Consider the following 120,972-nt stretch of genomic DNA (forward strand, 5'->3'; position numbering starts at 1 on the left):
GGGGGTTTATGGTTAGCCTGTAATCCCCAAATGCAGAATTTTGTCAAATCTAAAGACATGAAGTACAAGACATACACTTGGTTTTATTTCATGTGTTAGTCATTATGTTTGAGAGGCGAGCTCACAACTAGGAATGCAGATCTTCTATAGACCAAAAGAACTAAATTATAGACCAAAATGAATTCACATCCATTTCACATTTTGAAATTACTTGTAGAATAGCCTTATAAATTAAATAAATTAAGTGTGCCGCCCACACTTTTACCCTGAATACCCCTTTATACCATAAATGTTAATGCATGAAAGGTAATGATATTCAGTCATTATTTCAGCTATAATATATTTTAATCCATCCTGTGCCTCAGGCATACATTGCTGTCTTTGTGGCCAGAAACTGGGGTTTAACAAGACACTACATAAGGGATTCTAATAAAATATCTCTGATATTTTCCCATTTGTTTTGTGTATTCAGTTGCTTGCTTCTTTCTGCTTTTGATTCTTGATTGAGCAAATGTCATCCTTTCAGTGAGAGCGGATTCTTTCCCAGCCATGTGACTCCATATTTGCTGCAGGACCACAGACTGTCATACTTTCAATTTCCTCCTAAAGTAAGAAGTGAGAAAAGTAGTTTGTGGCCTCATTAGCTGCACAATTATAGGCACCCTTGACCTTTGGAGGCACAGGGTGAGTTTTCAAATCCCATTTCTCGTCATCAGTAAGTGTTCGTAGCATTAGAAGAACAATTCCACGTCTCTTTGTCCACCCCCCTGCAAATGATATGGGCTGATCTAAGACCCACAGCTACTAAAGAGTACTTGTTGAAAAAGAGTAGTAGTTGTGTTTCATTATTTCTAACGAAAAAAAAAACTACTTTGTTTGCTTGCTGGTAATTGCATGTGCTCGGACAAGCCAAGTATAGTGGCTCATTATCGCAAGTGTCTTCTCATAACCACAAATACATTCTTTAAGATGCATGAAGTGAAACTAACTGGAATGGCTGAATGGTTTCAGTAGTCATCATTTGGTGTTTATCTTCCTTGAGACATTTGCACACATTTGTAACAAAACAGTTTGTTTCTCTTTGCATTTTGGGCCAAAAGAAACAGGCCCTAATCAACACTAATGGCCTTTCTTTGCTCAAGTGACCAATTTTCCTTTATGCAGCTCATTTAGAATGGAGGAACACACTGCACTGCCATTTGGTTTGGTTCTTCCTGTGTATGGTCCCATCTGTGCTAATCACTCTGTGCTTGCCCAGTTTCCTGACAACTGACTGACTAAATTCGCCACCCTCACCTTTCACAGTGTGTGCAGCAGGTGTCTTGTTTATCATTCAATAGTCAGATATTTTGCTGGTCATAGGGAGTTGTTGTTGTGCTTTCTGCATGTCATCTTTTGAAAAAAGGGGCTGAACAAAAAGCATGTGTGCTTCTCTGTATTTCTGGTGTGCATTAAATGAGACTGGATTCAGGAGGAGGACTTTGTTGCTCTGGGATGCTCTGCCCTGTTGTTACATCCTGACGGGCGATGACATAAAAAACACAAAAGTCTGCTCCAATCTGCTCACCTCGCGTACGCCATTACGTCACAGGCATGCGCCAGTGCAGGAAAATAAACGTGGGGTATTTCCATCCATCTGACCTTTGATTTGCCCTAGCAGCTCTAATAAACATGCAAGAGTCGTTTCAGCAGTTGCAGTAAGTATTTACAGACAGTATTAATAGAGAAGGCACATTAATTAGGGAGAGAGGTATAAGGAAGGTTCTACTTCTATGCAAGCGTGCAGACTTTGTCATGTTGTGTGTTTTGTTTGGGCGCCACCTGCCAGGCGGCTAGGTGGCAGTGTGAAAGACGCTTGTCTAAATGTGGAATAAAAAGTGAGAACGTAATGCCACTTTTGCATTTTCTGTTCAGATCGTTTCCGTGTAAACATAGTTCCTGATATACTTTAATGTTCAGTGTTCTAGTTGTGTCTGCTCACTCCTCCACTGCTTCACCCTCTTGTCTTCTGGCTCCAAAAGAGAAAACAAGATGGCAACTTCCATTAAGACAAACTGGACAAAACCTGTTGATGACATCATGGATGGTTGCACTTTCGTTGCGACATCCTTGTAATGTCTCTTTGATAAGTTTCAATTTCAAGTTGGACACACGTTTATAACAATATTGATGGCATCTACCTCCCTGTGGCCCTTTCAGACTCCACTTCATTTGTTACAGAAGAGGGACTATCACACTGTCCTCCTTCAACTATGAGCACAGGTGTAGAACTTCCTCAGAATAGTCACTTCAGCACCTTTACCAGGGAAAGGTTCTGGGCAGGATTTACTGCTGCAACATTGCATCTATTCAGTTTGTCACCAAGGGCTTTTATCTCCTACTCTAAAGCTCTGCAGGGCTGCTGAAGCTCTATACACTTTCATCTCCTTTAGGTGTAGACATCCATTCTTTGCTACCTAACAGCTGCTGTGCCTTCAGTGAACCACAACAGCTCTTGAACAATTTTAATTGCTTTCCCTGCTTGCGCATTTTTGCTCAGTCTCATCCAGCCTCTATTCTTTAATGATCATGACGTGTTCTTCAACTTGCACTTATGACACTTTCATATCTTTATCTGATTTCACTTAAAGTGCAATGGTGATCAAGTGAAGACAATCCATTACAAAGGGGCTGATGTGAGGAAAATTCATGGGAGACCAAGATTGTAACATTTCTGACATTTTCACCTGCAAGATGCATGTTAAGAAAGTGACAGGAACAACTGTAGAAGTGTTGAAATCCACCAGCATTACCTCTCTGTTGCTGAAAGAATCTGCTAGAAGTTTGTATACAGGAACTCTGTCTCTCTTCGTGTTATTGCTATATACATAACTTTCACATGATATCCTTGCTTGCTGATGTAATTGCTAAGGCCATACTTTGATATGATTGTTTAAAGCAGGGGTCACCAACTATATTTGTTGAAGGGCTAGAATTTTTCTTGACAGACACCTTGGGGGCTGGACATTGAAATAAAATAATATGAAAAATAAAATGAAATTGAATTCACATTTGGCCTTTGTGTTATAGGAGACAAAGTTGTGGTGGACTCTCAAGCTACTCATGACGACCTGTTTCTAATTAAGTTATTTCAATCTGTTTTTTGTTTTGTTTTTTCAGTTGCTTTAATAGTGTGGACCACAAGATATTTTCCTTTTGATCCCCACAATTTTGGAATTCAGTTGCACTGCATCAGAAAGCTTGACGGGCCAGATTCGGCCCGGGGACCGCCAGCTGATCTCTGTTTTAAAGTATCTGGACACCTGAGTGACTGAGAGTCAGCTCAAACTCTAAAATCAAACGAAGGTCAGAAGACGACCGGCAGCAAACTGACTTTAATTAGATAATGTTAGTGCTTGCTCCAGCGGACCTCTGCCAAAAGAGCACAAGGTCCATGAAAAGTTAACTTTATCCCAGCCCTGTAAAACAGCAGAGAGAAACAGACTTACCTGCAATTTGGGAGTTGAAACTGTAAAATCCATTGCCAAGGAAAGTGGTCCTGTCAGTCACTGAGTGTCAATAAATCTTGTGCACCTCAATTTTACCCCCACCCCAACCTCCACACCACTTTGCCAAAATGGTGACACTGACAAAATAATGACAGCATAAAAAAATAACTTTTGAGGCAGAAGAGAGACATGATGAAAAAAAATATCAAGATTGACATTGAAAAACCGACTAAAGGCCAGAAATATCAAAATTGAAAAAGATTGTAAAACTGTAGTGTTATTAGCGCCAGAATTTCTTTTTTTAGGTGATAACTTTTTGAGTCCCAGTGCAATGTCACTGCCAGTACTGCTTAATCCAGCACAAGTTTTTCATTGTAAACATTTATTCACAATGGGAAAATGTTGCTGCAATTATTGTTGCTCCATGGTTGTACATTAGGTCAGCAGTAATGAAAGTCACAAGGCTTCAATGCAATTCCTGTGACCATGTTTTAAAACAGCCAATGAGTAGCTCGTCCTTTCACATTACACAGAGGGTTGTTATGTTTAAAACCTGCATCAATCAAATGCCAGCATTTATATTTGTCTGACCCAGTTTTAAACACCCACATCAAAAACATATTTGGTATATAATTGGAAAAACTCCAATTAACACTTGTACAAACCAACACAACCAAAAAATTGTGCCTCTTTTATGGGTTTAATCAAGAGACCATCCAAGACATGCTGACCAGAAAATGAAACAGAGGGTGGAGAGAGGGGCAAGATGGGATAGAAGGGCAGCTGGAAGGGATAAGTCAAAGAAAGGCAGATAATCATGTGTTTGACATTTCAGTGTTTGGTAAGAGAGAGAGAGGATGGGAGAAAGGAAGATGAATAGACAAGGGATTAGGGGTCTGAAAAGGAGGACAGCTTCTCTTAAGATGCTTTCTCTCTTAAATGCAAGTGGGAGGAAGTGAGAGGAGGGCCTGTGGTCAGATGGAAAGACAAAGAAAGTAAGAAAGAAAAACATGTGAGAGGGGAAAAGAAAAGTACACTCAGCAGTCTGTTATCTCTACAAAGGACCTTCCAGGCTGTCAGGACTGAGTGATGCACGTCTACCTTGGATTTACTTGTCTCACTCAACCACAGAGGTCCACGCACATCATCCATCTTTTGTTACTCCCTCTGGTCTGTCTATTTAAACACCTACTATGCACATGTATTAACTGTATTGGATGTAGATTTATGTAGATGAAGATAAGTTACATGCTAATTTAGAAAAATGTGTTTTAACTTCATCACAAATATATAATAGAGCTTGTGTTTATTTCCATCTTTCTCCCTATTTCCCAAAGGAAATTAGGGGGAAATAAGCATAACATATCTACTTATCAGATTTCATTAGAACTGTCAAAGATGTTTGCTTAATCTTTTTTCATAATCTGATTGCTGGGACCATGGCCATGAAGGGTTGAGTGAAAGCCAAGATGTGACACAATGAGGCTGAACAAGAAGACAAAACAATCCAGATCTTTGTGTTCCCAAAAACAGGCCTCTCTCAGGTTTTATGAACTAGATTTGGAATTGTAAAGTCAGACATTGACATTTGTTCTGTTTTCCTGCCATACAACCATTCCCCAGCTGCCTCTCTCTCACTTTTAACTCAGCAAGATTACCTCACAGACATGACAAGCAAAGTAACACTGCAGTTCAAAGAGTTTTTGCCGATTCAAACTTGGAAAAAGTCAGAGTCATGCCTATAAACAGAATGTGCAAGGGTGTTTATTATAGGAGTTTAGATAGCATGTATTATTAACTAAAATTGATAAATATTAATTTTGATTAATGATTAGGGTTGTTTTTTTTGTTTTTTTTTGGGGGGGGGGGTTGTAGTTTGTTTTTAGTTCTCAGCTATTCCAAACGATGCAGTTGTAAATATCTGTGGCTTGTGTAATGTCCATGTTGCTGTTGACCCCTCCTGTTTGGCCTAAGCACCTGCAAGGGCCAGTGTCATATAGTAAGTTATAACTTTTGTAACTTTTGCATGGGTTACAACACAGCTGGTGAAAAAAAAATGTCTGCTGATGTCAGCTTGGCATTTCCCATCGAGGAGGTCTCTGTTGCCACATTGAGTGACATTTCAATACTCTGAGATGCATCTTTCAAAAGCTGATGGACTAAGTGGACGGTGATGTACGCTCAAGTGACATATCTTTCCCAGCATATACTGTTATCATTTCTTGCATTTCTTGTACTATATTATTGAAGATTAAGTGGCATATAAATGTGAATAGGACCACTTCTGATCAAATGGTCCTTAAAGTAGTATTTAATTAGTAGTAGTAGTAGTAGTTTATTCCTCAGAGCAGAATGCCTATATGTTATCATTTTCTGTCAAGCCAGCCCTACTAAGCAATTTGGAGATTGTGTCTTAAGGTTCCAGTATATTCCAACGGATGCCCTTGTGAGATGGTCAAACAGTGTCTCGAATCAATTTCCAAATCTGACAATCCAACAGTCACACTAACTTCCTGCAGAGATTGGTGAATCTGTCACTTCTAGTGTGTGCAACAGAGTCCAACATTATGAATGTCTCTCTGGAGAGACGGTCTGAAAGTGTATGCATCACATCCCAGCCCCCCCCCCCTCTCTCTGATGACCGTTTTTTCACCCCACAGCGAAGAATCTTTTCCTTTTTTTGTCATAGTCCATCCCTCAACCATGTCATAAGCCACTAGGTGTGACGATCACTGCATTCAAGCAATGTCGACAAAATGGGAAGCTGAGGAAAAACATCTTTTTTATTCCAACTTGGTAATGTTCATGTTCAAGGTGTTACACATAGTGCTAATGCTAACCTACTTGGAACTAGATAATTGGCCTTAAACTAAGCAGGATTTCTCCCATGGTTATGCTACATTTTTACCTTAATTAAAAAGCTCCGGAGTAATTGTGATCATTAACTACATGACTTGTGACTTGTTACGAGTGAGAACGGAGGCTCTCTGCCTTTACCTGGCATCTCATGGCTGAAAACCAACCTTGCAACATCAGTGTAGTACCTGGCCACCGCCCGGTCCCAGCTCTCGTCTCTGCACATCGCGACACAAACGCGCTCCGTAACCCGCAATCTTTTGTTCATGACGGTCAAGACTACACAAACACACGCACCGTAACATCGTATATGTTATGTAACGTTATGCACTGCTCCATTTATTGATTTTTTGCCGGCTTCTTTGTAAACAAATGCACATGGCTGAGAGCAGCGTAACCAAACAGCGGAAAAGTGAGCGGACTTGCATAGTTCCCCTTTAATTAGCTATCTCGTAGTGTAGTGCATTTGTACTCACTCTTTAACCAGATAAACAGTTTATGTCCTCTGAAACCTTGGTACCAGGACATGGCACAGCAGAAGTAGAGGTGAATGTGCTTTTAAAGAAAATTAGACCACCTCTTAACATTTTGATATGACTGGTAGCTTCTGTCCAACAGTCTGGCAATGACAAGTGTGAACACCAATGGGACATTTGACAACCAGACAGTCGCTTTTTGTCTTGTCACTCGTTCTGTGCCTCCTTTATCGAATTCACAAACTATTGGAGACATCTTCTTTCGCACTTGTTCAGAACTGTCAAATTGACAGCAAAAGACTTGACTCGTATTCTCTTTGTGAATGAACAAGGTCTCCTGGGTTATCCCGGTCAATTTCAATTGCGTGTAGTGTAGTAGTCGCTCAGATCTTGAGAGATGACTCCCTTCACTCATGCCCTCCCTCCCCTCTAGATGGCAACAGTATCATATGTGATATTGTATATGGTATTGTACATTGTGTGCAACAACTACAGATAGTGAATGGCATTAATTTGCAACTTTGACATTTAATTGAGTTATTAATTTTTTTGGCAGTAAAATGATGGATGTACTGAGCCAAAAACATGAAGATGACTGAATTCACAGTTTCAGTCGTATTTTTCTTTTCTTAATTTTTTTTCTTGCAGGGCTTTTTAACTGGATTGCATTATATTGTATATACTGTATATTCCTACCATTGTTTCCAGCCCCTCTGTGTTAAGTCTCAGCATCTGAGTTTATTACAGTGAGATTTAGAGAGAGCCAAGGAAAGTGAATCAGAGGAGGAGCAATTCATGTCACTACTGTAGCTGTAATAAGTCTCTGCAGTGTGTGCCTGTGTATACCAGTGTGTGCTAGCCTGAATGTCAGTGTATGTGTGTACATTTGTGTGTGTGCGTGTGTGTGCGTGTGCATGTGTGTGCATGCGCCCTACAGTAATAAGCGTGTTGGTCTCTCCAGGTCATTTATCTGTGGAGTGACCTTCAGCTACACAGTCTGCACTCAGATATTTTCCACACTGATGCTCTCACACACTCCCTTCTCTCTCTCTCACACACACACACACACACACACACACACACACACACACACACACACACACACACACACACACACACACTGACAGACAAGAAAATGTTTTAAGCACACATGTAAACAAGACCACACAAATCCGCACTTTCAGGCACTGATCACCTCAACCATAATAAACTAGTTTAATGACATTTTTGATTAGGTCTCTGAATGCATGCAGACTTCATTACATGGCACCTATTCAGTCCACTGTCTGTATATGATTGATGCTCAGTAGATTTAGTTCTTCGCTTTCTTTTCACTTTGTTATTGAGATAATAATAACTGTTATATCAGTTTGACAGTTTTGCAGTGATAAATGGCCTGATTTTAAGATGAAACATGATTAGAGCTAAGTGACCTGATTTATGAGCTTTGCTCGGGGTATAGTGAGTAGGTTGTTTAGCAAATTTACATCATGGGGTGCAGAGCTTGAGCTCAGAATAATGACACTATGAGTCTAATATATGAGAAGCAGTGTTTGTAGATAGTGTTTGCATGACTTCACTTACTGTATAGTTAGGAAGTGATGTGGACCTAATACCGTTAACAACACAGTTATGTGGATAGATTTCAAATTGAAAATGAAGGCTGGTATAGCATTGGTGGCCAGTTTAGGTCTAGCCTCGTAAACCAGCCTCTCGCAGAAATGCATTTCATTTCATTCCGAGGGAGAGTCTGGCCTCATTGCCGCTGTAAGCGTTTGGCCTGAAACCCTCAGAAGGCCGAGCCAATCAGCGTCGCTGCTGTGATTGACACAGCACGTTGGCCAATCAGGGACCGACTGGTGCAAAGCCCCGTCACTACACCAACTTGCTGATTGGCTGAATGGGGTTGTCTGTCAACGCTACTACCAAAGATATTAAACCGTCTTTGCTACTACTCCCGCCCAGCTCCCGCCCACCCCAAACGCTTACAGGGGGAACGAGGCCAGACTCTCCCGAGAAATGAAATGACATGCATTTCCGCGAGAGGCTGGTTTACGAGGCTAGTTTAGGTCTAGGAAGTGGAGAAATAATGGAATGTGTGTACCTCGACTGACGATAAGTATTCCTTCGGTGTGTTTTCCAGTCATGCACTCACACACTCTCCTGTCAAGAGACCACAGACAGATTTATTTTGTCTATGTAACTATGTTAAGATGGCATATTTCTCAGTTGCACTTCACCACTCTGGAATGTATTTACTCTGTGGTAGTGTGAAGGGGCATAAGCCAGCAGAAAACTCTCTTTGATTCCATCCTCACTTATGACTGAAGTGGCTTCAAAAGTATAAAAAATAAATGTGCCATATAGTGATCGGCTTTTGGAAAAACCTGATAACAGTGACTTGCCAGCCATCCGGAGTTAAGCCAATGTACCTCTAAATTTAAAAAATACATGTTATATGAATTATTAATTATGATAATTAAACGTCTGCTGAACTATTGAACTACAGCGTGAAATAAATCACACCACATGTTTTATCATCCCCTAAGATAATTTAAAACATAAGAAAGCAGCTTTCTCAATGTTTCGCCTGATTCCTGAAACATCACTAATTGTGTAGCTTACTGTAACATAACCTCATATCCTTTGTGGAAAATGTAAATGTTTTTAATGATATACTTCCACATACCTTACTGTTTGATAAATGAGGATACCCCCTAATGCAATAATCCATATGCCAGTATCTTTAGTGTCTTGTCACCACCATGGCATTTCAGTGTAAACATGCACACTTTGTTTCAGAAAGGGATGTAAACTATTCCTTTCAACACTGATTTAATAAGAGGATTAAATTGCATTGTTTTGGAATTTTTATAATGCACAATTTGAAAGCAGTGCTTTACATTATGGTTTATTTCCTCACTACGCTGTGTTTCTTTACCAAATCACCATATCATCTTTCTTTCACCCTCTCATCCTCCTTCACCTCATTTACCCTTCTTTCTGATCTTTATTTATCTCTTTCTTCTTTTTTTTTCCACTGCCAGAATAAACACTCAGCTTTATTGTTTGTTGTTTGAAATTGTTTCTTTAGAAACCAACTGCGCCTCGGGGGAAAGGACCAACTGACAGCCACTGAAGAAGACAGGATGAAATGAAGGGGACAACCACAGACAACAGAAGGAGAAATCATCACTGGCAGGAAGGAGGATATGAAGAGAAAGGTGATGGAGTGAAAGTAGTGACAAAACGAGAGAATAGGGAAGAGCATCATGAGGAAAGACAGGAGATGGAGAGGTGAGAGATTTCTGTATGAACTTTCTTCTAACTTAGTTGCCCATCTATTCGTCCTGCTATTAAATGTGACAACAGTCTGCTTAACATAGGTAATGAGAGCCATAGAGGTATATTTAGATATGACATGTCTGGAACATTTGAATAATGCATGTCAGTCACGGATGGATCCAAGCGCCTCGCCTTTTTCCCTGAGCAGAGCTATATTGAAGTAAATGCAAATTAGGGATTTGAAACTTGTGAAAGATGTGGACATGTATTATCCCCTGTGGACATGTAATAGCAACACCCTGGACTTTATGTATGGATGGCACATGCATGGGTGATCTATTACAGCAACCAAGATATCAGAGACATCTGTTGAAATATTACAGAAGAAGTACACTGTCTTGACCCTTCATAAAGTTAGAGGGTTAGAGAGATAGTTATAATCTTGATAAGATCATTAATTTGATGACATACAACTACAGACTTTACAGACTGGGTAAACTAAACTAACTAAACATTTTCCATAAAGTCAATAAAATGAACATGGCTAGTCTAAAGCCTATCTTTGGGTAGCTAATTCGTTAATCTTGGTTTAACTAGCCTGTGTGTTAAAACGAGTTGGAGTATCATATTAATATTTAAAGCCCCTGTACGGACCTTTTAACTGGATACACAAAAGTCTCTGTTTCTGCTGATGTGTCTCTGTTACCTACAACAGCAAATGAGCCCATCAGTGTGAAGATACGTTATTTCTAAGTAGTCTAAAGCCCTATTCGTACGGGATTAGTATTACCTGGGGACCTCTGGTAATTTGTAATAATTGCGGAGGACGTCTGTGATCTTAATCCTGTGCGAATGCGCCATGTCAGTAAAAAAGTTAGTAAAAATTCCCCCGCAAATTATTTCACCAAAGACCGACGTCCCGTGGTAAAACTAGTCCCCTGCGAATCTGCATCTCAGTAATTGAGGGGCATTTTTTGTTGTATCTGTGTTTTTAAGAGCCAAGTCACCACCACACACACCTTCACTGCTGCCGATAAAGTAAAAACTGTCACTGAGTGCTGCATTTCGATTTGAATTTGTGAGTCTATCAAATGCATTGTTTATCAATGCGGCATCGTGAGTGTCTGAGGCGTATCACGAAGCGAGCTCAGCCTACCGGGGCTTACTGTCAGCCTATCCAGCTGAACCTATCCACAACACTGTCACTCCATCAGCGGTACCACGATGCTGGTTATCAACTCGGTAACTCAACCCAGGCTTGTCTTGCTGTGAATCTGTGAACGCGCACGTATAAAGGACGGATTCAAAGCAGCAGACAAATCACAACCAGAGCACCGCAAAGAGAAGCGAGGTGTGAGCGCAGCGCACGCCTTATTTCTCCTGTGATGAAGAAAAAAAAAGAAATCTGCGGTCCGACCTGACCCGAGTTATTGAATGTTTACGTTTATTTAGAAGAAGTTTAATTGGTGCTGATGTAACTTGTAAATGATGCTGCTCTAGATACGATTCTTTCCTTATATTCTGACTCTTTTAAACAGTGGCCAAACAACAGAACCATTTTATTATATTAGACTATAGCCTATATTTTCCATCTTTGCTGAGCATAAGGTTTGTTCTAAATTAAATAAAAGCCTGTCCCATATAGACGCGTGTCTCTCTAGACGGGTCTGCTCGGCGAGCACACACACCCTCCGAAAAAAAAAAAAAAAAAAACAATTGTCAGAAGTCCGGGCTGTGAGAACCGGCAGCCTACCTCTGGTATGGATAATCAGCGTGATGATCCAATGGATTTGATCGATCCCGGAAAATCTGTTGTTGTGATAGACTCATGTGTTTTCATAATGTTTCATAAACTGGATACAATCACCGCAACTCTGTCCGGAGCTTCGCTACTTTTATTTCCGTATCCTTGGTAACAATAACCCCTCTCCCCGCTTGACTTGAAGTTATGGCCCCCCCTTGTCCAGATGCGTTCCGCGGTCCATGCAGCAGCGGATGTTACGACGTGCACAGCTTTGACGTCACATCGGAGCCTTAAAGGTACGATATGTAAGAATGTGGCCAAAATTGTTGCTGCAGTCAAATTCAAAACACAGCAGCGCGTTGTCCCCCCTCCCCTACCCACCAGACTCCAGGTTGCCAGACAGCGACGCGCTAACCTCCGCTCTGCTCACTCAGTCAGTCTCAAAGCAGAGTAAAAAGCTAAATATTCATCAACAACCTCACTGTTTTATTGCTCTGACTCACAGTAACTACGAGCGGAGTTCACGTCACTCAGGTAACTCAAGTTATTGTTACATTCACCGCTCCGACGCTGTGTCTGCAGCGCTGACACACACACACACACACACACACACACACAGACACGCACACACAGACACACACTGTAACCCCGCATCTACCGGAGCCGTAGTGCGTGTTAATCACGCCGTAGATGAGCCAACATATGAGACGTCTTACCGCAGAATAAACGGCGCGAGCCGCTCCGGTTCTCCTCCACTTTCTGACGTTGGATCATAAAACATGACGACCGGAGACCGGCGACCTGACCGGGACAGACTCCTCTCATGAACCGCTCCACACGTTCACAATCACTTCATTTACCATCGGCTCCATTTCGCCACATTTCCTCCCTCTTTTCTAACTTTCACTTTGTAATTCTTCCCTTTAGCTTTAGCGTTAGCAGCAGCTCAAACTAACTAGGCTACATGCTCACAACAGCAAGCTGTGTAAACGACAGAGCGACAAGCCGCTTCTACCGTGTGATATCAAGCAAATATGACCAATAACCGATAATAGAACACAATCTTTTTTTTCATGATCTCGTTTTATCTCCCAGCCATATTTGCAGCTCAGTGGAAGCTAACTGGCAACCCGGAGGCTGAAATGCCACAGACGCTGTGACAGGGAGAGAGCGCTGGGTGGCGACACAAGCCAACCATAGAAATTCAAAACATAAACATGATTTGCGGTCCGCAAAAAAATTTTTTTAATGCGAATATCTTGGCTGTAGGATTGTTGTTGGTGAGTTCAGTATGTTATATGAACATTATTCCTGAGTCTCTGTTACATATTAGGACGATTTTACAGCCAGTTGCTTTAGATTTCTTACATACTGTACCTTTAATGTCAGTAAATTCGAGTAAAAATACAGACATCACTTATACCGTGCGAATGCACCGCAAGAAACACAGACGTGGGGGGGTAATTTACAAATTACCAGACGTCCCCCCAGGTAATACTAATCCCGTGCGAATAGGGCATAATTCTATACCTCTGCAAGGCATGGCCGGGTCGGACCACTGACGAAACGATACGAATAGATACATTACGCTGCTAAAAAGTCCCGTCTTCTTACCGACGTTTCCAAAATCTACACGCGCCGGCCAGACAAATGTCTTCATGACAGTGGGAAATGCAGTCTTCATTCCGGCAAAACACCACCGCTTTCGTCCACAGGGGCCGCCAAAATCAACACTAAATGAAAAGTCTGTACAGGGGCTTTAAAGAGTTGTGTGACACCAAATGACTGCACAATGGCTTATAATACTAGGATTTAACAATTCTGAAAGCTAACACAATCACTTTTTTGTCATGGTTATTGTAAACGGTAGAAAAAGAGTTTTTTCATGCATATCTAATCAGTCTGAAACTGCTATAGTCATTTCTTATTAAGGGAACTACATGTAAGATTTCCTATTAATAGTCAATGTAAGCATTGACAGATGTTTATCAGTCTTCCCAAGAGCTTTAGACATTGCTGTATTTACAAGAATAACATACTGTAACCCTCTAATCAGTGCTACCTCTTCAGCACAGACTGGACATCACAGTGGACTGGAAAGTGTCAAGAGAGACAAACCGGGCCAGGGCTAGATGGTTAGCATGTTAACTTCAGTTAAAGAAAAGAATTGATAGAAACACAAAAGGGTTGTTTTCACAGCTGGAGACAGCCCTTGCCAAGTAAAGGAGGTTGAGAAGTTTGAGTAAGTGTTCAATAAAGAGCTGTTAGTGTTAGCAGAACTTACAAATAGCCCCTTCACATGTTAGCATATATTTTTTGAAGGTACTACATGATATTTGCCAAAAGGATCCAAGATGTCAGTTTGTCCACAATCAAGTTTGCAAGATACTACTTAAAAATAAAAATATGTAATATCAATATATCCAGCGGCCACAGAAGATGTAAAACTGATGCAAACACAGGGTTTGACAAAAGTGTTTTTTAATAGGCTTAAAGATATGAGTTGTTCACCAAAATGTTTTAAGAGAAATATAAACAGAAAATTATTCAAATGATGCAATCAGTGATCTCAAAACTCAAAAAACACTTTTTAAACATTTTACTTCTGAAATCATGAAATATCACTACAAGAAACTGTCTACTACCAAAAAATTGCCGATATATACCAGAGCAAGCGCACACCAATTCAGAATAAGGACACAAATAATTGAATGGTATCAAGTACAACACGGTGGAGGAGAAGGAGAGCAAACAGCAGAGGACAGAGGAACGAACACGCCAGAACAGAATAAAAGGGGAAAGGACAGACCAGAGGAGAGCGGGGCAACGTGTTTTATTAGATCTGGAAGGTAGCTCTTGTCAATAACGGCTCTTTCTGTGTGTGTGTGTGTGTGTGTGTGTGTGTGTGTGTGTGTGTGTGTGTGTGTGTGTGTGTGTGTGTGTGTGTGTGTGTGTGTGAGAGAGAGAGAGAGAGAGAGAGAGAGAGAGAGAGAGAGTGTGAATATTCTTCCCATATGTTGTACTTACTGAGATCAGTTGGTGCATCTCTGGCCTAGAAAGCACCAGACAACTGCGAACTCTGCACACTCAGCACAAGCAATATGGAGCTAGCACAACAGCAGGAGCACACGTACACACACACACACACACACACACACTGCATAGGCAGCAAAAGTGCCCACATTAGTCTCTTTCTGTCACCTTTATGGATCAGATAAAAAAACACTGTTGTTCAGAGTAAACATCAGCATCATACAGCCTCTGCATTGTTTCTATCTGCGCTGAGATCTTAACACTTTATTTCCAGGCCCATATTTGAATGCATAACATCTGTTTGTGAAAGTTTGGAAATTGTGACCCTTTACAGAGTGTTTCCTAAAATCTTTATAACACAGGTTTGTATTCAGATTTGGTAGAGATAAGGCTCCTTCATAAACTGAATCGTTTTCATGAGCTGATATCTACTGAGCGAAGAAAGTGGTAGAAACACCAGCAGCCACTGTGCAGCATTCTTAAACACAGCTTTGACTGATTTGTTAATAATCTGTGAGTTTAAAGAGAAAGTACACTTAGTGCCACTTGAATAGGCTTACTTCTTAATCCTGCATCTTAGATTTGCAAAAGATATTTCACGTAGCAGAGATCAATTTAAGACATTATTTACTATGATTTATGATAGCGATTAAACTCTTTTTAAAAAACCAAATTAAAATCCATGCCAATTAATTTTGTGGGGAAAGAAAGAACTAGAATGACCCTGTAGACTTGAGACGCTGGTGGTGCTGAAGCTGCTTTGAAAGTGATGGAATCTCTTGGGTGACTCCCATGGGATAATACAAAGACCTTATCGTGGTGGTGATCGAGGATGAGGTGGGCTGCAGCCCTCAGATTCAGCAATGACATTTAAAGTTCAACATCCACAAGCTGATTGATTTGCTGAATACAAGAAGAAGGCTGATTTGTCAGATACGGCGGCACCTGGAATTTGTGAATTTGAGGCTTTGTGCTTTGATGGTGTGAAAAAAGCAGGAACCTGGGTTACACTACATATACAAGAGAGAATGTGAAATTTGTCGGCAGTGTAGATGAATGGAGAAGAGAGAAATGGTTGAAAGCCATAGACTGTACGTATATGACGTGAAAGCTTGATTGATAGGCCTGCATGTGTGTTGGCGCGTGTGTGTGTGTGTGTGTGTGTGCGTCTGTGCTCTAATATAAAGACAGAAGTTCCAACACCCGATGCCATTCATAAGTCAATCTGTGCAATTTCTGAAAGGGCAGCTTGGATTCTCAGAAGTTGACAGGGGAGGAGAACAACCATCAGTTCCTATAGATCCCCCTTCAGTCTGCATCTGCGGGGCCATCACATGTATGTGAACCTGTTCTCCTCAGCATTTTTCTCAAACGACTCAGACCTTGACTCCTTAATTTTCCTCTCGCCCTCCCCTCACAAGTACTGTATAAGGTCTCAGCGGCCTGGGGAAAACACTATACAGAAGTCTAAATTGGTACAGCTTTCTTCCAAAGACATATTAAGACACAATAAACATGACTGCATCCAAACAAATTTCATTTAATTATTATTTTTTTTTCTGTCCGCTTCAGCTGTTTCTTCATTCAGAGGTTACTTTGCAGTTTTCCAGTGGCTGCACCAGCGTGCTGCACATTTCAAGGACAGGGAAACCCTTTAACCACAGTGGGCACATAGTATGGTGGCAGATATGACGTCAAGTCTCTGTCAGCTGATCACTGAACCTTGACGAATACTTGTTACACCATGATTTGTCACTAAACCTCTGCCTATGCAAACCTTGACAATAATGTTTTCTCGCCATGATTTGTAAGTGTTATGGAATGCACAGTAAAGTGATGCAGACAAGGGCAAAACACCATTAAAGTTCCTAAAAAATACTTTTTAGAAATATCTCTCTGGAGGTGATATAACATATTTGGTGACCTTCACTGAGGATAAATATCTAACACTTACTATTTGAAAACAAAAAAAATATGTTGGAGTTTTGCTGATGTAACTATCTCAGTACTGTGTAGTTTTTAATGTCCTTCATGAGAGTTAGGATACTGTAGGTTTGATGGGGAGCCCATGAAGCTGAAGGGTAATCATCATCTTTAATGCACAGTATGAGGTGATGCTGTCTGTGATAGTTCAGTTTTGGACCCAAAAATGCAGAGCACAGACAAGCAGGCAGTTAGGCATTTAAAGGCAGTTTTCTTGAAGACTTGTGGTGGCGAAGACTGGAGGCTGGATTGTGTCTGGACTGGCAGAGCAGGCCAGGCAGATGGTGGAGGAAATAGCGATCCAAATTTGAATTACAGGCAAGGACTGAGCTGGACTGAGGTGGATTGGCGGCAGCAGGTACCGGATGTTCCAGGCGCAGCAGGATAAACTGGGTACAAACAAAGCACACAAGGGAGGGGACGGCTGTCAGGTAAACACAGGGAAAGAGAGAGGGAATCAGCCAAACAGACACATATCAACACATTGGGATATTCTGCTGCTTCGTTTTCCATCTGAGCACCAGCACAGCAGTTTTGTCACATTTGCTCCCAGGATTGGCACATCCAAATGTCTGGGGCTTGATTTGCTTTTCTTTCTGTACAGTATGATTCATCTAGTGTATGATATAAGTGGCATATGATGCAATTGTACGTGACACACGGCCAGTGCATTATACACTTCTATCTTTGCCTTGGCACTGTACCATCACACCAAAACATTTTTTTTTTAAATGAAAGATGGCAAGGCATGAGGAATGTAAAATCACATTTTCATGAATCCGCAGATGCTTTCATCCAAAGGGACTTTTATATGAAGGGACGTCACTAAAGCTTTAGTTTAGAAGGAGACCTTGGTGAAAGTACAAAGTACCACAGCTATTTAATAAGTGCAAGGAGATCAAGATGTGCAGGGAAAGTGCATCATAAGTGTTAGTGTATTAGTGTTAGGCTGTTAAAGGAGAGGCAATGCTCTGAGATGAATTTTCAAGAGATTATTGAAGTGGGCCACCCCTGCTCTCATTACATTCACTTACCTGTTTCACCATCAGAAACAAAAGGCAAGAGCTGTCTGGACTGTGATTGCCCTTTATGGTAATGCCAGGCAGGGGCCATGAAGGAGCATAAGCCTGTATGATTGAGTAGAAGAAGATGGACACAGACCTAGAAGCTGGTCTGAGGGCAACTATTAATGACTGGAATTACATTTACGTGACCAGGGTAGGTTGATGGGTAGCAGAGTGACTTTGCCCAGATGTACTGCTGGATTGTGGAGTTCCACCAGAAAGGCAAGGCAAGGCAATTTTATTTGTATAGCCCGTTTTTACAAACAGTTTGTCTTAAAGGGCTTCACATGACATCACAACAACATCCTCTGCCCTTAGACCCTCACATCAACTGAGGAAAAAACCCTTTTAACAGGGAAAAAAATGGAGAAACCTCAGGGTGAGCAACAGAGGAGGGATCCCTCACCCAGGACGGACAGACGTGCAATAGATGTTACAGACAAGAAAACAGTTGCTGCAAAGGCATTGCAGTAGCTGAGGTGAGAGATAACCATGGCATTGGCTGCGAGGGTCATGGGATGGTGTACTGTCTGAGTCAGTTAAGGCCTAAAGCTGCACAACCAGGAGACAAATGTAACATGGTTAAAGAAGGAACATGACACCCAGGTTTCTTGCGACCTCGGTTGGAGTAAAAGATAAAAATGCAATTTTGACACTGATATTGTGATTGAAAGATCAATGGGATGCGATTGTGAATACTTTGTAGGAGTCTATGTAAAGTAAGGATAAATAAAAGAAAGAGTTGGTGTTGGATGACAGGTTGGTGCATGGTCGAGTAAAAAAAGAGGATGATAATGAGATCGGAAGGAAGAACACACATGGGACCAGAGGTGAAGGACAATGAGACATCATAAAAAAGAAGTGGAAAAACAGAATGAAAACAAAACCCCTGCTCAGAAAAGAAGAAGCAAAAATATCAAGGGGAGGTTAAAAAGGAGGTTGCATGAAGAGAAAAATGAAAGCGACCCTTATTATCTAGCAGAATAACTCAATTAACTCAGAGGTCTAATAACCTGACTTAATGAGACACACTGATTATTAGTATGCATGCTGGTGTGTATCTACTATCTATTATTTGATGAGCTTTACTACAGAAGAGAGTTCTGAAACAGGTTGTAGCTAATTGTTATGGTTATCCAGTTGTTCTGTGTTTGATCACTTTGTGTAGTTGCTTCTCCTTTCATGCGTTTCTCTTGGTTTCGTTGCCAGGTTGACAGAACAACGGATGAAGCACTTATGGCGAAGACTGCTGTGTGAGTTGGGATAACTGAGACCAAGCCAGGCTTTCATGTAGCGTTCAAATTCTACCACCCTGCAGACAGGAACAACAACAAACACTACGGGGATTATACACTCCTCTAAAACTCTCCCTCTCTTCCTTCATGTATCTCTGTCTCTTTCTCCTTCTTGCTTTCTGTCATTCTTTCTCTGTGCTTCTTTTTCTCCAGCTTGGTATCTTTCTTCCTTTCATGCTCTTATTCTTCTCTGTCGTGATTTCTCTCTGTCTCCGTCTGATTTAATAGAAGCGGCAGAATAAAGGGTTTACACTCAAAGGGAAATCATTCAGGGAGCCAGGAAAATAGAAATAGCCTGTCTTAATCACCACATGCACACTTGCAATCGCACATGCACATGCGTAGTTTAAAAAGCACCCACACAGAAACGCATACTCCATATATCATTATCACGAGGTTCCAGGCAGCAGATAATCCGGTAACAGTTGACATTTAGCTGCCTGGTGTTCGCATAGACACATTCAGTAGAAGCCCTGATTAACACTGAGCATTAACACGTTTTATGAAGGCGAGATTAACACCAACTAGCAGGAGATACATGCCCTCGGAAGCTGCAGCAGCACAACAAAACAATTGTGTCGTTCTTTGTTTGTTCTTTGTTCATCCTGAAGGTATTTTTAAGTGTTTGCATAATGGAAGTTAAATTGTTGACAGAATAAGGCACAAATTGAGAGCAGATTGAGTCAAGTGTGAGTCCCAAGAGGTGTGTCAAATCTTGGGATGTTTTTATTGCCAACAAATTCCATTATAAGATTAAAACAATTTGTTAAAAAATAAAAATAAAAAATCAAGTCCATAAAAAAAGATACACAATTTAATCCAGTTTGACCAGTGTTTGCTAATTGATGCCAATTAATTGCTAAGTGCTCACCTGTTTTGGTTTTGCTTATTAGTTTATATTGCTGCCATATCATGACTACTTTCCTCCAGTCTGTGTTTTTTTTTTTGTGTGTGTGTGTGTGTGTGTGTGTGTGTGTGTGTGTGTGTGTGTGTGTGTGTGTGTGTGTGTGTGTGTGTGTGTGTTTTATGCATAATGCAGATCATGCAGTGGAACTACTTTACTATAGTTGTAGAAGTGGCTCAAACAGGTCAAAATTACTGTAATAGTAAAATATTACAGTAAGGCATGTTCCTGAACATGTTCACTATAACAAGAACTCCCATTCAGCTCATTTGCCGAATTCCAGAAGTGGATTTACCTCAAGATCCCACAAATCCGGTCTGATAAAGTTTGCGTTTGCGTGTCCATGTGCCTGTGTGTCAATGCAACAGCTTGAAGGCAGATTGATCTGGCAATGGAAACGGATGAGTCCAGTGAGCTAATTACACAGCTGTAATGTACTCATCAATATTTAGGGGTAATCACAGTCTTAACTAGTGATTATGCCCGAGGAGAAGAGAAGAGAAGAGAAGAGAAGAGAAGAGAAGAGAAGAGAAGAGAAGAGAAGAGAAGAGAAGAGAAGAGAAGAGAAGAGAAGAGAAGAGAAGAGAAGAGACGAGACGAGTGAACTTGTATCACTCATAGCGTATCAAATAAAACCTATGTATAAGCAATGCACCAATATGGCATTAGGGGACCATATTGGGCACTGCTGTGGCAGAGGAAAAAAAACAAACTCTTCTTATTTCTCGCTACGAAAATAGGGGCACAAACAAATAAACACTAGATCTGGCAACCACATTATGATTACAGTGTACATATAGAACAGATTGAATTTGTAAAGGTACTTTACTTTTTGAAAGACAGAAGTCCATCTCTGAATCTTTATGTAATCTGTGGCTGTTCATGCATTTCTAGTTTTCTTTTAATCCCCCTCCTTGATTTCTTTCTGGTCTCACCTCCTCCACAGGTGATTCATTGTCTCCTCTCCTTATCATCTCCTCTTTTTTTAATGTTCTCCTCCTGAATGCCATGAAAGGAATAACAGCTCAATGTCTGACTAATACTTCAAAATACCCCAAGGAGGGAAAACAGTTCAAGTACTGTACATTTGATAAGAAAATGGAAAGAAATAGCAATGGATTAGAAAGGATCATCCGGAGAAAGTAAAGGAGAGCAAAGAGAGCAGAAGGAATCAAAAGAGAGAAAGGTCATTACTGTATTTTATTATCCTGTTTTCAGAACCTAATGTTGCCACTACAGGATCTTCCGTGCTCTGGTTAGCCCTTCACATCATGACACAAAAGTTACGCAGATACATCAAGCACACATGCTCCAGGGAACATGCTCCAGGGAACGTGCAAGCATGCAAACCCCACACACACACACACACACACACACACACACACACACACACACACACACCCCTTCACGGTCATTTGCACCCACACCTGGATGCGTGCACAGGAACAGTCCCATACACGGTTGCTCTCTGGTTCATCATAGCACAGTCACACACCACACAGAAAGAGGCCAATAACTAAGGTAGAATAGACAAATATTTGGGAGTATAAATAAAATACAGAGAAGTGTGAATCTGCAAACATGGAGGAGAATCCTGTAAGGATTTATTTTAATGAAACACAATTTTTTTTCATATGTTTGCAGAGCTGGATGATTGTCTATCCTGAAAGTGAGATGTGATTGATCTCTTCCGCTGTAATTCTGATGCTCTGTCTCATTCTTCACTATGATTTATTACAGGAAACTGATTTTGTTCCCCCTCCTCAACTGTGTGTCATACCAGGTTGCACCCTGTTTCACTGACAGGTGACAAAGCAGCAAATTAACAAGTGTCAACTTTAGATCCCATGAACATTATACCTCAGGTAAATTTCTATCTAGTGTTATTAGTTCTGTTTGTTTGTTGCCTTCGTTGTTTACGTAATATATGAAAGACACAGACATGAGAGGAGTTCACACTAGTCACACTTGTTTTGCATCTGTTTGCGTGATACATAGGCTATCATACATCTTCAAAGGTATAGTTAAGAATTGTGGAAAGTTTTGTTGATTCAGTTTCTTACAAACAGATTTATCACTCGTACAGTATGTCTCTATGGTAGGTGACTAACCTTTGGTGGGCTCTATGCACAGCTCCACTACTTCCTGAACTTAATGCTGCTCTTTTATTTCATTATTGGACAAACTGATTAATCCGGGTGTGTCTGAGTAGTCACAATGGTCAAACTATGTTTCCTGTGTTTTCCCCATATTACTGTAATGCTAATAACCAGCTGGTGGCTGTAGCAGGGATGGACAGTATATCAGTGCTCAGCGAGCAAGCAAATAGTACATTTCCCAAAATACATACATTTTCTAATTAGCTATGTGTTAACCACTCTTTCAAGGACATTTTGCATGTTAACCCATGTGGGTTAGTGTGCAAGTGGTGTCCAATGGTAATGCTGTGTGCGCGCACACTCACACACACACACACACACACAGACACACACTCCCAGTTGTAACAGGTTGCTCTGTGTGTGGTCATAAAAACAAGGTCATTCCCTACATCTTGGGCATGCCAACCCCACAGGCAACCATGCTCGCAAGGTTATTAAACGGACCATCTGTCACTAGACACACATCCCCATACACAACCACACAGACACACGGCTAAGCACAGTCACATGTAACATATGTAAGCATGTTTTTGAAGACTTGCTCATGTGCATAACAACGCATGCATACAGTATATGGGTTCACACACATAGCATTAGTACACAGAGACCCAGAAGATGACGGTGTTCATTTGGGTCTGTGAATGTTGCAGTGGTTCTGCAACTGCAAAATAATCTTGTAGTTTTTTTTTTTTTTTTAACCTGGAAGATGTTTTCTGGATTTACAGCATGTTTGTCTATTTGCACATCTTGAGTTGCAGTACATTTAGGTCTCAGGAGCACTGCTCTTGTCTTTTTCTCTTTTTTTTCACCCCAACTGGAGACAGACATTCTGAAATTCATGTAGCACACATGCTATACAAATGTATATATATGCCAAGTTTCTTCTATTTAATACTAAATGCAGATAATATTGTTCTTCAACCAGTTCATGCACATGCACATGCACATTGCATAAAAAAATGTTACTTGTTGTTAATACAATACAGCCATATGTTAGAGATGTGCTATGAACCAACATGCTGTAGCACCCAATCCTAGCATCCTCAAATTCTCCTTCTCCTTGGCAAGGCTCCCTCACTGCAGCTGTTGTTGCTTGGTGCTAAGAGGGTGCTGAACCTCCCACAGAAATGACTATGTGAAAAACTATGATTCAAACAGTTGGATTCAAATGCAAGTTAAGGTTAATAAAAGAAAATTGCGTTAAGCACCTGTAATTCTGAAGACCAGCAATGGCATCCTCATGTCCTACAATTTACATTGAGTGATTATAATTTGAATCACAGAGGAAGTAATTCTTCTGCCCTTCTTTCATCTGTAAATAAATGAAAGCAATCATTTTGAATTTACCTGCCACTGTGACAATTGCACCACTGAAATCCCTGTGGCTGAATTCATTTAAGAGTTAAAATTAACCATCATTCTGATTCCCCTTTTTTTCATCAGCTTAAAGACAAATCAAGCCGTAAAGCCACCATGACAGATAATCTCTGCAAAATAAAATGATGGCAGCGCTCTTTAAAGCTTTGTATTAAATTTAACCTTCCTTTAAATCTGCATGTTGATTTTAACTGATAGGGAAGGAATGAGTAGGATGTAGGTGTTAAACCCAGATTGTCCTATTATTCTTGGTGTCATACACAGCATGTAGATAATGTACCACAAAGAACTAATGGCTGAATGTTCTATTTCAAGATGACATTTGGCTTAGTGTAATCATACTACAGCAGGATGCCTACCAGCGCTGCCTTAATATTGAATGTTCATGACTTAATGCTCATAACAAATGTGATAAAGTCTGAATGCCAATTTCATTTTCCCAAAACCTTTGCCACAGTTTCTTTAGGCTAATGATAGCTTGGGCACACCACACCTCATTTACAATAAAATACCACACATTTTTAGAGTGGTATTGGAGTTGGGAGAAGACAGGGCTCACAAGGCGAGATCTGCATGTTCACTTGGTCACTTTTCAAGCTTGATCAGAAAGCTGTCTGGCTGCTACTTGAAGACTGGCTGGAGAGGAAAGCATCGGCTTCTGCCAGCCTTGGATCTATGCCTCGTGAGTTCTTCTCCTCTGCAGAAGCTCCTCACCTATTGGTTGTGGATTGTTTGTTTCATGCAGTTTGTCACATCTTCTCTTTTATGGGTGGTAATTTATGCAGTTTGATCATCTGGCCAGACAAGATCCTTGGACTGCGAGAGCTGGAAGCGTCTTAGCTAACTTTCAAGCACCACTCTCCCTTTAATTATGTAGTCTGCACACTTGGAGGATTAACCAATGAAATATTCCAAAGGTCTGAATCCACAAGAGGGAGGGGTCACCTTGTTGTATATGTTCACCCAACTTTTGTATAGGATGATATACTTGATTAATGCAAAATTTCATTTTAGGAACCCATTTTAGTGCTTATCATTTTTGGCCCAGGGCACAGATTATGTAGACAGTCAATGCATGTTGTGTACCTACACTAATCTGCATGACTTTTAGTATATTTTTCAAAATTCAACAAAAGGGCATTGATGTTTCACAGATGCAACAATTTTTTGGGGGGAAATCCTGTCATGTAGAACATCTTGGATTGGATGTTGGAGGGAGTTTTGCTGCTTACATCTTGGACAATTCCTTTCTTTCTTTCCAGGTGTAGTTAAATCCCAGTGGAACAACACTCCAAGCTCCAACTGCTGCATCCACTTTGTTAATCTGCAGTGCTTCTCTGGTTGAAAATTATACCCAAACAAGCTGATTGCGGGAGAAAAGTATCTGTCAACACCTGTCATGTTGGAGGCTTTCCTCGGGTCAATGTCCTGCCAAGGTTTTGTATACAGTATGCTCAGTGGATGCTAGATATTTTGGTATCTCCAAAGGAGCTGTGGATGTCCTGTGTTTCTTTTAGAGTGGTTGAAAGATTAAAAACTTAAGATTTGTGGCTTAACCTTGTCATGAAGGTTCATATCAAGTCTTTTCTCCTGTGGACAAACATTCTTATAAGTGCCTCTTCATTTCAACCTCTTCACGACCCTGAAAGACGCCATGTCCACTGGCACACTTAAGTCCAAGACCTTATGATGACTGCATCCAGACATGCACTAATCTAATCTACCTTTATTTTCCTGTTCAAAGACTCAGGTGTGCATCACTTTGTTGAAGCACTTGCCTTTGCTTGACCTAAAGTCACTTGCTTTCTGAACACTGTCGGGTCACAAAGAGACAGAAAAAAAGCTATTAGTGACAAAAGTTCAGCATAGTCAGCTTAGGCATTAGCAGCAAATGGCTTTCCACATGCTATCAGAAACTGTCCAGCTAATTAAGTGCTATCACGGCTGTGGTTATCTACTAATTCTGTATAGCCAGCTTTTTCCATCATGACTCAGAATGTGTTTATACCAGTTGTGGAAATTAACTAAGGACATTTAGCCAAGTATTTTAACTTTCTGCTTTTTTTTCAGAGAGAGACATTATACTCCACTACGTTCATGTGACAGGACCACAGGAGAAAGTCAGGTGATGTTGTGCAGCAGAGCAATAAAGTATGCTTTAGGAGGAGGTCAGAATGGATGGATGGGTCCATACAACAAAGGCACAGGGGATCAGTGTTTGTTTCCTGTTTACAACCGACAGTCTTTTTTTTTTTTAATCTATTAACGATCCACAAACTTTTCAACGTCTCCTGTTGTAACAAAAACAATGAACAATCATAATATTTCCCTAAACCTAACTGAGTTGTTTTTGTGCATGAATCAAACCTCCTGTCTTTATACTAAGCAAAGCTAACTGGCTGTTGGCTCTACCTTGATACTGAGTGTAGCTACCTACATGTGAGAGTGGCTTGGATTTTCCCACCAAACCTTCAGCAGGAAAGTGATTAAGCCCAGAATGTCAAACTCTTTCTCTGATATAAGGGAGTAGTTTCACATTGTTGCATTAGTACTTTGAAGAATCCTTTTTTTATGCTGCTAATTTAAGCAGCCATTTACCTCTTAAGCAATTACCATCAGATTCACTATCATCTTAAACAAACCAGGAACTGAAAACATCCTGCTTTGAAATCTTAATTATCACATGTATGCCCATACAGTACATGCATTCACACTCATGCATACACATTGGCTGTATTAAGTTGTGAGCCCTTGTGAATTGTGCAGCATCATGTGTTTCCTCTGCGTGAAAGATTGATGTTTAACAGCAGCTCCGGCTCACACTATCACAGTATACTGTAGACACGTCTCTAGCTCTTCCTGCCTTCTTTCCCTCAGTGCTTGTCTGTCATCTCTCCTCTTTTGCATTTCAGTACTCTGCTTTGAAAAGGTCAGATGACTTTTTTTTTCTGCTAATGAAGTCTAACAACAGCCTTTTCAACATTGGTCTAAAGTCATAAATGCGGTGATAAATTAAATCATTTTGAAGCTCACCCAATGTTTTCTTCCATTAAAGCAGAAGTGAGTGGTCCGGTCGTTTTCGCTAATGCTGCGTTCCAGGCAGGCTTTTGAAATCGTAAATTACAGCTTCAAGTCACAACTTACGACTTTGTAGCGTTCCAGGCAACCCACTCGTGTTTTTCCGACCTGTTTTACCGGTGAAAGTCACTATAACGGCCACTCGTAACTTCCGACCGGTGAACTCGTACCAGATCGAACTGGTACCACTTCACGGTCGGAAAAATACGAGTTTCCTTGAACGCACCATAACAGTCCTCGTCCCTACGTCACCACATTCACGGCGTTCCTTGGCTGCACACCATAGACTGTAAAAAGAATGGACGTAGCGTCCGTGACGTCACCCATTGGTTTTGGGGAGTCGTTTTTGTGACTCAAATATGGCGGCCTGGACAGCGCCATGTTGGATTGGCCGGCCGAGAACCGCCGAGAACCCGCCCACTGGCCTCGAAGCAGCTGTCCACGGAGCTGCTCGGGCCTGTCACTCAACATTTCCGCGCCCTAATTGGCCAGAGTTTTAACCTAATAACAGTAAAACGGTAGAGTTTAAAAAAAATTCACCCCCCTCAGAGTGTGTGCGGGGGTAGAAACTATCGATTGAGAAAAAAAAACGTTCTGACACCAGGCTTTTAACATGTTTACTGAGGATGTAAAATCGGCGATTTTAACATGGGGGTCTATGGGGAATGCTCCCTTCTGACACCAGCCCCCAGAGGAAGCCGGGGGGATTGCAGTTTTTTGAACGCGGAAGTGAGCTTCACTTCTCAGATCCACAACTGCCCCCTTGCTGCACACACAGCCCTGCATGCCGTTCTCTCTCCTCATTGGATAAAAACTGTAGGATACGATAAATGTTTTCTCTTAGCAGAGTGACTGACAGACCCGTGTTTCAGTCCAAACACTCTATGTAAGTGATTGCTGTCGGAAGATATAACTATTTAAGACTTATATTAACACAAATATATCACTTACTTCTGCTTTAATAAAAATAAGTCATTCTAAAGACTATTAAATCCCAGATATCTATAAAAAAAAAAAGGGGGGGGGGGCTTATGCACCATCATCTCATTTCTTATTCAGACTCTCCTTTTTCATCTCTATAGATAGGCTACTATCCAGATAAACCCTACTGCCATTACTGTCTTCTCTTTTCTCTCCTCAACCTACCTTTGATCTATGATAGTTTGCCTCCCATCCCAACTGGGTTAGGGTTAAATCACATCTGCTTTTTCACCACTTCACTGCTTCTCTTCTTCACATATTTCTTGTCATCTGTCTCATCATGCGTGTTCTCTTACTCTGTCTCGTCCTTTAAATGTTATACAATATATCATCTTATGGGTCCATACACCTCTCCTTTGAATGAAATACTGTGTATGCTCAGAAGTTTGAGTGTGTGTGTGTGTGTGTGTGTGTGTGTGTGTGTGTGTGTGTGTGTGTGTGTGTGTGTGTGTGTGTGTGTATGTGTGTGTGTGTGTGTTGTTCCTATAGGTTGCTTCTTTTAGGAACAGCAGGGGGCAGTAATTTGTTGCTTGATGGCTTGTATCTTTAGTGGTTCAGTGGTGGACAATTTAAATTAAAATTGTCACTACTAGAGGGAGTTACCAATTTTTTTGGTGGAATCATGCTACAGGTCAGGAAAGACCACACAGTGTATCATAGCAGCAGCTATAAGGAGATTGAAAGACTTTGGAAGGTAGACTGTAGCATAGCCTATGGGAAGAGGATATAAAGCTGTGTATGATTTAATCAAAATAATGTAGGGCTTTTCAGCACTCGGCTTATTTTATGGGATGGTGGAATAAAAAGTGAAAAGAACATGTTTTGAAAGTGAACATTATCTCTCTGTCTTTCCTGCAATATTATGAAGGTGTGTTTAAACAGGCGGACACAGAGCCACTTGTACAGCCAGGTGAAGAGGTAAGGCATTCTGATGTACCTTCATGCTGCTTGTGATTTCCTATTGTTCATAGCTCTTATATGCATGTTGGAGATCACAATTCTGTACCCATTGGGGAAGCATCACCTGCAAACAACAACAGAAAAGCAAGACACGTTAGTCTTCCCATGATATTGCAAATAAGAAAACTATGAAGAAGCTATTATGAGTTATTGGTGCAAGTGTATTTGGTGGAAGTGTGTAGCAATAGCAAGTAGTAGAAGAAAATGCAAATCCTACATATGTATTGATTTGTGCATATTGCTATATGATGCAATATTGTAGACAATTATAAGTGATAAAATTCATCTTCATATTCACCTTTGATTCCTGTCTAATTGTCACATTTTTACAATACACCCAGCTATAACCCCTAGTGTTTCTGATTTCCGACAGACATGAACGCACCATTTCACCGATCGCATCAGCTATCCCAGAAGCCTCCCCACCAGGAAGTAGTATGCCGGAGACGTCTCCCGTGTTGTTTTGACAATGATGGAGGAGGAAGAATTTGAATTTGCTGAGGATTTGGAGGCTATTTTGCACCTGACCCCAGAGGTGCAACTAGCCATTGAACAGGTAGTTGTCTGAACTCGTTACTGTCGTAGCTCTTACAAACGTCGCCGCCGGTATCGACAACATAGAGGCAGCTGTTAGCAGGCTAACCCGTCCTGCTGCTGGCTCCGGAGATGTGACACTGCTGTTTTACTGGGTCCGCCAGCTAACGTTATAAAACATTCAGTTTCCGAGCATATCGGTGATGTTAAGCTAACAGAACAGTTTGTCAAAAAGATAACATGTTGGCTTTACGTTAGCTAGGAGCAGTGTTTACTAACCTATCATTGGCTTTAGGATAATAACGCAGCACCTGTCATCCCACCGTTTACCCATTTACTAATATGTAGATAAATTCAAGTTGTCACGTATCGTTGGAGCCTTCTTCTAGCAAATCTATGAATGACGTATCAGGTCAGTGGGATATGTCGCGAGATATTCAGTGAGACAGTCGTGACTGATTAAAATGTCTTCTGTGCGCTAGGTCTTCCCCAGCCAAGACCCGCTGGACAGAGCAGACTTCAACGCTGTGGAGTACATCAACACACTGTTCCCCACCGAGCAGGTGCAGTCAAGACACACACACACACACACACACACACACACACACACACACACACACACACACACACACACACACACCTGTGGGTCACATTTAAATGATAGATCTTCTGTACAGTCGGCACATTAGAAAAAGAGTAGGTCCTCCTTTCAGGGGTTCAAACCGTGTACAAACAGGAAGAATAAGACTTTTAAGGAGGACAGTGAAACAGCTAAATGAAATACAGTCGTCAAATATTCTTGTATTTACAGTTGAGGTTTTCCTACTGTGAAATGCCAAAAATCATAACATAAATGGGAAATGTATCTGTGAAATAAATAAAACGAAATACATTTATTCTGTTTTACTCAACTGGCCCAAACGAGATTACAACTGTAACCTCTGTGGATAATATGTGTAGGTGTGTATGCTGTACAAGCTAGTGATTGATGTGACCTTCTCTAAACTTTTGAATGCACATGTCCAACTGTACATTAATAATAATAATAATAAATGTAATTTCTAATGCACTTTTCTTCAAACAAGATCTCAAAGTGCTACAAAGTTAAAAAGTTGTAGCACATGGTTCCAGTACTTACTTACTCACAGACTTTGCAGTAAAGGTGCTGGTGCGTGCAAAAATAAGTACCTGAAGGATTCAGTGCTTGAGAAACAATATTATCTGATTAAATGTCTTAGCTCTAAGCATCTGTTCTGGAGAAAACAAAGTACCGCTCCTCACCTGCACATTACTTAACCACAGTGAAACATGGTGGTGGCAGCATCAAGCATCAAGCTTTGAGGGTGTTTTTCAGCGGCACAGACAGTCAGACAGGTCAGGGTTAGGGAAAAGCTGAGCAGACTCAGCAGAGTAAAGTACAGGGATGCTTAATGAAAACGTGATCCAAAGTGCTCAGACATCTGGGACTGGGCCAAAGGTTTACCTTCCAGTAGGACAATAGGACAGAACAATGACCCCCTATGCATACAGCAAAGACAACACGGGAGTGTCTTTGACGTCTTCCAAAGCTTTGAATCCAACATCTCTGGAGGGACTTGAAAATATCTGCTCACCAGCAGTCTCCAACTCTCCAATCAACCGCAGCTTGAGAGGATCTGCAGAGAATAATGGCAGAAAATCCCCGTCCATATGCAAAGATTGTTGCATCACACCCGAGAAGACTTAAAGCTGTTATCACTGCCAAAGTGCTTTAACAAAGAACTGGATAAAGGGTCTGAATATTTATGGGAATGTGATATTAGTTTCTCCATTTTCATAAATTTGAACTAAAATTCAGAACTTCTTTTTTTCACATTATGACGTATTAAGTGAAGATTAATGAAGGAAGAACATTATAATTTAATGTTTGCATAAAGCAACAAAATAACAGGATGTACAAAAAATTGAAGGGGTCTGAACAATCTCTACACAGTATGTAGATAGTATACAATGTGGATGTATAGTGTGAATCTCAAATGACTGTTAGACTTAATTTTTTTTTAAGATTATTTACCATGGCCACATATAATACATGTATGTGAACTCCATCTCCATGAGGGGTCACTGTAACCCTACTGTGTGTGGTTCTATGCCAGTGGCTCTGAGTAGTTGTCATGGTACTTTCACCTACTTTGGTATTAAAGGTAATAACTAGATAGGTGAGAGGTTTAGCTTGTCCTGCATATGAGGTATAGTATGTGTTAAGGATAAAACGGTAGATAGAACTGATTGGTGTCATCTGAAGTCATATTTATTTGGACACAAATGCATCAAAACTCTAGGAAGGAGGCATTATTCAGAGAAAAGGGTCAGTGAATGTGTGTTTTTTCAGGTTGTTAAATTAAATGTTTCTGAATGTTTTCCTGACTTGTCCCTCAGTCTTTAGCTAACATCGATGATGTGGTAAACAAGATCCGCCTCAAGATTCGGTGAGTAGATGCAAATTATGTAACGATACACGATGTTGCTGTTTGTTGACTGCCCTCGATGTGACTGCAGCATTTTGTCATGTTTCACAGGCGACTGGATGACAACATCAGGACGGTGGTGAGGGGCCAGACGAATGTGGGCCAGGATGGCAGGCAGGTGAGTTGAGCTACCGGCGATGAAGGAACTTGATGCAGTGGTTTGACATGAAACGGTTCTAGAAAAACTAGAATTTGTTCTGTTGTACAGCAGCGCTCCTCACACATCAGTGCAGAAACACAGCGTGTGGAAACAAACAACCACAGTGGCATATTGTACATGCTCACCACCACGCTTGTTTAATCATATGTAGCGTTCAAAACATCTTTTTCCTGAAGTCAGAATTGTGCCATTAGTTACTCCCAACCCAGACAAACATGATCCTCCCCCTCTCCTGCTCTTTCCTTTCTCCACATTGCTTCCATGGAAAAGGACAAGATGACTCAGATCCATTCCCGCTGCTCAAACTGCCCCTCTTTACGGAAAACATGTCTGGGAAATAGATTCCCGTATGTAAATACTTGGATTTCTTTTAAAACCCAGGCATTTGAGTCTTTGCCTTTTTCTTGTGGGTACATGAGGGAAAAGAACAACTCCTGCTGATTTAATCCAGGCCCCTCGCTCTGTCAAGGAGCTGTGGCTTAAAAGGAACGTGACACCTGATGGGGGAGCCGCGTATGTTCTGACCAGCTGACATGATTAGGTGTGCGTTGTCGTCAGGGTGTCTGGCCTGGTGGCCCTGTCTTTCCCTGTTAGCTACCGTTTGGTAGCGGAAACGCTCTAAATCCCATCCAGACCAATAACATTAGACAGTCACAGACAATAATTTTAGTTTGTTTTTCCAGCCCCACTGAGCCCATCCAACATTTCCAGAGGGAAAATCCTTTCTGCGGATGGAAAAGACCGAGAGGTGTTCATTTCAAGATGGCGACTGAAACATAAAGACGGCAAATAGAATAAAAACCAATAGGATCAGCAGTTCAGTTGTTTGTCCTCTCGACTGGACTCACTCACAGAGCTCAATGAAATCCCCAGGTTGAAACCCAAGATGGTAACATTTATGGAGACGGATGGAGAGAGCAAGATAGGAGGAAATCTGGGGAACGAGTTTCCTTGTGGTTATTTCTCCTGTAGGGAGTCAAGTCAGTAAAATGCAGCAGGAGTGTGGAAATGTGGCTGTCATAGTGGTCAGACCCTGTCGACTAATAGAGCTGATAATTAGCTGATAATTAGTGTGTTGATGGCTGTGAGGGGACACGTTTTCACCAAGATGTGGTGAATAGATAACATGAGTATTTTAGTAGATTAATTATTTGCCATGAGTCCATGTAGTTTTTCCGGGGGTGGTTCCAGACACTGAATACACATAAGCACCAAAACTGTTGTTGCATCACACTCACACAGATGCATGCACACACAGCCACACAGGCCAAACTGTTGACACAATGATTGACTGTAATACGTGGTGTCCAGGGGCAGAGAGACAGACTCGATTATAATGACATGAACACTGTCATTAACCCGAAATTATGACAGTCCATACTAATCCTTCAGACCTTTCCTGAAGTGCTGAAGATGCGGGGGCAGATTGTGGGGATCTCCTCACCAATTGTGCACACGCACAGACGCACATGCACACAAACACAAAATATCTGTGTCAGTGTGTGCTTAAAGTTTCCTGTCACACACAGCTGCCATTGTGTGATGTTCTCGCCTGCCTGTTGTCATGGCAATGTGGCTACTTTATGCACACCTGCTCCCCAGTTAGCTGAACTCAGTTTCATAGTGCAAATGAAAAGGTTATTTTGCATTTATGCATCTTTTCTAGCAACGCAATTGAAGGAGGTGGAAGCACTTTCTGGAGGTTGGACTGTTGGAGCCCACGTGTGGAGGTCTGAGTCAGAGAGGGTCATTAACAAGACCAAACATTTGTTATCAATTCATGCTAGTTGATTGCCGTTCTGGCATTTGCCAGAGATAGCTGCTGTGCACAACGGTTTATGCACGCACATGTGTACACACTTTCAGAGTCACAACATAATAATCTGCTTGCAGAATTTGGCATCAACTTCTTTCCTCTCTGTGTGACTGTTTCTGGTACATGTGGGCTTCACTGTGGTATCAGAAGGGCTACATTAGAGAATACAGTGTCAGGTGGTCTTCTTATACAGTTGACTTTAATGTAAATATTTAACATCACTTTCGCAGCTCGTTTTAGTTTCCATGCTTTCAGTCCCTCAGAGCTCCGGCTTTTGTCACTTCCTTTTGTTCTGCCTGCTAATGTACAGTTTAGCGTTATTCACTTTCTGCCTGAATTATGTTTCGTGACTTTTTCATTATAGCTCATTAGATGTGCATATTTCACCATCTGAAAACACCAACTGTGCTAAAAAAAAAAAATTCTATTGTTTTTCAGCAGCGTAGTTTCATGTTGCTATTTATAGCAGAATGCATTTGAAGTGGTGCTTCAGATTTGAGCTTTTGTCAGGCTCAGCTATTACAAAACGGAGGAGAAATTCTATACAAAGCAATGAGCATTTCCTGAGCTATTCTTCTCTCTCTAAATTGACCCTCTAAAAATATTGACACCAAAGTGTTGTGCTCAGGCCGTGTTCCAGCTCTTATAGTTTGGTTGATCTGATTTATTGTCTTTGGCCCTAAACTCAGAAGTGCCTTTTAATAAACCCTCTGCTAGAGAGCTAAACTGATGCCCATCAGGAGTGAAATGCGTCCCGATCCTGTTCAAGCTTTGGAGAGAAGCTCCTCACTTCTTTTTTAACCTCTATAATACCACTTAATGTGTGCCATGGAACATGTGCTGCTTATTGTGTGTGTGTGTGTGTGTGTGTGTGTGTTTTTGGGCGCGCATGTGTTTGTGTGAGAGCAGATAACATCTTGGGCATGGAGGCGCCTGCTGGGCAGTGGTCTCCCTCTGCTTTTCTCAAGGCTAAATACAGGAAATGAGTGCTAGGAAGCGAGCCAGATTGACTCAGCTGAGTCTGGAGGAGCAACAATTGCAGCCTTGGAGGTTCTGGCCTCTTCTGAATGCACTTTGTTTGCTCAAGATGTCCTCCAGGGAACCTCTTTAAAGATTCAGTGGCACTCCCTTCCTCCACGCTCAGATCAAAGAGTAACCTGCTATCATTTTTCCAATTCATTTATCACCGAAAAACCAAAGGGTTTTATGAGGCATCAAAAGAAAGAAGGATGAAATCGAGGCGGAGTCAGTTTGCCACTCATCATACTCAAGATATTGTCAGTACTTAACCTCCTCTCACTTTCCCTCCACGGCAGACAGTCTTGACAAGGATTCAGGTTTAAACGCCCCAAATGGTTTCGTTGAGACTTTATGACCTGGTCACATGGTGCCATCATGACTTTGACCGTGTCTCCATGACGATGTCACTCACCACTGCTCTTTGACACCACTCAGCAAGGAAAGTTAATCGTCCACGGTCACCGGAAGTTGTATCTGTACTTGTATCTGTACGTGCCTGTGTGTTTGTGCGCACGTGCACATTTTGGTGTGTTTGTTCACTCGCTGTCCACTTGTTTCTCAGAGGTGCTTGTAAAAGTGGTAAATTCCTTGCACAGCTGGTGCCGGCTGTTAGCATTCCTTGTGTGCATGTGTCTGAGTGTGTGTGTCTGTGTGTGTCAGTAGAGGGTCTAAGTTGTGTCTGCAGAGCCGCCACAGCATCGGGCCAAGTGAAGCCAATTACTCTGGCATCAGATATCAGAGCAAAATCTCTGTTTAGGACCATCAAAGAACAGCTGCCATGTCAGATGATAGGGAAATATTAGAATAGCACTCCAACTATCTTACAATTGTATCTGTCTAATGTTATCTAATCCAGTCTAGCTTTATAGACTGTTAAAACTGCTAATGATCTCTTTAGTCTTTTTAGCGATAGCTTTTATGCAGAGCTTAGCCTCATGACCTGTATGTCAACTTAAGACCTATCAATGTCAGATATCTTGATAGCTTGTCAATTAGACGTCCAATTAGTCTGTTTGACATTACCCCCATCCCCCATTCTGGGGTTGGGAACGGTGGGGTAATTTTTCACATGGACCAAATCCAGTGGTGAGACCGGATAAACAAAATATCTCTTGGAAATTTGACCCACACCACAAGTGACTCACAGATATTCTTTCCACTCTGCTTCTCACAACAGGAAGCTTGTTTTTAAGGAAATAAATTGCAGTTGTTTTAAAATAAAATATGTGGCGATACATTTTAATCAAAAGCAAATTAAGACGTAATCAGTTGTACCAACAGCTGCCGACTGGGTTTTCATTTTCCTCTACCCATGAAAACAAACCAAATCCAGACTTTAATCGCTGTTGTGTCATTTTTGATAGACACCAGGAATCAAGTTAATGACCTATTGTTAGAAGAGTCCGTCAGCTCTGTGAATGCGGGTACAGGCAATTTTGAAGCGATACACACCTGTATTGCGCCTCATGTGAATACCAAACAGCAGAGGACTTTTTTTAAATTGTATTTATCAATGCAGCTAGACTCACCGTTGCTCTTGTGATTGTTGAGCCAATCAATGCCATGATATCGTTCCTCTATCAGTATATCAGTGTAAACCAGGAGAGTAAGGCTGCATCTCTATGTTCCTCTCAAGGATTTGCTCCAGCAGCTCTGTTTGGTTTTCCATTTTCCCTTCCTGCTGCTGTTTCTGCTTCAAGTGTTATTCTGACATTATTAAGGATGTGCTGAGCTCGGCTTTGACCTCAGGGACCCAGATTTTCAAGCCTGCTCAGAACACTGATTTGTGGTGTTGCCCACTCTAAACAAACACACACACACACGCTGTTAGGGATTCTTGCACAGTTGTTAAAATGTGTCGTTTTTGTCTGCTTCTTATTTGTCTGTTTGTTTTGTGCAGGCACTGGAGGAAGCCCAGATAGCCATCCAACAACTCTTTGGCAAAATCAAAGACATCAAGGACAAGGCAGAGAAGTCTGAACAAATGGTATGTGTACACACACACACACACACACACACACACACACACACACACACACACACACACACACACACACACACACACACACACACACACACACACACACACACACACACACACACACAGCACACAGAGGTGGCTTGTTGAGGATAATCAGGGACACGACCCTAACACAGGGGAGATACAACCTATATCCACTTGTGTGTCACAATAGAGGACGTTAAAGGAGACTCCTTTAAAGGGATACGCCAACATTTTTTTTCGTGTCTTGCCTCACTCCCGAGTCCATGACCAGCAGATAGACACCATCCTTTCGACTGTGCGTGCAGTAACAAGGGAGATACGGGCAGAGCTGGCGCACCGCTAATTAGCTTAGCTCAAATGCTGGAAGTGCATAGGTAGTGTTAGCCTGCCTCCTACCCGAGCTGAAATCAGCAGTCAGAAGCTGATTTAATTTTAGCTCTAAACTCTGTAAATATATCACTTTATCGACATTTCAAACATTTTTAGGCGAGAAAGTAGCCGTTTAGATCAGCAGTGTCGTTAATTTGTCTAAATACCAGCTGTTTACAATTTTGTTCAGACGAATTCAGCGCTACTCAAGCTAGCCGTTCTGGTTACTTCCACAAAATAAAACACCTGTTGCCCAAACCATGACGATAGAATTTGTGCTTTTACTTTGAAATAGGAAGCTAACCTTCCCTCGATGTAGCTAGCTTGAACCAAAATAAACCGTCTTTGCTTGAACCCTCCGTTTTGACAGATCTCGTCCCGTTAACGGCATTTGACCGCTCAAGATGCCTTACCGGAGAGTTTTGTCAGCTCTGAGACGAAGTTTCTGTTTAGCGTTGCTGAAGAGTTTCTCTGACTTTAGGTGGAGGCAGGCTAACACTACCTATGCACTTCCAGCGTTTGAGCTAAGCTAATTAGCGGAGCGCCAGCTCTGCCCGTATCTCCCTTGTTACTGCACGCACAGTCAAAAGGATGGTGTCTATCTGCTGGTCATGGCCGCGGGAGTGAGGCAAGACACGAACAAAAAAAAGTTGGCGTATCCCTTTAAATGCGACCGCGAGTTAATGCACCTTCCATGTGTGTGTCTGCGACAGTCAGTGCTGTAAGTTTGTTTGTGTGTCAGAGGAAGGCCAGTGGTCTGGGTGAGTGGGGAAAGGATGAGGGGGAGATTGGCGAGCAAAGTCTCCCTCAGGAGGCATTGAGGAGCAGTTATTTCTCAAACCAGCGGGGGTGTTGTTCATCCTGCTCTATTTCTCTTTATCCCATCGCTCCATCCAGTCAACAACACTTTCATTTGTTCACCTGTTTGTGCTTCTTTCTCATCCATCGCTGTACTTTTACCTCCTCCTTAATTCCACCCTAGTTTCTTTGTCTGTGTCACTCTGTGCAAAAGCTTGTCTCACTTGTTATTCTTCCTGCACAGGTTAAGGAGATTACAAGGGACATAAAGCAGTTGGACCATGCCAAGCGCCACCTAACCACATCCATCACCACCCTCAACCACCTGCATATGCTGGCAGGGGGTGTGGACTCTTTAGAGTGGGTACAATCACATTTTATACAAAAAAAACTCCCACAGTTTAACCCTGAGTCTTATTTGACCAAAATAAAGTATTTTAAGTTGTGTAGAGACACTGTAGTTGTGAGATGTGTGAGATGCACCCACAATTTTAGGATAAAATATGAACTGTTTTTTGAATTGAATTGAATTGAATTGAATTAAAAGACATATTTTGTATCACACTTTATGTAACCTACAAATCATTGGCTGCAGTCTAATCTGTTTTAAGTAATGTTGACAAAATCTCTACCCTGGGGGTAAAAGCTGCTACTGTGTACTGGATTACAAGACAAGAGGGAAGTCCTACACAGATAGATGGAAACAAAACCTGTGCAGTTCACACAAGTCTTAATCATCTTAATCTCTAAGATCCATATTTTTCTGTATCACTGCTCCAGTGTTTTTTGTAAGTGTAGTGCGTGTTTAGAATTGATTTTCATGTATAAGTGAGACAGAGTCGGATAGACTGATTATGATACATATTTGCAGGGGTGGCTTGCTTAACCAGTTAACAGTTGCAGTCATGTAGAGTAGACTATAAAGATGGATTTATTCAGATATGAGGATATAAATAATTCACACATCTGTGTTGCGTTTCAGAGCCATGACCAGGAAGAGGCAATATGGTGAGGTGGCCAACCTGCTGCAGGGAGTCGTCAATGTGCTTGAACATTTCCACAAGTACATGGGCATTCCCCAGATTAGACAGCTTTCTGAGAGGTAACTAAATCACACACTGTACTTTCCTCTTGTGTATCAGATGTGTTGTAGGAACTTTTGTTGTAGGTTTGCCTTGTGTCTTGCTCAAGCTCACTCGTGTTACTCGCTGAACAGTGTAGCCGTAAAAAAAAAAAAAAAAAGAAAGAAAGAAAAAAGCTCAATTCCAACTGCCAGCTTGGAGCCAGCTCTCCTTACAGCTGAATTATTCCACAGCTTGTCAGCTGAACTGTTGAAAAGTGGTTGCAGTATTTGGCTGGAGGTATTTTGCGTATTACATCCTGTTTATGCAGATATTCACACACTTACACACACACAATCCCACACATACAGGAACACACAGGAAGGAAACACACTGAATAGGGTCCTGTGATGCCAGCATTTCTTCCATAATCGGAGATTAGAGGCATACTTTTCCATGGGAGGGTGTTTGTATCTCCATGTTCGTGCTTCTACTTTGTGTGTGTGTGTGCAAGATGCATTCATCACACAATGCACTTGAGGTTGTTGTTTATGCATGTTAATTATACTATTTCAATTGATAGTATATTTAGGAGCGTTTGTTTTATCTGGAGAGAACCAATGTCTGGATGTGGTCTTCATTTAAAGGGGAACTATGCAGGATTTTGACCTTAATTAAACAGCTTTAGAGTAATTGTTATGGTTAAATGACTTGTGAAAGGGAGAATGGAGGCTCTCTGGCTTCCACCTAGCATGTCTTGGCTTAAAAACCAACCTTACAAGATCAGCGCCTCCAACCCAGTGTCCCACGTGAGAAACATGGACTGCTTTGCGGCACTACAACACAAACACCCCCGTAATCTGTAATCTCCTCTTAACGTTACCCACCTTCGTTGAAAACAAATGCACATGGCCGGGGGGGCAGGGTTAGCTGGGAGTTTTTACATAGTGAAAATGTGCACTCTGAAACTGTAGGGGGAGCTCCATAGAGAAAAAAAAGCGACCATAACAGCGAAAATGCGATCACACTTGCAATGGAACCCCTTTAAACACAAAAAACACATACAGAGAGAGAGACAGGCAGGGAATAAAGTGCATTGCTATTCTGTTTTTTTCCCACAGCTCTGGTTTATTAAATTTCCATATTTAGTAATGTTTTCCAAGAATATTAGAATCACTTTGGGACACAAAGGACCAATTTGATGATGCCCCCCCCCAAAAAAAAAAAAGTACGGATGACCCTCTGTTCTGTTTTGACTAAGGTGTGGCAGCAGACAGTATTCATACCAAATAACAGCTGCGTGGAAGAAGTGACTCTGCTGGAGAAACAGATGATGGGAGAGACACCGGGAAGGGAAAGATATGAAGGCAGGGCAGACAGCTGGACATAAACGGTTAACAGAAAAATAAAATCACTACTTTCTCTGTGAGAGACTTGCCGCATGAGTCAGCACAGCGCTAGAGATAGCCGAGTCAGACAAGAAACAGATGCACAGTGGAGAAATAGATCACACAAACATAGGCAACAATAGGATAGATGCAAAGGATCGGGGGGATTGCAAAATTACAAACCGAGGGGGGTAAAGTGACACAAGTGTTTGGAGCAGTAAGGCAGAACATTTACTTTTCATTGTAGTCTGTACAATCAGTCTTTTTGTGTAGTTAACAATAACAAGAGCATTTCTATTAAATTCTGCATTCAAACTTAAGACAGAGTTCACATCAGTAAATTGTTAACAATCACAAAATAAGAGAGAGAGGGGCTTGGTAAAAAAAACAAAAAAACTTTAGACCTGATGAAGATCTTTGTATTGAAACGTCGTTGATTTTAAAAAAAAATAAAAGTCCACTGGGAGCTTCCTTCCTCTTCTCATAGTATATTTTTGCCCAGCTCCTGTCAAATGTTTTTGGATGGGCATGCTCCCCTTTGAACTTCAAAAAAAAAAACATATCTCAATAATTTTGAATATAACACAACTATTAAATATTAAATTAATCTGATGTGAAGTTGTTTTCTACCTGCATACTTTTCTCACCGTCACAACTGCACTACTCTGTCACACAGAGAGATTCAGTGACTGGACACTGTATATACTTGTACATGAATAGACAAAATGCACCTGCACACTGACTGCAGTTCGACCTGCTGCTGACAGTTTGGTCTGTGCCAGGTGTAACAGCTGTAGACACTAGATGGATCCTGACATTAGTTTATCAAAGTGTAAAAAACAGTAGCTGCAGTAGGCAACAGTCTCATACCAAGTATTACCCTGAGAGAAATGGGTGGTAGGTATTTAGTCAGTGGTGAGTGCTTGAAATGAAAGCTACCACTTCAGTTAGCATCCGTCAGTGATTACATCTCTCCACCCTCTCCTGTTTATTCTGGACGACTGTCAGGTCTTTGGGTGCCGTCTTCGGTTAACCCAGTTCAGGTGCCTTCGGGTGAAGAAAGACTTTTCAAGGACTGCACAATCTCAGCTTGTACACCTCCATTTTTTAAAAGCTTCTCCATCGCGTCTCTTTGAGGTTGCTTTACTGACCAGCAGCCAGTGTATTCACCTTCACAGACACGACTACATGCACATAAAGACACCTGCAAACCTGTGCACTGATATTAGGTTTACAAAAATATCAACCAAATGTATGGAATAGGCTGTGACAGGCAGTGACAGCTCTGCCAGACACTTGATTGGGATCGTTTTTTAAATGAAGTTACTGTACGAAAAACAATTGTTGAGTTTTTAAAAGCTTCTACACTGGTGAGTGTGAAAGCTCTGGAGGGAACTGTGACAGTTTGAAAAACATCACTGCTGTTGTTTTGTCAGCAAGTGAATTGTACATAGCAAGCTGACAGCTTGAGATTTAGTGATAATGAGGGATGCATAGTGTTTTTTTTCTCCATAACTCTTCAACAATAATTAAAACAGATGTCTTTTAACTGTGGCTGGAAGCTATGAAAAGTTACTTTGACTAGTGAGCCAAGAAAGAAATTCCAAAAAAGTCAAAGTCTGGTGCATCTTGGAGGCTTTCACATGAAAATTTAATTATTCAGGTATGATGTTTGGCTGATGGAGGAAACAGTGTAAATTTCACTGTCATTCTTTTTTGTCCTTTTTCAGAGTAAAAGCAGCACAGAGTGAGTTGGGGACTCAGATCCTGGCCGACTTTGAAGAAGCCTTCCCCTCTCAGGGCTCCAAGGTAAATATCTTGCAGAAGAGTCAGGATTTTCATGTTTGTTTCGCTTTCTTTCTTTTTCTTTTCGAGACAAATTCCTTCCATTTTCCTTGGTTTAAACATTTTCACGTTCCTCCTGTACAAACAATCACGGTTAAACTTTTATATCGCAATCAACCCAGAGACCTGGTGGTCCCAGTAATGTGCTCAGAGATGCCTGTCTGGTGGCCAATGTGCTGGACCCACGCATCAAACAGGAGATCATCAAGAAGTTCATCAGGCAGCACCTCTCAGAGTACCTGGTGCTCTTCCAGGAAAACCAAGATGTGAGTAAGAAGCTGAATTCCACAATTTAGGAGGTCATATCTACTTACAAGAAACACATAATTACCTAATTATTAAGGTGCTATCTATAAATTAATGGAAACTACCCCACCCTGTTGCCCAAGGTCGCATGGCTGGACAAGATCGATCGACGCTATGCCTGGATCAAGCGCCAACTGGTCGACTACGAGGAGAAATACGGACGCATGTTTCCTGAGGAATGGTGCATGACAGAACGTATTGCTGTGGAGTTTTGCCACATCACCAGGTAAACAACATGTACAACAGAGGTAAAAATAATTAAGTTAGATGAATGATGAATAGTCTTTTCAATGAATATCACATACCCTGCTCTCTGTCCAAGAGAAAGGGCAAAAGGGAAAGTAAATAAAACAGGCAAAACTGAGAAATTGGTTGTGTGGGACTGACTGATGATTCTGTGACGTAGGTGGCCTACATGAGCAGTGACCTAGTGGCCGTGATTCCCTTTTGCCCATTTTTTGCCCTCAGCTACACAGGAAAAGAAAGTAGTTGCCATTATATAATGTTCCAGGCTCCAACTATAAATCAAACTAATGAAAACATTTTGCAAAAAAACACACTGTCATTATAAAAAAGCCTGACGTGACATATTTTGCTGAAAAGGGACAGATGTAAGATGTTTATTTGAAACATGTTGGAATGTTAAATTGTAGAGATGAATGGAAGCACACACTCAATCTGTGTCAATTTTTCCTAAGGGTGGAACTAGCCAAAGTGATGCGGACACGGGCGAAGGAAATTGAGGTGAAACTGCTTCTGTTCGCCATTCAGAGGACGACAAACTTCGAGGGTTTATTGGCCAAGCGTTTCACAGGATGCACCTTGACTGATGTGCCTGGAGTGAGAAAAATACACACAAATACACAACACATCCGTAATAACACGACTAAGATAAGAGTTTAGGATTTTTTAATAGTATATAAACTGAAGGTGCAGATACAGAACTGCAATATAATCAAATCCACTATTCTGCACTGAGACCTTATGACTTACTGAAATACTTTCGGTTATGTTTTGTTGTAGTTCCTGTAAAATTACTTTTCTTTATCCCACAAAAACATGTCGATAAAACTGCTGACACACATACACACAGGGCACTGTTGGTGTCAGAGCCTGAAGAAATCTTCTAATCCCGGTCATGTCATTGTGTGTAGGTGGAAGTGAGACACAGAGGATGGACAGATTATAAAGGTCATGGTTTTTTAGTTTTGTTGGAGCACAACTAGGCCAAGCTTGTTCAGAATTGATCATATTTAGTCTCGACAGAGACCCTTTTGTCCTCAGTTCAGTTTACACCCATGCCTGCTGGGCTCTGTAATTCAATCAGGGATTTGGTTGAGTGGAATTTTATAATTGGGGGTGCAGTTTCATCAAAGCCCCACACGAAATGGTCCACATAGACATGGAGAGACAGTGATGAAACCTGGACTTTATTTTAAATTATAAAACTTACTTTCGCTCAAGTCTCTTGTCACCATGGAATGCTGCAGTTGGTGTCTACCCCTCATGATGCTCATCCAAAATCCTGGGTTTTTTACAGCAAAAGAGACCAGAGAGCCCTCTAGACTCAACTAACCCCTTCCTGGAGGATGAGCCTGGTGAGGATGTGGGCGCCGAAAAGGACGAGGATCTGACCAAGGTAAGTTGATCTGGACTGAGTCCACCTGACTCTTCAGCAACATGAAGGGCCTGTCAGATGCACTGCGGTCACAATTATTAGGCAAGTGAGTATTTTGACCACATCTTCCTTTTTATACAAATTTTCCAACTCCAGGCTATATAAACATAAATGTTTGTTGAAATGAAGCATAATGAGGTGATATGAGGGGGTGTGTGGCCAGAAGTGATCAACAAGCTATATTAAGGTGTGCATACTAAGCAGGCAACTTCTCAGACAAAATGGGCCAAATAAGAGATTTAACGGACTCGGAAATGTCAAAAATTGTAAAATACCTTTCGGAAGGGTACAGCACTCTTGAAGGAGCTGAATTATTGGGGCGTGATAACAGAAAAGTCAAATGTTTTGTTGCACATAGTCAACAGGGTTGCAAGAAGTGTGTGGGGAGAGAGAGAGACATAAATAACTGCTAAAGACTTGAAAAGAATGAAGCTACCAGGAAGCCGTTATCTTGCAGTTCCACCATATCCCAGAACTGCAACCTACCAGGAGTGTCCAGAAGTACAAGGTGTTCAGCCCTCAGACTCCATAAAACCTTTGAAACATCTATCCTTAGATATGTCTCTGCCCTGTCTTGATTTTTCAACTTTTGAGTCTTGTTCAGGGTCATGTTTCATCCTTCCTTGCCATAATAATGAATAATAATAATGGCTTGGCTTTATATAGCGCTTTTCATGGCACCCAAAGCGCTTCACAGAAACCATTTTTCATTCATACCACCATGGCCATGTCTCTGAGCACTGAACACCTTGTACTCTCTTATTTGGCCCATTTTGTCTGAGGTAAAGAAGTTGCCTTAATTATTATGCACACCTTAATTAAGATTAAGATTAAGATGCTTTATTGTCATTGTATATCATACAACGAAATTTCCATTTGAGGCATTCCCAGATACCCATAGCAGCATTTAAAATAATGTGAGTAATAATATTAATACTATAATTAACTATAATAAATACTATTAATATAGGATGTTGATCAGTTTTGGCCAAACCCCCCCTCATTACACAAATACACATCCCTCATTACGCTTAAATACAACAAACATTCAAGTTTATATAGCTTTGAGTTGGAAAGTATGTATAAAATACTCACTTCCTTCCTGTGATGTGGAGCTTGGTGTAGCACAAAGCAGTATCAAGCTATAGCCTCCAAACGGGCAATAAAGTTAAATCAATGACTCTTAAGCAACAGAAGCTTCAAATTATACCTTTCATAAAGCTTAGGTTTATTATCACGGGACTGTTGTATTGCACTGCATCAGCTATGTGTGTTTTTGCCTCCAAAGTCAGTTGCTTCAGTTTCTAAGATATGGCACATGGTAAATTGTCAAATCCAGAATCTCCTGCGCCACCTTATATTTGACCCAGTTTCTATGTTCAGAGTTTGGACATTTATCTTATGCTGGCTGAATAGGAGGCACAACACAAGCTCAATGATTGGATGATTGAAGCTCAGAGCAGCTCCAGCGACAACCTGTTATTTCACTAATGGCCCCCTTTTCCTCTCCTCTTTCAGCCCAGGAAGCCCAAAGCGCCGGACAACCCTTTCCATGGCATTGTCTCCAAGTGTTTTGAACCTCATCTATACGTCTACATAGAATCCCAAGACAAGTGAGCAATGTATTCTTCTTCTCACATGCAGACATGAGCAAATAGTGTTGTGGCACACAGACCCAGAATCAGGAGCAGGTTGTGTGTAAAGTTGGCACATGCGTCCCTTTTTTCCGTTGCCCACTTATCAATCAGATCCCCCTTCTCCCATTTTACATCATTGCCTCCTCTGTCTTTCCATCTCTTGTTCCTTTACATGCCTCTGTCTCCACTGTGGCAGAAATGTTTCCCATTAGCTGCATGACCACAGACACCAAGAGAAAGAGCGAGGGAGGTTGAAGAAGTGCTGCCGTAGCAGATCTGCCCATTTTCATTCCCACCTCTTTATTTTTTGTTCTTTTTGGTATCCCTTCTTTGCTCTTTCTTCCTGTGTAAGTGTTTTCAGTTTAACGTTTGTTATTCTTTTATGTTGCTCCCTCTTTATAGTCCGTTTTTCTGTTTTTTCTCGCTTCATTTTTCACCTCCCCTTCCTCTGTCTTCTACCACCATTCTTCACTTCTCCTCCATCAGCCCCTCCCCTCCCCCCGGTCTGTCATGGTGATCGCTCCTGAAACTGAACTGAGTTTCTGGGACCTCTGAGTTTGCATGCAGCCACTGGCTCATGGCTCTGTGGTGCGTTAAATGCTGTTTGTCTGTTCAAAGGAACAGGATTGACCCATTCTGCAGCTACAACCTCATTTCACTTCTGTCCAAAGACCTTAAACAGGCAGCGGCCAGATCAGCTTGTCCCCAGTGGGACATAGCAGGAGAGAACAGTGGCCTGCTTGTTTTGTCTTTGGCTTTAGTTCCAATGTTCAGTAAGATCAGGCCACACCAACTGACTGTGGACCTGTTGAACATAGTGCTGAGGATTCTGATATGCTTGGAATATTTTCTGCTGTTTCTCCATGTGCTACTCTGTCCGCCTGCTATTTTATCCCTTCATTTATTCATTGGGGTTACAGACCAATCATATGTTTTTAATGTTTAAATATTTTTATTTGATTCATTTAATTCCTTTCATGTGCCACTAATCCAACCATCCATGTGTGTGCATGTGAACTTCTGTGGGTTTGGCTGTACATTTTCGGGCATACGCAGGAACCTGGGGGAACTGATCGACCGGTTCGTGGCCGACTTCCGAGCACAAGGCCCACCCAAGGCGGGTACGGAGGAGGGCGGAGCAGTCCTGCCCAGCTGTGCTGACCTCTTTGTCTATTACAAGAAGTGCATGGTGCAGTGTTCCCAGCTGAGCACCGGAGAACCAATGATCGCCCTCACAACCATCTTCCAGAAATTCCTGAGAGAGTACGCTTGGAAGATCCTCTCAGGAAACCTGCCTAAGTAAGATCTGTTCAGGTTTGGTCTGAACAAAAAGTTATTGCTTAAAATTGCCCTTCCTCATAGAGGGGAAGTTATACACTTAACAAGTAACTCAGAGTACACATGGTTTTCAGTGAAGAAACTTTATCACCCATGATAGAAGTAAAACAAAGAGACCAAGTGTGTATAAATAAGGGCTAAGGATTAGCATGACATTGTTATAAGCTGCTAATTTACACTAAATGTGATTTTTACTCATATTGTCAAATCAAATTGCTTAATTATTCAGCCACTCCCATATCAGCTGGCTTCTGTTGCTGAAGTCAGTAGAGAAGTGGCTTAATATGAACTCTTAACGGCTAGTGGATGGTGGCTGTAAGACAGCCTGACTGATTTGAGGTGACAGAGTAAACCCTCAGCTTCTCTCTTCTCACTCGAAGCACAAAGTCATGACATTTTTCCACAAGTGAGTGTCAGTTGAAAACGACTCCCTCTACTCAGTGGCCTGGAGGGTTTTCTAAATATAACAAAAATAATGATAATAGTCTTTTACATAGCACTTTTCTTAAAGTTTTAATGTGCTTAACAGAAATAAAAGGGAATTAAAAAAACACATTATACTAACAGAGGAAGATATTACCATATATTATAAGCCTTGCAGTTTTTTTTATATTTATTCCTACAGTATATTCAACAAAAACCGTGAAAAGGCCAGAATTAGCAATGAATCAATTCTACTCAAAATGCACATCCCACTCTGCTATGCTTTTTCTGAAATCTGTTGAATCAGTCCTGCAAACACTGTCCAGCTGACAAATACTCACCAGCTCCAATTCATTCACTCATGTTTCAACAACTTCTATCCACAAGAATCATTACATCTTTTGGGCAGTAACGCAAACTCAAGATTTGTTTAGGATTAAAGTTTCACAAACAAGCATGTCAAGCCCATATTTGCTCATTCTTCTTTTGCTATGGTGATGGAGCTGTTTAAGAGTTTACTATGAAACTTAATGTCTTCAGTCCTCGCTGTGTTTGAAGGAGTGGAATGGCATGCTATGAAGGATCTGGAGTTGGTTATGTTGTGGCAAAGTCTAATACGCTACCAGCAAAAACATCTCTGGCTCATTGGCCGCATAAGAACTCATCACTGGCTGTGGCGTACTCACACACACAGGCGTGCTCTGTCTCAGATATGCATGCATGCTAATGACACACTTGCCTTCACTGAGTAATGTATACCATATTCTGAGCCGTAAAAAGATACTCAGTCAGATGCATTCAGATGCTTTGCAAGTACTTACACTTACGTACACAGACACGCTTCTCCATTGTGGGGTGCCGTGAATTGGCTAGACGTTGAAAGGAGGGCCTCCTTCAACTATGTTGTGGTTTTGCTCACATCTCTCTTTTATGACTTTTATTAATGACTGAGTCGTTGTTGAAGTCTAATTGGCCCAACATCCAGACACTTGAGTTTGAGTGTAGTTGCGCCTGTTGTGTCTCAGTTAGTAGAAATGGCGTTCTTTACCTGTGGTTTAAAAGTGTGGGTTTTTTTTTATTTTTTTTATAATTTATAAAATAAAACCTATTGCAAAGTGAGTTCACATCAGCCTGTCTTAGGAAAAACAATACACAACATATCAAATAGTTCATTTCAGGCCCTGATGCCTTTAATTCACACAGTAGCCTAAATAAAGACTAAAAATATTGATTTATATTGTGTATATTATATGAAATATATTTCCATGATTTACTTAACAGGTGTTTCACACCTTGCCTTCATGACTTTTGCTACTCTTCTACCTCTCCTTTTAAGTCTCTGTGTGTTCGTGTGTGTCTCTCTCTCCAGATCCAGCAGTAACAGTGGGGGTCTTACCATCAGCAGTCTGCTGAAAGAGAAAGAGGGATCAGAAGCCGCGAAGTTCACCGTAGATGAGCTCTGTCTGATCTGTAGCATCCTTAGCACTGCAGAGTACTGTTTGGCAACCACACAACAGGCACGTGCACTCACACACAGATACATAGGCCTTAACAACCCTAACTCTGTGCATATGATTGATTAGAATCAGAGATGTATCCGCAGCGACAGTATACATTAAGGAATGTAGTTACAGACTTTTGACTAATGTTTCATCAGTGTTTTAAGGAACTCACTTCTGTTGGTTACAATTACAACACAACCTGAAATATTTCATCCATCTTGTTTTTGTTGCAACATGCATGCAGCAATTTTCTGTAAAGTCTGTATTTTAGATTAGGACATATTTCAAGGGATGCACTCAAAGTTATGAAACAAATGTGCCTGCATTCATGTTTTCTCTATTTCTGTTCCAGTTGGAAGAGAAGCTAAAGGAGAAAGTAGATAAAGTTTTGGTGGAGAGAATTAATTTGACTGGGGAGATGGATACGTTCAGCACGTGAGTAACAAAAGCAGAGCTTTTTTTTGTAATTAAAAAACACCCTACCCTCTGTTAAGTGCAGATAATTTTTTAATAATATGACTCTCATGTTTTCTCAGTGTGATCTCAAACAGTATCCAGCTACTTGTACAAGATCTCGACGCTGCCTGTGATCCTGCTCTTACTGCTATGAGCAAGGTTCTATACACACACACACACACACACACACGCTTATGTGTATAGTACTGAAGATATCTGAATTCATCACCACAGCCATTCATTAAAAGTGAAATAAACAATATCATATTTTTCTCCTTAACTGATACTCTAAGAAATATGTCTTTGTTTTATTGTGTAATGCATTTAAATGCATGAACTTGATGTTGAGCAATATTCTGATCAGTACTGATGTGTTACCTCAGATGCCGTGGCAGAGTGTGGAGCACGTGGGTGACCAGAGTCCTTACGTCACGTCCATCATCATGCACATTAAACAAAATGTGCCGATCATCAGAGACAATCTGGCCTCAACTCGCAAATACTTCACACAGTTCTGCATCAAGTTCACAAAGTACTATACACACACACACACACACACACACACACACACACACACACACACACACACACACACACACACACACACACACACACACACACACACACACACTCTTAAGTACCATCTAAGCTACAATTAACGGTCCCTGAAATTGATATATGTGTCTCCTCTTTCTCCCTAGTTCTTTCATTCCTAAATTTATAAACCACCTGTTCAGATGTAAGCCTATCAGCATGGTGGGAGCTGAACAAGTAAGTTAAATTTGTGTTCATCTGTGCCAGTGGGTTTTTTTAAGCTTCATTGTGAGTCATCACCTAAAGCACATTTCAGGCTTTACATGTAGAATATTGCATCTGTATTACATCAGAAAATGATTGCATTTCATTTATTCGCCATGTGCACTGGTATACATGTTTAATCTTGAAAATCTTGTGTGTCTTACCCCACCAGCTCCTCCTTGACACCCACTCCTTGAAGACAGTCTTGCTGGATTTGCCCTCTATAGGTTCCCAGGTGCTCCGCAAGGCACCTGCCAGCTACACCAAGATAGTGGTGAAAGGCATGACCCGTGCAGAGATGATACTAAAGGTGAGGAGGGAAGGGGGGGACTTCATTAATTCAAACTAGACTCTATTTAGTTTGTCGACTGGAGAAATCTGTGTGTGAGTGTAAAAAGCACACAGCCAAACCCTCTTCTGATGACTGTTGGAAAAAGTACTTAAACTCCTTCCTAAAGTGAATAGACATTCATTTAAACAGTTTACCTTTCATGGTATAAACTGAGGATGAACTGGCATCTTTAATTGATGGATCTTAATGAGACGCAAAATAGAAAATAGTTTAACCTCAACAAATTATCAGAACCACTCAAGTTTTATGACATTTAACTTGGGTGGTGAAAGTCCTGCTGACCGTTTTTATTACCAAATCTTAGGTTTCTGACCTTTAAAGGATTGGAACTTTACAAAGACCCTTTTGTGGTAGTGAGTTTTCTTTATCTCTTGTTTGTCATTTAAACGATTTATTGTCGAAACTCTGACATATTCAGTTAAACATGACCTTTGCTATTGATGTGAAGTCTTCACAAAGAATAGTCTGGCACAACCTGCAGCTAACGACTTTTTCCACTGATTAAGATTCCATCATAAGAAGCAGCAATAGACTGACTGAACTAACATTTCTTTTCTAAGTGTTTGTGGTTTGACTGGCGAGCCGGTATTAAAATCTTTGCCTTAAGTCACTGGAGCAGATTATCTACTTAGAATTTATTTTTGGGCAGAATAACCCTTTAATTGTGTCTTTAATCCGACTCACAATAGCACTTTATGAGCATGTTTCCATAAAATAACCCACCTCACATGAGTTAGGAAGGGAATAGGAATGGTGCTCATATGCCACTGGTTTAATGAGTGAGAGACGGGCACCCAGACAGTATGTTGTTGAGCCTAAGCCAATGGAAAGGTGAGCAAGTAAATAAATAAATGCATGCAACCATGCGTCTACTCACGGAAAACATGCAGTATAACGTGTTGCATATTGAAAGTTGTTTTTAATGGGAAAAGCAAAGACAGGATGCAGCCAGTCTGAATTGCCTTATGAGACCCTAGAGGACACTGGTATGTGGCTGCCGTAGATGAACCCCACCCTAATTAACTGTCCCTGGAGTGTACAGAAATGCGCTAACACACACACACACAGCACACGTCTACCTGTCCCTTGATTTTCCTTGGACTCCCTGGAGGCCTTCTTTCCTTCCTGAAGTTATCACAGTTTGACTGTCTTGATGTGCGTAGCAGTCAGAGTGACCTTCTTCAGTCGTGCTTCGCCCACCCTGCCATTGCTGTGAAAAACAGTGGATCAGTAGCAGACAGTGAAATACTTTAGATTCATGGCATTGTACTGTAACCACTCTCATATACTCAGGCAAACTTAACATTTGAAGCTGTCTCAGAAAATGACTGTCAAACCATTGCCTGTCACAACTGGTTTCTACTGGGATGCACACTCTTCCATATGGCCTTTCTTTGTTCCCTGGAAAAATGCCCTGAATGTATACACATGAATTCCTACTCATCTGCCACACATTAAATGGGCTTTCACATTATGGAATTACAGAACGCATTCACATCAGCCCACTACTGTCTGCTTTCTCTGAATCTGACTGCCAGCGGGGCCATTCAACTGGAATGTGATCTATATATGGATTCTAAGAACTCTCATAGACGGAGCTGACACTGCATGAAGGGCTCAGAGTGACTCACATGCGCTACCATGACAGCTTAGGACAAATAATCATTTTGGAGACTAGAGATCTGATACTGAGAAAAAAAAAAACCCTGATAACAAGAATTCTTAGGAATACCCAATGATGTAGGCAGATGATCACGAATCAGAGGGTCGGTAGTTCGATCCCCAGCGCCTTCATTAACATGTCTGTGGGCATGATCACTGGTGTGTGAATGTGTGTGTATGGAAGGAAAGCGTAGGGGAAAAGCACTGTATTTATGCATGTATTGGTCGTTAAGACTAGACAAGCAGCAAATAAACACAAGCCATTTACCATGATAAAAACTTTATAAGAATCAATAATGCTGCACAAGATGGATCAATACAATACAACTGTGAATTGTATTTTGCCTACAGTATAAAGGCAAAGAAGGCTTCTGTGGATTGCAGTCTTTTGAAAGAGACGAGATGTCTTCTTTAAACGTATTTGGCCTATATAAGTTAAGAGAGTAAAGAGAAACTTTTGTACTGCAGCCAGCATTTTAGCCATCGAAGCTCCCCACAGGTAATTGCTTCCACCTTGGGCTGAGACTGAAGCTTTGTTAAGACAAACTCATTGAAAGCAGTCAATACAGGAATTCCGCTGCCCAGCCCCAACAATGGTTTTAAATTACACCCTGTGATACAGTGACTTTAGATCAGGAGGGTTGGAGTCTTAGCTCCAAAAATCTGCTGTGCATTGGGAAAATTGAAGGAGCACTTTAACTTTGTCAAAGTTCACTTTGAAATTGAGGCACACTGTAGGATTCCTTGTACAATTCAATATGAAGTTAAGAGTCGAGTATAAGTTGTTTGATCTGCGGCAGTATTGTTTAACAATTTTGGATTTGTACATTGAGAACTTAACAAAATAGTCCAGAATGTAAGGATGAATAGACAGATAGATAGATAAAGAGGTAGCTAGAGGGGGAAGGAGAGCTTTATTTTTGTCCTCATTGCTGCGGGAAATTGGATTGTATACGGAAAACTTTTGTTTCTAAACACATAACGTTTTATATATGAGCTGATTACCTTGTTAACTCACAATCCTTCTATGGAGTGTTTTTTTTAATTCACTGCTGTGCTTTTAAGTGAAACAAATTGTTCACTGGGGATAGCTTAGGGAGGTTGGCATCCAAAACAAGACATTTTTTATATCTTGTTTGGTTGATTTGATGATCTCACAGTAATCAAAAGTATCCTGGTCTTCCAAAACTTAACTTGCTCAACTTAACTAGCATTAATTATTCTGTTTAATGTATTTTTTGATGACCACTCAGGAGCAGTGAAACAAGCTTTAATTACCAGATTGATATATTATCACCTTATAAAGTTAGTACACATAAGTAACGGCTTCCTATTTACGCATCTAGCTCGCATGGACTAGTCTAAGTATTTACTGTATGTAATTTGTGGTGTAAAATCCTTTGGGAAATTTCAGCTCTTCGATCTTTAATGCTCCAGGATGTTAACCAGCTAGTTGCTAACTTTGTCTCTGTCATGTTGCGCTGGACAAATAGTAGTAAACACTGGGTTTTATCAAAGCTTGTATGCTGACAGCGCAGTATGGCTAAACCAAAAACCATAAGGTTCAGTGCTGCAAAGCAAATCAATGGACTGAGGGATCTGAAGTAGCCTGAAAAGTTGTAAATCACTGCAGAGTTGGGTGATCTTTCTCCGTGGGTTTGTTACTTTGAGTGAGCTGATCACGGAAAGTCATTCGGACCATTCTTGACATAAAAATATTGATTAATGCACCTTTAAACTGCCACAATATTAAGTTGCCTTTTCGTTCATAGAAAAGTAGTGTACATTTTTTAGGTTTCCACTTATGTAAGATCCTCCAACTCTTTATGTAGCTGTCAAGTGATCTACTTTGAGTGTTAAAGATGAAATAAATTAGGGTGTCTCTTATATAAGCCAGCACTCAGTTATGTTCAAAGTACATAGGATTCTTTCTGTCTGTCTGAGACAGCCTCTCCTGGCCGGTGCGATGCCTGTGAGACGTGGCTGTTTTCCACGCTCTTGCAGCCCAGCCCACCATAGCTCCAGCTCCCTCTTCCCAATCCCTACTACCTCTGAAGTTCTCTTCTGGGGAGTATTTTAAAGGCAACCCCCCATCCCCACCCTTGTTCAGCCTGAGTGCCTTACCCCCTCCTCATTCTGTTTCTCTCCCTTTTAATGCCAGCTTTCATTCTTAAACTCCCTCTCTCTCCCCCTTTCTGTCCTTTTTTTTTTTTTTTTTTTTTTTTTACAAGGTCCCTGCAGGCCTTTCCCTTGGCCTGGCTCCAGGACAGTTGCTAAGTAAATCACTCAGTCAGCAGGGGTGGTAAGAAAGCAAAGAATTCCGCGCAATCCTGAGCCTTTCATGACTGTTCTTCCTCCTCTGTCTCTCCTGTTTCTCCTTCACCGTCTTCCCTGTCCGTGCAGCTCGCCTTCTCCTGTATTCCACCTTGACTTAAAAACGGAGCATTAAAGCTTGAAAGGATAGTTTGGGCCCTTTTGAAGTGAAGGGTAGGAGAAGCGTTTTTTGTGAGATGGCCCCTGTGCGCACGCGTATGCATGGGAGGCGGGGGTCTGTCAGCCATGTGTGGGTCTGCCTGCTTTGTAGCGGCTGAAAGAAATGCTATTTGATCCACGTTTTCCATCCCGTCTCTATTGTTGAGAAAAAAAAACAAAACAAGAGAATCCAATCCAGAAAGACTTGTGCTCCATTAAACTTTTTTTCTGCCTGCTTTTGACTAATGCAGATTTTTTGCCCAGACTCATTATATCCCCCAAAATAATTACTGGTGAAGCTAATTCTTGCCCGCTCATGCATGGAGTAATTGGTGTGTAAAAAGAGAGAAAAAAAAAAAGAAAGAGTGAGGAGTGGGCTTCTAAATATAGAACCAGAGTCTCGACTTTGTTTGCAGCTAGAACTTCTTGAATCTGTCAGTTTGAACCCCCCTCCTCTTCCTCCTTCCCTCATACTGGGGCCATAGCTTCCCCATGTGGGATCATTTAAAGATCTTATGGGTCGTCCCATGATGGTGCACAGGAAAAGCGGGGAGGGATTTCATTAAACTCTACTTTTTCCGCAGGTGGTGATGGCCCCACATGAACCACCAGTGGTGTTTGTTGATAACTACATCAAGCTCCTCGCTGATGGTAATCCTGAGACCTTCCAGAAGATTTTGGATATGAAGGTCAGTCCGTTGGTTTTAACGAAAAAAAATTAAAGGAGTGGTTCAGATTTTTTAAGGAAAATGCTTATTTTGCTTTCAGACAAATACGTTGGACGAGAAGACCCCTCTCTGATGTCTAAACATACGATATAGCATCTTAATTAGTGAGCTTCAGTAGTGGTGACATTCCAATACCTTTGTAGAGAGCCAAGCTGGCTGTTTATCCCTCCTTATAGTCCTTATGTCAATCAAAGTTAACAAGCTGCTATACTGTAGCTTGACACTCAACATACAGATACGGGGGTAGTATTGATCTTCTTATCTAAACAACAGCAAGAAAGCAAACAAGCATAATTCTCAAAATGGCAGATTATTGTCTTAACATTGTCACTTTGCATCTCCTCTCATGAACTCACCTGCTCTCTGTGTTCCCATAATGAGATTTTTTTTAATAGTTTGTGATTTCCCCCCTTTGTTCTCATGTACTTGGATGTTTAGGGTCTGAAGCGCAGCGAACAGAGCAGCATGCTGGAGCTCTTCAGGCAGAGGCTACCCACTCCACCCTCAGGGGCCGACGGTGGCCCCTCACTGTCCTTTAGCGCCCCCACCCCTGAGCAGGAGTCCTCCCGCATCCGTAAACTAGAGAAACTCATCAAGAAGAGACTGTGAAGAGAAACACACTGCAATCACATCCTGAGAACAAAGAGAGCTGCAGGATGAGATTGTCCTCAGCTCTCCTGCAGTTATTCATCTCAAAAGACTTCATGCTCCATTCAGTCACCGTGGAGAATTACAGAAAGAGCAAAGAGATGACTGATTTTACTGACTGACAGTAATGTGAACCCAAACTGTCGCTGGATTAGGAAGAAACGCCTTCTACTGCTACTTTATGTCGCTACATATGACATTTACTTCTGTCATTTCTCACATTTCTTTTCATGACACTAACATCTGAGCTTTGTAACATCAGTACATTGTTGCACAGTGTATTCGCACACATGAGACAGAATGAAGTGCTGTTAACTAAATTCTGCTCAGAGAGTCACTGGCTGCCTCACTGGGACATGTCTAATCCAGGATGATCGCAAGCAGTCTGATTTTAATTAAAGTGGATGTTTTTCTGAATATAATGTACTTCAAGGATAATCATGGCTTTCCTCAATTATTTTAATTTAAAGTGAGGGGTGGGGGGGATGGGGGGTATCGGAATGAAATTTGTGTTCATCTCTGCCATCCATTAAAGTGGACATGCGTCATAGGTGTCGGAGTTGTTTGTGCGAACAGTGACCTAAAACGAATCACATGACAAGGTTCCCAGGTCTGGAACAAAGAGGGTCTTTGGATTTCCTCTATGTTCAGTGAGACACAAGGCCATCTTTGTCTTGACATTTAAAATGTCTCTGGGTTACATGTGGAAATTAGAACCAGCAAACTTAGGTCTTTTCACTTGGGCCTTTGCCTAGAAGAGAGAAGGGTTGTTTACAGGTTATACACAGATCAGCATCAACATTAATAATAATGAGTGTATACTGTCTGTGTAAACACTTCAAATTTAACCCTGTCTCTTTTGCATTGAAATTAAAGTGCCCATTCATCCATCCATCCATCCATTCAACTGCAGTGCTTTTACAGGCCCAAATTATGCACTGCTGTTTAGTAAAGTAAATTTTTTGTCATACGAAAAAAAAAAAAAAAAAAAACACTGGGACAGAACAAGATGGCTTTGTCTCAACACCTTTCCAAATGCCCTCTGGATCTCTGAAGCTGCTCCCTCTCATATCCCTGGCGATGTCAAATGCAGAGCCACTGGAAGTAAAAAAAAAAATCTAAACTTATTTGCAGTCTGTTCCATGGTCATGGTCGCTGATTTTCATGTATGTGCCTCTCAGCTTCTCGAGTCCTTGTAGATTAAATACATGTAAATGCATTAGACACTCCTGCCTTCAGGTGCAAACATTTGTATTGTGCTAACTGCGCTGCAGCTACACAGGCAGCTGTTACACACTATTAAAACACCGACACTGATTATCCCTTGAGCCTCATCAGATGGGTGTACACTCCCTGCTTCAATTTGTACATTTTTGCGCAATAGCAGGGGGAAAAAAATACATAGAAACTTAAATCTAACCAGGGTTCAACGCTGAATGGGCTGCTTTGGAAATGTTCCCATGACTGGCTTCATCTCTGGTTGCCTCTTATCCTTCATCCAATCAGCAGCCAGTAAAAGCTTCAAAAGGCGTTTCCTTTCCTGTGTTTGTGGATGTGAAGGCCCCTTTGAGGGGAAAAGAAGTTTTGAAGAGGAGCCGCGGGCAGCAGGACGCACTCACATCCTTTCTCTGCTCACAACACAAGTCAACAACACTGTTCTCTCTCACCGTTTCATGCGCAATTCAACGCAGAGCTGGGCTTTGCTTTGAATGTTTCCGAGTCTGCAAAGAATAAGTTTCTTGTATGAAGGTCGGGGGGAGCTGAGTTACCGGTTACCCAGTTGATGGTATTTCCAGCGGGCAGCTGTGCATGCTGTCCGGGAAGAAGTTGGCAGTAGCACCGTGGGACTTTGCAACTAAATAGCATAATATTAGAAGAACAAGAAAAAAAAACTGGACGGAAAAAAGGAAGTCAAACCTGGAAACGTTTCTCTTTCGCAAGCTGTGTCTTAACTCGCTGGAGTTTTGCAACTTTTTAACTAGAAATGGTTGGCAGGTTGAACTTGCCAAATGCATGTGAAGGAGACCTACTGGATATGAGCTGCAGGGCTGAGAGAGGACTTGACAGCCCGGACTCTGGGTTACCCCCGAGCCCGAGCCCCAGCGCCTGGCTGCTGCCTGTGTGTGCGGATAAAGCCGGGGGCGTGAGCCCGGTGTCCGAGGACGAGGGAAGGGGCTCCCTGGTAGGTAGCGCTACCTTCTCACTCCAAAAAAACAAATAGGTGTGTGAACTCTATTGGGGAGCAAGGCAAATGACCACAAATTGCTGCTGCTGCTGCTGCTGAACATTAGCTCTCAATGCCAGGATATTTCATAACTTGCAATTTGATATGGAAACCCAGGCATAGTACCAGGAATATGCATGTAGCCTATGAGAGTCTGATAGTTTCCACAAATGCATTAAATATCACTGTGTCGCTCAAGCTACAAATTCCACATCCTCTTGCATTTGGTATGAATATTGAAAACAGAAAATTAGCCCCTAAAATTGTTCACGCCATAGTCCTGCTCGCCAGACCCTCCTCCAGAGAAGAATTCACATCATATTATAGCCTATATCTATTCACACCATAATGTTTTGCTGACTCACTTGATGAGCCTGTTGTCTTATTAAAGAAACCTAATGTTTGTGAAAGTTATTTCACAACTTTAGATTTAAATTTCCCTGCAAGAACTGGCCTGCATGTTTTGGCTTGCAGAAGAAACTGGGTCACTACAGCATTGAATTTGGGCCAATAAGAACTTAAGAGTATTGGGTTCACATGTGGTAACTGTGTGGTTGATTTCTGTAACTGCAGGTTCCAGTTTTACCCACCGGATCTTTGCCACAGCTACACCCATTGTCCTTTGGGGAAGGCATAGCGCTTGATCTATTGCCGCCAAAGGAAATAAGGTGGGTTGACTTTGATGTGACCTACTGTGCAACATGAGACCATGCTGGAAGAGTGTGGCTATGCAACGTCAGTCAAAAAGTGGCAAACCATGACATGCAGGCTTTAGTAGTTTTTACTATAATATTATGCACCATTGACAACTTCCCAGTGCGTAGTATGAGCAAACAGCAGGACATTGGTCTTGGACAGTGGGTGTTGAAGTTTTATAGATGACTGGTGCAGGTGGGACTGTGGACTGCTTTCACAACGTTGTTTTCTGCAAAATGGAATGATTTTAATCTCTCCCCTCCCACAGATACACTTCATCCGTGCACTACAACTCAGACCGCCACTTCATCCAGGATGTGGCTCTGCAGCCGTGGGGCCAGGGCCTTGAACACTGCATGCAGACTATCATGGCCGTGCCCCACAGCACTTGGCGCCACTACAAAACACAGCTGGAGTTTCAGCCCCGCCATCGGCCGCAGCGCTTCAAGAGCACCACCATCATCTACCCCAAGAAAACGAGCGCCATTTACACCACGGAGCTGAGCTACGACTGCCACCGGTTATCCAGGCGCTTCCTCTCCAGCGTCGAGCTGGAGGCGGCTGGCCACAGAAAGTTACCTCAGTGAGGGGTGGGGTGGGGTGGGGTGGGGGTGGAAGGAGTGCTGGGGTCACACAGAGGTGGTCATTCTCATATCACCTAAACTGTGGCTCCCCTGAGGCTGGTTTGCCATTGACCTGCTGTGTTTCCTTTTTGCAGTTGTGTAGCCCGTTATCTTTTTTTTTTTTTTTAAGTACCTTTGTCAAGCAGTGGACAGAAAGCATCTGCACTTGTGACATTGCAGACAGCGGAGATGTTTTAGGAATGATATGTGTATATCCCTGTGTAGTATATAGTGCCGCGCACTTATACTAGTGTGATGAGGCTGGAGCAGAGACAAGTGTATGCGGCCGGAAGTCTAGGTCAGTAGACCTGCCTATGAAAAAAAAACTATCCATAGCACGGATATTTAATCAAGCGCTTGAGTTTTTAACTTGTTGAAAGGTTTCAAAGGGACGATGATCGTCTTTGATTTGTTTTTATTGGTTGTAGAATTGACTTGACAGATGGGCTGAGATAGGGAAAACACTTATTTGCCCTCTGCCAAGCCACTGTCCTCATGCCATGCCAAGTTGGTCAGACTCAGGCGTGTGGAGTGATTGGTTTTTAAAGTTGAACAATGAGTCCTGTCTCGGCTCATGGAATTTGAACAGCACCTACAGTAATAGAAGTGCAAACGGTGGATATGCTTCAAAGCAGCTATGCAAGGAAGAGAAAAGGCAATTAAACGTGGTGCTGGAGTTTGGGTGCATGCTAATAAATCACTAACTTATCCACACCGTACATAGGATGTGGTGAAAATACTTAACACGTGTTTTGTTTCTTCACAGGGTATTTCTGTTATTTCTGCACAACATGGCACAATCTGAGCTCCACCCAAGCCTTTTCTATAGCCACTGTTGCAGCTCATTATGTATTATGTAAATGTTGCTAGATTAAGGTAATTTTTCGGTTAATTGAGATGTGTAAACTTAATCTGGTAGGTAGTGTAGATGGATTGTGGAGTGTGGAGTTTACCGTGGATAGGATTTAATTTTTCATATCACTCACTGGCTTACTAGTGAAAATAACAAGCTGCATTCCACTGCTATCACTTTCATTGGCCTGATGTGGATTGTTATTGTATTTATTCTGTTGAAGTTTTAGGATCTGAAATTTTATCAGCTCATTAACGGGTCTCGACAGTCATGGTAAGGGATTTATTTGTGATGCTCTTTGTACCTTATTGATGTATCTGTTTGATGCTTCCTTTTTGATATTAGTCACTTTTTCAGTGCCAGTTTGAAATAAAGTGTTCATTAGATCATCAACTGTGATGAACTATTGCTTGTTCTTTTTTTAAAGGTTACAGGGGATTTTTTTGTGTATGTGTTTACAAAATATAAACATACTAACAAACTTTGAGCATGTATGGCATGTAGGGCCTATAATGGGTCATTAAGAGAGATGGGTTGTCCTCCCTCTTAAGGGCAAAACTCCCTGCAGGTACAATTCCCAATAAAAGCACCTCATATTCTTCAGCTAATCTATTAAACCACTTTAAATCACTAAAACAATCCAGATAGATGGTTGTGCACCAAACTGTTTAAATAAAAAATTCTCAATATTTCCATTTTTGGGTGAATTGTCCCTTAAGACTCAACAAACCACAAGGAGTTTCAGGTAATTGTGTTGCTTCACTGCCCTCTAGTGGCTCGAGAGGAAACACACTCAAGGATTGAGAACAAGACTGATCCCCTGCTTCAAATCCTGTTATCACCAAATTAAATTTTAATTTTGATTGAAGAAGATTTTCTCTTGGATGATGCCATAGCCTTCAAGTACATACTACACCTACCTAGAGTCGGTCACATTACAATACAGCCATGGTCTGTTATTATAGTGACAAACTGGCATAAAGGACATATTAAAAGGCCTATTCTGATACTAGACAGATGTTTGTCACTTTTTTCTTGTTCAATATTACATCCAAGTCATGATCACTCTCCAGTAATCCACTAGCTACTTTATTCCTCAGATTGGCTTTAAGATGATGTCTGTTGCGTCAGTGTATAAACAAATCGCTTCTCTAAATTATTCGTCCTCTCTGCACTCAGACTTTTAAATTCTTCATTGGTTTTTTTTCAATTCTTTCCTTTATTTCTTAATTCTTAAAGCAATGTGGTTTGTAAATTATATCTACGTATACAGTAGGCTATCACAAGCTTTTATATTATTATCCATGTGTGTTGTATTGACTATTTATTGTGGGCCATGTAGGCCACCACGACACCCTGCTGCTCAAAATGAATTGCCCCTTGTAGGATGTAACCATAGACTGTAAAAAGAATGTAAGGATGTAACACACTGATGAAGCAATTTCCCACAACCAATCAAGTTAGAAACATTAATTAATTAGAAAACAAAATAAACACACAGCAATACAACCATAGACACCTACTGTATAGCCTACATGAATACAACGGTACTGTTTTCCCTCCATTGATCGTTTTCCCTACAGATCCTGAAGGCAGCATTACTTACCAGGATGTGACGCAATGAAGCGCTGCCAAAACGATCGTATATTTTTCATCAAAAACGACACAAAAAATATTGTTTTGTGAAATATAGACAATAAAAAGTGGACGAAAATATTTATATATTTATATATAATATAAATTAAATAATATACCGGTATGAGAATAACGTAAACACATGAACGCACACATTCGGTTATGTGACGTGTGGGTTCAGGGGTGAAGAACACGCCCATAATTTCCCGCATGGTGGACTGAACCATCGTCAATGTTTTGTCGGAGTAAACCTAGCTGTGTATGTGTTTCAGTATGTGACACAGTGTGGGTTTTTAGGTCGTATTGTCGATTTACCATCGTATTTGAAATAGCGAAACGGGTGTCAGACGTTAAAAGTCGTCCTTAAACTCTGTTAAGTCTCATATATTGAGCTAGTTAGCTTGTTGTGCTAGCTGACTAACAGTCCTATCTGAGAAGAATGAAGACCTGCAATGGAAACTCCAGCATTGTGGACATGTTTGAAAAGGGAAAAGTCCTGAAAATATGTGCTCCAATGGTTCGATATTCAAAGTAAGTAGAATCTAGTTCCCCTCTGTAATTTGATCAATTTCTTTATTGCTGAGCCAAACCCTGAAACACATGTAAAACTTTGCCTGAAGCAACGATGGTGCTCATATTGCTCAACTGCGATAATAACAAAGAACTATCTTATCTAACAGCTGTTGTACTTCTTGCACACGTTGATCAACGATATCCATTTTCCCACAGACTTGCGTTCAGGTCCCTGGTGAGAAAATACAACTGTGACATCTGCTTTACTCCAATGATAGTTGCATCTGACTTCCTTCGATCCACAAAAGCCAGAGACAGTGAATTCACTACCAATACGGGTGAGTAGCAACATTGTAATAAGAGTTTTGACAGTGTTTTGGCTGTACCATCATTTTTATGTACTGCATCACGCTGCCATAAGATATTGTTTTGTTTTTTTCTGTCCTCCGCAGGTGACCGGCCCTTGATAGTGCAGTTTGCTGCTCATGATGCCCAGAGCCTGGCTGATGCAGCCTGTGTAGTAGCACCTTTCTCTGATGGAGTTGACCTCAACTGTGGCTGTCCGCAGAGGTGCAATTTCTGATAATAGGCTCTAATAATATTTAAAAAAAGAATATAAGTCTCTTTTGATTACTGTCACATTTCAGTAGTTTGATTTTTACAGGAGATGAAAAACACAGTTTTTAAAATGACACATTTCTAATGCCACTCTGTATGTTTGTGTTTTCATCCCTATTTTTGTGAGCAGTAGTTGAATGTTAATGAAATGGATGGACAGATTATTTTGTCTGAAGTGTTTGATTAACTTTGTCGTTGTGTTTTCAGATGGGCCATGTCAGCAGGGTATGGTGCATGCCTCATCAACAAGCCTGAACTTGTGAAAGACATGGTCAGACATGTCAGAAACCAAGTGGACAAACCAAATTATACAGCATCCATCAAAATAAGGTAAAAAAAAATCTGTCAGTTTGAAATTGTAGTGCTAGATCAGAACATCTGTAGTATTGATGTGAGTTTATTGCAATCTATCAATCTGTGTAAATGTTAGATGATATGTAAGAGACAAACTGTGTTTAAAAAATTGACAAGTGACAATATATTTTTTTTGAAGATGGATAGATAGATACTTTCAAAAAAAACTTTAGAAATTGCAATTGTTACAGCAGCTGTGCATTCAATCATTAATTCATTGTAACAACATAAAATAAAAACAGATCACTTATCTACAATATAAATTAAGCTCAAGACACCCAATAATCTATCATATCAGGTATATATATGAGGTATATAAAAAGGCATATGCCTCTTCCTCCTGAAATCAAGGACCATCTCTTTGGTCTTAGAGATGTTCAGCCCCCAATTTACAAAGTCATTGATTGTGCTCCTGTACTCCCCCTCACAACCACCCTTGATGCAGCCCACAACAGCTGACTCATGTGAAATTTTTTGAAGAAAACAGGAGTCAGAGTTGTGTTGGTAGTCCGATGTATACAGGGTAAACAAAAAGGGTGACAGAACAGTTCCTTGTGGGGCCCCCGTACCGCAAAGAATAGTCTTCCTAATGACTTCTTATGTTAAGATTTGGATCAGTATTAATAGTTCAGAAATTCATGTCACCCACAGAATTCACAAGGACCTGAGACGTACAGTGGATCTGTGCCAGAAGGCCGAATCAGCTGGTGTGTCCTGGATAACGGTCCATGGCCGTACAGCAGAAGAGCGTCACCAGCCAGTCCATTATGATGCTATAAAGACAATCAAAGACAGCATATCTATACCTGTCATTGCCAATGGGGACATAAAGCACCTCCGTGATGTGGAGTCCACTTACCAGCTCACTGGTGTCGATGGTACGTTTGTTTTTGTTTTTTTCAACAAAACGGCACCCCTGAAAAAATCTGGTATTTGGTTATAAAAATGTCTCATATTAATGTGGATGAATCTGCGTTACCCACACTTGTTAATGGGTCCATTTTCGATAAATATATCGTTTTGTCTCTATCGTTATTTTGTGATATATATTAATATATTAATTATATTATTATTAGTAGTAGTAGTAGTGGTGGTAATGCTGGGCGAGCCGCCCAGGGTTTCCTACTTTTGTCTTTTTTTTTATCACACACTGTATATAATTTCATGTTTGTTTGGATTCACTCATCAGGTGTGATGGCTGCACGTGGGTTGCTTGCCAACCCAGCCATGTTTGCTGGCTACGAGGACACTCCTTTGGAATGTATATGGGACTGGGTGGACATCTCCGTAGAGCAGGGCACTCCTTTCACCTGCTTCCACCATCATCTCATCTACATGCTGGAGAGAGTTAGCTCCCAGCCTGAAAGAAAAGTGTTCAACTCTCTCTCCAGTACCTCAGCTGTAATAGAGTATCTCCAGAACACATACGGGTCAGTACAAGATCTGGGAACATGAATGTGTTGACATGTGATGTACTTGATTTTAGTATTTTTTTATATTTTTGTGCCAAATAAAATTATAAAGCTTTATTTGTATATATTGCCTTTTTGTTGCACAATTCAGGCCATAACTGATCTGACTTTTTTAGTTTTTTAGATGTTAATGCACTCAAGGTCATTAGACATGAATGATATTAAAACTGGTGATACACCTCATTGTGTCCTTGCAGTTTGAAAAGAATGTAGAAATCTGGAAAACTAAGATAGTGGTATAATGATTTATTTCTTGTACATTTTGCTCTTTTAAAAAAGCTATTCATATTTTTATTGATGTGTACTGGTTGTAGTAGCAGATTTGCAGGATGAATGTGTAGTATTGATTCAATTATATGATCATTCAGGAGGATGTCATTTTAGGTGTTGCAATAACTTCACTAATATAAACGGATCAGAAAAAAAAAATGGAAACACGTGGCCACAAAATAAGTACAATTCAACAGCATCACAAACCGCAGCCTGCAAGTCAGTATCAATTAAAGCAGCTTCAACATAATAATTGTGACGGGGAGGATTTATTACAGGATTGACGTAATAAGGCTGTATTAAGTTTTAGCTACCTCATACTGTCAATGACTGTATTTAAATGAGTATAAATAGTATATGAGTAACGAATATAATTTCAAATGAGTGAAGTAATGCAAGTTGCCATCAAAGTAGTGCCTTGATTCCACCCCCCGCTAAAACCACGAATAAAGATGTGGGTGTACAGATAAGAGCAAGTTTAAATTCAGTTATTCATTATTGGAGTACATCCTAACGACAGCGATGCTTGACATCAACCTCTCATCTTTTTTATTTTGAAAAATCAAAACCGGAAGCTGTCTCTGAGAAAAGCTGGGCTGGCTGGAACAGGAAGAGAAAAAGCCGGAAGACGATCTATCTGCTCTGTGTGATTTGAGACGACAGGAAAAGTTTCAGTGTTTGGGCGGTTTCTAGGTAAGTTAATGGTGCATCTTTATCTTTACTCCTGAACTATGACAACTTAGACACACATCCCGGTTATCATTATAAATGTTACACTGGCTTTCTTAGCTTTCTCTGAGTTGGCCACGCTAGGTGAGCGTTAGCTTGTAGTTGAAGTTAATCTTAATGGAGCGTTTAATTTATGCTTCTGGAGATGGAGATATATGCAAAAGTGTAGCCTATGTTTTGAGAATGTGCATCTTAACATCTAACAAGACACACTGTATTTCTTGTCACATATTGCCGGTGGTGGCGCAGTTATACGTTACAAGTATTAAAGCTAACATCAGGCGACTTTGAAAAGGTTTCCACTAACAGGTCAAACCCTCCGCCAGCTTTACGCTCAGGTATGTGAACTGGGCGGAGAGGCAGCTTAACCTGCCATTGTCTCTACAGAGGCTGCATTGTTGAGAAAGTGGAGGAAAATTCATAGCACATTCTGGCTGAATCATTTACCTGATTTGTAAAGTGCCATTGGTCTTTTTTTTTTCTCAGGTTACCGCAACAGAGATGACACTGCAATGGACCGCTGTGGCCACCTTCCTCTATGTGGAGATTGCCGTCCTCCTCATCCTCTGTTTACCCTTCATCTCTGCCAGGAGGTAACAGTCACTCAGAGTCATACTGTGTGTTTTTGTCAGTTGTAAATATAATGTTCTTATAAAGTATACACCGTAGAGACCTGAACCATTGTCTGAAAATACCTGTGCATGTGTGGCTGCAGGTGGAAGAGCATTTTCCAGCTGAGGATCTGGGATTTCATGGCACCGTTTTGGAACAAAGTGTTTCTCACCATGATCATAGTACTTATTGTTCTCTTCCTGGGTAAGTGAAACACTAGCTCTTGGAGTATTATTGATTAACCCCAACTCCTCAGTTATATTCAACTGGATTTTTAGTTGTATAATGTCAACAGTGAGCTGAGAGGATGCTTTTGGGACTCTATTTGATGCTTTATCTTTGATCTTAACAAGTCACCTTCCACATCTTAAAAAACAGGCAAAATCAACATACAAGGAAAAAGGAAAATTAGAGGCCTGAAATAAGTTTACATGTGTACAAAATGCCTTGACAGACAGAAAAAGTTACATCTTTAAGGAAAATCCCACACACTTATTCTGCTTTATCCCTGGAGATCATGTTACTGAAGGCGCAATCTCTAAACCTAATATGAAAGTTTCCAGTCGAACTGTTGTAAACCTAACCTTCCTTACTCATGCTGTGTTCCTTCTTCTTTAGATGCTGTCCGTGAAGTGAAGAAGTATTCACAGAAAGACATTAGCACAGACTCAAAGCTGCAACCAAACATGTTTGACCACCTGCACATGAAGCTCTTTAGAGCCCAGAGGAACCTCTACATCTCTGGCTTTGCTGTCTTCCTTTGGCTGTGAGTCTCTGCTCTTATGCACTGATTATACAAAAGGAATATAGGCCCAATTTATATATATGTTTGTAATTAATGGAAATGGAAATAGGTCATCTGTAGCCCTCAAACGAGGTGATCGTCTTACCCTGGTTATTTTTGCAGTGTTATGAAGCGAGTGATCACCTTGATTAACCAGCTGGCAGCAGCGTCTGGAACTACAGCTGCTCTTCAGGCGCAGGCCGACAACGCAAACCAAACTGCCAAGAAATACATGGAGGACAATGAGCTCCTGAAACAGGTGGGCTATCACGCTGGTTGGATCATAACTCTGATGAGAACATACGCACACAGAAAATAATGATTCAGACTTAAAGTTAGCAGATAGAGGCTTTCCTTGTATGTTTAATTGCATTATATATTCCAGACTCTGATGGAAGGCACGGGTGACAAGGCCACTGCAGAAGGCATGGAGCTGTTGAGAAAGGAGGTGGAGAAACTGAAGGAAGAACTAAAGACTGCAGGAGACGGTTAGTGTACTGTGTAAATGTTTGGGTTGATTTTACTTAGATATGCTATTATTATTTTTGTTTTGTGATCAAAGGAAAATGGATGGGCTTTAAAATGTGTCATTATTTAGTTGGTAAAGATGATGATGATGATGATGTCCTGTCCTGTGTGATTGTTTCCCTGTCCAGCGTTGACCAAGTCGCAGTCAGAGTCAGAGGTGATGAAGAAGCAGACGGACGGCCTCGCCAGGGAGTACGACAGGCTGCTGAAAGAACACCAGGAGCTCCAGGTAATACTAACTCATAAATACAGCAGGATAAAGAGTTGTTGGGTAGTATACTGTTTATATATAGTATATCTAGTGGAAAAGTGCATTAGACAATGTTTCAGTGTTGAGACTTTGAAAACAAGCCAACAATTCCCATTAATCTAAAGAAACATGTAGACTGCTTTACAGTAGATAAATGGCCTAATCTGACCGATTGGAATATAATATTATCTGACATTTTCTTTCTTTTTTTTTGTTCTTCCAGAATCTCCAAGATAGTGGAAGCAAAAAGGATGACTAGTCATTGTTAAAATGTATAAAAGGTCACGCGTTTACACAGCAACTAGTCCCAGCACAGAGAGCAAGCCACTGCCACACAAGCTTGACTTTCATGTATCACAATGCTTACCACAAAAACACGAGTGGCTCCTCGCCAAGTACAGAGTTTTGGTTGATATCAGTAACGGTTGGAGATGAAGCAGACTGGCTTAAATTGGATGAGTAATATTTTCATGGTTTCCTGTTTCTGCCTTGCACTGTGTGTGACCAAGAGGATTGCTTTTTAAGTTCACACTCTGTCAGGCAGATTAACTGAGCAACGTATTTGGAAAGAATTCAGTCAGTAATCGACCCAAGTCTGATCACACAGAGCACTTAATATGTTAAAGAAATTTGCAACGAGGAAGAGTTTGTTTAAAAGTTTGGATTATATGTTTCAGCTCGTTGCAGCATGAGTGGATGGTTTGTCAAAAGCTTGAGCTCTCTATTACTGGCTATGAATGTATTTTGATACTAAAGATTTGCTTCTGGATTTCCGTTTGTAGCGGGAGCAACTGCTCTTTCACACTTGGAGCTGAGATACAGTATGTAAATTTAGTTTGTGCCTATATGGCTGTGGAAATACAGTTTGCATGGACATTTGCAAATAGACAAATCATTCTCATGTTTTTCTTATATTCCAGCTGATGTTGCGTTATATTCAGTTTTAACAGTAGTAATACGAGTTGAGTGGCATCAGGCATCCAAGTGATTTTAAGTTTCCTTTTTAATTTCAACATGTAAATGTTCCTTCAAATATATGTGTATATAAATAAACAAGACTATATTTAGTTATAAAAAAATTATAGTTCAACCATGTTTTTTATCTTAAAATTTAAAATAAAATAGATTCTGGTTCATTTTTACAGAAGTTCCATGTTTTTTTTTTTGTTTTTTTTTACTACACTTTGTGTCTATATTTTGCTTTAGAGCACCAGCTGCATTGGGAGTTCTGTGTGAGAAGGATCTGTATGTTCTCTATGTATATTTTGGTCACCCAGGCAGAGTGATGTCACTGTGAAGGAGAAGTGGAGAGTTACTTCAATGTTTCTCTGATTTGTTTGTTTTTGGGGGGGTGGGTGGGATGACGCTAAAGCGGTTCTTGCATGGGTTTACCACATTTAATTTTCAGGTCTTAAAACTGCAGCAATGCTTCAGGTTTTTCATGTTTCTGTTGGACAGAAATCAGAGTGAAGTGCCTTATGGGTGGATCCAATACACGTTGTTTAATAAAGATCTGTTTCTTTATCCTTGGCCTTGTTTACAGTGTTTGAACATTTACTTATTTAAGCACCTTGAATAATTAACAGCAACACATCATTTGATTGGATATTAAAAGTTTTATTTTAGTATTACATTTAAGATATTCTTTGAAATTTTACAAAAATAATCCAAGAAAATTATTTACATTCTGATTTAATGCAAGTAATGCCTTACATTATTGAGATATTGAATTCCTTCCTCTATACCTCTCAACTGCTCCTCTGAGTCTGTACTTGTGGCCACCTGTGCCTAAAACTGAACCTGAATTCAAAAGACAATACAGTCAGCACATACTGTACGTTGGCAAAAAATGGTACGTATCCATTTCGGACATAAACTCTCACAAAATAATATACATTTACAAAGACAAATGTAGTATTCTTTTTTTAAACAGTTGTCTTGAGATACAGCAGCTAGTGGACAGATTTCATTTTGAGAAATCAATGTTGTCCAGTTTCCCGGGAACAGGTTCTGATTTTGGATCGAAGCTGACTAAAATTGATGGGAAAAACCTGAGAAGAGTCCATGGTATTTCTGTTTGTGGGTTTTGGCACAGCAATTCATGCACCTACAAAAACACACTGACCGGTGAAACATGTTTTGTAGCAGTGGCCAGGGATGCAGAAGCTGACCTTCTGCACATCAACACAGATTTGTGGTTAGATGTCACACACAGTCATTTGCCAAAAGACTGGGGCATTCAGTAGCCTAGTATTGGTTCGTGGTGTTTCAAACAGCAGAAATTCTGCCTCCTCTAAAGGCACAACACATGGCAACCACCAGACACAAGAGCAAGCATTCACCGCAGCCACCAGTTTAAAAAAAGAAGGGTTATTTAATTCTAGAGCCTAATGAGCCCCATTGAGATTACTCTGAACAAATTCAGTCTAATCCTAATTATAAGTGTTAACACGTTTAGTTGACTGTGTATCCTTTCTAAGAGTTTGTTTTTCCTCAATAATACCATATTGATAAAAATGATGCTGCCTCCCTGTGGCTGTCATTGGTATTCAAATCAGAGCAGGCTCCTTGACACAAACAGGTAGGCACATTTCACTAAAATTAATTTTCCATTTTTAGGGAACATGAAAAGCAAAACAAGTTTACATCCACTAAGCACACAACACAAACTGGGATGGACCAAACTTTGGGCTTAAGAAGAGTCAATGAGAGGTGAAACTTTTTTCCTAATTGTAAAGTAAACTCCTCTCTGCTATTAGCAAAACAGGTGACATGATTTAGACTGAGGTAACATCTGAATAAAAGAGGCACAGACATGAAAACCGTCCAAAAGTTACTGAAAGATACACTCACACAACAACCAGCTTCTCTTTTCTTTTGAAAATGGAAAAAAAAATCTCCATCTCTTAAAAAGGCCTAATTGTCCTCAAGTTTTTTTATTGTTCAAATTTTGGTCATGCCTCCGGCTTTCAATAAGGCCACTTTTCTTCTGTTCAGTAACACTGGTGATTCGGAAGAAAACTTTTAATTTAAGAGAAAACTCCAAAGAGACAGTTTTTATGAATGCTGGTGTTCAGAATGACTGTTTTTGCAGTAGTCTGTAAAAGTTACATTTCCACATCTAATATCTTGTGCCACCACTGAAACAGAAAAAAATAGTTTTCTTTGTAAGAAAAAAAAGACAGCATGTACATTCAAGAAATATTTCAATTATATCAAATTTCTGTCAAATTCACAAAGCCCTCACAGGTCCAGTAGTACAAATATAGAATTTATGCTTTATATGAGATAATCGGATACAATGTGTGATTCCCTGCAAATCATTTAGTGTGTGTGTGTGTGTGTGAGAGAGAGAGAATGTGTGTGTGAGTGCACATATTGTGTACAGTATCGTTCTGTACATTTTGTGTGTGTGTGTGTGTGTGTGTGTGTGTGTGTGTGTGTGTGTGTGTGTGTGTGTGTGTGTGTGTGTGTGTGTGTGTGTGTGTGTGTGAGAGTGTGTGAGTGTGTGTGAGTGAGTGAGTGAGCTGGGAAAATGGGGTCAGTTCTGCTGGATGTGTCACAGCCGCGTCTCCCGGTCTGTGCTGTTGTCTGATGTTTGTGGTAACTGGTCACAATTAGAAATCACAAACTCTTCTTTCCTGAGTGCCTCCAGCTCTGTTCCACCATTGGCCAAAGCTCCATGAATGGCATTTCTTTCCTCCTTCTTCAGCTGTCGCCTAAGCAGTATGAAGCCCGGGATACAAATGACAAATGAAATAGTCCGCAGGCTCAGAGTCAGGCCCAGGTATGCGATCCTGTGAGGCAAGGGTGTAAAGATAGAAAAGATTTAGGAGATCAGAATAGAGTTGAAACCCTATGATGTTGCCTTTTAGAAATCTACATCCTGAGCTTGTTTTCTATGTCTGTACTGTTCCTTTAAAGCTATAGTGCGTAAATTCTGTTGACCCCTAGAGGAATTCTACATAATTACAAGAACCCTACCCGTGCTTCAAGTCATGTCTGGCAGTATAGAGTGCCGAAGCGGAAGCAGTAAGTAACATCGCCATGCGTCCTCAACTCGGAAAAAATCTCAATGTAAGTGAACGGGAGTCAAAGTTTCATTTTGTGATCCGATTGAATTGTGCCATGAGAAATAAATGTGACCTCTACCTGTTTAAAACATCACGTTTTATGCCGAGAAATCAGCAGTTTGTTGTAAAACTATTGTAAAATAAAATTCCGAAGAATCCGTAACCAGAAAGACTACAGGTCGCGTAGGTGACGTCACACCAAATGCCGCCCTTTCCCGTGTCAGTTGGTGACATATTTTTTGTGGGACACCTGATCTGTAGTCTGTAGAGCGTCGTCACACAAAATAGTACATTCTTCTGTTGCCGTTTTACGATAAACTGCTGATTTCTTGGCATGGAACGCAGGGCCGGCCCGTGGCATAGGCCGTATTGAGAGTGAGGAGTCACGTGCCGATTTGGTCTGATCTGGGCGGGGTTTGAGCCGGTCGGCCATGATGGAAGGAGACGCTATCGGTTGCCAGGGGCAACGTCATCAGAACAGCACAGAGACGGACTAAATTCTAGCTCTTTTTTGCGCCAACAGATCAACAAATTACAAGAAAGAATAAGGAGAAAGTAAATCACTGGAGCAGTTTTTAACACAGCAGTGATTTCCAGGCATTGTAAAACAGTAAATTACGGAGTAGACGATTTTGTTTTGCCCATAGACTAGTAAGGCTTTTGCCGCCGGAATCCTTCCATCATGGCGGAGAAAGAGGGTGGGGCTCTGAGCTGTGACGACAACTCCTCACTCTCAATAGGCAAATGCTAAGGGCGCCGTCCATCCAGGGGGCGCCAGCGCCACAAATGGGAAAGAAAAAAAAGTGTAACTTTCACTATTTTTATAACTAGTTGGTACTATTATTTCTTAATACAAAAAATAACCCCACGTTAATTTAAATGCAAAGCAATACCTATTAAAAAGTAATAATATAATATGTTACAACATTACTTACTAAGTCGCCCCCCCCTCTCTCCCCCACATGCCCATTGGTACGTGCCCTCCGCTCTCCCCGCAGTCACACACAGCAGAGGTACCTGTCTGCAGTGGGAAAGCTTTCAAGCCGTTTTCTTGTTAGAAACCCACATTTTTAATTAGATGTGTGGATACTTGGTTGCATTAATCCTCAAAGGCGGCGCAAATGCCGGCTCGTTTGCGCGACCGTCTCGATATGTTTTTGTTTATATTTCGGTCATTTTACGCCGCCCTTGACGACCTGTCAATCAAAAGAACAGCTGTGAAGCTCTTCGAATCCGCAGAATCGTTAGGAGAGAGAGAGAGAGAGAGAAACACTGAGGAGGATGAAGGTGCTTCAGAGGCTGAAAGTTTTGACTCATTTGATGAGGAAGATATTGAAAAAAGAAGAGAGTTGAGACTTCAGCCTGCTTAGACAGCAGGGCCACAGCTCCAGCTCCAGACCTGCTGAGCTCTCAAACCAGTTTTTTTTTTTTTTACCTCTCAAACAGCACCACAGTGACATATATAGGGTACATTACAGGCCTGGAATTTCGTCATTTTAGGGGCAGGGCCAGTTGGCCTTACGTGTTGTCAATTTTTTGAGGGCACAAAGGCCAAAAGCCAGGGCAGCAAGGCCATAAAAATGCTCAAGCAAACCAGAAATGTTCTACTTTAAATTCATTTATGCATTTAATTTTTTGCACAAAGGTCCAGTCCTATGCAGCTATGTTTCGAAATTCCTATCTTACTTGTTCACTATTGCACTGGGCGATATGAGAAAAAATCCTATCACGATATTTTTTTTTCATATCAGTCGACATCAATTTATATCACGATATAACTCAAATCACTATTTTGGTCAAGCTTAAATATTCCCTTATTGTCACAAGTGAGATTTGAAGTTATCAGAAGGTTATTTTGTGATTTTTTTTTTCCTGTCAAAAATTGAGCATGACAGATGTAATTATGAACATTATACAACAGTATCATATAAATAAAACAGATGTTAGTATAGTAGCTTGCCTGGGTCTGGGCAGTGTTCAGGTCGGCACAGTTGAACTTTACGCCCGAGTGTGGTGCGTTTGTGTCGGTGTGAACACAACAGTGGCTCTGGGCTGAGCAGCAGCAGAGCGGCCGCACCGTGACCGCGTCCGTGTTGGGTGAACGCAGTCGGACGTCGGTCCGCTCCAGCTGTCTGGCGTCTCCATTGTTAAAGTTTAGCGTTACTTCAGAGTTAATGACGCACCACGCATCTTTTCACGGTCAGCCATGAGCCATCCGAGTTCTCCTTGACTCCTTCACATTTTCTTCCGAGGCAAAACTCTTTTTTTATTTTTTCTATTTTTTACCGGCGGTGTTCCTCTGCTGACGTGCACGGCTGTAGCAGCCCAATGTTGACATGTTGTGGCTTGGCTCTTTTCCAGCCACATGATTGGTTCGGCGGGTGGGGGGTGTTTGATGAAGTCACCTGGTTGGCCGGTGATAGATTGGTCGTCAAACTGTCTTTATAGCCCGCCCGAGCGGTTTATGCCAGGCTCGAATCAAACCCACCCCGTGATGATGCTGCCAGAATGTCAACAAAATACGCATTGTTTTTTCTTCAAAGACGCAGGTGTCAAAGCCGTGTTGATAGGAAAAAGGCAAAGGAGAAAACCGCAAAATCAACCAGGGCAGTGCGGGTGGGGCATCAAGGCCACTGTGGCCTTAGGGCAGATATTTTTTTCAAGGGCACAAGGCCAAATCGGACGGGCACGAGGGCCATGGCCCTCGTGGCCCTCGTGAAATTCCTGCGCTGGTACATTATATAGGTTAAATATTGTAAATGTTGTGTTTTTTGTCTGTTTAGTTGATATTTTGTTTGGAGAAAAAAAGCTAATTTCTCATTTAGGGCTACACACATCTCATGAAGTTTGAAATGTAATGTGAAGTCAATATTTAGCTTCTTTTATTTTACATTTGAGACATTTGGTGAAAATAGAATGACAGATAACATTTATGCTCAAAAAAGCAATTTCACAAAATTTCATTTTAACGTGTTTTCCACACGTATCTATTAGCTTTTATTCATACAGTATATTCCACTGCTTTTGTGAAGCTAAGACTTTCGTATACCCATTTCAAGCATCACAACAGGTTATTCTCATGACTGTAGACTCATTTTTTTCATGTCTTCACCCAGGATTTACTTAATGACATTTTACTGATTGTTGTGCAAGTTGTGTATCTCAGGGTCAGAGGGGACATACAGATACACTGCTACGTTATCATTATAATCATTATTGATCATTGTTGGGGGGGGGGGGGGGCGCCTGGGAGTAATCTCGCCTAGGGCACCAAAATGGCTAGAGCCGGGCCTGATGGAACGTGATGTTTTAAACAGGTAGGTCATATTTTTTTCTTTTTTCTCATGACACAATGCAGTCACAAACTCTCCGATCACGGCGTCCCAGTCTTCTCAGGTGGTCACTCTCTTTCTATGATTGTATTCCTTCTGCTGAATGACCAGAATTTTCGTGTGTAGTAGCCTACAATCCACTTCAGAACCGTGTCTTGGGCTTTTGTTTCTACCTGTTGCCAGCAGACTCACTGCTCCTGTAAAACGCGTCATTTCCTGTACACTGCTTGAATGTCGCCGGTCGACACGAATTTCAAAACAACAAATACCTACTGAAAAATACAGCGAGAGATTTGCAGAGCTGATCGACGTAATCAATGTTGTGTTATCTCATCTAGTAATGGCTTGGATTTAACGGACATTTAACGGACATGAAGTTACACTTTAAGTATGCAGCATTATATATTAGGAGTTACTGTTTGTATTGGATTGTATGTATACTAATGCATGTGCTGCTATAATAATCACAAGGAGACTCTAATACTGGAGTTATAAGGGGTTCACTGTGATATCTAATTAGATTTAAAGACGTTTTATAAGAGTCACATTGAATCTAAAAAAACATGTGTATCCATGTCTGTCTTTAGACTCAGGAAAGTAGGCTATAGCCTTAAAGCAAACTGTGGCAATAGTTAAGGCTTATAACCTATATAACATGAAACTGCAATAGACCGTATGTCAACTGAATCCTTAAAATGAAAGCAAGACCCCTGAGATACTGACTGCCATGCATGTAGTACTACCTGTATGCTGTGGTGTTGTAGATTCGACAGGCTCCGATACCTCCACACCTCTTCTGACCCCATTTTAGACATGTGGTGTCGATGATTGCTCCAAAGTAGATGGGTGCCGGGATCCCTGCTGCAGAATCACAAACATACTTTCACAATCACAGCCTCCAGAGCTTTGACAACAGATCCTGCAAACACTGTTCAGTCAGGACAAATACTGAAACATTCGCTAACACAAACAAGGAAGGTCAGAAGTATGATTGAAAAGGCCCTCAAGTAGATTCAAAACCCTGAACACATTTTCAAGATTTACATCTTACCCCTGACCCGCACACACATGTGCTGAATAGAGGTTGGGTATTTAAGAAGACTTACCGAGAGTACGTGTTGCCAGAGCATGGAAACCCAACGCCAGAGATTTCAGCTGTGGCTTTATGCACCTGCATGAGCAAAAATTGCACACATCACAAGGTAGTCTGGAAATATCAGTCATGTTACATTATAGTGGCCCTGAGGGTCAAAACTACATTTCAGAAAACACAGCATTTCAGATGACAAAAGAGGGTGAGATAACACATCTTGTCTGTGATTGGACAGAACCTAGGGCCCTGCCATTCAATGCCATTTTCTGTGCCATTGTACAATTTTAAAACAAGTTTGGAAGGATGGAAGAGATTAATTATATTATAACATAATATAATATAAATTATAAGGGGATGTTTTTTAATAAAGGCATTTTTATGTTGTAGTTCTCAATATACTTTCAACATATAGATATTAAAATGTCCTGAAAGTAGTCTTTAATGGGTTAAGAAGAGAAGACATCAGAAGAGTCATTCTATCACAGCTGTGCAGACCTGAGCAGATGTTTGGATATAGGACACTGCACATATAGGAAACTTGATTGTGTGTTAAAGCAGAGCTGAATATAAATGCTTTGTGAACTGAACAGCAGCACCTTCTTGCAGACATCTCGTAGGTTTATTAGACGCATGGACTATTCTATTGGTCAAAATTACTTGTGGCATGTAGGAGGGTAATAGTACGGCATGGGTTCGTACTCAAATGTGGAACAACAACCCTTATCTTGAGGGTTGGCATTATTATGCTAATTGTATATCAAGGGTTGATATTATTTTCACACACTGTACAGCAGATGATGGCGCAATATGGCTGACATCCAGACCACTCATCTCCTTCAGAGGATTACTATGCTACTGCAAGGTGATGTGTTTGGAGATGTGTATTTTAGCTGATCACAGTTAATTTTGGCACATTCCTTAAGCAGCATCAGATGCCTGGCAGCAAAACAAGGAATCACTGTGGTGTAGAGTTTAGAGAGTCCCTCTGGCACCAAGTCATCTTAACACATCTATTGACTCAGTCCAATCATGAAAAACAAACTGTTGCCCACCCCTTTCCATAATGTTGTTCATAAAGTATGTTTTGGTAAATGTTGTGTTCTCTGGTTGTGATCGTGTAGGCCATTATATTACAGCACAAACACACAGTAAAACATTCACACAAATCAAGCCATGGTTTGAGTTTGGACATCTTTTGAACATTAAAAACATGTTTTGGTTAATAGTGTAAATAGGATATCTTTACAGTTCTTGAGGTAATTATTTGCCTAATCAGTCTTATCCATTTATGACATACACCTGCTTTCTGATCTCAGACATCACACACGGTACAAAAGAAAAACAGAGAACATGAAGCAACTTCATTCCTGTAGGACCATTACATTCAAACAGGATCAGCTGATATGGCTGTAGGAAATCTTTCTATCTGTGTGTGTGTGTGTGTGTGTGTGTGTGTGTGTGTGTGTGTGTGTGTGTGTGTGTGTGTGTGTGTGTGTGTGTGTGTGTGTGTGTGTGTGTGTATTTATGTCCACACATCATGTGTAACATTCCCTCAATAAAACCCTTTCATGTAGGAAATCTGGTGTATGGAAAGAAAAACTAGGCCACGCATGTCATCTTGTATCAATGGAGGGTGTCATCAGTGAGGTGTTAAGTGGAGTATCAGCCAGTAGAGGGTGCTGAAGTGCAGAATTAGCAATGCCATAATGCATAATTGTAAGTAAGCCATATGTGCCATGTTCCATAGTTAATATCTATCTTAAAATCGATGTTATTTATTATCAGAATTATGTCTTTTTTTTCATTTACATTCTTTAACATAGCCACTGTGTGTATGAGTCAGATAACTGAGTCCACCACCCCATAAACATTGTGCAGTTGTGCAGTCATCAAGTGGGGCTAGTAGGGAGTTAGTCTGGCCTTCCCCACAAACACCCCCACCCCCACCCCCACAATCCTCTGCCGCAAACCTCTAGTTCATGAACTGAGCTCTCGGCTTAATCATCTGAAATTCATTTTCAGCCTCAGCAAGCAAGTTAAACCTTCCCGAGAGATAATTCAGCTAATTAAACAGAAAGGGCACTGCCAAATCTAGTCACATGCATTACTAGACTCTTATTTACAATTAAGGTCCTATTTGACAAATGGAAACGAATGCTATTGATGAGTAACATAATTTAATTATAGTTACAACACAGAGCAGCCACTCTCTGGTCAGCAAAAAAAAAAAGAAAATAAAAAGTTCCTCTGTCACTGGTTATCCATATCTCAGAGCTTTTGAAGCTTCAGCGCTGACCTACATACAACCTATCGCAAATGCAAATAGTTGCATCTCTTTCATACTAATCTAGCAGTTAGTCTCACTTGGCCCTGCACCAGTGGATGTAGAAGGGACCAACCACTTGCCCCTTAAGAAAAATGAGTGGGAGAGATGCAGCACTGACTGTCACATCCCCTTTCATTGGAGTAAATTGATGTAAGATGAGTTCACAGATTCAACACCATTTATTGTCAATCAATCCTACCTTGCACCATCCAGGATTTAAATCTCAAGAATTTTCATGACTGGAAATTTTAAAACACTTTGTTTAACCCCACCTCTTTTTCTGTGTGACAGACATAAAGATACTGATGACTCCAATCATCGTCTTTGGCTGCTTTGACCACTAACCATGATTCCATGTCACTGAGGACCTCTAACTTACTAAGCATGACGTACACTGCTACAAATTTGGCTTATGTTTTGCTGAACATCGGTGAGCAATATTTGTTGGCTGTGAAAAAGCTCCTGCGATCAATACCAGTAGCACAGCTCCAAATTATAGTAACTCAAGTGTTCAATGATTGTATATCATTCAGGTGAACAAAATGCACGCATTCTTTTCCTTTACTTGAATCTGACCTGATGAGAAGCATGTAGCCAGGTGTCCCGCCTAGGGAGATGATGAAGGAAGTGATGACAGAGAGAGCCAGGAAGTACGGGAACATCCGGTCACAGTCGTCCTTCTCAGGGCATTGACCTGTACTGGCCGTAAAGTTACCAGCCACACCGACACAGCTACAGTTAGAGAAGACCTGGAGAGACATGCATAGCCGCACACAAGTGACCATGGAGCAGGACAAAGACACACACATACACACACATAGCAAAATGTACTTACATACATATATATAGGTGCAAATGGGTGAGGTGCAGGAGTTTGCCACTAAAATCATTGTTGTGGGATAATCAATTAATAATCCATAATCAATAAAACTATACTTACATCCCTGTTTCTCCACAATCATATTTAAACCAAGTTGCGTGAAATATTTAAATTGCTGTTTTAGTCAATAATAGATAAAAAAAAAAAAAGACTTGCATGGTCACACTAACCTTGACCTTTGACCTTTGACCTTTGACCCCTATTTCTAATCATTTCATCCTTCAGGCAAAGTGGATATTTGTATTAAATTTGAAGAAGTTCATTCAAAGTGTTACTGAAGAGAGTGGGATGTACGTAGAACAATACGCCTGCGACTTTTGCTGTTACCAGCATGGAGGCACAAGATCATCAAAGATCTGCACTGATGCCCATATCTCAGCTTTTCATCAGCAAAATAATGTTATAACCGTGAAGTGAAACAAAATATCTCGAGTCATATTGTAATCTATAAAATATTACAAAACTATATCATGTTTCCCCTTGTTAAAGCATTTATTGATCATTTGAGAGTTTTTAAACTGTTTTGTTTTGACTGTGAATGTGTTGAGCACAAATAAATCCACAAAACAAGAACAGATAGTGTACCTCTCATTTCTTTTTATGCCAGAACCCAGATCATGTAATCAATTGTAACAGTTTTATGACAACACAACAGCCTACACACCATTACATTTCACCACTATTTTCTTTCTAATACATTTTGAGTACCTTGTTAACTTACTGTGTTTTTCCCTGAGCCAGTAGAGCTGGTGCAGCCAGCAAGACAGGGAGAAACATATGTGATGCCATTCTCCCCACAGACTGGGTCCCACTCACTGGCTGAACAAGAACAGTCCGAGTTGCAGGCCGTGAACACTGGATGTTTATCATAAGAAATCGTATCCACGCTGGAAGGAAGATTGCAACAGCAAAGTACAAATGATAGGTCAATATTTACTGTATCATGACATCAGTTAGTATATTAGTGTTGCATTAGAAATATAATGTTGGCCAAAACTGTCACATGTTATAAGATCTGTGGTGGAAAAAAATATAAAATTATAAAAATAATATACCGGTATGCTATTTATTTCCCTTATAATATTATTATTCACACATTGCTTCACATTTACTTAAACATGCCTGGATTGAGGAAATGACGGGATTCCTGAATGAGCAGGCAGATATCTGCTCACTCATTTAATGAAAGTAAACAGAGTTAATGAGCAATAGGAAATTGAATATTTTATTTAGAACGAGCAGCATTGGCTCTTACTTGTGCATGCCAACTTCAGCAAACTCGCTATAGGTTAATTAGCATGTTGTACCCATCTGGCTGCTTTTCATCTGTCTTGTCGGCAGTGTCGCTACACTTGTGTGTCTGCTGCTGAACTTAAGTTTCAAGACTCTGCAGTACACTGTGGGCACACATGATTGATTATTTTTTTTGTTAGTCTCAAAGCTTGTGATCACATACTGGCTGCCGACTATGTAGAACAGTGGTCTGTGTGTTCTTTCTGCATTTCTCACGCTGTTCTTTGATGTTTGGGGCCCATAGAAACCTTTACTCATTTGGTGCCAGTTCATTCTAGATAGAAGTCACCTCACTGGTCAATTAACCCTTCTTACTCACCTTTTGCATGGTATATGCAGGTTTTAATGCTGAATTTGAACTTGAACTGTGTTACTTTCTGTGGCTCACCTGTTGTATGAAAGTGTCACTCCGGCCACCTTGGCGTTCTCGCAGCTCATTGCGAAGAAGAACAATGACAGGATGTAACCAATTAGAGACGTGCCAAAGGCAAACCTGGCCGCCCCCATGATGTTCAGCTTCAGCCTCTTCATCAGCAGACCTCCAGAAAACATCCCCAGTGCCACAGCAGGGATATTGATCACACCTAAGATTAGGAGAAGCAGAAAATAGATGTGAAATTTGGATTTCAGATAGTAAAAGACAATATAATTCAATATTGTGCTGTGTTTGGCTAAAATGTTTGAGTATTGCATAGAAGTAAATTACTGAGAGTCAGTAATTAAATAATTTATTTACATCCCTATTATCCACTACTGATGCAGTAACTACTATTCTTAGTTTCTCTGAGGAAAAATAAGGATCCAGACATTCTAGTTCTCCTTGATCAAAAAGAGCCATGCTTTTTATTTTCTTCTTTTTTTTTTTTTTTTTTTTACAATCTTTTCTCATATACCTTCATTTACCATCAATGTGAAGACACAGTCTTTTATCTATACCCATGTCATTAGCCCTGGTCACTGATATTGCATTCTCTTTCATATGCAGCCAGTTCGGTCAGCGCAGGCCTCTCCCTTGATGAGACTGCATGAACCTAGATACTTTCATCTTATGTTATCAACTTCGTTAGATATTTTATTTCATATGCAAAACACTTTTCAAATTCAAAAAATGCTCGTCTCTGCAGCTGTAGCAGTTAACGGACTGAATTAAAAGAGAACCAACCCAGTCCTCCTTTCCTCTACAATCCGAAGGTCTGCTTGTGCTTCATTCAGCAAACATGAAATTACCATGAACTAATTAGAGGTAAAAAAAAAAAAAAAAAAAAAAACGCTGTAAATATGGAATTGGAAACAAAGATCTTTACAGTCTACGTTAAGTATGTAACTGACACTAGAATAAATTTGAGTAAATGAGGCCCATTTACTGAGCCAGCCTTTTTTTTTGCCACACAGCACAAAACAAGCAGAGAGACCTTCGCTGGCTCCATTGTGTGCTGATTTTCCAGGTTGAACACTATTAATTCATGTGACACATGCAGTATTTATGTAGAGTGTACCACACCCATCAGAAAGTTGGCCTTTGAGGCGGACTGCCTGAAGTGCTGCTCGATGTACTTGGGTTTGTAGGTGACCATGCCGATGAGAGAGTTCAGCTGGATGATTGTCACACACAGGTAGATCAAGTAAACTGGGTGTGCCAGCAGAGTCCGCAGGGTTGGAATAAAGTCTGCAGAGGGATAAAAATGTCAGCTGAATGTCAAATGTTTCTTCATTACTGTGATGGCTAACTGCAGCAAGCTCTAATTACTGATGTGAAATGAATTCTAATAACAGGGGGAAAAAAACATACATACATCTAAACAACTATATATTTTACAGAGAAATTAGACGAAATCTTAGAATATTAGAAATCTAGGTGATAAATGTTGAAATCTACCACTGCACTCAATAGCCCATTTATTTCTACATATAGGGGCTTAAAATGAGAAAAAAAAAATTAATCTACTCAATATTTATGAGCACCAACAACAGGGACCTGAATGAGAAAAATAATTCTTTAATCAATTCAAGCCTCTCAACTCATCCTCACCTTTGGCCATCTCTGTAAAACTAGTGTGTTTGTCTGCTGGATACTTGTGATTCAGCAGGGGAGAGTCTTTAATGAAACTCGTCTGCTCTGGTGTGCACTTCTCGGAGCCCCGTGGTCCAGGCATGGGCAGAGAGCGAGGAAGGAACCAGAAAGGAATGGCCGAGAGCAGGGTGATGACCCCAGCTATGAGGTATCCCAGCCACCAGGCCCCCACCCAGCGGGCATCTGATGGGGTGATGGTGATGGTTTCTGTGTTGGGGGAAACAAGAGCATGACAGGTGATCAATACTCATATAATTCCCAGGATTTATTTATTTATCTAATTACAGATTCCAATTAGCTGATGCCATAACATTCAGCTTCCTGGGATATTTTTAAAATGACATATGCAGTCGTGTTAATATTATTGATGAAAAACTGAGATGTAGAGGTTGACTACTACCCAGACCAACATAATATATAAATATAAAATAATATAAAAATACTTGACAAAATTAACACCCAAAGTTTTGGTGTAATTCAATAGTCTTTCTTTAGCTTACTGAGCTTTCTCTATACGTGACTGGATAAACAAATGTATGGGTGGATAGATGAAGCACTGAGTACATGTTTGCCCTTAAGCCACAACTGCAGAAATCACCCAACCATTGCAAGTAGGTCTACCCTGTAGTTACTTTTTTTTAATTAAACAGTCCCTGAAGTGAAATGTCTACAAGATTTTCTTGTAATGTTATAATACATATATATACCTATTTTCCTCCTTCCCACTGCGCTGCTTTGATCGACTGGGAGCATTTGTCTCGCGTCTCGCTCACCTGCTCTCATTCATTAGCTAATTGACGCTAATCCTGCACACCTGTTCTGAGCTTTTGAATTGTGCACACACCTGCCCATCCTCATCTCGTTGTATCTGATAACATCTTGTCTCAGTTTTATGAATGAAAAGACCTTTTTCAGAGCAGAACATTTTGACCTGTAACAGCATCAAAAGCACAGGTGTGACTAATAACGTTAACAATGGCTCTGTTCTATTCCGGTGTCCCAGTGAGACATTTCACAGTGACGTTGAGCCATCGTAAACAATATCACGACCCTAAAAAACCATATTCCACAACCATTAGTTGTGTCCTTTTCTTCCTGTGACATGTCAAAAAGTCTTCCATGGGAAAGCACCTCTCCACATTTTTGGCAACGTCTGAATGTAGTGTTTGCTTTGATTATATCTAATTCAGTTATATCTAATTTTGATTCATGACCCACTAATAGATCAACAGGGACTTTTACAGTTGCCAGTGGGTCATCAATAATCATATGGTGTCACGAAGTCTTGGCAGTGATTGTTTTACCGCTGCATTCACACTATGAGGCTTGGACGAAGAGCTAATGACAACAAATGTGCTCAATGGTCTGATTGTAAAATTGTAACATGCACTCTAGTTTAAAACTCACCCATTTTCACAAATCCAATGTCCACATAGATTTTGGCACAAAGGGAGCCTAATAGGTAGCCAAACACAGGGCCCACCACCGAAATGGTCTGCACACAGCCTAGGACATGATAAATACACCAGGGGAGAACCACAATTTATTAAGCAGCAAGAACTTTAAAAATTGAGATACTGTGGATTATCCAAAGAAAGAAACATTTTACACACAGAGTTGAAACCCTCATAGGTTTAGGAAATACATGTAAGACATGTAACACTCAGAACAGAAAACTTCCTTGGTTAAATATCTTGGTCTTCATCTTACACACGACTGAACTCAACATATTATTATTATTATTATTATTATTATTATTATTATTATTATTATTATTATTATTATTATTATTATTATTATTATTATTATTATTATTATACACTCAATGGTTAAATGCAGTTAGGGTTAATTAACTAATGCATAGTCAACTGAGATTTATAAAGGAGTCGTGTGTACTTGTATCTGGTATATAACAGTATAAGGTGCCTTGGGGGTGTTATTGTGCAATATAAATGTATACTATTACGTACAAAAGGTTCCCCATATGTCAGGTCAGTAACAGGAAAATTAATTCAAACTGTTAAACTTTTAGAATGTTGTTTTAGAATTTGCATTTTACAGATCATTTACATGGACTCAGCAATCATAAATTCTTACATTCAACAGTCAGTTAATATACTTGTGGAGTTGCAGTAAAAAAGCAACTGGACTTCTTCTCTTGTTTGAAAACGTTTCGCCCCTCATCCATGAAGCCTCTTCAGTTCTGAGACTAATGCAAGAAAGGTATTTAAACCCAGAGTGGGTGGTCCTATGTTTGGCTTCGGGTGAAACCAAAGTCACATGACCACACCCCCGAGACTTGAGTCACTTGACCACATGTCTCCAGGTGAGTATGAGGTTTAAACTTCCTGGGGAGAGCTCTCAAGACAGCATTGTAGGTGACAGATAGATTGTGTCTTAGGCCACCACCTCTGTTTAGAGAAGGTTTCTCTAGGTGGACATATATGGCTTCTTTCACTCCTTTCTCAAAACATCTGTCTTCCCTGTCCAAAACAAGGACATTGGAGTCCTCAAAAGAGTGACCTTTATCCTTCAGATGCAGATGTACAGCTGAGTCCTGTCCCGATGCTTTTTTACTACAACTCCACAAGAATAAGATGACCTGGATGACTGAGAACCTTCACGGTCAGTTAATATATCTCTACTAAGAAAAACTATGTGGGTTTTTCTTACCCACATACAGGGCAGCGTTTTCCTCAGAAGCAAAATCATCTATGTAAGAGATCCCAAGAGGCTGAACTGGCGTTTCTCCAATCCCCCGCAAGACATTTCCCAGGAGCACATAGATCCACATCGACAGGTTAGACTCACCTTCACAACCTGTGAGGGGAAAGAGTAGAGTGTGAACATCTACTTACTTGTATACACTAATGTGTATGTGTGTACCATGCTCACTTGTGGCGGGTGCTTCAGGCAGTGCACCATCTTGGGTCTGGTCTGCTGGTGAGCCCACCGGACACGGAGAGGGGTTAAGCGTTGAGTTCACTACCCATCGTACTGATGTTTCAAATTCATAGCTGGACAAAACACAAATGGAACTGTTAAAAATCATGGGACAGAGATAAAATAATTATTTGATTTGGTTACATAATAGAATCTGTGTCAATTTTGGAAGAAACTGATTTAATCAGTAACATGGAACAACAGGGAATTCCTGTAGGGAAAAGTGAAACATCAACAAGCCAGATCAGTAGAACAGCATGTTGAACAATGCTACACTAGGCGCAGTCACATTCTCTTAAGAGCCAATCATCAAAGACAATACACATCCGGTCACCACCTGTTTGAACTGTTACCCTCCGGTAGACGCTATAGGTCCATCAAATCCAGAACCTCCAGATTCACAAATACTGTAGCTCCTTCCCTAATGCCATGATCTCACTCAACAAACATGGTAAGTAAACTCAGTCCACCTGTTGCCCTCTTGCACATTGACACCTGCACTTTATTATACACTGTTATTTTATTGTTTTTATTCATTTATTTTCCATTTGTTCATGTGGTATTTTATGTTCTATTTATTATTGTATGTAGCTCCCAATTTTGTTGTTTTAAATGTGCAATGACAATAAAGGCTTTCAATACAATATAATAATTCAATACAGAAACATGTGATTGGAAACATATGTTGGCATTTTTGTATGTCATCTCAGACTATAAAAAAAATAGCAATGACTTTGAGAACTTATCTTTTGGTATTGATATGGAGCTCTTACAACCAAAACATGTGCTCAGTGCTTGTGTCGCATAATCGAGACTTTATCTAATTGGTATGGATTACGGAAGTGGGACAGCACTTTGTTTGTTACTGGACAAAATCCAAGTCCACTCAATGACTGGATCAGCTAGAGGGACATTCTGAACTCTTCTCTGCTGCCATTGGATGTTTTGCTGTTAGGCAACAGATGATACCCTGGGCATGTGTTAAAGTTAACTAGAGTGGTCAGCTGCACAGAAGGTCTTCAGACGGCTAATTGGCCAATCGTTTAGGGCTTCGGCTTCATTGAAAAAACGACGCCTTGACAAGTCAATTTCATGCTACTGCCTCTTCTGCAGTATGTTGTTTGTTGTAGTTGTAAATGATATTGAACCATCGCCAAGGGCTTGGGTACTATTCAATCACAAACAAGACATGTTGTCCTACGTTTTTACATAATCTGAAATGTTGTTGTGTTTTGTACGATGTTGGTATGTTTTGACCCTCGGGGCCACCGTAAATTGATTAGCAAATACACAATATGATTAATCTTCTTGTGGATATGAATTGGTGCATTATTGTTTGGCACAGCTTGTAAAGGAAGGAGATGCACATGGAGCCAACATCTTTACTACCCAGTTTCTGTCTTGCCCAGAGCTTGTTTTATAATTAAATTCTTACTGGTCTGTGTAATCTTTGCTTCAGCTAACAGGCATGCAAAAATATACATCACATTTTGGACTAAACTCGTGCTTTTACTCACCGCCCGATGATGAAGTGAGGCAGAGCGATTATGAAGGTGCCAATGGACATCAGAACACAACCCACTGCAATGATCTTTGGCCGATGGAGCTTGGCCCCGAAGTAACTAACAAAAGCTATCACCAACAGGTTACCTGCAATGACGGAGGCACAGAGAGGAGTAGTTTAGAGAGTTACTGTACATGTTGTCAGGCTGAAGAAAGAACAGGCGCTGCAGCAAAATATTTAGTTTGCAGTCACTGACAGATTGACAGAGCAACATTGCTGTATTGCACTTGTTTTACACATCTTCTTGTGGGTATTTCAGAGATGACTCTGCTCTGTGTGCAACCAGTTAATGATAATGTTGTTATATCTAAATGCCATTATCATGTGGAACGATTGAACTCATGCTTCAAAATACAGTACAACATGACAAAATTAAATATCAATCAATCAATATCAACATACATTTAAATAAATCTATAAAATTAAATGTAAAAGTTGAAAGAAGTATAAAAATCAATCAAAAGTTATTTCCCTGCAATATGATGTATATTCTGTGGATACTTATTGTAATAGTACAACAGTGAGTATAAATTCTCAGTTATCTAGGTCATGGTTGTCCAAGAAAAGGCAAATGGATTTGGTTAAAGATGCTTCTTCTTATAGCCTCAGTGTTTGATATGCATTGGTTGCACAGAGCAGTGTGGAGACCCTGGCATGGTAATCCATTGTGTTTAGAACCACTGCAATGTTCCCTTATCTTCCCTTGTCAGCAGGATGGTGATGTTTCAGTCTTTGCTTAGTGACGTTAGCAGCCCTCCTTTCCTGGACAGCTTGAAAGAAAAGAAAAGGAGGCCATCTGTTGGCTGGTGATTCTGATGCAGAGTGGGTCATCTGCTAATTGGAAGGTCTGTAGTTCAATTCCCAGATTCCCTGAGTAAGATACTGAACCCAAGGGGTCCTCAGTGTATGATGTGTTTGTGTATGTTTGAAAGGTGCTTGATTCATGGTTCATATGACTATAAAAGCAAAGTCATTTTACCATTTACACCGCAACACAGTCATCAGCCAGGATTACCGATCAACCATGTCGTCTCTTTACCAGTCAGGCATGCTTGAACAATATGATTAATATACTGGTATGTACATCAATAGTTTGAAAGGCAGATGAGGTTGTATTCTAATTAGGGCCGGGACTCGTTTAAAAAAATTAATCGAATTAATTAGAGGCTTTGTAATTAATTAATCGCAATTAATCGCATTTTAATCGCATATAAATATTTGACCTGAGAACAGTGAGAAGCATTTTTTTTTCACATGGATTTTAGTATACCATTGAATGACTGAATAGATAAGCTTAAGCATTCAAGGTGGTACTTAACCAAGACCAACAGACTAAGGATGCAAATTATCGATTAATTCATTAATCGATATTTAATACATACAGATTAAATGGTCTTTCCTTCCAATACACTATGATGATTACTGTAGTATTTAACTAGGCTACTTAAATCACAGTAGCATAAACTGATTTGTTGAACACAGCCTGATGTAAACATTAATAAAACTCAGTAACCAATCACACAGGCAGCTCCATGTTGTCCCTGTGTGATGTTCAGGGACAGGTCAGGACAGTCTGAAGACAGACAGCTCTGAGGGTGAAGTCCTATCATAATGAGATGAGATGCAAAGATATAGCGCTGCAGCTGAGCAATTAGGCTATATAGCTCATTTAGCGTGTGCCCGTGTCTGTGTATCTATGTGCAGGCAGAGATCAGAGATGGTGTTTTAAATAACCATGCTAGCGTTTCACCAGCTCTCATCTCTGCCAGTCAGCCTCTCAAACTGCCGCCTCTCGCGTGCGGGCGCACCGCACGTAGACACACGTGAGAAAAAAAAGAAAATCTAATTTTTTTTTTAAATAAGTGCGATTAAAATGCGTAATTAATTAATCGTAATTAACGCGTTAAAGTCCCGGCCCTAATTCTAATACATGATGCATTATCTTCAACATCAGTGTGTGTTAAATGGCATGAAAATGAAACTGTGGCTTGGTAGCAACAAGGCCACTTCTCGATTGTCACCTTTCCGTGTTTTGCGTAATGCGTATATTATCAGTGAAACTCCATTATAAACAAGGTGGAAAAGTGGGCAAGATGTATAAGCTTACACTAGGTTGCTTGACCTTTTACGACTGCAAAGATCTGCTTGATGAGATGACGTCAAACCCTTCGACAAAAATCCTTCAGCCGTTTGTTGCATATGTATGTGTGCGTGTGTGAAAGAGAGAGCGAGAGAGGGATCTGAGCATCGAGGAATATCAAATAATCACAGGTAAATGTAGGCTTAACCTGTGTAGTTATAGGAATTCTCAGAAGTGCTTATGTCTTCTATAGAACTGCACATGGTAATTACAGTGACTATTGTTCTAGAGCAGTAAGTGCAGGAAGTGTGTGTACTTTCTCACAGTGAAACCAGAGATCCCTTTAACTTATGTCATTGTGTTTGTCTGGACGGTTCAGATCTGATCAAAACAAAACATGATAAGACTGATTCATGTAGGTCTATATATGTCAGATCTGCATGTACGTCAGTTGGGTCCAATCAGTTTAGCTCATCAAGCCACTGTGAACCCTGTATAGATCATCATCCATCAGTATTAACTCTCTCTACCTCCCATTCTCCTCCTCATTATCCTTTATTCTTGTCCTTTTCCACTTGTCTTCCCTCCCCATGTCTTTTCTCTGCTCTGTTCTCCTCGCCTTTCCTTTTGTTTTTCCTCTTCACGCTGCCCTGCTCTGCCTCTATGTTGCCCTGGCAACGGTCCTATAGAAAAAGCTTGTTGCCTAGGCCACACGAGAGAAGCAGCTTTCATGGTAGACGTAGAGATAGAGGGAGAGAGCCGGGGTATTCAGCTTGAGGTAGCTGGAGGTGTCATCGTCACCTTTTATTTGTATCAACAGGTTGCACACGCCGTCATAATGTTATTGAGGGACAATTTTGATCATAATTCACTAATATCATGGTCCATACTGCCGTCTGATGCCAGATGAACAGAGGAGGAATGGCTTAGTGGATGAAGACTTTCATCTTGTGTGAATCATGTCTCTTTGGGTCTCATATCGCTCAGCAAGTGGTATGTATGATTTATAACCTACGAGAGACGTTGCCACTGAATGAACTAGCCTTACATAATTGACCTAGAAACCGGTCAGGGAGCAAACTGGAAAAATATATTTTGCTTCACATCATGACGAATTCCCTGCTATCAAATGTTTAAAAGTAACCTATTCATTTTTGTAAAGAAATTAAATCTGTAACAAATAATTTAAATATAACTTTTATTTCATAAAATATCAAATTAAAAGTACTGTAAATGCTAACTGGTATTTTAAACCAAACGTTTTAAAAACATAACCCCTATGCAACTAGACCGCCAACAGCTCAGAGATTCTTGGATGAGGACATGCTCTCAGCTCTCAGAGTATTCCCAATATAGGTCAAAAAGTATAGAAGGGGGTGCACGGCCTAAAAAGTTTGGAAACCGCTGCTACAAAATACTTTATACAACATAGTTGCTTCAGTGGAACAACACTTCATCAGTGCTAAGAACAGACTGTACAGGGTTAGTTATTGGCCAACACACACGTTTCTGATAAACACTGTGATGTATCAGTGATGTTTTTTTGTCAGGCCAAAATACCAGTCAGCCTTAAGTAAGTTATCTAGTTTTTCTTTTTCTTTTCTTTTTTTGCCACCTACCTCATTTTGTTTTGGAAAGATTAAGCATCCTTAAGATAACCTACTTTCCCAGAGTAAAAAAGCAGTACTAGTCATGCATTGCAAGCAAATGGTTTGATATTTTCTAAATATCTGCTCAGACCAGGCAGTTTGTGTGTTGCACATACACAACAAATTATTTTGGTATTGCCCTGAAGGGTCCCCGCTGCTTTTAGCTGATTCACATGTCAGATAAACAAGCTGGTAAATGCCAGATGATTCCCATATACATCACTGGGGGGATAAGTGAGAATAAATTTACAGTATAGAGAAGTTGCTGCGTAACAAAAAGCTTATAAATTCCTACTGTCGACAGCAAAAGCAGAGCTTGAAGCCTGTTATGTCCCTGGTCGACACTATGACTCACCACACACACACACACACACACACACACACACACACACACACACACACACACGCTCCTCTGTCCTCTTCTTGGAAGCCTGATGAATCCTTTATCTGCAGCTTCAATATCTCTGTAACCCATTCATATTTCCGTCCCAAAGACAGAGAGAGCAGGGGGAGGGGAGCCTGTGACACAGAGGCTGCAAACAGAACAACAAAATAACAGCAGTGACTGGCAGGCCTACTCACCTACCTCGAAGCTCCCGTCAATGACACCTATTAGGTAACTTGGGATGTCAAAGCGCCTCTCCAGCTGAGTTATTGTGCTCTTCATGTAGCTCCCTGACAGAGCCTTTGCAAAATAGGCAAAGGACAGAGCCACCAGGAACATCTGGGGAAAGAGTGCGAGAGGGGAGAAAAAAAAGAAAGAGAAAAAAACTAAGAAAGAGGTTTACAGGAGTGTTCAACTACAAACAAGCAAATGCAGAGTATTAACCTAATTATCACTTATAATTATCTACGTGACTGAGTAATGTTCGCACATGTTTTGTCCACAAAGAATAGACAGAAAAAGAAGCTCTTGTGTGAAATCACCATGGTTGCTACGATGCATGAACTCCCCTCATTAACCTACTTTTGGTTGTCCGACATTCACTAATTAAGTGTCTAACAAGTAAAACAAGCATCACGAGAATAATGAGGTTCGGATGAGAAGGGGTTTTTTTTGAGTGGGAGGAGAGGGATGAAGATGAGCACCAAGTGTAGGTTGGAGAATTTGAACCATTAACAACAATGAGAGAATATAGTGGTTTATACTTCAGTTATACTAGACCAAAGGATGAGTTTATTGATAAGTGGGATGGACGAGCACAAGACGTCCCTGTCATAAAAAAAAAAAAAAAAAAAAAGGTGTAACAAAAAACAAAAAGCTAAAGGCAGACCAAACTCTTCCACAAAAAACCAAGCTGTGATAGAGAAGGAATCTCTGTGGATCATCTTCTCATCTTGATCGAATTTGTGTTATAATGACAATGAAAAGCAGCGAGCAGCCTCTGATAGTGACTGGGCCCAGATCAACAATTCTCACAGTTATGACCAAAGGAAATCTAATAACACACTCACTCGTGGCAAAGGTCCAAAGCCCCGGGGCTTGACGCTTACTTTTTCAATATGGGGCATGCTCCTATAAGCTGAACAATTTATGAACATTTAAAGGACTTACAAGGTGGCATTTATAGACAACATGATTTATTTAAATACAAAAAGCATACTATTTTCCACTTCAAACAATAACTATGAAACTATGAATATTTGAATTGATTTAAATTAAGAACTATAATTCAACTGTTAATACAGTTGAATTGCACCTTCAAGCATATACCCGTTATTAGACATAAAAAGTGGTGACCACTGTGCCTTTTGCACTAATGTGGGATCAACTGATTTTTTTTTTTCTACACTGGTTCAGTTCCGTGACTGAATCATCTTCAGGCAAAAGAAAAATAAAGAGAGAGAGATAAAAAAAAGGAGGCTGCTTGGGCTGCATTTTGTAAAAGGCTACTTTTCATTCGTGCACATGCTCCTAAACACATTTTACAGTTCACTCACATCTATTTTTAGTCACAAATGCGAGTGAAATGCTCACACTGTCAAAATATGCCTGACAAATTCAGTTTCCTTAATAAGATAAAATCTACTCAGAATGCAAGAAAGTTTCTTCGCAGTGTAGGAAATGTAAGTTCCTCATCAAAAACCAAACAAGACAAAAACATATATACTGTAGATGTGGATTGTGGCTTTTTATATTTTCACATAGAAAAAGATTACTTACACGCTCTACACTACTTCTAACACAAGAGACAGATAGAAACTATAAACAACCTTATATTCTGAGTGACACTCTTTGAAAGTAGGCTATTTGCTGTTTTTCTCATATAAGATGAAGTCAAACATACAGTAAATAATCTTTTCCCCCCCTTTTAAAAAAAACAAAACATATTAACTCTTCATAATGACAATTTGACTGTTCCACTTAAAACAAGATAATGTAATGACTGACATTAAAGGGACAAGTCATGTTGAAGAAGTCATGATTTAGCCCCGAGCTGGTGAAAACCACAGTATGAAATAAATCTCTCATGTATCCCTGTATACTGCATGTCTTATGACTGTACGTTGCATTTTTACATTTAAGACTACTTGAATTTTGCTGGCAAGTATTTCCATAATCAACACCCACAACCATGAAATACACTGTTTCTAATGAGACTACAAAATAAAACTCTCTATTTGAAATTCCTGCTTCTTGGAGGAGATGGCTTCACTGTCAGCTGCTGCAGTCGTTTGCACCTCCAGTGCGGAAACGAGTTGATGCTGAAATATGCCATTCATGTTTATGTAATGAAGCTGCAGATTCCTGGGAAATATGTTAAAAATCAAAACAAATTGGTGTTCAGGAATGGTGGACTAATTTCATCTAATCTCAAATCACATGTCCGCCCCTGCCTACCTATATGAACAAATTGGCAAATTCCCTATGGGATTTGTATTCTGCGTGTCCCGTGACCTTTCCACTTGTCTAATGAAATCTGTACGCTGTCCACTCGGCTTATTTCACTTCACTTGACATTATTTCTGCAAGAGGAGTGTTTTTCCTAAGAGAGACAATAGGTGTAAAGCATACTATAACCTGATGTTTTTTTTTTTATTGATTTATTTTCAAAATATGTAAAGAAAAAAAAAAAAAAAGTAACCAAATTATGAATCCCCCCCCCTCCCCCCCCCCCCCCCCCACACACACACACACACAAGAGACACACAGGGGTCAATACAACAATCTTGGCATAACATCATAAGAACAACCCAATCTGAGTATTTACTTAGGTTAATCAGTGCATCCTTGTATAGTGTTTTCTGAAGCTGACAAGTGTGAATTTGTGAAAGTAAAATCACTGCTGCAAACATCTACATGAAAAAATATCAGTGCCTGCTCCTGTACAATATGATTAGTGTGTACACGTATAAGTTCATTTAATTCTATCTCTTTTGTGTTCATATTTTATATTCACTGCTTGCTTCTTTTCTTGCCAGTTTTGCTTCAAGAGAGAAATGCAGTGGTTTTTACAGAGCAGTGTTAGTCAGAAGAAGAATAAAACCTTTGTGATGCCTATAGACTATGTGTCTGTAATCTCTCTCTGTCTCCTTGGGCATTTGGGAATAAGTAATGGTTTGTGGCCTTGGTCATGGTTCTTACACAGCAAGAACTATGGCTATCAAGCAGTGGCGTAAGAAAAGCAGTGCACATGATAGTCACATTACACGAATGATCAGGGACATATCATGGCCATGGCCAAGAACAATGACTAAAAAGTATTAGTTTCCTGGTTTATACGGCAATAAAATCATTCATTAAGTGATAATTATAAGCAATGAGGAGGAAATCTGACCTTTTGACCAAGTGAATTGGAAGCAGCTGACTCTACTAGTGGTAAAACCACCTTAACAAAGTTAGAGAGGCAGCTATCTCTGAGTAAGGGTCTATTCAGTGTCGTATGACAGCATTAGTGAGATAGGACTCTGAGATACTGAGATAAAAGTCAGAACTTGTCTTATCCCTGCACAGGGTGTCCATTTACGTACATGACATGATGTGAGAGAGACCAAAATGTAAACAGAGTTCTGTTGAGATCATGCTCACCACCAGTGCTGCAGGCAGTCAACGAAAGCAGCTCATCATGTGCATTTCCTGGAGGGGATTCTGTCTTCCAAGGAAGCATACATACACCTATGTTTCCCTTAAAGACCCCCTCCCATGAAAATCGCGTTTTTCGTGCTTTTCACATGTTCCTGTGGCATTTTTCTTATGTTAGTTCTTATGTTCTTATGTTAGTGCGAGGGGGTGGCTGGGCGGGTGCAGAGCAGCGCAGTCTCCGCCCAGCTCACCCTCCAGAGGTGCGTTGCTAATGAGCTGCTGGTGCTGTGCAGAAGAAGAGCCCTGAGAAATGGCACACATTTTGTGATTTTGGCTAAAAACTTAATAATCACAATTTAAAGACCACCGAGAATGTTTTAAAATAACCAAAAAGGGTCACGGGAGGGGGACTTTAAGATCAACAGAAAGGAAAGGGCTTCAGTACATCCTCCAAATCTGAGCAAGTCAGTGGTCTTTTTTAATTTTTAACTCCTTGATAAAAGGACAGAGGAGAAAAGGGCCATGAATGAATTAACAGCAGCAGCAGCAGCAGCAGCCATCACTGGGAATGAAGCCAATAACAACAGTGTTACATTCTTAATTCAGCAAGTCCTTCAACTCTTAATTATACTTTTACAGCTTTGTGCTTTACTGAGCCAAGGTTTTGCATCAACAAAGTGTCAGTTGGTGTTTTGAAGGTCAAAAGAAGATTAGTAGTAGTTCCTACTTCAGTCTTTCAGTGGCTCACAGTGACTATTTGTCATAAAACAGGCCTGTGCTTGTAAAATAAAATAAAAAATCAACTGTTTTTCTTGCACCTCTGCATTCTTCAGAGAGAGAGAAAGAGCTGAAGGAGTTCAGTGATGCAGTGTAATCTTTAAATGTGCCATGCAGAGGACCACACTGCTTTCAAATGAAATGAGAACTGATAGCTGATTCAGATAGGATCTGATGACGCAGGTGCCTTTCCTACAACTGATTCAACAGTTTGAAGCAGAGGGTAAAAAACAAATGAGACGTGAGAAACAAGATTATCCTTGTAAACAACAACAAAACCTATATCTGTGTCTTATGATAATAGCAACTATGAAGGCTATTGCTTCTATTACATAAAGTATAATTTAAAAAAATGTTCTTGTAAATGCATTACAAGTAGAACTGGTATGACTTTTACTGAAGAACACTATTGTAAATAATGCCATTATTTTTGATTATTAGCTAAATTATGAGTAAAAAAGAAGTTGTGTGTTACTAATGGATTTCTTTTTTCCTGAATAACGTCACGCTCCTTGTGGGATTTGCAACAGTGGCATGAGCAGTGGCCTCATGGTGATTTAAGATCACTACAAAGATATTCACATCAAGCCCCCTCATGACCTGTGACCTGCTGTTCTTACAGTAACTCAAAGATTTCACACACCTATTATGTTGAGATTAACACGGGAGCCTGACACACACACACACACACACACGGACCGGTAGAAAATAACTAATAATACAACACAGAACTTCATTAGAAAGTGTTTAGGGAGTTCTGAGACTGTGTTTGAAGCCAGAAATGAATGATGAATTCAAGAACACAGGGACATTGTTGCACCAAAGTCCGAGTCTTATTGGTGGAATTAACAAAAAGCAGAGAATAACACTGAGTGCCGGATTAGAGTGTGCCACGTCCCACCCAGCCGGTCAGGGGACTAAACAATTCTGAGAAAAAACAAAAACCTGTCCTAACACTGCCGTCTGTATTATGATAAGCTGCTTGAATACCATTGTCTCACATAACTTTCATGTGGGAAAAAACAACAAGGGTGTCTGATCTAATTTTGGGATTTGCAAACTTTCATGTTGTTGGCAGACGACATAGTTTCAGTCAACTGACCCCCCATTAGCTCTCTCCTTGGAAAGGCCGGCGTCCAATCCAATGTTATATATATATATATATATATATATATATATATATATATATATATATATATATATATATATATATATATATATATATATATATATATATATATATATATATATATATATATATATAATATACACACCAAGATAGCCCAATTTCATCTTGTTCTCTTCAAAATCTATTTTAGTCTTTATTGCTTCTCTAATACCTTTTTATTAATTGATACTTTGTGTATGGTTCATAAATATAGGATAATAATTGTTCGGTTTGTTAAAGCAGAAGTAAGCGATCCGGTCGTTTTGGCTAACTTCTTGTCAGCCGATGGAGTTAGCAGCCCCCGCCCTCGTCATGGATCTATTGGTCCTCGTCCCTACGTCACCACATTCACGCGCATCCCTTGGCTGCAGCCCTTTATGCCATTCTCTCTCCTCATTGGATAAAGGTTGTAGGATACAGGGGAAGTTATCTCCTCAGCTTACAGCAGAGCAGAGTGACTGACAGACCCGTGGGGGGGGGGGGGGGGGGGGGGGGTAGTGTAATTTATGTAAATTATATTATATAATTTAGTATTATGAAATTATAAATTATATATATATGTGTATTATATATTATTATGGAGCTTCTCCACTAGTACCAACTCAGCTGGGCTTTACTTGATTTGCCATCTTTCTAAAGCACTGTAGGGGGGTCTGGGGACACTCCCCTAGAAATCTTTTTTGATTTTTAACACATAAATAAGGCATTCTGGTGTACTCTGAGGAGAAAATAAAGGGAAAAGACAACATTGCTTCAGATTTAAAAAATTTAAAAGCCCATTTAGTAGGCCTACTGACTAAGGTTCCTTTCATTGTAATGACAAGAAAGGCTAAAGTGTATGAAAGTGAACTCAGAACTGGTCTAGTGTGGAGCTGTGGCTGGAGAGCAAAAACAAAAGTCATTTGTTAAATCTTGGCCTTTCAAAGGCCGTTTCCTCTGCTTCACCATGGACCTCTTTCAGGCCACACTGTCTTCTTCCACCACATCTGCCCTATTCTCATCTCTATCAGATATTAAATATGAAGGGAGGCTCCCACATGAGCTTTACATTTGTCCTGGGATCTTCAGCCAACTATGGTGATAGAGTAGCCTCTCGGACCGAGAATAGTCACTCCTCGCGCTCATAGACGTTAGAAAAATGTAAACACACTAACGTCAGCGGGTCACTTGCAGCACCACGCCGGACCGGACCGGGCCGGTCCACTGACGCACTGGCCCACCGGGAGTAGTCTACTCCCGATGGGCAGTCTGCCCCTGCTGGCGAAAGTAACGATTGCAGAAACTTCTCCCCTTTTCCGTTTAACAAAGCGCCCATTCTGATGATTCGGAACCGCTCGGAACGCTAGAGTCCAGATCGTCACCTTGGTTACCTGGCTGTTAACCATAGACTGTAAAAAGAATGGACGTAGCGTCCCTGACGTCACCCATTGGTTTTGGGGAGTCGTTTTTGTGACTCAAATATGGCGGCCTGAACAGCGCCATGTTGGATTTACCGGCCGAGAACCCACCCACTGGCCTCGAAGCAGCTGTCCACGGAGCTACTCGGACCTGTCACTCAACGTTTCCGCGTCCTAATTGGCCCGAGTTTTAACCTAATAACAGTAAAACGGTAGAGTTAAAAAAAAATTCACCCCCCTCAGAGTGTGTGCGGGGGTAGAAACTATTGATTGAGACGAAAAAACGTTCTGACACCAGGCTTTGATCATGTTTATTGAGGATGTAAAGTCGGTGATTTTAACATGGGGGTCTATGGAGAATGCTCCCTTCTGACACCAGCCCCCAGAGGAAGCCGGGGGGATTGCAGTTTTTTGAACGCGGAAGTGAGCTTCACTTCTCAGACCGACAACTGCCCCCTTGCTGTTAATCAATAAAACACGGAGGAGGATTCTCGCTTCTACGGCGTCGTGCCTGTGTTGCATTCACTGTAACCGGGAAATTACAAAACTACCTTCTCAGTTAATGTGCGCTTCTGTTTAACTCCGTCTGAGAAAACATCCTGGACCTGGGCTATATAAGAAATGTTAGGGGCTAGAGCCGGGAATGCCCAGGCGACAGCCTGAATATAATTATAGTTATGTCCAACATTTAATGTAAAAAGGGGATGGAGAGGGGGGATGGCATTTTTACAGGGGGGATGATTTTGATCGTTTTTATTTCAGGGGGGATGCCATCCCCCTCATCCCCCCTCAACTCGACTACTGGTGATATCTAGCGTTCAGATTCTAGTTTGCAGCACTCACTCACTTGCTCGCGCTCACCCCTCCCATCAGCAAAGGGACAGTGGCCTCTGAGGACAAAAAAAACTTGTTTACCACCACGACTGGGGCGACTGGGAGTATTTCATGAAGCATGGAGCGATGAGGTGAAGAGCTAAGCCTTTATGATATGCTCGCTGTTTCCTCCTCCTCCTTCTTTCCTTCCACGTTCTTCTTCAGTGGTTTATTTATGCACACGAAACTCGCGAAACGTGCTCTCTGGCTGGCTGGATTTTCCATTCGGACTGCACTTATTATTATACATTATTGATTGATGATTATATACTACTAAATATATTCATGGGTGGTATTCAGATTTTGCCAATAACCTTTAATCTTGTTGCTTGCTACATAACACACTTGGAATACCCAAGTTCAATCTACGTATGACAGAGATTGTGTCTCAATATTTTAAATTGTGTTGACCCTTACTATTACTCTAGTCACCGTCTATGTAGAAATTCAGAATCAACTGTATTGTAGTTGTGTAGTCTGCCTTCTAGGAAATGCCTGACTGACAGTTGCTGTGACAATTAAGAAACAAGAGTAAATGCTGAAACATGGCGTATCAGTGGTAAAAGTAATAGAAAAGTCATGGTGTTGCTTGGTGGCCAAGGGGTTTAAACACTTTGCACAATCCACAACATCACTGGTACGCCAGCAACTGTCATTCTATCATTCATAGCAATGCCACAACAGGAGCTCAGTTGTTGTCCAATCTCTACTTACATGCTGCAGGAAGCTGCTGCTAATGCATAGAAGTCACTGTTGACATTCCCTCATTACTTTGACTTAAAGTCACATGTGTTTTGATTCTGAAGGCACCTTTGGAGTAAAGGTTAGCACTGTGTGCCGGTCAGTCAAATTACCACTGCGCTGGCTGCGCTTCGCCTTGCGCCGAAAGTAGACCAGGTTGGAGCTGGCGGGCTTTCGGCGCACCTTCGGTGCAGCCTTTTGGCACGAAATGGTCAGTGTGCTAAGCTGAATCTGTGACACCTCCCCCTGCTGTGTCGCCACACCCATCTCGGCGCGCCGCGGTCTACCAAATTACCAAATTTGCTGCGCACGGTGCTGCACCCGGACGAAATTACCACTGAGCCACCTTGTGCTGCACCATGAAATTAGAGCCCTAAGTCGAGGGAGTTGATTAGAAAGTACAAAATATATTTCTAAGTTCATCTGTTGATGACGATCACATGATACGATCAAAATCTTGAGTAAAGCCATTAAAAGGCCTTGTTTGCAACATGTATGAGAAGTCATTGAAGTGCTGAGTATATGACATCTGAGCAAACTCCTTGACATCATGTGATATGACTGAAAGCTCAGGAATAGAAACAGTTTCTCACTTTGAGGTGAAATTGTGTAGTGGACTGATTTTCCTATGTCAAAACTTTAAAATGGTTTTATTACATCTTCAAATTGATCTATTCACTTTTGTCTTGTGACTAGGAGGAAGGAAGGAGGCATAGGCACTGAGCAGCCTTGTCTTCTCCCTGATGAATTCCAGGAAAAGGTACGGCTCATACATAAAAGCGCTACCCTGTTATGATGCACAGTGTTTGAACATTGTTTGTTGAATGGCTACCTGCTACTCTACCTAGTGCGGAAACCCAGGGGGCGGACACTACAGCCATGTGAAGTTTTCTTTAAACTTCTAACTGATGGAAGTACAGAGGCATGATTCAGTTCCTCTGGCATTCTACTAATGCCTTTACATTAAGACAGAGATGTCACGGGTTAAAATGTACAGTATCCCTCATTGAAACACACACACATCATCATCCTTGTGACTTGTTGGGCTGTTGGTGTAATTTTGTTATCAGATTTAGTACTGATCTTTACACACATGAGTTCCAGCACACGTACAGTACGAGGTAGGCGAGATCCCATAGCATATCCACACAAATAGCATCTACAAAAGGAAAGAGCTGCCAGCTAGAGCTCCTCTATACTTCTATTCATAAAGACAATGCAACTGGCATTCTATCTGCCTGGTGCTGCTTGTAAACACCCCCGGAAAATACCCACTTGGACGCTGTCCCTACAGATTTGTTCCCAGTTTGTATCACTATTCAAAACAGCTCTTTTCAGTTTCCTGACTGACTGAGTGAGTCAGTTTGTTCAAATGAAGGATTCAATCACAGCATCATTCTGTAGCTCCAACTGCATAGTCCCACACACAGAAGTGAAGCACAGCAGAAAGGTGAGTATACCTCATGATCCCCAGATCTGCCAGAACCAGAGGTGCTGTCATTAAAAACAAAAACAAACAAACAAACAAACAAAAAATGATAACTCTGATAATAACAGGTTTTTTGTTTGTTTGTTTGTTTTTTACATTTTTTTTTTAGAGCTATTGTACACCTTTATCTGCAAAGGGCCAAAGTTCAGGCTCTATCCCAGGCTGCTGCAGTTAGGACTAACCCTTAATTTCTAGCACTGACTTTAAATGACCTATGCCTACAGTTCAGCATCAGTTCAGCATCTGATTACACATATTTTGGGCCTCTGAATATCACTCTACACTCATGCTCACACAGGAACATGTTCACTGATCATGTATCACTTAGCCATTTCAGGAGCTGCTATACATCACTGACTTTTTTCCATATCATATCTGCTGAAATGCATGTATCCTCCTGACATCGGCGGTACATTCACAGCATCTTCTGGCTGTGCAGTACAAGAAGGAATGATGGTTCTTCCAATTTTTTTTCTATCTAAGAATTATGGGGGAAACTTTCAATGAAGCAGAAATGTTTATAGCTTTTCTCACATCTGTGCCTCAACACAAACCTTTGGTATTTGCTCTGATATACATTATGTGAGACTTAAAATATGCTATAGGCCTACATAAGTTTGTATGTTTCCAAATCAAGTATAATCAATTGAATTTTGCCCAGGTGGATGGGTGCTGAAATGTCTCAAAGATGATCAAGAGAAAAAAAGAAAAGCAATAAATTGTTTTATTTACTATTTTGTTGTAATTTATCCAAATTTTGTTCTGTTCTTGCTCATGTTTTGTTCTGATCCCATTTGTTTCTTTATGCTACTCGTGACATATTGCTCTGCGGTCCTAAAATCCCAAAATAACCTCCGTCCAGTATTGATACCTAAACTAACCTCAGTCCTCCAGCAAAGGCAATGGACTTGAACGCTCCATGTTAGGGAGTGTATCCCTGCATGAATGAATAACTTCCGCAGGGAAACACATGAGTGGGTGAATCACGTTCACAGAGATACACTCATTCCCTGTGAACAAATCACAAACTGATTCAGGGACTAGAATCACTTAGTAAATGCAGCCCTGCGTGTTTGATTGCATCTGCCTGAGAGTTCAACTGAGCTGAGAAATGAACAGACTGTTTCAGGAGGTGATTCAATTCAGCTCACTTCTTAAAAAAAAAAAAAAGCCATTGGGCTTGGTGCAATGGTGCACAAGTAAGCTTCAGTTACAATCAACTGTTCAAACACCGCAAACAAACAACTTCACAGGTTCTGTCACTGCTGCACTTCTCACTGCGTGTTAACAGGAACAACCTGTGCTAGATTATTTGGACTGGACTTTATGGATCTTACTGACTTGTAAGTAAACTAACTTTATGTTTAACCCAAAAAATATGTTTATGTATAACAGAATGTATGTTTCAGACTCCATATATTTGTGTTGTTCGTGTATGTAGGGTATAAGTGTATATCTTGCATCCTTTGTTGAGGGTTGACTAAAAAGATCTGCAAAGTACTTCAAATACCCCAAAGTTCAATATACAAAGTCAGACAGTTGATGTTAGCTGGTGTACCTTCAGACTGGTGCATGGAGAGGAGGGTGGCTCTCTGGCCGCGCCGTCGCTGCGTCCATTCTCCTGTGCACGTCGTTGCTCAGCTCTCTTCTCCATCCTCCAGAAATGTCTCTGTGTCTCCTAAGCAGAAGTCTCCCACGTAATGCAATTTCTTGGCACTGATGCATGCAATCCTGCAAATGGATAATTCAAGCATGTGACCCACTTCTCATCCTTGGTACGAAAACAGAAACATGTCTTCTGCAGCCGGCAGAGGAGCGACTGACACAGAAACACACAAACAATATGCATTTGTTCTTGAGATCTTAAGACTTCAATCACAACTTAAGAGGACAACGTTGTAATGACATGGGTGACGTGTGCACTTCTTCAGAACAAAAGGTCGTTGTTTCCTGTTAACTATTTTAAGTCACAGTATCAAAACCTCTGAGTTAAACTTTCCTGCATATCACCATTACTGTACATACTTTTATTATATTGTCTGCCTAGTAATGCCATCATGTGACACAAACACAGTGAAGCACAAATGTTGGTCATGAAGTGGTTAAGCCTTAATGCAGTCAAATCACATACTGTATATAAACCACTTGAGTGGTAGAAAGCACTTTGATTTGCTGAGCTGAACCTCAGTTGCTTGTGGGTCCAGAGCTAAAGTCTGTGTGCTAATGGATCGTAAACAGGGTATATATGTGTGTATGTGTGTGTGTGTGTGTGTGTGCGCGTAATTTCATATATGAACTCTGTTGTCACTCATGCACCAGTGAAACTCACCAGTGGGATCACCAATCAGGTGTCAGTATGTTCTCTTTTAATCGAGCTGGGCTTGTATTGGATTTTTAACCAGCACCGTATTACCCCCCGTGCTGTGTGCTGTAGCAAACTGTTTGAACCTACATTTGCAGAAGGAAATTCTTGAGCCCGCCTATGCAGTATCCATGCTGTGTTTGTGAGCAGTGCCAAAGCTGCACCATACTGGCATCAGAGGTCAACTGGTGCGGCTTAAACAAAGAAAAAGGGTAGCGCATGAAACAATGACATAATCAGCCATTCAGTAGTTTGATAACACCAGTTTGTTTGATTGTGTCGTTTTTTCCTATATTCTTACAATTCATCAGAATAAAAGACATCCTTAGTGTTTTGTGATCTGACTTCCTTTGTTGTTATTTGTTTCATCCATATCAATGGCGGATGCAAAAATAAACACCATCCAGTGGTGCATTTCTTTCTTTCTTTTTTGCCAGATGTGTTTGTTTTGTTTATATAAATTAATTTTGTTTCACAAATTACAAATTGGGCACAAAAGTAAGTAACTGTGCATCATCATTCTGTAACAAGAAAAAAGTATTAACCCCATTATCCAGTGAAAGGGTTTAGTCAGCCACTGTGGTTTGTACCTACGGCAGCCTCACTGATCATTTGAATTTGTAAAATTTAGATTAGTGATGGTTCCTCCTCCAAACTAAACAACCAAGTACAGTAGGCTGTTTTTCAACCGTCTTATACAAGTGCTTCCTGAAATACCGCATCTACCACACCACATGTGATGAACCTCGGTTGGTTGTCAAAAAAATTACACTTAATTGTATCAGCGTTACTAACACATTTGTCATTGCTTCATTAGGTTTAGGCACAAAAGCTACTTGGCTAGCCTCAAGCAGTAGAAGTACTTGGGTTAGAAAAATCACTATTTTGGTTAGGTGAAGTGTGTTGGTAAGTGTTTTCGCAACATTTGACCAACTCTGTTGTCATGGTGACTATAATAATGACTTGATTACATTATGAAACACTCTGGCATGAATTAAGCTACTTAAGCCTTATAGTTTCATGTGGGAATCAAACTCTCCTGTATGAGAGTCATCCTTCCACTCCATCCATCTCTAACCCTAACCAATCACTGTGCTCCCTCAGATCCTGTCATAATTCCTACAGCCACTAGGTGTCGAACCTTTGGGTAATAACAAGCTGCTGAACAAACAGCCAAGAGGCTCTTTTTCCTGGCAGACAGTATGAAGACTATATCAGCTGACTATACCCCTTGCTCATTTCATCCTTCCTAAGCCCTCTCTCTTCCTCGCATCAATTCCTCCTCTCTAACTCCTAACATTCGTCTTGCTTATTTCACATATTGCCCACTCCTCCCCCTCTCGGTCCATTTCCAGTGGTCATGTGAACTACTGAATGCAATTGCTGGAGGGGACCAACTTAGTCATTGCTATGTAGCAGAGTACACTAACATAATACCATCACCGTTTGTGTCAGTGAGACTGCCACTAGTGCCAAAGCATGTTTGTAACATGTTTGTATTTCAGCCTGAATGATTTTTCTGTCTTCAGGACCAGAGCAGAGCAAAGGAGCAGGCTAATCGCAACAGGTTTGACCTAGATTCAAGGAATTAGACCAACTGCAGCTTTAAGTAGTATAAAGCAGTAGTCCACAAAAGCAGCAGGTTTTTAAAAGCATACAGGCACTTTTTCTTGTATGCCATATACAGTACTCACTCAAATAACATTCTCTTAAAAACACGATTTAATACATTATTTTATCACAAAACATATAGAATTTTCTGGTAATAAGATTCAAATTGAGTCTTTAAGCCACTACATTGTCATGTTAACTTCTAGGATAACTTAAGGTCCATATAGATAATAATAAATTCAAATTACATGGTACATTGAAATGTCACATGTTGAGGATAAACAAAGTCCACCTTCTGGCTTCAGAGCTTTAACATGCATCTGGTGATCTTCACTCCAGCTCTGAAGCTAATAATAATGCCTTTGTGTTCTTATTTGTTTCTCACACATTGTTCAGAAATCACAAACTTTCATCCACTTCAATGTTGGTTCTACTTTGCTCTAAAATACATCATGCAGCAGTTATGATCATTTATTATTCAGAAATGATCTTTTTAATAATTGAGGCAAACATGATCCGTGTAGGTTGATGTGATATGTAGAGAGACGGCCGAGAAATAAGTGCTGCTCGCTCCAGCACAGATTAAGTTGGGAAACAGCTAATTTGTAATGAGCACACTTCCATCATACTGTGCCTATAATTTGCTTCTGATTTTGTTACTGTCAAATATCAAATGTGAAAGAATGCCAAATTGATTGTTTCCAATCACATATAAGCCTAACATGATGCCTGCAAACCCAATCACCTCTACTATTACATTTGTTTTACAAGGCCACTTTAAAAAAGAACTTGGATAAATACAATCTTGCACCTTACAGTAGCTGTTGTTGTGGATTTATTGACGGTAGATCTATGCTGTTACTCACAGAATGTACTTTTGTATAAAATAAACAAAGTATAATATATTAATCTTAATTAACGCGTTAAAGTCCCGGCCCTAATATTTGACCATTAATACATTTGGTGGTGCTGGTGGACTAAACGCAATTTATTTCATGAACTAATGACCCAGCTTCCTCAGTTAAATATGGTCACAGCATTACTTCCCCTTTTCTACAAACAAAAACCCTGTAATTGAATACACTCTGATTCCTGAAAATGTATATTAAGATGGTTCATTATACTATACAACACATGAAATGGTACAGTATGTGTGTCTGTTGTGTCTTCTCTCCATTGTGGTAGACTTTGTCTCTGCATATAAAGAGTATACCTTTTTTTTTTTTTTTGTTGTTGTTTTTTCTGGGGGGTGGGGTGGGGTAGGGGGGTATCACTCCCCACTGATTCTATAGGATGTTGCTAAAGGGCAGGAGCCTAGAAATAAGGAGCTGTTACATCTGCATTATGTCATTGTTACCAAGTGATTTTACTGAGGGTGCAAAACAGGATTAGTAAATGATTAGCCTATACACTGGCAGCAGCCAACTCCACAGCTACCTATGCTCTTGCATAAAATATTAAGTCAAATGTGTATAAAAATGCACTTATTTGCTACAAGAAAGAAAAAAGAATAATAATAATAATAATAATAAAAAAAACCTCTTAAATGCTGTAACAGAAATGGCCTGTCTGTCCAAAGGTCAAGATGCCAGGAAACAGCACCTCAGAATGATGGGCATTAGTGAAAACACAGAAAAGTATTTAATCAGGGGGAAAAAAACTAGTTAAAGCCCCTCTCCCCTTCAACAAGTGAAACCACTAACCTAACAAGATAAAACACACACACACATGCATGCAGATCACTGACCACTATCAACAGGATGGTTGGTTTAAGGCTGAAGATTAAAGTTAAAGTTTGTGAATCAGCTTGACCATCTTTCCTGAAGGTAAAACATCACTCCAATTAACTCACTGTAGTGTTGATACATTCAGTCGCTAGTGATGCCCCTTTAATGACTCCTTCACCTATGGCTGCTGCTGCTGAATGAAGTAGTAGGCTATAGGGTGAATACACTGTGAATGACCAAGACCAACGTGTAAGAGGGTTTCTTTTTAGTCTTATAAGGATTTCTTTTTCTTTTCTTTTTTTTGGGGGAGGGGGGGGGGGGGGGTCTTCATGAAGATCATCAAGCAATCTTTTATTGATCATGGTTGCCAGTCCAGAAATTACCCCTGGCAGATTAAACTCAGGATGATCTGCAGGTACAACATCAGGCACCCTTTTTAACATCTTAGCCTCTGTTCACCACTTACACTTATCAAGTTTAACAGATCATAAACAGCATAGCGGTATTATCATGTTTTTTGCCTTCATAAAATAAACTAAAATAATCTAACTTGACAATTTATTAGTTAGTTTATATACTTCACATACACATATTGAGTACGCAATATTACTGGAACTACATAAATCCTGTAAGATCTGTCATATAGCAAACAGATCTGATGTGAAAAATGCCTGTTGCCATTTTTTCGTTACAGAATACAGACAGGCGCTCCTTGAAGTAATGGCTCGTACAGCTGTGATAAAGACCGATAAGTGTCAGAATGGGCTTGAGAAAAAAAAAACTGCTTACCTTAATGTCCTGTCAATAACAATAAAAAAGAAGCAAAAATAAAAAAAATAAACCCCAATCACCCGGCGGCTCTGAGCTCCAAAGGCGAAACAGCTGGTCGGTAAAACACGGGTAGCCTCCCTTCAGCCAGCTCCGGTCAAACTTCTCATGTGAATGAGAGAAGAGAAGCGCCGGCTCTTATCATGAATGCTCTGAGACCGACATGTACCTTCAGAGTTCATTTCCAGCCGACTTCACGGTAACTCTCTGGCAGACTACACCGAATCAAATCTGGACCTCCTGAATCATGCCTGCACCGGTCTGGTGTGGATTTGTCAGTGAAACGCCGCTTGGAGATATGGCGCGTTAGATGCGCACGGAAAAGTGACCCCCACAGCCTCTTGTTCCCGGACCGACTGCACTGTAGCAGATAGGCGGCTTCAGTAAGGACTGGCTCACTCACACACACACGCACACACACACACACACACACACACGCACACTGAGAGAAGGGCTGTCTCACTATGCTGTTCTCTCCCTCTCTCTTTCTCCTCAACCATCTCTCTGTCTCCCGCCCCCGTGTGTTCCTGCCTCTCTCTTTCTCTCTCTCTGTCAAACGAGCTTTATTAGAATCATAAAGCCAAGCATTTACACTGCCATGCATTCATCATCAGCATGCTGATGGGCTTTCATTGACCAGCTAGTATTTGAAAGCATAATAGATTCAAGGGGTCAGAAATGCCCATTTTAAACTCTGAGAATAATATTTCCCACATCTGTGTTGTTTGGTTTATGGCATTTAATTCTGTCTTCCCCTCATGGTCACTCAGTCTTTGTTTTCTACTGAGGTGCTTTTCCCATGATTTGTATGGTTTGCATACCGTTCTGTGAAAAGTGAGGCTTTACTTTCCTGATTTCCTGGTTACTTTTGGTAGTAGATTGTCCACTCCTGCCAAATTTAGAGGCACCTGTTATCATTTCATTTGTAAACAATCGAGAAAACAAAAGACATTAGCTACAGTAGGTTTATTGCTTTTCAACAACCACTTATGTTATGACTGATTTTCAGCTCCCAGAGCCCACCAATCTACTGTACAGTCAGTTAATTTTTGTTTTGTAAAGAAAAACTAAGGTAAGACAAAGCCCCAGTAGTGTTAAGTTACCGTAGTTAGTTAATGTCAGCCTGTAGGTTGTCACCCATACTCCTGGGAAAGCATACAATTTGTCATAGCCATCTTTGTTAATCTTTGACATTCCTCCATTTGATGCTTTCATGATGATGACAATGATGATGGGTGGCAGTGCTTGTATTAGACATAGTCCAGTTTCAATTAAGGTGAGATGTGGTGATTTAAACCTAGGCTTTCTCCTGGGAATCTCCTATCGGATTCAGGGGCTTTTAGTTGTGCGACATGACAGTCAAAAGTGGCCGTTGAATTTCTTTTAGATTTTCTGGGGTTTTCCACTGTTTTGAGTTTTCTCTGTGATATTTTGCTTGATCTTGTATAACTGAATAATGCTGTGTGATGCTATGCTGTCCATTTGTCAGTCTTTGCATTAGTCCTGAGATTATCCTTGAGTTGCACCATACTTTTAGCTGATAAATACTTCCCCTCTGTGAAGTGGTCATATTGTAGCTACTTGAAGACAAAAGGAGTGAACACCTTAATGTCATCCTCAAGCTGCCAGATGGTACAACACTGTCATGTTCTTGATTCTTTGAATGCTCAAACTGTTGAATCTGTTGATGTATAATAAGTAGCTTTTTGGCAGTTGTATTTTAAACAAAAAGTCACAGAGCAACAGGTGACTTTGTCAAGTCTGTGCAGTTTCTGGATGCCAATAATCTCCTCCTCTTGACAGTTTAACAGTCACCGAGACAAGAAGATGAGCTCTTGTCATCCTGGTCTATCTCCAGTTAGGGAGCTTGGATGTCTTTGAACATATCAGCTCGTCTGCTGCACTGATACTCTTGAGAATTTCTGTAACCTGAAAAGCTGCCCAAATTAAAGGTGTTAGATTTTTTCAAAATATTGGATTTGTCATATGAAACTTGATCAATCTTTTTGATAATGCGATTAATACCCCTAAGTCCCCCATTTGTGGCACTGGCAGACATACGGAACAACCACAGAGCCTCTACAACACTAATTATGAAAGAATAGTCATATTTTACATCAAATTAAACAGCAGAAGCTGGTTTACAACGTGTAAAAACCATGTTTATATGACCCAAACACAGCCCAAACACTACTCAAATAAACAACTAAACATCAAACTTCATGAAGCACCTCTGTGTGGTGTGGACCCAGTTGCCACATTTCTGGCTCGTATACTACTGTATTATGCAAAACACATCAGCTACCCGCTCACATGAAAGAGCTGGAGAAGATTGGAACGATAGCACCCGCGGCTACACAGCAGCACGGCAGAGAGAGAAGCCAACAACGAGCAAACAGACACTGCTTGGCCAAAACATGATTGTAAATTTCCTCTTACCTTTGCTGTTTTGCCGTGAAAAGTTTGTTTTATGGGTAAATCCACAATATTTCCAGTTTGAACTTGGACGGGTGTTACATCTAAATCGGTCCGGACGGGCTTTAGGAGCGGGGGAAACTTTGTGAGCTCCGCACACAACAGCCTGCGCGTCACACATTTCAGGATTTGGCTTATTCTGATTGGCTGCCAGTACTGTCAATCACATCAACGTGGGTATAGCCTCATATATTGGCTCTAACGGTTCGAATGAGCTGTCAATCACTCGAATCAACCAATCCGCTGCAGAGATAGAGCCCGGCGTAACTGCAGCAGGTCAGTGCAGCTTTACGCAGAGGGACACAGAGGGCCTAGAAAGTAGTTGTTATTTAGTCCCGGTTGATTCTTTTTCAGTTAGTTTAAGCAAATTGTGTGAAAATAAATATTAAACAATGGTTTATAGTGGCAGGTGGTTCCAAGCTGTGCCAAAAATGGACATTTTGGAAACCTGAATATTTTGTAGTAAAATCTCAATAATTTTGTACTGCTTAACTTTATCAGAATCAATCAACCACTGCAGAGATAATGTTCATAGAAGAGGTTTTGAGCTTTAGTAGCATCATTCTGAAGGACACTCATCTAAAATATGATTTTTGGGGGGGGCGAATATTATCCATCCATCCATTCTCTTCCACTTCATCCGGATCTGGGTCGCGGGGGCAGCAGTTGGAGCAAGGATCCCCAGACTTCCCTCTCCCCGGACACTTCCTCCAGCTCTTCCGGGGGGACCCCAAGGCGTTCCCAGGCCAGCCGAGTGACGTAGTCACCCCAGCGTGTCCTGGGTCTTCCTCGGGGCCTCCTCCCGGTGGGACATGCCCGGAACACCTCCCGAGGGAGGCGCCCAGGGGGCATCCGATACAGATGCCCGAGCCACCTCAGCTGGCTCCTCTCGATGTGGAGGAGCAGCGGCTCTACTCCGAGCTCCTCCCGGGTGACAGAGCTCCTCACCCTATCTCTAAGGGAGCGCCCCGCCACCCTGCGGACGGAGGAAACTCATTTCGGCTGCTTGTATCCGGGATCCCGTTCTTTCGGTCATGACCCAGAGTTCATCACCTAGGTGAGGGTGGGAACGTAGATTGACCGGTAAATCGAGAGCTTTACCTATCGGCTCAGCTCCTTCTTCACCACGACGGACCGATACAACGACCGCATTACTGTGGCCGCTGCACCGATCCGCCTGTCAATCTCTTAATTTTTTCTGTGTGCCATCTTAATTTACTCTTCACCAGTAACACATATTCTCATTTTTCCCCTATACTATGACACCAAAAGTATTCAAATAGACCTTGTGGTTGCAGAGATATACTCATTTTATTATGGATATGCAATTTCGAGAAAAGGCCTAGAAAATAGGCTTAGTTTTTAACACGTTAAACTAAACTAGATTAGGACTTTCGGCTTGTGTGGAGCCATGTAAGGCGTGTTTTGAGTGGTGCTCTGTGGAGCACCGACACTTTAACTTAAGGGCACATTCAACCTGGACTGAAGCAACTTATTTTCTTTTTGACTGAGAGGTATACTGTATAGCTGTTTTTTAGCAAGCTACTTCCAAAAATGTCTAAAAATCAAAGCAGTTAGAGCATCAAGGCTTAAGAAGCTAATGCTAGTGTGCAGCCATAGATGTATACTGACTAGATGCCGCCTTCTGCTTCTCAGCGTACGTCAATGCAGTTTGAGAACAACGATGACTGGTTTCATTTCGATGGGCCACCTATCAGTTTGAGACTGAGTTCACCAAAGACGAGCTGAAGGAAATGGAGGAGAAAAGTGAAAGAGGGAGATCTGCTGGTGGAGTCTATGTGCTGGGTCTGGGGGGTTCGAGTGGTCATGTGTGGTCACTGCTTGCCAGTGTCTGCTGAAACTGAATGTTTGTGCTGCCAGTCGGACTTGGACGTGTTTGGTCAGTGCTTGCACGCTATGCTGGGCCCAGACATTTGCTGCATAACGTATAACTGTAGGAGAGTGGGTGAGTAGTGTTTTGATCTCTTTTCAATAGAAACCAGGCAAAGCTAACAGATGTTTGATGCCTCATATTATGTCCTGGGCCTGGGACCCTGTTTGTACTGTTGATGACGTTTGGTGCTGTTCTGAGCATTATGTGGCTATGAGTGGCTTTTTGATCGCGGTTTGCATGTGGAGAAATAGACTGCACTGTTTGTTATGGTGCGGTCTTTGCTAAAGTTGCTACAACTAGAGAAGCTAGCGGTTAGCAGACTTCATCTCTCGAGGGGGGATCTAACTCAGTGTCATGGTGCGTTGGACCATGCATTAAACTTATGCCGGAATATCCCTTTAATGTTACTTAAAAAGGACTTGGCATATAGCAAGAGGGAGATCTAATGCAACACAATTACTACCACAATTCATAAAGTTACACTGACAATGAGAAACAAGTAACCAATTTCAAGCCACATAACAAATGTAAAATAAATCACCTTTTCATTAACATTGTACTTAAAAGCAAAACAGTGTCTGGACAGCTTTATTTTTGGACAATTCTCCGAGCAACCACACTCCATGTAGTTTCTGTAAAGCATGACTCAGAAAGGATAAAAGTGATTTTGCTTGAACTTCTGCGGAATTCTGTGGTGTGACCATGGCTTTGTGTAAGTAGCAATGCCATGTGATTAGATATGGATTACAGCTAATTATTTGGAAGATATAATATATTTACCGTACATGTCAACATTCAACATTGGTTTTTCAACAACATTGTCCTGGGAAACAGGAATAATGACCATACTAGTGGATAGTTCAAGTGCTCTTACAGTCAGAGGGGTTAATTCTGATACTAGCATAGAGAGTGCTCACGTGGCAAATAACTCATATGACCCATATCCACCACCACAATCATGTTCACGTCAGTGATAGCAAGTCAAGGATCCTGTATCAGTGCAATGTCAAACAAAGCCTTAATTGTGTGTGTGTGTGTGTGTGTGTGTGTGTGTGTGTGTGTGTGTGTGTGTGTGTGTGTGTGTGTGTGTGTGTGTGTGTGTGTGTGTGTGTGTGTGTGTGTGTGTGTGTGTGTGTGCACAATTCAGTTGATGTGTTTTCAGAGTGTTTCTAGCTCTGGGGGCCCTCTGCCAGATGATGCTGGGGGGCCTGATTTTGTCAAACTAGGAGAGAATAGTAACTCTTCCTTACCCCCTTTGATGATCCATAAAGATGCAAAAATATATTACACCTTAAAGGTAGTGTCTGTAGGTTTGTTCATTGCAGTTTTTAAACTCAACATTCAATTTGAGCCCCTTCTCTCAGGCTCAACTGCACATGCCCCCAGCCCCTGAGAGCAGTTGGGCCACAATGTCACTCGAGACGTTAAATCATGGGCGCCACAGTGGCTTGGCCTGTGTGGAGTCCCTGAGCGCCCGCGGCTCGGCTATCCCTGCACCCGAGATTTCTGTGCTCACGGCGGTGGCCTTCCTAGATATAAAAAAAGAAGGTATTTTGAAAGTCTGTTTAGAGTAATTTCTAAACCACAATAGTCCAAGATATTTTTCAAGGTATTAGTATGCATTTTGCAAACAAAGCTCTGTATCATTGTATCAAACACTCTAGATTTTATAACATAGCTACATGGGTTACACTTACATCCCACAAGGCTTGGTTCTGGTGCCCCTCCTAAGGTTAGACCACAGGATGAAACAGATTATCAAGATAGAGGAATGAAGGAAGGAGAGATCTAAGATAGTTATGGACATTGCAAAAGACAAGAGAACAGAGTGAGCAGTAACATCTGAAATGATAAGGAGAGGAGGGGAGATGAGGCACAGAAAGGCAGTCTGTGTAAATTCCAGTATAGTCAATACCAGAACAATTTGCTGTGGAATATCATCAAGCATGTCACTGAAACCTGACATGTCATAAAGATCAATGGCGCTGTGTTGATATCAAAGTGTGAATGACTTACTTACCCCATGTTCTAACTTCACTCTGTATGGAAGAAAAGGATGTCTCTTGATATTTAACACACTGACTGGAAAATTGCAAAGGCTGAGGCAAAATTGATCAGACAAGGAGCACTTCAAAGAGAAGGCAGCTTCAATGAAAACAAGATTAGTAAAGGGATTACGTTGGATCTATACTAGACAGAACACAGTCAATTTATCAAATAGTTAGTAGCTGAAAAAAGTAAAGACAAAATACTTCAAAGATTTAATTAATTAATTTGATGATATTATTGCTCTACATTTCAAAATGTTATCAATAATGGTAAAGAGCTCCAGGGTCTAAGCACACATTTGGACTATAACTGGCTCTGGATAAAAAACAAGCGAAGCAGGAGACACCACAATGAGACATTCCTGACATTCTCACTTCCAATTTTAAGTGGAAAGATTCTAACCGTGTGCATACCAGTAGTAAAGCATCAAACGAACAAAAGATTGCTTTACAAAAGCAATCAGGCAAGACATCTCTAAACACAATGATGTTCTATGCAATTAAACATTATTTTCTGGCTATATTTCTCAACATTACTATGAAATTGACCGTTATTTCTAGGCAATTTCTTGACATTACTATGCAATTAATTGTTATTTCTTGGTTATTTCTTGACATGATGACGTAATTAACAGCCTGTAAATTAAAGGTTTACCCCACTTTGCGAACATAAACCTTTCACTAATACGATATGACTTGAAATTAGTTGTACAGTACACAGCTCTTTGTGGCTCCCTGCCTGCCTCCCTCCAGGCTCAACCTGTAACAACAAATTAGCTTTCATTGTCAGGAAAGCACGCTGGTGGCAACAGTACTTTCCCAGAGCTTGTGCTGTCTGGGGAAAGTTTACATGTTCTTTCGGTGTTGTGGCTTTCTCCTGACATTCAAGTGAAATGTTATTGCTCAAGATTAGAAAACAGAAATTCCTTGTGTGCATTAATTTATCTGCTACTGAGAATTTGAGTAAAAAGGACAGAGATAATTGGATTGGTCTATTTTTTTGCCAACATGCACACACACACAAAAAAAAATATTACATACATGTACAGTGCAGGTTAATTATAAGCACAAGATTCAACCAAGCAGAAAATACATAAACATCTAAACATTATTACAATGTCATCGGCAATTAAGAGCTACAATTAAGTGCATAGAGTTGTGCTAGTTAAGATTTGCTATAATATGTCAAGTAAAATATATGGACCCAAAAGGACTGGAAGAGATACTTTAATGAGGCAAGTATATATGGAGTACATGTTACTCATTACCAGCTGAAAATATATGATCAGTGTTTTGGAACAATTGCAACTCATATCAAGTAAAACTGGTATTTTACATTTTTTTCTACTATATGAACTCAGCCATTTTAAAATGTGTTATATTGAAATAAGTCTGACTGGAAATCCTCACATGAGTTGTTGGAGAAGTGGCTTAAGAACAAGACAGACACATGTGCAGCATTTATAAATCTTATTATTCAACAATATTCACATTACAACATCAACACTGCTCTGCTAGTGACAGGTTCTAATAATCCCAATATATTGTATAGTTACTTTGTAATACATTGTCGAGAGGCACTTCCAGTAAGTCTGGCAATAGAGGAGCTACAGTATTGTGTCTAAATTACAAAACGGTAAAAATAAATATTTTTCTAAAAGTTTTTTTTTTGTTATAATATACTTTTGAATCTGTACAGTATATATTTTGTTTTATACAAAGTCAAACAATATCTAGAAATAAAATGTCATATTCCACTTAAACAAATACTGGTGAAACACACAATTTCGCCATCCTGTAGGTATTGCTACATGTGTTAAGTGCAAGATACTAGAGAGAAGAAAAGAATTGAGTCTGTGAAGCGCCTGCTATAGTAGATAAAAACATACCAGCCTTGTTTGTCTTCCTTTAAAGGTGGTGGAAAAAAAAGTTTGTTTTGGTTTCCTTTGTGGTTTCCCAAACAAGGAAAGCTGAAGAATATATATCATTCAAACAATGTATACATACATATATGTGAAAATGTTATGGCACAGGAGCATAGCTCCCTTTTAAAATGGCTGAAACAACAAACAATACAAAAAAGGAATATTTTTGGTTCAAACCATCAAAAAGAAACTGCAAGGGCTTCAGTTTGAGAACAGAACAGTTAGTCAGTTCCATTGTAGTGCTACTGCTGCCTATTGACACGGCTGTACAATAACAGTGACAGTGCAACACCATGAGCTCCAGTCTGTTAGATGAACGCCAAGATGGTTCTTATGTTGCTTAAACCTGTCCTGTCTGTCCTTCGCATGAGAACGAAGTAAATGCATATCCAGACATCCTCAACAGGTTCTGGATAACACTGACAAAAAAAAAGAAGATGCAGGAAACATGCTCCTTTTTTCGGGCTCATTTTGTGCAAATCACAAAAAAACACAAAGTTCAAAAAGTTTCTTTGGTTTGCACAAATTAATCCAGTATGCAGCAATCCCCTTCTTCTTGTTCTCTACAAGAAACCACTGATAACTGGCTTTAACAAACTAAAAAGTTGCACTTTTAGACCCTGGACTTTTCTGGCCAAGATTTTAGAGGCTACGAAATTAGGTTATGAATGACCTTCAACTTGCTTGGCACAAACCACTGGCCAGCGTACCTACTGTATGATGACCAAGACCAAAATTAGCTTTTATGTCTAATGTATGACAACGCTTCTCAATCTAATCTACAGTATTTATGATTGTAAATAACACCTTGTCAAGAAATAATATGGAACTATTCCAATGTTTGTTTGTTGGTTTTTTACATGTGTTGGCACATTTTACTACAAATCAGTTACTCTACACTTAAAATCTCAAGTAACCACTTTGCAGACATTGCAGACCAATCCAGGTATTCATTGGTTTCCATCCATCCATGTAGGCCTACCATGTTTTAAAATGATGCAATCCATCCGAGTGATGGTTAATTTACATTCATATATGTAATGTTATTGGTGCGAAGTGATGAAATAATATAGTAATAAGGGATCCTCAAATAAATATACTCTTACACTGAATTATGCATGTAAAGTGTCAAAAATAATCCATACTTGCAATGATAAGAAACCAATGGCCGCCTGTAAAGTCTGCATTTGAAAATTGCCAGCGACTGTAAGTTTACATGATATGTAGTTAATAAGTTAAAACTTGCAAAAACTGAATGATTTGTATAATTTGCAAAAAGACCTGAAGAAAACAAGTTTTCCTCTCCCATACAGCTGACTCAAAATTCCCTCAACGGCTACACACATGGCCTCTAATATTTTGGATTGTTTTCGACAAAAATAGCAACTCCCGCCCAAATCTATCACAGCGTTGATTAAGTCTCTTTGATTGCTGCACTGTAGAGTACAAAGTCAGTGAGGGGAGGGCTTAAGGGGGGACATCAGAGGTGGGTAACGTCTATTGATCCCAACTGAGCTTTGATTTCTCTAATCACGTAGAATTCAAGCAGAAAAGTGACAGTAGGACGGTTGCACGGGTAGAACATGTGTGAGATGCGAGGAAAGTATTCCATCAGAAATGGTGCGCACATTAGACTGTAAGTGAAGCATTGACACTCATACGGTGGGAAGGGTATTTACAGTGCATGTAGCTCAAACTCATTCATGTCTGCTTCAATGAGGCGGGAGGCTTGCAGGGCTTTGCACAGTCTTGTTTAGTTTAATATCAACTGAAGTCTGAAACACCCCAGCTGATCTATGACCCATGACCCATCTATGAACTCAGGGGAGTCTACTGGAAGACATTTGGTCCAGGAGGGGAATCCAAGTGCACCTTACTGCAAATGCTACAAAACACAACGCTCCCATTTGTGTTGGCAGGTGAGATACATACAGTATTGTTTCAGGGGTCACATATCGCTTTGCCTTTTTTTTCTGTTGCCAGGCAACATTAGCTTTTTATTATGGACTATTTTTGTCCAGGGCTTCCTGTCTGATTCACTTTAAGTCTGGAGGTAATTTTGCTTTCAACTGTGTATTATGTTGGTATGTAGCTTGTGACATGAAACTTTCTTTTTCTTTCTTTCTTTTATGTTCTTTCATTGTCTGTAATAACTATATTAAAGGTAAACAAACAAACAAATAAACAGACTTAAAGCACCTATCAAGAGAATTTGATTTGAACTAAAACATGGATGATAAGCTCAGGCTTTGGTTAGCACAGGGTTTCTTTTTCATAAAAGTAAAAACAAGCTCAACCAGTGCAACCTTTTTTGTAAGTACATGGAATAAGCAGTCAAGGGCATTATGTTGCACAGTTTAGCTCTCCTTCGCACAATGGGCATTTTGATAACAGTGGAATGGATACAGCTCAGGATTTAGACAGTATTAACATTAGCAAACTCTAATTGAGTTAAGAAATTGGGTCACAGCAGGGCAAGTTCAGCCAGTAAAAACGTAGACAGTGTCCGCAAACAATCCTGTTTAATCTGTCCCTTAGTCTGTTGCTATCTAGTGAATGTATGTATGGAGATTTGCATTTCTATCTTTTAGCCTCTTTTTGGAAATTAAGCGAGTTTCAGTATCCAGTGTCACCGACCACTCTTAGTCCACTTGTGTGGCTTTAAAGGATATGTTGCAAACGTTTAAGGAGCCTTGACACATCTCAGAAGTCTGGGGCATTGTCTATTATCTCATGCACATCAGCTAGTCTTTTTTTTCTTTACTGCAACTACAGCTTTGCAAATTCCCCACCAGCTACAGTGCTCCTGCTTCAGAGTCACAGATCAGTGCTGTTAAAATGCCCCTGACAACTCATGTCACAGCAGATAGAACCACATCCCACTCTACTCCCTACCTATTAAGCCAGACTTAAGCCAGACTTAGGTCTTAGGCAGGCTCCATTAAGAAGTGCTGTCAAAATCCAAGAAGGTGTATTATTATTATTATTGTTGTTCAGTTTGCAGTTTTGACACAGCGGTAAATGAAGACACAAAGTAACCTTAAATCTGCCCCCTGCAGACTTGGAAATGTAAACCATCACATGATTTTGAATCAGAACAAACTGGCTCATCTTCAAAGAGTCACATCTAGTGGAATCTGCAGAAATGTGAAAAAGATCCGAAGCCCCTGTGACCCCTCGTAAGCAGCTACAAGTCAAACCTAAAAAGCCTCTTCTTCTTTTTCTCCTTCGTCTTTCATTACTAAGCCTCATTACTAAGGCTGTTCTCCTTGTCCACACTTTAACTCCATTACCACCAATCTGAATCTCTGAGGACATCAAAGGAGAGCATGACACCACATGTTAAGCCGTGAGCTGTGTCGTAAGTGAGGGCTTCAAATGAAGAAAAAACATCCAGAGGAGTTTGGAGTCTGTAAAGTGCTTGCCTTGAGAAACTATGCAGACATCTTCAATATACAACATCCTTGCAACTTTGTCATTATTTACTCTGACTGAGAACTGAAGACACACAGCAAAGAAAACATTTGTATTTTGACATAATATAGAATTTGAGACATTGAGGGTTGCACTTAATTCTAAACCTGTCTTGTTAAATTGATCTTAATAAATGAATAATAAACCACATCTCCATTCTACACTTGCATGTCTGTTTTCTGTGTGTTTGGTGTAAGATATGAACATTTTCTTTTAATATAACTTTCCTTACTTGGGAATTCAAATATTACATCTGATTGCGACTTTTACATAGTTTCTTAAACACAGCACCCCCTGCATGGCAATATGCTGCACTGGAGCCCATTGCCACTTTTTTTTTTAATGTCTTATTGACGTAAATCCACTCAGGTGATTTGGAGCTGTGAGTCAGCTCTGGCCCAGGCCACTATGGCTTACTGGATTACTCACTTTCTGAAGCATTTGGCCTACATACCAGGTTAGAAATTATAAAGAATTCTTATCATTAGAGAGCACATTACTTTAAAGA

The 120,972-nt window shown here is 40.7% G+C and overlaps 4 protein-coding genes across 4 annotated transcripts; 3 read left to right on the top strand and 1 right to left on the bottom strand.

Annotated features, from left to right (window-relative positions):
* The first annotated feature begins 29,112 nt into the window (after nucleotides 1–29,112).
* vps53 (VPS53 subunit of GARP complex) lies at nucleotides 29,113–56,636 on the top strand. Its single transcript, XM_083984316.1, has 22 exons — nucleotides 29,113–29,239; nucleotides 29,700–29,780; nucleotides 31,636–31,685; nucleotides 31,776–31,842; nucleotides 36,621–36,707; nucleotides 38,137–38,252; nucleotides 38,875–38,994; nucleotides 42,072–42,150; nucleotides 42,309–42,452; nucleotides 42,576–42,718; nucleotides 43,191–43,332; nucleotides 44,033–44,131; nucleotides 45,689–45,783; nucleotides 46,864–47,106; nucleotides 48,938–49,085; nucleotides 49,423–49,505; nucleotides 49,607–49,685; nucleotides 49,910–50,058; nucleotides 50,228–50,297; nucleotides 50,497–50,634; nucleotides 55,395–55,499; nucleotides 55,977–56,636. The coding sequence occupies exons 1-22, from the start codon at nucleotides 29,153–29,155 to the stop codon at nucleotides 56,145–56,147; spliced, it is 2,496 nt and encodes an 831-aa protein (XP_083840442.1). The 5' UTR covers nucleotides 29,113–29,152; the 3' UTR covers nucleotides 56,148–56,636.
* Nucleotides 56,637–57,748: 1,112 nt separating this feature from the next.
* rflnb (refilin B) lies at nucleotides 57,749–60,117 on the top strand. Its single transcript, XM_083984435.1, has 3 exons — nucleotides 57,749–58,368; nucleotides 58,984–59,078; nucleotides 59,375–60,117. Exons 1-3 carry the CDS (start codon nucleotides 58,171–58,173, stop codon nucleotides 59,691–59,693), a joined length of 612 nt encoding a protein of 203 aa, XP_083840561.1. The 5' UTR covers nucleotides 57,749–58,170; the 3' UTR covers nucleotides 59,694–60,117.
* A 2,314-nt stretch (nucleotides 60,118–62,431) lies between these two features.
* Nucleotides 62,432–69,831, top strand: dus4l (dihydrouridine synthase 4-like). Its single transcript, XM_083985633.1, has 13 exons — nucleotides 62,432–62,748; nucleotides 62,947–63,068; nucleotides 63,183–63,300; nucleotides 63,556–63,678; nucleotides 64,354–64,580; nucleotides 64,892–65,154; nucleotides 66,660–66,766; nucleotides 66,889–66,989; nucleotides 67,404–67,551; nucleotides 67,693–67,828; nucleotides 67,955–68,057; nucleotides 68,226–68,326; nucleotides 68,571–69,831. Exons 1-13 carry the CDS (start codon nucleotides 62,657–62,659, stop codon nucleotides 68,604–68,606), a joined length of 1,677 nt encoding a protein of 558 aa, XP_083841759.1. The 5' UTR covers nucleotides 62,432–62,656; the 3' UTR covers nucleotides 68,607–69,831.
* A 2,075-nt stretch (nucleotides 69,832–71,906) lies between these two features.
* LOC310995379 (solute carrier organic anion transporter family member 1C1-like) lies at nucleotides 71,907–103,774 on the bottom strand (the record flags this gene model as incomplete). Its single annotated transcript, XM_083984428.1, has 14 exons — nucleotides 71,907–72,144; nucleotides 76,496–76,613; nucleotides 76,859–76,923; nucleotides 79,748–79,920; nucleotides 80,773–80,938; nucleotides 81,733–81,928; nucleotides 82,846–83,010; nucleotides 83,374–83,622; nucleotides 84,823–84,921; nucleotides 86,089–86,235; nucleotides 86,311–86,432; nucleotides 87,876–88,008; nucleotides 92,234–92,375; nucleotides 103,679–103,774. 14 exons carry the CDS (start codon nucleotides 103,772–103,774, stop codon nucleotides 71,907–71,909), a joined length of 2,109 nt encoding a protein of 702 aa, XP_083840554.1.
* Between the last annotated feature and the right edge of the window lie 17,198 nt (nucleotides 103,775–120,972).

The sequence above is a fragment of the Trachurus trachurus genome (genome assembly GCF_905171665.1).
Source record: "Trachurus trachurus genome assembly, chromosome: 13".
In the NCBI taxonomy this organism is placed as follows: Eukaryota; Metazoa; Chordata; class Actinopteri; order Carangiformes; family Carangidae; genus Trachurus; species Trachurus trachurus.

What these genes read in the sequence shown, in the direction of transcription:
- rflnb (XM_083984435.1), top strand. Translation starts at nt 58,171, where the DNA reads ATGGTTGGCAGGTTGAACTTGCCAAATGCATGTGAAGGAGACCTACTG. An exon ending in ACGAGGGAAGGGGCTCCCTG is followed by an intron (nt 58,369 to 58,983) that starts GTAGGTAGCGCT and finishes CTGTAACTGCAG; the next exon opens with GTTCCAGTTTTACCCACCGG. An exon ending in TTGCCGCCAAAGGAAATAAG is followed by an intron (nt 59,079 to 59,374) that starts GTGGGTTGACTT and finishes CCCCTCCCACAG; the next exon opens with ATACACTTCATCCGTGCACT.
- vps53 (XM_083984316.1), top strand. Translation starts at nt 29,153, where the DNA reads ATGATGGAGGAGGAAGAATTTGAATTTGCTGAGGATTTGGAGGCTATT. An exon ending in TGGGCCAGGATGGCAGGCAG is followed by an intron (nt 31,843 to 36,620) that starts GTGAGTTGAGCT and finishes TGTTTTGTGCAG; the next exon opens with GCACTGGAGGAAGCCCAGAT. An exon ending in CTCTTACTGCTATGAGCAAG is followed by an intron (nt 49,686 to 49,909) that starts GTTCTATACACA and finishes GTGTTACCTCAG; the next exon opens with ATGCCGTGGCAGAGTGTGGA.
- dus4l (XM_083985633.1), top strand. Translation starts at nt 62,657, where the DNA reads ATGAAGACCTGCAATGGAAACTCCAGCATTGTGGACATGTTTGAAAAG. An exon ending in ACAGCATCCATCAAAATAAG is followed by an intron (nt 63,679 to 64,353) that starts GTAAAAAAAAAT and finishes TGTCACCCACAG; the next exon opens with AATTCACAAGGACCTGAGAC. An exon ending in ACTAAAGACTGCAGGAGACG is followed by an intron (nt 68,058 to 68,225) that starts GTTAGTGTACTG and finishes TTCCCTGTCCAG; the next exon opens with CGTTGACCAAGTCGCAGTCA.